This window comes from Lepidochelys kempii, chromosome 2 (genome assembly GCF_965140265.1).
Source record: "Lepidochelys kempii isolate rLepKem1 chromosome 2, rLepKem1.hap2, whole genome shotgun sequence".
Classification (NCBI taxonomy): domain Eukaryota; kingdom Metazoa; phylum Chordata; order Testudines; family Cheloniidae; genus Lepidochelys; species Lepidochelys kempii.
Window position 1 is genome coordinate 53,929,321 of NC_133257.1, and position 144,179 is coordinate 54,073,499.

Here is a 144,179-nt window from a genome sequence, read left to right on the forward strand (position 1 = left end):
ATGGTAAAGTCGAGTGGAGGTGATAAAGTCTCTCAAACACCAAATTGGGAAGATAGATGATGCCATAGTTCCCATTATGGAGGATAATGCTGTGACAGGAACTGTTCATGGGAGAACAGTGGCAGAGGGAAATGGAGTCACCAGAAACATACATAACTTCAAATTTCTGTGTGGCTTAGCTGTGGCATGACATACTGTTTGAAATAAATGTTGTGCTAAGCAAGAGACTTCAAGGTGTTGACCTTGATATATCTGGAGCAATGGAACTGGACAAAGTAGAGTCATACCTACAGTCTGAGCAGTCAGATGAGGGATTTCAAAACATTTTGAAAAGTGCACAGAAGTTGGCAGAGGAACTTCACACTGAAACTATTTTCCCATCCATTCAAGAATACAAGAGTCACCGAAGAGGACATTTTGATTACGAGGCATGGAATAATCCCATAAGAGACCCCAAACAATTCAAAGATGAATTCTTTAACCAGGTGCTAGATAGTACAATACAATCAGTTGAAGAACATTTCATGCAGGTCAAGAAACACAGCAGTATATTTGGGATGTTGTATGATATTCCAAAATATCTCACTATACCTGATGACCTACACCAGCAATGCAGGGCACTAGAGACAGTGTTGACACAGGATGACATGTGCGATATTGATGCGAGTGATTTAGGTGATAACTGAAAGCCCTCTCAAGATACATTTCAGCAGGATCAACTCCAAAGGCTGTTCTGGAATATATGTGCACATACAAGATAACCACCCTCTTTCCAAATGCTTCTGTTGCTCAGCACATACTTCTAACACTTCCTGTAACAGTTGCTAGTGGAGAATGCAGCTTCTCCAAGCTGAAATTTATTAAAAACACATCTACGCTCCACAATGACACAGGAGAGGCTGGTCAGCCTTGCAACCATCTAAATAGAGGATGAGCTGGGCCACACTATGTACCTTCAGGAAGCAGTTCACATCTTTGCAACCAAGAAGGCACTTTGATTATTCAAACAGATAAAAATGCCAGTGTTTACTTTGCAGACAAGAAAAGTTAACTTTCAAATGCCTGAACAGCAAATGTAAGCATTACTTAAAACATTTAAACAAGGCATTTTAAGTTGTTAGTTCTTCTTTATTGAGGTAGGTAGGAGAGCAGTACCATGAGAGGAGTAGAACAGGAAGGCGGCAGAACTGAGACCTTTCAAAGTTTTGGCCCAAGCGAGGGGGCATCATTTGAGCTCCCCGCCTCAGGTGCCAAAAATGTTGTGGGCTGGCCCTGAAGACATGTGACCCTGTTGTCAAAAGTGAGACACTTTGTGGAGACGTTACACATTGTGTGAGGAGGGATTCCTTAGGGGTGTCAGACACAGAACTTTTGACAAGGCCAGACAATTTTCTAACAAGTAAAAGCATGGGTGTCAGATGCACATTAAAAACAAAACACCAGAGCTGAGACAATACTGGTTGTGGGTTACAATAAAGGTACATTGCATGGAAGAGGGAGATAAACACCCCCTTCACCAGCCAGTCATCTAGAGAGGTGATCACCTGGAATCCTGAACTTTTCCAGAGCTGCAGTTACCACTGTCAGAATCTTGATGAAAATGCAAGAGGCCCACACCTGAACAAAGGGAGAAGTACTGGTATAATACTATGGCCTAAAAGTGACCCTCAAAAACTGCGTGTGTGACTGGAGACAAACAGTGGAAAACTTCTGTCTGAGTCCAGACACTCCCAGAGGTTGATGGTGGCCAACATGTATTTAAAGACTCCATTTTGGATTTCTTGTAGTGTACAAATGGTTTCTGCCACTTGAGGTCAACATTCAAGCTCAGGACCCTTGGTCTTTTGTGATGTAAGTAGAATAAATGCCTCTTCCTTTTTTATGCAGAGGGAAAAGGCAAGACACTTGGCTGATCCTGAAGTGAGTGCATGAGTCAGCAACAGATTTTTGGCAGGAAAGGTGGAGAAAGTGGAAGGGATCCAAAGTAGATGTGAAGTCATTCAAACTAATACTGATTCAGCCCTGGGGAAATAAACAGTTTGGCAGAGACTTTTGCATTTACACTGCACACTGAAAAGTACCCAATTGCTGTTTTCATGTTGTGACATGTTTGGAACTATTGATAGTTTTCTTTGTAAGTCAAATTGCACATTTTACATCTCTTAGGTCCTGTAGCACTGAGCACCTCTGATACAATGGCAGATTTAAAATGATTAAAATTACCTAGTTTCTCTTTCTGCACTCACATACCTCCCTTTATACTTCATTGTCCCAACAGGAGCTGCTCTCTTGTGGGCATTGTGCCCCTGAAGTCAATGGATACTGGCCCTTGATGATGGGCAATCACTTGTTACTGAGCATGATCATTTTCCGTGGGCGTTATGGGTCCTCAGGTCGCTAATAAGGCCAATCCTTGAACCACAGGTTCTATTGCAATGTGGGCAGATGTTTTCAGGCTCAGCAGGAGGCTGTTGACCATAACTGGAAACCAGTCTCTTCTTCCTCCTCTTGAGCTTCTCAGCGAACAAGTTCAAAATGCAGGGGGACCATCATGTAGGACTTCACTCCATTTTAAGTGATCCTGGACAAGTGTTGATGTCAATATTACACTTTAGGTTGTCCTTCAGCAAGTGCTTATAATGCTTCCATTGTTCATGTTATGGTGCCCTTCTTTCAGCTGAGAGAAAAGGACCTGTTTTGGGAGGCGATGGTCTGGCATCTGGTCAACAACATGACTAGTCCAGCAGAATTGCTGATAGATGATCTGCCTCAATACTGGTAGTCTTTGCCTCTTCCAGAACACTAATATTGGTGCACCTGTCTTCCCATTTGATATTCAGAATCTTACAAAGGCAGCATTGACGGTGTTTCTCAAGGACTTTCAAGTGGCATCTATAGGTTGTCCAAGTTTTGGACCCATACAACAGTGTTGGGAGAATAACGGCTTGATAAACAAGAAGCTTGGTGTCTGTTCAAATGTTGTGATCTTCAAAAACCCTGTGCTATAAACAAGAAAAAGCTACACTGGGACAGCTCAGGCAATATTGAAATTTTGCATCAATATCTGCCTTGGATGAAATAGCTTCCAAGGTAGAGGAAATGATCAACATTCTCCAGTGCCACGCCATTGATTTTGATAGATGGGGAATGTAATACCTCATTTAGAGAGGGCTGATCATATCAAGACTAAAATGCTCTAAGAATGAAACCAAGACAAGCGTAAGCATCGGCAAACACATTCAAGATAGTTTGAAGATCTTTCTCAGAGTGGACAAAGATTTCATTATCAGCATACTGAAGTGCCACAATAGATGTTGTGGAGATCTTACTCTTGGCTTTCAGCCTGCTAAGACTGAACAGCTTTCCATCCATTCTGTAGCAATTAGGTAAAAAATGACGGCAATAAAAACTACAAACATTGTTGGAGCAATGATACAGCCCTGTTTGAGTCCTGTTTGTACTTTGAAAGGTTCACTCTGGAAGCCAGTGCTGCTCAGAACATTTGCTTTCATGAAGCAATTTTAGGACATTGGATGTCCTGATAAATACATCAATCTTAGAAAGTACAGTCCAGAAGGAACAGCGATTCACTGAATCAAAGGCTTTAGTTAGATCAATAAAAGCCATGTACTGTGGTCGGTTTTGCTCCGGACACTTTTCTTGCAGCTGCCATGCTGTGAAGATCACATCCACAATTGCACGACATGGTCAGAAACCACTGTGTGACTCCAATAAAATTTCTTCTGACAGGGGCAGAGTCAGGTTTGAAGGATCTGTGCCAGAACTTTGCCTGCAATGGCTAGGAGGGAGATACCATGGTAATTCCCACAGTCCACTTTATTCCCTTTCCTGAAGAGGGTGACAATCAGGGCATTCCTCATTTCACAGGGTATCTCCTCCTTTATCCAGATTTTAAGGATAAGCAAGTAAAGCTGCCAAATTAGCTCTGGTCTGCTGTCTTTAAAGATTTCAGCAGGGATCCCATCTAGACCTGCTGCCTTGTTGTTCTTTATCTGCTTGGTGGCATTGTGTACCTCATCCAAATTGGGAGGGTCTCCAAGCTCATCCCTAAATGATCATTGAGGGATTTGCTCAAGGACTTCATTTGCAACCATAGAATTACTGGCCCTACTTTGTGTCTGGAAGATATATACACACCCTTTTGTAACCTGGATCCTGGTCATGTGACCAGGATAAGGAAATAGAGATCAGTCCTTTATCAGCACCCTGGTGTATCCTACTCTTGTAATAATGCTTCTGTCTTCTAGTCTTGTTATTTGGAATTTCTCATGGTACTTTGTATTTATCAGAAATCAGGGATTAAACTACCTGCCAATGGCAAGTCTCATTACTCCCAATTATTGCAACGGTAAACTTTTATTTTAAGCCTATTGTAGGTAAATCAAAACCAGCTCCTAACTTGCTATGAACATTATACCTAAAGCCTAAGGATTGCTGGTGAATCTTACCCATATGCTCAGGGTTTAGCTGATCGCCATATTTGGCGTCGGGAAGGAATTTTCCTCCAGGGCAGATTGCAAGAGGCCCTAGAGGTATTTCGCCTTCCTCTGTAGCATGGGTCACTTGCTGGAGGATTCTCTGCTTCTTGAAGTCTTTAAACCACAATTTGAGGACTTCAATAGCTCAGACATAGGTGAAAGGTTTTTTGCAGGCATGGTGGGTGAAATTCTGTGGCCTGCGTTGTGCAGGAGGTCAGACTAGATGATCATAATGGTCCCTTCTGACCTAAATATCTATGAAAAATCTATGAGAGTGGCAAAGAAAGAAAGTAATTTGAGGAGAATTGCTGTTAGATGAGAAAAGGAGTACTTGTGGCACCTTAGAGACTAACCAATTTATTTGAGCATGAGCTTTCGTGAGCTACAGCTCACTTCATCAGTGAAGTGCTCAAATAAATTGGTTAGTCTCTAAGGTGCCACAAGTACTCCTTTTCTTTTTGCGAATACAGACTAACACGGCTGTTACTCTGAAACCTGTTAGATGAGAGAATCCAGGATTGAATTCTGTGGTCATCCTTTTGGCAGTCAGTAGCCTGTATGAAGACAGGACAGTTAGATTCCTGAACTTAGTACAGCTACCTAAGCTAGATGCAAAGGTTTCTCCCTTTGAGGAAATAAAACTTTTGGGAATGGTCTGAGGCAGAATACATCTTTTAATTCTCTTGGTGAAAAACTCTGGGTGAGGCATCAGACCCAGGTAAAGGAATACATACAATATTTTGTTCTTATGATTTCAACTAGTCTTGATTTTTTTTTTCCCCTGGATCCTCCTTTCTAGTTCAGACATCCCTTTCCACCATCAGATGGATTTTATTTCTAAATTCTTCTACTTAAAATGCTACAGATGGCCACCAGGAGGCAGATGTGTTTTGTTAATCAACTATTAGATTCCAGATTTATTACTGATTTAACAACATTTAAACAAACAACTTTCAAAATCTTCAGATTTGTTTAGGTCAGCACTGCAAGAGAGCTTTTCGCCTATGACCATTTGTTCTTCTTGTCCTTGCCCCCTTATTTTCTTTAAATTTAAGTTTAATTTTAGGGTGGGGGAAATTTTCTAAAAAAAAATAAAATTATTAGCACAGGGAGGTTTTATTTTAAATGTGCTTCCTGTTATTGTTACAAGTAGCTTGTTCTTCTGCTTGCTCCCAGAGTGAAGTTATAATTCTCTGGAAGAATCTTAGAAATTACAGGTAGAAAGACCTAAATTATTTGGTGCATCCCTTGCCCTGACAACATGCATTGTTCCCTGAAGTACATTTTACAAAGGGATTGAGGACATCAGTTTGTTGCTAGACAAATGATGAACATAATGTGAAGTTACAAAGACTACATTTTGACTTCACTTCAGGATTAGATATAGGGTTGTGAAATAAAAAAGCTCACTGAAATATAAACGTATCTTATGCGTAACTGCCTTTATCAGTAAAATGAGTAAGCAGCACTATAAACAGTTACATAGATTAGTAAGCATCTAGGCAGGTGGGTGTCTCCTTCACTGTCAGTCTCTGAGGGAGGCCACACCTCTTTTCTGACACACTCCTGAAACAACAGTCTAAGTAAAGGGGCGGGAGGGGGGGGAGGTAGCAGGGCAGAGCCACAAATAGTTCCGGGGCCCAGGCTCTCAACCAGGGCAGGGCACCAAACAAAGAATCAGCAGGGGTTGAGCACACTACAAACTATCCACAGTCCTAGCTCAGACAGTAGACTAGGCCAGGCCTCCTAGCCTGAGGTGGGGTGGTGGGGACACACGGGCCCTCTTGACTCCACATCACAGCCCAGGGTCCTAACAGAGCCAGAGCAGTTTGCCACTGGGTCAGTAGGGATCCAGCCACAACACACTGACTTAGAGTCAGCCAGCACCATAGCCAGACAGTAATCAGCTGTTCCTGGGCCACTTCCTCCCCTCCCTTCAAGGTGTACCTGAACCCCCAAGGTCATCCTCCATCTCCCCAGGGTACACTGCCAGTGGCACTCCCAGCAGCTCCTCAGCATCAGGCACGTCTAGCAGTCCCGGTACCTGGGATGGGTCCTTGAGACAATAGAAATCTTCCACCAGTTCCAGCAGCAGACTAGAAGCATCTGCCTCCCTCAGAAGCTTCCACTCAAATGAGCTGCAGGGCCCTCCTTTTATACTTCCTGTTCCTTTCCCGCCCTTTTGCTTCTGGCATAGTGGCCTAGGTCTTCCTGGTTCCAACCACGAGGGGGCATCTGGCTCTCCCTTGCTGTCAGTCTCTGAGGGAGGCCATACCCCTTTGCTACAAAATTAAATATAACATTATGATGGGATTATCTGTTAGAAGTATAAATATTTATATTGTGGTAGCATCAAAAGGCCACAACTAGGATTGGGGTCCCATTTGGCTGTGCAATGTACAAACACAGAAGACCCAGTCGCTGTCTGGGAGGATTTACAATCTAAAATCTAAATATAACATCTGTACAAGTTCTTTGGTGGCCTCTTGGAAAGCACTAACAACTAAGATATATCTCCCCTAAAGACTAGATTTAAAGCAGTGTTGGGCATGTTGATATAAAATATCACTTGGGCACTGAGTACCCTTTCTTATAATAGATATTTGTATTTAATACCATTTGGACTTCATAGGGTCACTAAGTTACAGATCAGTGTTAATGACCAGACAAGCCCTTCTCAGACAGCTGTGCAAATGTTGCCTGTGCACTAAAAATGACAGTTCAAAATTGCTTCTGTTTTTGTAGGTTTGTAGTTTCTGCTCAGTTCTACGGGTGGTATATGTTAATGAAGCCAGTGTAAAGTGTATGAGTACACTTGCAGTGTTAACTTACATATCCCAAAGGAAGTGTTACCACAGATAAAAAGCTGGGAATTTGAGGAAATGGTATAGATAAGAGGGTAGACTGCAGAAATATGATTAAATTTATTTTATGAGGCAAAGGGTGATATCCTGGTGGTACTAATAGGAAACATGAGGGATGGTGAAAGTGACATATAGACTCCAAGGCAGGTAGATATGGCTACAATTTTGTCTGCATGCTAGTTATTTTAACTTCAAAGTAACAATTAAAAAAACCCTCATGAATCTTCATTGGGGCAAAGGAACATTTTTGCTAACATGTACAAACTGATATTTGTGCTAGTTTCTATCTTTAGAGGGACCACTGGTATCCAAGCAGCAGTATCCTGCTAATGACACAGATTAAGAATAAATATAAAATTAAATGATAGCTCATGTTTCCAGAAAGCACTTCCTTAAAATGTGTATTTCTAGAAATTATATCATTGTTAGACAAAAATATCATTTTCCTGTTTCCCTAGGCAGGAACCCTAATCCCTCAGCTAACACAAGAACCACTGATCCATATGTTTGTGAGCTCCAGGCCGGATGACTGCAATGGGAGTCAATTCAGATGCTAAAGAAACTAACTGATGCACAGTGGAGCAAGCCCTGGCTAACACACACAGGCTGCCCAGAGTACATCCATCTGATAGCCCCACTACCTATCACCTGCATAACAAATAGGTTAAAATCCTGATACTCATTTGCAAAGTGGGCAGGGCAGGGCGTAATATCACTGAGACTGCCTCTCCCTCCTTGACCAAACTGATGTAACAATATTGCAGTCTGAATTAATGATGACTAGAGCCCTGCACGGATACAAAATTTGTAGCCACATTCGATTCGCAAACATGGTCTGTGGACATCTGCAGATATAAAGCACGTATCTGTAGTCTTGGAGGGTTCCACCACGCTCCCTCTATTTATTGTTGGATTGGCCTCTCATCTCTTTGTAAATAAAACCTGTGGCATTGCAGGCCCTTCCATAGTCAGAAGCTTTTCTTCTCAAGTGGAAGTAGCATTTCTTCACAGATCTCAGTGTGGATCCAGTTTAAGGAACAGAAGTGAGACTGCTTTGACAAGAAAGAATTAGTTATTAACTACAGAGAAATGTTACATCAACAAGGAAGGATACTAAACCATTTTGAATGGTGGTGTTCTGTTGTTGTAAATACCCATTGGGTTTAGAGATGGGGATGGCAGCTCTTCACATATACATTTGACAACTTTGTATCAGAGTATGGTGTCTGAACTATTATTTGGTGTTTGTTTTTAAAAAAAGGAATATAAGTTCTCAGTGCCATTAGTGACTGAATACACATACTGCAACGGAGAGCTATTTAAAAAAAATCTGAATTAAAACATCACGAATCATGAACATAGTGATGTAAGTTTTTCCAAACATTTGAGATCCCCTGCTGTGTTGAAGCATAACATGTTATCCAAAAAGTCTTGGGGTGGCAGGGAGAGAGAGACGTGTGTGTATAATCAAAGACTAAGTAGCCTTTCCTTTTCCCCACCCCATCTTTCCACCATGTGTATACAACATACTGCAAAAGGACCAAGTGTTGCTGCTGCCAAAAGATGTTGGTGCCACCACAGGAGCTGTACTATTTTCAACCTTTATGTTTAATTATTTGCTTTATATATAATAGTTAGAGAGATTTAGATTCCTGTTCAAACAGCTGTTGAAATTCAAAGTTGTTGTGAGATCCCATGAAAGATAGTCACGTACAACAGCTATTAATGCACTACCCCATAGTTCTGTTTGAATAGTGTGATTTACGTGACCCTCAATATGTACAGCAAAATAGTTGTAGCAATTAGCATGAATAAACATAAGTGGAATATGTATTACATACTTTCACCACCTGTCTTCATTTTAATTTTTCCTTTTTTTATTTAGAATCAACTGACCAAAGGTCTGTTGGTTTTTTTTAAATTCAGGATGAAGGCAAACAGGATTGTGTTTGGTATTTAGTCGGCAAGCATGCAGGAATTGAGGAAAAGTTTCCAGCTACATTTCTAATTTACAACATATTCTTGTTTGATCTAATTAAAACCTGAGGATTTAAGAGTATCTAGCCTCAGTGTCTCATTCTTCTTTGCGATGCATCATGCTCCCACTGTTGCAGTAAGGCTTTTCTCATGGAGCACATCACAATTATGGTTAAAAAACCTATAGCTAGTCTTAAGTCCATATATCAGCTAAATCATGAAAGGTGGCCCCTCACCCCAACATTGCCACATCCCTGTCACAGTTTAGGACAACTGCATCTGTATGTCCCCTCAGGGGTTCAGCAAGGGCACCCACTCTCAGCTTGCAGCTCCACACCTGTTGCCTTTCTGGGTGGAGACCTGTTTCTCTCCCTCCTGACCAGCAAAGACAGTCTGTCTCCTTGCTTTCCCCTCTGAGACCGATAGAGTGATTTTCACCAGTTGTAAGTTACTTCCTATGCAAGTTCCTACTTTATTCTTAAGGTAAAAATCACTACAGAGAAAACATTTTAAAACAATAAAATGCTAATGAGCTTAGTGGATATTACATCACTCTAAGGGTTTCTTTATGGTTACAAGTTTGTCAGAGCTTCAGCTCAGAATAAGCACCCAGTCTTAAGGGGCCTGTTGTGATAATTGGCCTACAAATTCACTCTCATTGTGAGCTCAGAAGTAAAAAGTATATGAAAGTTCATAAAATGTCACAATAATCTATAACAAGTCTTGAGAAAAGCTAGGTAAGGGAGACAGATTGAACGAGTCTAAACAAAAAGTCCTGCTGATATATTTAAGGACTGTGTTGAAATGATGGTTGGTAAAAACAGAAGATGTGGACCAGAAATTAATGAACCAAATAAATGTATATTAGGCCTAACTGGTGGACAAATGACGACATGAGCTATTCCACCATCACTCCCTTTTTGGGTCCTTAAAGAGACTTTGGTGGAAAAGATGGAAGAGAACCGAGGCTACTGAAGCAAAATGCCACTCTCCCATCTCCTGTGCCCGTAAGTCTTCGTCATTCTAATTCTGAGATGAGTTCGAACCAGACCATGCCAAAGAGAGGGACTCAGATAACTTTGCCACTTCCACTGGCTCCAGCTGAATCCCAAACACCATCTCGGATTAAACAGGAGCAGACTTTAACAGCAGCAGCAGCAGCAACTCCTCATCTCACCTTCTTCTTTTCCCCTGAGAGTTGTTACCATCTTTGATACCAACTAAGAGACGGTCAAAACTAAAGGACATGAGAACTGTTAAAATTAAAGCCTTTCAAATACAGAAAAGATGGAACACTTAGTATCTTTAATACAAGGTTAAAGGGATTTTTAATGGTGTGTTTGCCATAGTACTAAGCAGGCTGAAGTCTCTGTAAACCAAACCCCAGACTTTGTTTAACCCTGTTTATTGTTGGAGAGCGACTGGTTTACGTTAACACCTTTGGCCTGCTTATTCCAACTAAATGAATACAACAAGCCTCAGTAGGCCAAGTCCTTCCAATCCTCTTAAAAAAATTGAAGGCCTCTGTGGTCCCAGGGTCCTGTCTATTTGCTGGATCAAGAAGGCGGCCTCGAGTCAGTTTACAACCTAGGCTTGTATCTAAAAGTCTTTTCTTTGGCTGTTGGTCTCCGGAGAATCCAGTTTGAACAAATAAATATGCATCTCCCCAAAGGGTAGCTTTAAAGCCTGCTAATGGAGGAAGTTCATTAGCATCCCCCTCCCTACTAGAGAAGGTGAAAACACATACACCACATACACAATTGGATTTTGAATATGATGTACCCTGAAGGTGTTAATCCTTATACCAGTGGCTCTCAACCTTTCCAGACTACTGTAGCCCTTTCAGGAGTCTCATCTGTCTTGTGTACCCTCAAGTTTCACCTCACATAAAACTAGAAAATCAGATATAAAAATACAAGTGTCACACTATTACTGAAAAATTACTTACTTTCTCATTTTTAACCATATAATTCCAAAATAAATAGATTGGAACATAAATATTGGACTTACATTTCAGTGTATAGTACATAGAGCAGTATAAAGTAATTGTATAAAATGTTTGTTTATACTGACTTCACTAGTGCTTTATATGTAGCCTGTTGTAAAACTAGGTAAATATCTAGATAAGTTGATGTATCCCTTGGAAGACCTTTGCACACCCCCAGGGACAAACATACCCCTGGTTGAGAACCACTGCCTTATTCAATAAGGGCTAACTTATCTCACTAAAGTTTATCTTAATTCCTTAAGTTTTGTTCAGGATACTACACGGTTTTGTCAGTCTCTCACACTAACTATCCACTATGCCTCTGGAGAATATCATTTTCTGCATAAGGCCCTAATAAGGATATCATTAAGAGGAGCTGCCCTCCTACCAGCTGCTGGTGTGTGCTATTTGGTGACCACAGCATCTATTACTTGACCTCATGCTCCCCTGAGTCCCAGCTCCTTCATATCCACACCCTGTGGGGAAACGTCAAAGCATGTCTCCTGGTGTACAGGCCACAAGAAGGAGCTAGTACAGCATTCTCCTCCCACTACAAAGAAGGTGGAGAATCAGTTTAAAAAGAGACCAGTCAAGTCATCCAGCCCCCATCTCTACCAATGCATCACAGATTCCTATTTCAGAGGGAGATGGGGGAATCATGGAAAAAACAAAACCAAAAGACAGGAAGGAGAACATAATAGAACAGAACAAGGGAGCAAAAAAAGGGCCAGAAACCTTAATGCAGCATACCCAGGTAAGGGAGGCAGAACACATGGGACCAATGTCAAGGTGAAACAGTGGCTGCACCATAGTTACTGTGGTGTTACAGAGTTCACTTTTAACAGGAGCTTTAAGTCTTTATTTTGTGACAGTCTCACTGAAATGGCAAACACCAAAATATAGAATAGAAACTTTGAGCAGTATTTTCATGCTGGTTTGATGAAAAAGGAATTGATACCATGAGAATATTGAAGAGTTTTAAAATCACCCATTTTGGGCATTTTATTCCTGGTGGATTGTCTCACTTTCGTTTGTTCTTCTTTTGCAAGAAATCTAAAACACCGTGGGATGCGTCCTTTGTGGCAGAACATACTCCACCTACACAGAAACTTAAAAGCATAGAAATAAGTTAGAGGAAAGACTTATTCATTCCTTTCCACCTTCCCATTGCCTGCAACAGTGCCCCTAGCATACTTATGGCATGACTATTCAGATGCATGGAATGTGTGCAAGTCAGATGTGCTGATCTGTTGATTTAAAAGCATTCAAGGATCATTGCTAAGATTTGACATTAGAGTGCAAGTATGATGTAGTAAGGGTTCTTACTGTTTTTCTGGTATCTGTTGCAGATGGAAGTGAAAGCCTTATAGAGTGTGTTATCAATAGCATAGGCAAGACGAAGGTGGAAAGGAATGCACAAGTGTTTCCCTTAATTTCTGATTTCCATGCTTTTAAAGGTTTTGGTAGCTACATCATGTCCTGCTACAACTTCAGCCACCACTAAATGTAGTATTCCATTTGTTAATAGGACCAACAAAGACAATATGGGGAAGAGTGTGAAGGACAGAAATGTGAGGGGATAAGGGAAGGGAACACTATGAAAAAAGAGCCCCCGGAATAGCCCACCTTAACAGTTGTAGCCATTCTACAGAATTTTTAAGTCACCCTATTAAGTCCATGTTGGTTACATCCTTTAGGTTTTTAGAGTAATTTCTATAGAATCATATTGGATTAAAATTCCCAAACTCACTAGGACTTTTCCCACAAGAGATGAGACAATAAGGCATGGGGAAAGGTAAAGGACAGAGGATAGGGCAGTGGGGATTTAGAGACAGCCAAGAAGTGATGGAATTGCATATTTAGGGCCCAATTCTGCCACCCTTCCTCAAGTTAAGTGGAAACTTGAACTGAGGCACTCTGATGCTAGAGAGAGAAGCAACTTATATGTAGAGTTCTTGCGATAAAACATAGTACAGTGCCATCTCAGCGTAGAAGCAGCAGAACTGGGTTCTTAGAAAAACAAGAAAGGTACCACTTTTCCCTTAAGAAAGATGAGCATAGGAAGCACAGCAAGACGGGAATAAATAAAGGGGAAAGAACAAATACGAATTAGAGATGGAAGGAGAAAATGGAATTCTAGTCCATGAAATAGGAGACTGAAGAAGGAAAACATACTGAGATGGGGGGAAAAAATGGAGAAAATAAGCAAGGACAAAACACTTGGGCTAATGCATTATATTTATTTATTCCTGCTGGTACTCCTTGATGTCATTTTCCTAGCAAATATCCAACACAGCTGTAAATCTGGAGGAAGGGAATAGCAAAATGATGTTTTGTTGGGAACTAGAGAGTCTTACTTCTTTGCACTGTTAGTGCTGGGATGACGTTAACTGTTTCATGCCACAGTGGAAAATCATGCTCCCCCCTCCGAATTTCAAGTCTTGATGCAGAAATGAGGGGAAACCTTTGAACGACAATTTAGTTTTCTTCAAAGGAACGCCAAGGGAAACCAATCAAGGCACAATTAGTATGAGTTTATCAGCAGTTAGCTTGAAAGAAAACAGGCTACTCCTGCAGGCACCAGAAATGCTACGAGTTTGACAGCCAGATATCCAACTTCCAGACAACAGGAGGTAAAAGGGGCCAGACTGTGCTAATGAACCACAGGCAAACTGCTGGTTTGTTATTTATTAACACTAATAAATGAGCTCATAATACCGATCAGAGAGTTTACACATCTCACAAAAAATTCCATGTGACAAGTATCATGATACATATTGTAGAAACAACAGCCGTGGCCGTAACAGTAAATAATGTTTCATTAACTGATGAGTAATATACCAGAAAGCAATCACACTAGTAATCAGTAAGAATTTACAAACATTAAAAAGTGCATAACATTTGAAACAAAAGGAAAAAATGTGACATCACCACCTATTAAAAAAAAAAAGCTTCTCTTTTTACCCTGTGATTGGTGCAAATGCAGGTGCCACAGTAGTAGTCATTCTTCTCACTCACCTAGATCAGGGAGACATGGGATTGCCCCAAGACTAAGCACTAGGGTAAATCTCTGGCCTTTTTTGCCCAGGGAAAATTGACCATCATAGCTACTGCAGAATATCTTATTCTAGAATAGTTATTCCAAAGTAATTTACCCAGGTGGACGTATTATTCTGGAGTCAGAGTGACTTTCTTCCAAAATAAATAATTAATCTTCTCACAAAAGCAGAGGAGTTATTTTTGAATAAAATGACTTTTAATTCTGGAATGAAAGTCCACAGAGGGGAGTTATTCCAGAATAGCTTCAATTATATCAGAATAGTTATTCCGGAACAGTTGTTCTGGAACAGTCAGGCTGGTCAATTTCTCTCATGTAGACAACAGCTAGGTTTAACAGCAGGAACCACAGCTTCACCAGCACCATGGGCTTCATTATTTTCAAATCAATGTTTTTCAAACCATACAGGTTATACATTTACTCTAAAACAACAATAATAAAATGTTTGGACTTTCTCTTCTTTTTTAAAAAAGCCCAGAGAAAGATTTATAAATCCAAGAAAAAAATATAGGGGAAAAAACAAAATGTAAAGATTCAGTTTGAATCCCGGATCTGCAACGAACTACAGTCAAGTGGCTGAACTGTACCACAGATACAAGACATACCGAACTGAGGGAATATTCACATTAGTGAATCACTCTGAAGGCTCATCTAGTAATAAACTGGAGTGCTGATGAGTCAATAGTTTTAGGCATAATCAATTTAGCAGTTGACATTTTAATTTGTCATGTGCACACCACCACATTATGCAAAAAAACAGCCCTTTCAAACAAGTGATAGAAAAATTCACAGTAACAGAAATATTCTTCATAAGCATTTGAGACAGGGCAGGGTGGAGCGTCTAAGTAGTACAATACAAAACATTGTAAATAACAGAGCTGTAAATCACAGATGCAGAGTTCTAAAACCAGTGCTTTCTACACAGTTCTTTTACTAGGTGATCACTTTGGCCAGAGAATTTTAAACTCTGAGGATCACTCAAACCTTTGCCACAGAACACAATTAAATCCTCTGATGGTTCAAAGACCATTTGCTACAAGAATTATCTATTTTGTTCTACTTTCTACAAGCATTCCCATCAAGTGGTTGTTATGAAAAGATCCATCCGATGACAATGTCCCACGATTAATAACGTTTCAACCATTGCTAATGACAGAGGTAGAACAAATTCTGTCTGCTGTCACAGCCTGTGTCCCCATTTTTAGCATTATGTTGAGCAGGTTCCAGCAGTGAAATGCATCCATTTTCTTTTCCACCAGCTTGCTCATGGAAACAAATTTGTTCCAGTAAACTCCTGCAGTCTGCAAACATCCAGCAGCTGCTCCTGTCGGTCAAAGTTGGATGTCAGCTTTCTTGTTTCGCTGCTTCCCCCTGGGCCTCCCCTGCTTGTTCAGTTGGGTTTCTTTGTGCATCTCCTTCGCCTTCTGCAAGGAACAAACAAAGGAGGGGAATGACTGGGGAAAAAACTAACCGGTTTTCAGACTGATCCATTCTAGATCTGTATTTTGCTCCTGGAATAAAATTTTATCCTTTGCCAAATTTAAGAATTTTGCAGTGTTATTGTAGCTGTGTTGGTCCCAGGATATTGGAGAGATAAGATAGGTGTGGTAATATCTTTTATTGCTCCAACTTCTATTGGTAAAAGAGACAAGCTTTCAGAAGTTGGTCCAATAAAAGGATACTGCCTCACCCCCATGGTCTCTCAAAATTTAAGAAGTGTCAGAAGATATCTGAGAAATAAAGTCAAAAGGAGAACTACGATGTTGACAAAATAATGGTGCATTTAATTCAAATACGCTTTAACGATACCCTATATTGATGAAATATCAAGACTGCATATTTAAAGACATGTTGACAAACCTGTTTCTGGCTGAACAGTTATAGTCTATCATTGCAAGTAACATTAAGATTACTAAAACAAAGATGTTAACAGTTTTCCAGGTTTCTTTACCATGTTAATTTGACTATATAAGAAAATCATTGTTTGTACTGTGCCTAAATACAGCTCTCTGGTGGGCTATACAATTATGGTAGAAAAGTACCATATTAAACAATAGAGGTAAAATTATTTTTTAAATTAATTCACTATGTGTAGTACTTTCTCCACGGACCACACTCCACATATGCCACTACTTCTGCTTCTACTTCTGCTTCTACTCCACATATGCCACTACTTCTACTGTCTCATTATAAGCCACACGAATGATTTGCAGACTGGAAAATATGTCTTACAGTGATAGACTTAAGGAGTTCAGTCAATTTAGTTAATCTAAAAGAAGGTTAAGAGGTGACTTCATAATGGCCTATAAGTACCTACAAGAGCAAAACACATCTGATAGGAAAGGGCTCTTTTAGCTGCTAGATAACAAGATCCAATGGTTGGAAGTTGAAGCTAGACAAATTCAGTTTGGAATAAGAAGGTAGTTAACCACTGAAACAATTTACCAAGCAAAGTGGTGGATTATTTGTCACTTGTACTCTAAAGATTGAATTACAGCATAAATTATAGGGCTCGATGCATGAATTACTGGGTGAAATTCTATAGCCCAAGTCATGCTTAGGTCAGATTAGAGGATCATAAGGCCTTATGGCCTCAAACATCTAAACATTGTCACAGGGTGTGTCAAGGTTGATTCCTCACTCTGGCACTTCGAGTGCAAAGGTGGGGGCACACAAGGATTTTAAAAATTAATACATGCCACTCCAGGCTTGTATTAAACTCCCAAGGTTACAGCTTTTCTCTGACTTTGGCTTGGTAAACATTCTCACCACTCAAATGCAAAACCCCTTTGAAACCCAGAAAGGCGCACTTGGGAATTCCTTCCTGTGGGATACCCTCAAGCCCTTTCACCCCCCTCCCCCCCAGAGAAGAGCAGAGAAAGGAAAACAAAGAAATCAGCTGTTGCCACCAGCTAATTAAAAAAAACATGCACAAACCTCTTGGAACACCAAAAATCCAATCCTGTTTTTAAAAAGGTAAATTTTATTAAAAACAAAAAGAAAGAATACACATCTGGAACTTAGGCTTTTGCTAGATTTAAAAAACCCACTTACAAAAATTAAACATCAACAATAACTTTCTTGAGGTCCAGCTTAAAGGTTACAGCAAAACAAAAGCATTTGGGTTTAGCACAGAAGAGTCCACTAGCCCTAAGAAATAAACAGAAATAAACGTAATTGCATCTTTCTAAACATTCCTGATCTACTCACACATTTGGGGGTTCCAAGTAAGTGTTCTAGGTATGATCTGATGATCTATGATCATACCTGGCTTAAAGCTGCTTATAGCACAACTGCTCCCTGTTCCCCTCTTTCCTGGAGAACAACAACAGCACACAAAGGGAAAGCTTTTTCCCCCAATTTTAAAAAGTTCTAGCCTTTCCATTGGCTCTTTTGGTCAGGTGCCCACTCCTTTTCTTTTATCTAGCCAGGGAGAGTTTTTAACCCTTTAGAGGTAAAGCGAGAAGAGAACAGCCACCAAGAGGGACTTTATAACTAAATGGCTGGCTGTCCGTCCATAAAAGGGAGTGACCCCCGCCGCCCTTCATTTATCACAGGGTGATGGCCCCTTTAAGGGGAAATGGGCCAGTAACATCTGTGCCATAATTAATTAGGTGCTTTCCAGCCTGGGGGCTAAGGAGGGTCAGGTGGTAGTTTATGGACACCTGGGCCTTATTAGAAGACTGACAAAGCTCTGTTTAGGGAGTTAAACACAGTGGGCGGGAAGCCTTCTGTGGGAGGCAGAGAGCCAGGGTCTGCAGGAGGCTGGGTACTGCAGGGCTCTATACCGGAGTAAAGAGGAACAACAGATAGTAGACAGACTTCTATGGAAGGCCCAAAGTGAGAGTCTGCAGGAGACTGAGGGGACTTCCAGAGAAGGAGCCTGGAAGTTGGGGATCTATCCCAGAGAGAGAGACAGACACACACACACAAAAACGCAGAAGGGACTGGGAACAGGGCCCAGAGGCAGGGCATTGGAGAAGCCCTGAAGGCCAGAAGAATCCTTTTGTTTCTTTGGGACTTTTGTTTGGACTTATTACTTCAAAAGGGGATTGAACTCAGAGTGAGCCAGCCCGAGGGCTGAGCCACAAACTCTAGCGGGGAGGAAACTGAGGAAGGGAGTGCCTGCAGTGCCACACACAGCCAGCAGGGCATTACATTACAGTACACCCTGTGACTATTTTGTAGGCCGTTCCACTATTTGAACATAGTAAGGTAAAAAAAATATTGTGGTTTAACCATCTATGCATAATCTTTTATTAATTCAAGTGACACTGAATATCTGCAACTGTATCTTCATGCACACACCCACTCATGAAACCATTCACTTCTCTATGAATATGCAGTGGCACAGCACAAATAAATAAAATACCAAGTTCATGCAGAGCATCAGCTATTAAGGGTGAACTTTTCATAACTTCCTGTTGATAAGAAAATTTACAATAATGATAATTACCAACCTGACCAAAGGTAACGCATGGGAGGTTGCTATTTGGATGCATTCACTAACACTGATGCTTATTCTATTAATTACGGGCTGACTTATAGATAATACTTTTTAAAAAATACTTTTTGTTGCCATCCTTTTTCTCCGAACACCTGCCAGTATCTGCATTGCACCAATTCCTCAGATCCTGCAGTCCGCTCTTCCCTAACCCACCATTATCAATGACCAAACAATTAATAGGGATTCTATTTGCATATGGACACCTCCTACTTGAAGATAAAGTAAGTCTCCTCTTCCCAGCTGAAAGCTCTGAACTTTTTCCTTGCCTCAAAGCCTCCCATTTATCTTTTTGAACACTCTAGTATATATATTGACAAAAGTGACTGTAAAATCTGATTTTCAGTGCCCTCTCTGGCTCATCCCACTCCACACACAGTGAACAGTTCTGGAGCTTTAATATTTCTCTTGACCTGCAGGGAGAATTGTGGTGAGGAATAGCTTCCTGCATATGATTCCGGAGCACAGTGCAATGTTAAGGCTCCAGGAGTGAACTTTCCTTTAAGGATTCTTCTCAAGTCATTCCATCACTGACCAATCTATAACACCAGTTGTCTTGCATTTGCCGCCACTGACATTTGCTCTGAGACTCATTGAGTGAAATATGGTATTACATCCAAAAATCATGATTGGCTTAAAAATAAATGTTAAAAACCAGAAAGTAAATAGAAACAACCTGAGGTTCCACGGTGCTCTTGGGCCACGTTTTCAAGCTTTTTTCCTGAAACCATAAGGGCTAGAATCTTATTTGAAAAAAAACAAAACAAAAAACAAAACACACATTTGCAGAGATTCTCATGCAATGTTTTGATTCCAGCAGGTGGGTTTTAAGAAATGAAATATCACAAGACTTGCCATAAAATTGTGAGAGTTGGCAACACTAGAAATACTTTAAATATTACTGCCAATGACCTCTCTGATCAATCTCTAATTTATTTTCCCTTCCAGATATTCTTGGTCTTTTATGGTCCATTAACTCTCCCAGAGGTTATATCACTGACTTAATCCTATCAAAATTTATCTTCTCCTCTACTCATTTTTACTGATCCAAACTTAAGCTATCATTCCAATTCTGTATTGCTCTGCCTAAATCAACAGTCTTGCTTTACTCTGAGATGCCTGGACCCTCTCAGTTTTCACAAGGAGGCATCCCTCTCAACTTCTCACCTGCCAATTCTATTCCCTACTCTCTCTGACAAAACTGCATATACTGTACCTATAACTTTTTTCCCCTTGAGCAATTTGTATCCATCTAATCTCATAAACCAACATCCCTCACTCTACTTTTTAACCTTGGTATATGGGTCACTTTTGCTAAATCAGGCGCTGGGCTAGTCTGTACTGAATTCTGAATTAAACAAATGCTTCAAATTGGGTTTCATCATCTATTTTGACAAGGTGAAAGCTTAGCTGCTGAGCTAACAACTTCTCTAAGAGTACACAAGTATAAAACCCTGCTCTCTGTTGTCAGCCATTACAGAGGGCACAGATATCTCAAGTTTCCTGTTGTGGTTTCCATACTTATCCAATCTGAAAAGCAATTCTCCCACAGGAATAAAAGTCACATTGCTGCAAAAAAGGACAGTATGTATTTATTTTAAATACACTATTCATTAAATATGCCCACTAGGAAGTTGCTCATTACAGCTGATTTATTTTGACTAGAGAGTACTGGAGTACTTGTTTTGAAGGAATAGCCTTATACATAATTATGTGCACTTTTGCAAACAAATATGAAGTAGAAGATGAGAGTCAAATTTTGGACCTACCAACTTAGTTGAGTTTGTCACTATATTGGTGTAATTTAACTAATAAGAGCACCGTTCAGCACAAATAGTCTGACACCTTTTTGGCAGCACGTACATTGGCAACGTCAGTCTGTTCCTCACCAACAGGTGTCTACATCAGAAAGCTGCCAAAACTGGCAAGCAGCACCAGGTACAGGACAGGCCTGGAGAGTGATCTACTCTCTTACCCTGACACAGGTTTGGTGGGGCATCCTTTTCTGCCATTGGTGTAACAGTGCTAGGGACACTGCAGAAGACCTCAGTTTGAGACTTTTGATTTGGCACCTTTAAAAGAACTACATTCACTTTGTAAAATCAGTTGGGGGGGGGGGGGCAGAGAACAACGCTCCAAAAAAATCCAGACCATTCCCAATCCGGAAGGTTAAACTACATAGTTGGATATATTGTTAAGAGGAGGTAGGATGGCATTTCCATGTACCTTGTTAACCTTATAAGATTTTATGGGCTGCTCTGAAAACTTGTCTGAAATTATTAGCATTTACATAAGCTGCAAGAGAGGTCTCAGACAAATTAAATATAATCTTGAAACATGTATCAAATTTAGGCTAATCATTATTTAGCCATTCCCAGGGTTTATGAAGATTCAGGATCTTAAGTCTCCTTCTCATCACAGCAAAGCCTACTGTATCTACGTGATAAATATGCTAACACGAATTAAATCAAATTCCTTTGAATGATCACAAAAGTCACTCTAGCTAGTAATTGCTCCTTCATCATTAAGAGATACTGAACGTAGTCAAAACACTGAAGTTTGACTGTGTAATTGCAGTTTTGTAAAATGTAAATTTATGGTAGGAAGACAGTTTAAGGGGAGAAGTTGAATCTTAGCTGTAGGAATTTTGAGTATACAGCCCCAGAAGGCTGTATATGGCGATTGCATTGGAGGTGGATCTACTAAGGATACAAGATGGCTTTTTACACAAGTCCAGGAAGACAAACAAACAAACTCCACAGTCTCTATGCCGATCTGTTCAGTGGAGAGAGAAACTGTCAAATCTCTCTGTTCCCACTGAAACAGCATGTGGGGCCCTTCAAGCTACTGCTTGCCACTGGCCTGTCCTTTCTGAGACCCATTGTCTTCTCCTCCAATTAGGGCCAAACAATCTGCTGCAGATGGAGCAAGTATAGGTTTATGTCAGGGCTATTAGAAGCAAAGGAAAGAAATGTCAGTATTTACTACAGGGTGTGGGTGTGTGTGTGTGTCAATAGAAAAAGAAGCTTCAAATAAAACAAAACAAGAATAATCACATGAGTATCACTGTCTTTTAACTGCTGTACAAATAGTAATTACTGCTCACAATAATCTTTTAGATAGGAATGTCTTATTCCCAGTATACAGTTGGAAAAGCAGAGAGAAAGCGTAAATGAGTTGGTGCAAGCCCGCACACTGTACTAATAGCAGAGCCAAGACTAAAAAACACAAAGACAAACATACACAACTGAACAACTCAGGCATGTCTGGCTCCTAGGCTGTGTCCACTAGCCTACCCCATAGCCTCCAATGAGGCAAGAGTGGGTGTATAACCAAACACTGGAGACGAAGCCTCCCCGCAAAAACAAAAACACAAAACCCCACATTAAAAACCAACCATAAAGGCATTTACAGTTACCTTCTGAACTGACTTTTAACCTTCTTATTTTTTCACAATGGAAAGACTATTTGATCTTCTGTAAGCAAAACCCTTATATAGGTCACCAGCTCCAACGCACTGTAGAAAATCACTACTCATTTCGGTTGTGTGTCGAGTTTGGGAAGAGAAGCCATTTTTAAATCTGAGCTTCTGTATGAGTAGCAAAACCCACTGATTCTGCAACATCAGATGAAGGGCTGGAGTTTATCCATTCACCCATGGGGAGCAGTGTGTGTGTGCGCCAACCAGATTTACTAAAGTACTCATTTCTTCCGTTTTCTTTTTTGTAAACAGCTGAAATAAAAGAATACAAGTGCTTACCTCTTTTGTTTATATCAAGTTCTGATAACTTTAGAGATAGTTCACTAGAGTTCCCACTTGTAGAGGACACCAGGATATCATGTAGCGCATTTCTTCTACCTGTTCTTCCTGAAGCAATAAAATCTGCATATGTAGATTCCACATCAGTCATTGCTAACAAATATCCACATAGCAGTACCTAAATAGGGAACAGGAAAAAGGTCCATATTTAAAACATGGGAAAGGCAAAAAGGACAGGGAGACAGAAGAGGACAGCTAGATGCCTCCGATCATGAAAAATGAAACCTTTAAAATGTGCTGGATTTACAGAAGTAACACAGAGACCCCTCAAACTACTGAAGTTGGCAAATTAAGAGAATAAAATGAATAAAAATAAAAAGTGCAAGGATGTTGTCCAACAAATGTTCTTTATTAAACTATTTTTACAACTGTAGTTTAAATATGTGAAAGAATATTTCATAATACAGTCATAAGTGCATTTTTTTAATGATAAATTTAGTAACTTAACTCTGCTATATAGTGTTTGCTGGAAAGTGGGAGTTGGAAAGAGTTCTTTTCTGCATGAAATACGAAGTACACAGATTAACAGAGTTTGAATTAGTGAAGTTCTGCTTTGTTTCTGCATGTTTAACGTTCTTCTCGGCAGTGGAGAGATTGTGGTTTGATAATGTTGGTACTGTATATACCACTAGGGCTTCATAAGTAAATTTGCTTTGCTGTGGTATCAGCTCCAAAGTGAATGCATTGCAATAAAGCCACTGAAGTCGGTGGAGCTATGTTGATTTACACCTACTGAGGATCTGATCTGCACCATCTCCTCGTGGTTCAATACCTCTCCTCTCCTTTCCCTTTACAGGAGAATTTTATTACAAATGTTCTTGAAAAACCATTTGTAGGCTTCCTTTTGACAATCATATTTCTTTTATGTGCCCAAACTCCATTAGCATGCTCACCTAAAGTTTCCTGCAGAGATCTAGACAGGTAGGTTTCATTAATGAAATTTCAGAAAAGTTATGTCTGCTACACCAGTACTTGATAGAAAAGGGAGCACCAAGATCCACAAAGAAGAGGGTAGCATTACTCCTGAGCGAATTCTGCACCACTGTACATGTGCAGAATTTACGTCCTCCACAGATTTGATTGCTTCCCTGCAGAAAAATGACTTTCTGACAGGGATGCAAAGGGAAGCCACAAGAACCATCATGCGACCCTCCCCAAGCAGTATGTTTCGGGTGCCCAGGGCAGCCAGCAGAGAGGTAAATCACTCTGGGGCAAGGGGCGCGACTAGGGAAGACCAGATTGGTGGCTCCTACCCTGCACTGGGCTGCTAGTCCCAGCTGGGCTGGGGAAGACGGGACTTCCTCTTCCCCTGCATGGCTTTCAGGACCATGTCAGACCCACCCCTAGATTTCTCCCCTGGCTGTAGGAAGTGCTGCAAACTTCCCCACCTCCCCCTATGCTTCCTGCATCCCTTGCTCCTCAGCTGCAGTGGGAGGGATCACTGTACAGGGAGCTGCTCCCCCATCCGCCCAACCCCCATGCATCCAGACCCCCTCATACCCAAACCTTCCCACTGAGCCTCATCCCCTCCACACACCCAGAATCACCTCCATCCCCAAGCCCCACTCTCCCTGCACCTGGACCACCCCACTGAGCTACCCACACCCAGATCCCACTCCACCGAGCCCCAACCATCTTCACCTGGACTCCCCCGCAGAGTCCCATTACCATTGCATCCAGAACAATCCAACAAGCCCCTGCGCATCCAGATTTCCCCCCTGGCCCCGGATCCCCCACTGAGCCACCAGCATCCAGACTGCCCCCCACAGAACCTTCTCAACCCATACCTGGATCCCCCCACACTAAGCCCCTCCACACTTGGATCCTGTCCTGCTGAGCCTGCCTGCCCACACCTGGTGAACCTGGCATTGAGGGGTAGGGCCATGGGGTGTTTCTGGGGCAGGGTCAGTCCTTGTGCTGTACCAGGGTTGGGCGCAGTCTCACAGCTGAGTCCGTGTCCTGGGGCGGGGGGACAGAAGCTGCACTGTGATCTCCAACCTCTGTGCAGCCAGTGGCCTGTGCTCCCCAATGCCATGCTGGAACCTCTACATTTATTTGACAAATGAAATTAGCAGAATTTTTAATTTTTGGCACAGAATGCTCTCAGGAGTAGAGCATGCTTTGACCAAAGGTAACACTCATGGGGCCAAATTCTGCCCTCATTTACATTCCAGCTATTCCAGTGAAGCCACCAAAGGAAGAATTGGGTCCCTGATGCCAATTTAAACCTTGTTAAGTTGGTGAAAGTATGTCAACAATTCCACAGGAATGAGTGAAGGGTTATTTACTGAAAATGTACACAGCAAAAACCACTTTCATCCATTACCAAGACTTTTTTCGGGGGGTAAACAATGACCTAAAGATAGACCCATCCTCTGGATATCACAATGTGTTTATGTTGTCTATTTCGATTACATGTTAGGGACTACCTTCTGTGTCTTGCATAGGGCTGAACTCAACTGTCACATCATACATGGTTTTTTCCTTTTCTGCACTGTAAGGTCTGAGGCCTTCTTCTGCAGCCATATTAGGAGAGCAGCAGCCAGGAGCCAAGAAGCAGGAAGTCACATCCTCACATTCCTTCTAAATTACAGTAAAATAATGTAATACTGGGCTGCTAAGAAGGAGATCCTGCCCTAATAGCACCCACCAATCACCAGATAAAGAAACAAATCTTAAGATGTTTAAAAAAAACTTTGTTTGATAGCATTCTGTCTGGCAAGGAATCACTTAACAGTTGTGGGTGTGAAATCTCTACTACTTTATTCTTTTGCCTTTATGGTCCCTACTTTTCTATTGTTTATCTCTATGGCTTCTGCCTGGTTCTTTGATTGTTTCTGTTATGTAACTAATTTTTCAAGGTATAAATCAACTAAGGTGATGGGTATGATTGGTTGAAGAATTGTTTTGCAATATGCTAGGATTAGTCAAGGAATTATTTTGTAATACTTTAGTAAAATGATTGATTAAGGTATAGCTAAGCAGGACTCAAGTTTCACTATATAAACTGGGGTCCAAAAGAAAGTTCTTTGGAACCAACTCAGCTCAAGATCAGAGCTGCCAGATCTCAACACCCTGACAACTATATTGTGCAGAAGCTGAAGTCCCCAGATGACCTGATCCTGACTGGCCAGTAAGAAAAGTTATTGGGAGTGGTGAGCATTGTATGTTTAGCGGGTACATTCTGTTTTGGTGTTTGTTAATAGAGATTTAGGATATCACTGTGTAAGGCTCTTTCACTGGTAAAAGACCCTGCAAACCCACAGAGTGTAAGGCTATGTCTTGAGCTATGGAAGGGTAATGGTTGATGCCCTAGAGCAGCATTTCTCAAACTGAGGTCAATGGACCCTTGGGGGTCCCCAAGGGTACTTCAGGGGGTCCGCGGATCCCACTGAGAAACTCCTCCCCTTTCCTCCCAGTGCCTCCTTCATGCTGGGGAACTGCTGTGAAGGAGGTGCTGGGAGGGAGGGGTAGGAGCAGGGCACTTGGCTCCGTGCCAGCTGCTTCCAGGATAGGCAATGTCACTGCGGCCCCAGGGGGTGGGGCAAAGGGGTCTCCCCGTGCTGCCCCCGCCCCGAGTTCTGACTCCGCAGGTCCCATTGGCCAGGAATTGCAGCCAATGGGAGCTGCGGGGGCGGTGCCCGCAGGCTGGGGCAGTGCGAGGAGACCCCCTGCCCTCCCCTGCCTAGAAGCCTCTGCCAGAAGGATGTGCCAGTTGGGAAACGCCCGAGGTAAGCGCTACCTCCCTCACCCCAGCCCCCTGCCCCAGCCCAGAGCCCACACCCAAACTCCCTCCTGGAGTCCACACCCCTCGCCCCCTCCCACATCTAAATTCCCTCCCAGAACCCGCACCTCACCCCTTCCTGCACCCACACACCCTCCCAGAGCCTGCACCCCAACTCCCTGCCCCAGCCTGGTGAAAGTGAGCGAGGGTGGGGGAGAGGGAGGGAGTGGGGGATGGAGTGAGCAGGGGTGGGGCCTCAGAGAAGGGGCAGGGCAAGGGCTGAGCGGGGGGGTTTGGGGTCCCTGAAAAATTTTAAATGAAAATGGGTGTCCTCGGGTTGCTAAAGTTTGAGAACTGCTGCCCTAGAGCGTGCAGGTAACAGCATAACTGTAGATGTTTCCTTTTACTGCCACCTCCCTGGCTGCAATAGACTTAAAAGAAAACAAGCAGATTGAATCAGGTGGTGTAGTTCAGTGGTTGCACAAAAATCATATACCAGGAAGATCTTAAATGCAACTGACTCTTTGGGTCCACAGGCATTTCACTTAACTGCCTTGTGCCGAAGAAGCTATGAAGAACAGATAAGTATGAGCTGAGCTTCACTGGGTTAGTATATTACAGAAAAATGACATTGTCAAAAAGGAAACAGCGTATGCTCCGTCTCTGTAAAAATATTCACATACAGTGTTAAGATTTAACTCTATCAATAGCTGAAGTTACAGCAGCTGATGCCAAAGGCTCCCAAGTACGTATAAAATCTTCATTGACATATTACTGTTAACCTAAAGCATCTGTTACTAATGCACACTATGAAGTATTTCCTAAAAGCCAAAACCAATATTTATGCAATCCTTTAGAATACAAAAAGAGATTCAACTTCTTTTCCTCTAACAAACCCTGTATTTTCATGGTCTTATAAATGCCCATTCATTTTAAAAACAAACACTATCCTCACAAATCTTGTCCATTCCCGCCCTGCTTTTGTTTTAATCCCTTAGCTCCCTCCATCTTCGCTCAGCCAGAGTCAGTTAATCAGCCTAGTGTGCCATATTTGAATCTACTGACAAGCTCTTTGAGAAGCCAGGGAAAGGGGGTGAGGTACAATATTCTATCCAGCTAAATATAGCCATATTGAATATCATTGTAAGAGTGACTTATCCACAAAGAATTTCAAGACTATGAAGCTTCTGAGAATGAACTAGTGACACTGTGTCACACGCCAAATGCTGAATGGCTGACATCATTTCACTCCTGGGAATGAGACCCATGAAACAAGAAACCTGCTGTGAAGAAAGAGGGAATTAAAAGAGGTCAGTGTGTCCACAGGCTTGTCTGATATATGCAAAATGGTGCTGCGCCTTTCAGTTAACCAAAGCTTTCTTGGGCTTCATAATAATCCATGCCAGGATAGATGTACTGATTCCTGTAATATGTTGTCTCCTCATAACAATGTGAAACACTGAAGCAGTTTACTAACTTACCGAATTTACTACTTAGTTCAGCCCCAACCTGCCAATATGTTTTTTTAAAAACAAAATAAATAAATGGATTAAAAGTATATAGAGTGGGGATGAGAGGATGAGGATAATGGTGTCATTAGCAGCCACAGGTCAGGTTAAAAACCTACACAAGACTTCAAACTTGCCTGTGCTTTCCTCCAAAACATGTCAAACTTGACATGACCAGAAGACAGATTTACTACTTGATTTTAATGCAACTTACTCAAGTAATAATTGTTTGGTCCTTTTATTTAGGGTAGGTTTCTAGAAGACTAAGTGCAAAGCCAATGAGTAAGTGTCTAGCCACAGGAGCCACTCCTTAAAAACAAATAGCTTGAATTTTGATGCTAATATAGCATTAGTTCCAAGTCTACACAGCAATTGTTTCTCCCCCCCGCATTTGAACAATTAGTATGCCAGTTTTACAAGTTTTAGAAAAAGAATCCCAGGATTTTGCCTCCTGTGTATTTTCGCCTTGCTTCCTCATGGTCCATGATGCCAGCGGAAGTTGTCAGCACTATGTACCCAAACTGACGTGACGGCAAAAGGTTGTTCTCCCACTTTTCCAGGTCCTTCAACTGAACATCAAATCTCGGACTGATCACACCACACTTGCTCAGTCTGCCCGTGAGATTAACAACAATTTTCCCAGCTCTGTGATCGTCAATGATCTCAAATTCACCAATGCAACCATGCTTCATCATCACAGTTAAAAACCGGACGATTACTTTTGCCAGGATGCTGCCTTAATCTGTTAAGTGCAGCAGCATCACACTGCCAGAAGGAGCATTCTTTCGTTCTGCAGAAAGCTGTACACTGCTTTGCTGATTACAGTGGATTTGCTCACAAATAGATGAAGCACGCACTATTGCTCAATTTCATTTAGAACGTTTTCAACTGTGTTTCACCCCAGGTGTTTGCAATACCCTTACCCCCCACACCAGTTATGGCAATTTCTAGAGCCAACATGGCTCATAGTTTTAAAGGGCTACCCTTAACTTTCCCTCAGAGTTTAGAAATCAGGATGATGTGTCTGTCGGGGAAGAAATTAGTGACAAGTGGCTATCTTTCACAGTGGTACTACTCTAGAGCCTCCTGCTTTGCCAGATTTACTGATCTACAGCTCATACTGGCAGAATCCAAGGATCTCCTATTTCCTTCCTTCAGAGGGCCTTTATCCACCAGATCTACTAGATGACAACAAACAGGGAGGTGGTTTCCTCCAACGTGAACACCCATACCACTCCAGGAATTAGGTGTCAGGAGATACATAGTCACAGTTTTTATTTCACCTCTGTAACTGGAGTACATCCCTCTCCCCAGTATGACTGAGTTACACCAGGCTTTGGATTGGCTTTGACTACAAGGTCCTTATTTACATATTAACCATAAAATAGTTATTCAGTACGGGCTGCGGGTACTCAGCACTCCTAAACCCAATGGAAGCGGAAAGCATTCAGTAACCCTGAAACACCAAGCCTGTGGCAGAGTACGGTTAGAACAGGCCACTCCCACATCATGGCAACTGCCACCCTAACCTCAGTTTCTTCTCCTGGTTCTCCATCAATTCACATGAACCCAATAGTTTATTTTATGTTTCCCTTCTTAGATCTGTTTTATTAAGTCAGTCTAGTTCCATAGTCTAAGTTTGGTTGTGTTCCCAGATACTAAGGTTCCTTCCCTGATCAGTGGGGTACCATAAATAATCCTCCTCTACCCTGCCAGGCTTAGATCTTTTTCTCTCCTAGTTACCAGGGTTCCTACAGCCTTTGTTCCAGGGGCTGCAGCACAGGTGCCCTTGGTAGAGGGTTCTTTCCTTCCCTCTTTTGAGGGACTTTGCCTAAAGTCTGGCAAGCTTCTCTAGTCTGCCACCATCCTGGCTGTACTGCCAGAGAGCCCTTCTGCTCTCAGCAGGTTTCTCCCAGGTGTGAGCAAGCAGCCCATCTTTTAGGAGGCACTGCCTCCAGGTGGTATTCAGGTGACCCCTAACTCAGGTGCTGGTGAGTGCTTGTGGCTTCAACCCCTTAGATTCATAGATATTTAGGTCAGAATGGACCATGATGATCATCTAGTCTGATCTCCTGCACAACGCAGGCCACAGAATTTCACCCACCACTCCTGCAAAAAACCTCTCACCTATGTCTGAGCTACTGAAGTCCTCAAATCGTGGTTTAAAAACTTCCAGCAGCAGAGAATCCTCCAGCAAGTGACCCGTGCCCCATGCTACAGAGGAAGGCGAAAAACCTCCAGGGCCTCTTCCAATCTGCCCTGGAGGAAAATTCCCTCCCGACCCCAAATATGGTGATCAGCTAAACCCTGAGCATATGGGCAAGACTCACTAGCCAAATACTACAGAAAATTCTTTCCTGGGTAACTCAGATTCCACCCCATCTAATATCCCATCACAGGCCATTGGGCCTATTTACCATTACATGCTCAGCTCACACAGTGACAAGACTTCTTTTCTGATGGCAGGTATTGGGTCATTTCACAAGTTCAGATATTAATGGGGTTTGGCAGCAAGTGAAATTAAAAAAAATCCCCTGGTATGTAGGGGAATGTTGCGTGCTATTGGGACGCAGAACAGTAGTGGGCTGCTCAAAGCCTTCCTAGCGAACCTTTGAGTAATGACTACATCATATTCTTTTTTATATATCCATATAAATAAAATAAATATATACTATATTACAGAGAATTCAGGAGTGTTTTCCATGTTATTCTAGGGTATCTAACAAAGAATATGAACTCCTTTTGGAGCATCTCATCAGGAATATCTCACAAGGCATATAACATGAACACTTCTGAATTCGCATTTTAAAATGTACACATTCAGTAATTCCTTGCTTAAGGTTGTAGTTATGTTCCTGAAAAATGCTACTTTAAGCGAAATGATGTTAAGCGAATCCCATTTTCCTGAGCCCTGTCGTGTCCCCTCCCTGCTCCGTGGAGATGGGGTAAAGGAGTGGGGAGCAGAGGACACCCTGACATTAGCACCCCTCTTCCCCCGCTCCCTGCACAGCAAGCAGGAGGCTCCCGGGAGCAGCTCCAAGGCAGAGGGCAGGAGCTGCAAAGGGCCGTGTGGGGAGGGACAGCTGAACTGCTGGCAACTGGCAGCCTGCTGGGTGGCTGCTGTACAGGGAACTTAGGGGAGCTGATAGGGTGGCTGCCGGTCCACCCTGGTGCCAAGCCCCCACCACCTAGCTCCAATGGGCTGCTCTTTCTGCAAGCAGTGGACAAAGCAGGCAGCTGCCAAACACTGTTAAAAGGGAGCATTGCGCAACTTTAAACGAGCATGTTCCCTAATTGATCAACAACGAAACAACGGGATGACGTTAAGTGAGGAGTTACTGTATTAATTTGAAAATATATTTCTTATATATAAACTAGCCATAACAGTAATAAAAGTACTCCTGGGAAGATTTTTTTTTAAAAACCCACAGAAATGGGCTTGGTTTCCTAACACATATGCTGCAATATTTATTGACAACTTCTAATTTTTGTGCCAGTATAATCTCCTTAATGTCACTGAAACACAATTTTGTTTTGTGTTGGCATTTTAGGCAGAATCATGAGACATTATTCCTTAAATATGGAATTTCATTGACGTCACCAAAGAAATCCTCTCTCACTGTGATGGCTTGATGCCCAGAAACCCGATTTATTTAGTGCAACCACCACGAAGCAATTACCATTCCTTCTTAAAACCCCTTTTTTTCATTCTCTTTGGGATGACTGGAATCTGGCTTTTAGTATATAAACTATTTCATGAAACAGGATTTTAATTTCTTAATTAACTGCATTAACCCGGTCTCCTTGGATAAAATCCTCATTCTGCTCCCATTGCCTTCAATAGGGCCAAAATTTCATCCCTTAACTTTAAAGGTTCTTTAAAAAAAGATGAAATGTTTATGAATAACCAGCTACCAAGTGTTATTGAGGAATTTCCTGATGTTTTTCAGTAACGTTTTCTGCTGGACTCAATTCAATAACAACAATTACTAACAAAATATTGAAAACATAATAAAAATATAATTAAAATATTTTATAACTCTAATCTTTAGCATGGAAAGACTGGTAATGACTTTATCATTACAGTTGCAACAAGGGGGTCACTCAAAAACCATTTCAAATTCAGATTTTCATGATTTAAAGTCTTCCAGGTTAACTTACAGTGAACTATTTTAATTCATTCCCTGCCTCCCCACCCTATACTTCCTAAAACTACTAACAGTTATAAAACATTTAATTTAAAGATGACCTCTCTGAACCAAGCTCAGATTTTGTGATCTTTCTTCCATTCTTCTCCACAGTATGATCAAGTTACAGCTCAAGATTTGATGGGGCATAATATATCTAATTGTACGGTTTATAGGTTAGTTGTGTTATTGGGGTGGGGAACTAAAGCTCATTAAATTAAGACTACTGCACAAGTCTACTGAATATGATGGAGATAAAAAAAAAACTACAACCACAGAATGCTCACATACCGTCACCTGAAATTCTGGAAACAACAGCTCCCCCCCCACACACACACACAGGGCCTGCTCCTACTGAAACTGACAGGAGCAACTGAATGTCACAGGGAGCAGAATCAGACCCCCAGGAATTCTGGCAGAAGGGGAGACTTGCTAAGATCTGCTGGGGGAACAGAAGAGGAACTCCTCTACAACACACCTTCGCAGGTGCACAGAATAGGTGCTCCACTGCTGTTCCTTCAAATACATTTTTGATAAGTCTCTCTGCTTCTATCCTTTGATCTCACTAGCCCAAATTATGGGTTAATATTCATCACCCTTTTATATACAGTTTTTATTGTATCCCCAAGCTTTCCTAGCAATGTGTGTTACATTTCCATGAACATTTCTTTCTCCAATACAATCTGGTTCTACTGGGAAAACTGGAACACAGCCTGGCACTTAGTTGGACCGCAGTGTAAAATCCTGACTGCACTGAAGTCAATGACAAAACCTTCCATTGACTTTAAAGGGGCAGTATTTTACCCAGTGACTTTACTGCTGTTCTCAAGAATCTGGAAGTGAAAGCATAAAAATTATGCCACATAACACAGACAACTTTTCAATGCACATTAAAAATCTATGCCCAGAAGCTACCCAGACCAGTAGTACACCTGGTTCTTGAATTAAACGTATTTCAGGGACTGGCCCCTCTGTTGGAAAGTCTATTATTTTTTAACCTGCCATTGCATCACATCCATGTTTTGTCAGCGTTTCCATTACTATCACAAAGAAAAGAAACAAAATGAAGACAAAAATCCAACAAGTCTGTGAAGAGTGTCTTCAGTGTAGGATTTGGCATGTGTTACCAGTAGCAGGAAGAGGTAGTTTTGTTCGCACTAAAAATTACTGGAATATAAAACCTCACAAGACACAATCCTCCCTGCTCTCCCCCTCCACACACACAGCTGAGAATTAAGAGGGGATTTTTCAGCTTTATTAAAAAAAAATTCTCAGGGTTTGGCAGGTAAACGTTGTGTCATGATCTGAACATCACTGAAAAATAATGATCTATAGTCAGCTTTCATATGGGAACATAAAACCCTATCCTTAATACTATGCAAGAAACAGAGGAGTTGTACAATTATGTTTTAAAAATAAAATTCAGTGAAGATTCAGCCTCCCTGTAAGCTTTTTCCAGTCAACAGGAAGCCTCTGTGACTATATTTCCCACATGAACTAATAGATTCTAAGGCTAGACAGGATCCCTGTGATCATCTAGTCTGACCTCCAATATATAGCTCAGGCCATAGAACTTCCTCAAAATAATTTCTAGAGCAGAGCTTTTAGAAAATTATCCAATCTTGATTTTAAAATGGTCAGTGATGGAGAATCCACCACAAACCTTGGCAATTTGTTCCAATGGTTAATTACTCTCACCATTAACAATTTATGCCTTATTTCCCATCTGAATTTGTCTAGCTTCAACTTCCAGCCATTGGATTGTGTTATATCTTTCTCAGTTAGATTGAAGGACTCATTATTAAATATTTGTTTTCCCAATTATTGCTTATAGACTGTAACCAAGTCACCCCATAACCTTCTCTTTGTTAAGCTAAAAAGATTGAGTTCTTTGAGTCTATCACTATAAGACTTTTTTTCAAATCCTTTAATCATTTTCATGGCTCTCTTCTGAGCCCTCTCTTATTTATCAACACCCTTCCTGAACTGTGGGCAACAGAACTGGACACTATATTCCCGCAGCAGTCACATCAGTGCCAAATACAGACATAAAATAACCTCTCTATTCCTACTGAAGATTCCCCTGTTTATGTATTCCAGGATCACATTAGCTCTTTTGGCCACAGCATCACACTGGGAGCACATGTTCAGCTGATTTTTCCCATAACTCCCAAATCTTTTTCGGGGTCACTCCTTTCCAGAATGGAATCTCTTCATTCTCTAAGAATGGCCTACATTCTTTGTTCCCAGATGTATACATTTATATTTACTCATGTTACAACACATATTGTTTGCTTGCACTGAGCTTACCAGGCAATCCAGATCACTCTGAATCAGTGACCCATTCTCTTCATTATTGACCACTCCTGCAATTTGTGTCTCATCTAAAAACTTTATCAGTGATGATTTTACGTTCTCTTCCATCACTGATAAAAATGTTAAGTAGCACTGATGAAGGGTTACTTGCTATGGAGCTAGAGCAAAATGGGTTGTCAGAGGAACCTCTGTTGTTTTAAATCCATTTCTCAGAGTGCTATGCACCTTGTGGCAAATAAATCATACTTTGTTTTGAAGCAACTGCTTCTGTGTCACTGCAAACGGTTACTGTCCACAGGTTCCCAAAGGGAAACTCTTGCATTTGTCAAGCCTACTGGGACTGCTTGATGTAACCTGGGAGATCCACTTGAAAAGCAGTTGGATTCTACCTCAAAGAGAAATGGAGGCACAAGCCTTTCATTTGAAAAGGGTGCACTATGGAGACTTGGAAAAGAGTCTCAAAAGGGACAACTAACTCATGGCCCATGACATGTAGAGGACAAGGGGACCTGATCAGAAGGAGATAGGGAGTTGTGATATGTAGGAACTTCGACTGGGTACTGCAAAAATTGGCTGACACAGGTATGCAACTTAAGGAGGAAAAGTATATTTGTCAGGCTGCCTAAATCATTTAGCTGGGACACAAAATTAATGCAACTGGCTTACACCCAGTAGAGGAGAAGGTACAGGCCATTACCAAGGTCACCACCAAAGTCAGTGTCCGAACTGAAATCCTTTCTAGGCCTGCTAAATTATTATGGTTAAATTTTATCCAACTTAGCATCTGTATTGGCTCCATTACACAAACTGTTACAGAAAAGGAGAAAATTCCAATGGGCTCAAAAACAAAAAAATAGCTTTTGCAGAAGCAAAGAAATCGCTAATGCCATCAAAACTGTTGAATTTATTAGAAGTAGTACTGTTTTGTGACATCTCATCATGTCACAGGGGTGGAAGCAAGAAGTGGTATTAGCTCACTGAATGTCAGATGGATCTGAGTGTCCTATCAATTATATATCAAGGTCACTAGTTCCAGCAAAAAAAAAAAAAAAAGTATTCCCATTTAGAATGAGAATGGCTAGCTGTGGTTTTTGGGCTAAAGAGGTTCCCACTCTTACCTATAAGACAGGTCTGGCGCTAGTAGGTGGGGTGGGGGGAAAGAGGAGGGACTAAGGAGGCTCTGCACACTGTTCTCGCCCGCAGGCACCGCTTCCCCAGCTCCCATTGGCCACTTCCCAGACAATGGGAGTGCGGAGCCAGTACTTGGGGCAAGGGCAATGCACGGAGCCCCATGGCCCCCCGGCCTAGGAGCTGGACCTGCTGGCCGCTTCCACGATGCAGCGCAGTGCCAGGACAGGTAGGGACTAGCCTGCCTTAGCATTGCAGCACCGCTGACCAGAGCTTTAACGGCCCCATCAATGGTGCTGACTGGAGCCGCCAGGATCCCTTTTCGACTGGGTGTTCTGATCACAAACTGGACACCTGGTCACCCTAGAGGCCCCATAAGGCCCCCTCGAGCACTTGCAGCCCGGGCCACCCCCGTTCAAGATTATTCAGGGATATATAGTACAAGTCATGGACAGGTCACGGGCCGTGAATTTTTGTTTAGTGTCCATAGCCTGTCCATGACTTTTACTAAAAATACCCGTGACTAAAACGTAGCCTTACCTATGGCATCTGCCAGAATTCAGAGATGGTCTCTCACCTTATCACTTTATGGCTAGGAGTTTGATAATAAATCTGGAAAAGCACTGGGTAATGCACATACTCTGAGTAGACTTCCTTTGTCAGATAGCCCATCAAAAGTACCTCAACCTACAGAAACCATCCTCTTTACTGAACTACTGTCCACTTCTCTAATCAACACAGCACAGATAAAAAGAAAAAGACTCATTATTGTCTTGAGTGAAGAGAATGGTAAGAAATCACTGGACAGAGAGAGTAAGCACAGAAATCCAACCTTATTACACTCAAAAGGAGTCTTTAAATGTCCAGGATGTGTACTTATTAGGGTCCCAGATAATCATATCTCCAGTAAGTAGACTGGTGGTGCTAAACTTGTTATTCACTAGTGCAGAGGGGTCCTATAACCCGAGTCCTGCAGCCTCAGGCTGAAGCTCTCGGGCTTTGGCCCTGGGCCTCGGGTTTTAGCTTTGGCCCCAGGCCCCAGCAAGTCTAAGCCAGCCCTGGCGACCCATTAAAATGGGGTCACCACCCACTTTGGGGTCTGGACCCACAGTCTTAGAACCTCTGGCTTAGCAGAGCAGGCTGTGCAAATCATAGAAGAGAGAATGAAGATGATGACGTATGATAGCATAGAAGCCAAGCTGGCCAGGCTTCTTTTCCAGTATTGCATGACACCACAAACCACAACAGAAAAGTCACCTTCAGAAGGAAGGAAACTAAGAATACAATCTGGACTCTCTTCACTCAGATCAAGCTTCTAACACGAGGGAAAAGCAGACAGCACAAGAGTTATGATGATGATATATGAGGTGTAAGTAATGCAGTACATACTCTTAATCAGTGAGGGTCACTGCAAAAATTATCAGGTCACATCATAGCACAGGCAGGACCACTTTCTTGGGTGACTGATTTACCAGATGGGAGACATCACAATAAGGGTTGCCTGCTGCACCATGAGGAGTTAGGAATTCTCATTCAGACAGGTTGAGGTACCAGGTGTTATGGAGTCAGACTATCCAATTGCTGCATCCAGAAATAGTGAGATTGCTGAGGACTCTGTACCAACCACTACAGTGGACTTGGAAGTTAAGCCTGCAGAGACCGTTTTATTATCAGAAAACTCTTCTGCACCTGCAATTTATCACAGACCACAGGTATTTGCACTGTACCATTCCAGAAGATCTCCCAAACTTAGAGACAGACTAGACTTGTAGCAATAAGACAATTACGCTAGAAAGGGCAGAATAATCCCTTGCAATTGCCTGAAGATTAGGTAGTCCATCCCAACCTCTTAGTTAGGATGTTTTGTTGTTATAATGTTAATTAGGGCTGTCGATTAATCACAGTTAACTCATGCAATTAACTCAAAAAAACGGAGATTAAAAAATTAATCATGATTAATCACAGTTTTAATCACATTGTTAAACAGAATACCAATTGAAATTTATTAATGATTTTTGGATGTTTTTCTACATTTTCAAATTTATTGATTTCAATTACAACACAGAATACAAAGTGTACACTGCTCACTTTATATTTTTTTTGTTACAAATATGTGCACTGTAAAAGTGATAAAAATAGTATTTTTCAGTTCACCTCACACAAGGACTGTAGTGCAATCTCTTTATTGTGAAAGTGCAACTTACAAATGTCAATTTTTTTTGTTATGTAACTGCACTCAAAAACAAAACAATGTAAAACTTTAGCTCCTACAAGTCCACTCAGTCCTACTTCTTGTTCAACCAATCACCAAGACAAGACAAACAAGTTTGTTTACATTTACAAGAGATAATGCTGCCCACTTCTTATTTACAATGTCACCAGAAAGCGAGAACAGGCGTTCGCATGGGACTTTTGTAGATGGCATTGCAAGGTATTTGCGTGTCAGATATGGTAAACATTCATATGCCCCTTCATCCTTTGGCCACCATTCCAGAGGACATGTTTCCATGCTGATGATGCTCATTAAAAAAAATAATACGTTAATTAAATTTGTGACTGAACTCCTTTCGGGAGAATTGTACATCTCCGACTCTGTTTTACCCACATTCTGCCATATATTATTTCATGTTATAGTAGTCTCGGATGATGACTCAGCAAACGTTGTTCGTTTTAAGAACACTTTCGCTGCAGATTTGACAAAACAAAGAAGGTACCAATGTGAGATTTCTAACGATAGCTACAGCACTAGACCCGAGGTTTAAGAATCTAAAATGCCTTCCAGAATCTGAAAGGGATGAGGTGTGGAGCATACTTTCAGAAGTCTTAAAAGAGCAACACTACAATGGGGAAACTACAGAACCCGAACCACCAAAAAAGAAAAATCAGCCTTCTGCTGGTGGCATCTGTCTGAGATGATGAAAATGAACATGCATCAGTCCACACTGCTTTGGATTGTTATCAAGCAGAACCTGTCATCAGCATGGACACATGTCTTCTGGAATGGTGGCTGAAGCATGAAGGGGCACATGAACCTTTAGCGCATCTGGCATGTAAATATCTTGCGACGTTGGCTACAACAGTGCCATGAGAACGCCTGGTCTCATTTTCAGGTGACATTGTGAACAAAAAGGCAGCATTATCTCCTGCAAATGTAAATAATCTGTTTGAGTTATTGGCTGAACAAGAAATAGGACTGAGTGGGCTTGTAGGATTTAAAGTTTTACATGGTTTTATTTTTGAATGAAGTTATTTTGTACATAATTCTACATTTGTAAGTTCAACTTTCATGATAAAGAGATTGTTCTACAGTACTTATATTAGGTGAATTGAAAAATACTATTTCTTTTGTTTTTTACAGTGCAAATATTTGTAATCATGAATAAATATAAAGTGAGCACTGTACACTTTGTATTCTGTGCTTTAATTGAAATCAATATATTTGAAAATGTAAAAAAAATCCAAAAATATTTAAATAAAACTAGTATTCTATTATTAAACAGTGCAATTATTTTTTTTAATTGCACAATTAACCATAATTAATTTTTTTAATAGCTTGACAGCCCTAATGTTAATGTTTTAAGTTTATTATTACTAATAATTTAAAGGAGGAGGAGTGTAATGTTGTAGGTATTTGTTATGCATATTGCCACCTGGTGCCCAATGTGAGAATAGCTATTTGCTGTTAGAAGCCTTAAGGCCATTTTTGAGGATGCTCCAGTGGGTGGGGAGTGGGCGGAAAGGGATGCTACTTAGTTGTCTACATGAGCCTGTACCGGAATAAAAAAAAAAGTCTCCTTTTTTCAGTTATTATCAGTTTTTGGTCTCCATATACTGTAACAGGGATTCCCCAAGTCAAATGTATGAACAATAATTCGCCAGGTCTCTGCAGAGAGTTAATAGCCTAGCCCACTGGTCATCATAATATTTGCAAAATGTATGTATGGATAATATTTAAGGAACTGTGTGTCTATACTGAAAAATGAGGCTCTTTAGGTATGTAAGTTAAGATAGATGAAAAAATGTTCCTGTCAGGTAGACAGGAAGAGACACTTATCTCTCTGGCTGGTCATAGAATCATAGAATCATAGAATATCAGGGTTGGAAGGGACCCCAGAAGGTCATCTAGTCCAACCCCCTGCTCAAAGCAGGACCAATTCCCAGTTAAATCATCCCAGCCAGGGCTTTGTCAAGCCTGACCTTAAAAACCTCTAAGGAAGGAGATTCTACCACCTCCCTAGGTAACGCATTCCAGTGTTTCACCACCCTCTTAGTGAAAAAGTTTTTCCTAATATCCAATCTAAACCTCCCCCACTGCAACTTGAGACCATTACTCCTCGTTCTGTCATCTGCTACCATTGAGAACAGTCTAGAGCCATCCTCTTTGGAACCCCCTTTCAGGTAGTTGAAAGCAGCTATCAAATCCCCCCTCATTCTTCTCTTCTGCAGGCTAAACAATCCCAGCTCCCTCAGCCTCTCCTCATAAGTCATGTGTTCCAGTCCCCTAATCATTTTTGTTGCCCTTCGCTGGACTCTCTCCAATTTATCCACATCCTTCTTGAAGTGTGGGGCCCAAAACTGGACACAGTACTCCAGATGAGGCCTCACCAATGTCGAATAGAGGGGAACGATCACGTCCCTCGATCTGCTCGCTATGCCCCTACTTATACATCCCAAAATGCCATTGGCCTTCTTGGCAACAAGGGCACACTGCTGACTCATATCCAGCTTCTCGTCCACTGTCACCCCTAGGTCCTTTTCTGCAGAACTGCTGCCTAGCCATTCGGTCCCTAGTCTGTAGCTGTGCATTGGGTTCTTCCGTCCTAAGTGCAGGACCCTGCACTTATCCTTATTGAACCTCATCAGATTCCTTTTGGCCCAATCTTCCAATTGGTCTAGGTCCTTCTGTATCCTATCCCTCCCCTCCAGCGTATCTACCACTCCTCCCAGTTTAGTATCATCCGCAAATTTGCTGAGAGTGCAATCTACACCATCCTCCAGATCATTTATGAAGATATTGAATAAAACTGGCCCCAGGACCGACCCTTGGGGCACTCCACTTGATACCGGCTGCCAACTAGACATGGAGCCATTGATCACTACCCGTTGAGCCCGACAATTTAGCCAGCTTTCTACCCACCTTATAGTGCATTCATCCAGCCCATACTTCCTTAACTTGCTGACAAGAATGCTATGGGAGACCGTGTCAAAAGCTTTGCTAAAGTCAAGAAACAATACATCCACTGCTTTCCCTTCATCCACAGAACCAGTAATCTCATCATAAAAGGCGATTAGATTAGTCAGGCATGACCTTCCCTTGGTGAATCCATGCTGGCTGTTCCTGATCACTTTCCTCTCATGCAAGTGCTCAAGTGTGTATTGTCCGCTTCACAATGGCAGCTTATCTACAGGCTGAGCTGAATGCTAATCAAGAGACTGTGAAATCTTCAAGAAAGGAAATATACAGAAATAAATAAAACAGTAGGAGGCGATCCTGTTTTAAAATAAAAACAGTGGATGGTTGGAGTATATCTGGGAGACCAGTGTACCACCATTGCATCTTTCCACTGAGGAGGCAAGAGGACAGCGTGACTTGTTTTACGAACAGAAGATTACAGCCAGGCTTGGCTGTAATATTCCGGAAGGATTTTGGCTGAGCTTTGGCTCTATAAGACATGACAGGAACTAGTTAAGCAAGTCTAGGTTTTAGAATGTGAGTTATGTTTTTATTTTATATGTAACCATTTTGTTACCAGTATTTCTACTTGCCATCATTTGAATCTCTGCTCTTTCTTAAATAAAAGATCTGCTTGTTTTCACTATAAACCTATCTAAGTGCTGAGTGTTAAGCAGAGCTGTGATCTACGGTGGAACTGGTAAGCTATGGGGGTACTATTCCTCTGGGAGCAATGATTCTGTGAAAGTCCAGTGGACAGGGGGCCGGACACTCCAGGGAGATACTCGGAGGGCTCAGGGGTTGGAGTGTGCCTATCACGAACGCGCAGGGGAACAGCAGAACCAGTGCAGGCTAAGAGGGGAGTGCTTGTGTTGCCCATGGCTGGTGAAGTCAGGGAGCTGAGACAAGGCTCCCCCATACTAAGAGAAGGTGGTACCTCACAACCCTGGGGAGTGTCATAATGGGTATCGACACTAACTACCCTCGACGAACTAGACCAAGGCAAGTTCTGTGGTACAAAACCTAACCAAGGTTCTGGGGTCTTTTTAAGGGTTGTAAGAACATTACAATAAATATTTTTGTAACTTAGAATCATAGAATATTAGGGTTGGAAGAGACCTCAGGAGGTCATCTAGTCCAATTCCCTGCTCAAAGCAGGACCAACGCCAACTAAATCATCCCAGCCAGGGCTTTGTCAAGCCGGGCCTTAAAAACCTCTAAGGATGGAGATTCCACCACCTCCTTAGGTAACCCATTCCAGTGCTTCACCACCCTCCTAGTGAAATAGTATTTCCTAATGTACAATCTAACCTCCCCCACTGCAACTTGAGACCATTGCTCCTTGTTTTGTCACCAGGTAATTGAAGGCTGCTATCAAATCCTCCCTCACTATTCTCTTCTACAGATTAATTAACCCCAGTTCCCTCAGCCTCTCCTTGTCAGTCATGGGCCCCAGCCCCCTGATCATTTTCGTTGCCCTCCGCTGGACTCTCTCCAATTTATCCCTTCTGTAGTGGGGAGACCAAAACTGGACACAGTACTCCAGGTGTGGCCTCACCAGTGCCGAATAGAGGGGAATAACCACATCCCTCAATCTGCTGGCAATGCTCCTATTAATGCAGCCCAATATTCCGTTAGCCTTCTTGGCAACAAGGGCACACTGCTGACTCATATCCAGCTTCTCATCCACTGTAATCCCCAGGTCCTTTTCTGCAGAACTGCTGCTTAGTCAGTTGGTCCCCAGCCTCTAGCAGTGCAGGACTCTGTACTTGTCCTTGTTGAACCTCACCTGATTTCTTTTGGCCCCTATCCCTACCCTCCTGCATATCTACCTCTCCCCACAGTGTAGTGTGCTGAGGGTGTAATTCATCCCATCATCCAGATCATTAATAAAGATGTTGAACAAAACCGGCCCCTGGACCAACCCCTGGGGCGCTCCACTTGATACCAGCTGCCAACTAGACATCGAGCTGTTGATCACTATCCCTTGAGCCTGACAATCTAGCCAGTTTTCTATCCACCTTATAGTCCATTCATCCAATCCATACTTTTTTAACTTGCTGGCAAGAATACTGTGGGAGACAGTATCAAAAGCTTTGCTAAAGTCAAGATATATCACATCCACTGCTTTCCCCATATTCACAGAGCCAGTTATCTCATCATAGAAGGCAATCAGGTTGGTCAGGCATGACTTGCCCTTGGTGAATCCATGTTCACTGTTCCTGATCACCTTCCTGTCCTCCAAGTGCTTCAAAATGGATTCCTTGAGGACTTGCTCCATGATTTTGTCAGGGATTGAAGTGTGGCTGACCCGTCTGTAGTTCCCTTTCTTCACTTTTTTAAATAGGGGCACTATATTTGCCTTTTTCCAATCGTCCGGGACCTCTCCCAATTGCCAACTTGCAGCAGACAACCAAATCATCTCGAGCCACTACCATGCATAACAGTTTCTAAATGCCTTTTACCAAAGGAAATCTTAGAACAGCAATGAAACAGCTGCCTAGATCAACTGCTGCCATCTGAATTTTCCATTCCCTCCGTGGAGGCATTCAGCACCGGCAGGGACTAGATAACCAAACAGATCTTACTCCTGTCTCTCATCTTGGATTTCCGCTATTCTGCAAATCGATACTTACCTACAATAAACCTTTTCTATGTGGTCTACATCTTTGTAATTGTAGATGCATATTTCTCTGATATATAATGCACAGGTGTTAGTACTTTAGGCTAGTGGTTCTCAGCTGGGATACATGTACCTCTGGGGGTATGCAAAGGTCTTCCAGCAGGTATTCAACTCATCTAGATCAGTGTTTCTCAACCTGGAGCTTCAAGGCCGCAGGGGTCACGGGATATGTTTAGGGGGATCACAAGTGCAGGGCCAGCATTAGGGAGTGACAAGCAGGGCAACTGCCCAGAGCCCCACGCCACAGGGGGCGCTGCTTCAGACAAGGCTTGGGCAAAGACAAAGCATGCTTCAGCCCCACTGTCTGGGGCTCGGGCTTCAGACAAGGCTCACAAGTGAAAAAACAGGCTCAAGTATCACACTGAAATGTAAGTACAATATTTATATTCCAATTGATTTATTTTATAATTATATTGTAAAAATGAGAATGTAAGCAATTTCTCAGTAATAGTGTGCTGTGACACTTTTGTATTTTTATGTCTGATTTTGTAAGCAAGTAGTTTTTAAGTGAGATGAAACTTGAGGTGCACAAGACAAATCAGACTCCTGAAAGGAGTACAGTAGTCTAGAGAGGTTGGAACCATTGCTTTAGACAACAGGGGAAACAGTTATTTTTATGAGCTAACAGGTGACAGAATAATTAAAACAGAGATAGCACGTGAAAGATAGATAGTACATTTTGTACTGCATTTCTTTTGGGGGGGGGGGTAGTTAAAGAAATAGCTCCATGGTGCAGGACAACCTCTGTTCAGCAGAATTAAGGGATATGCAGGCTCAACTTCTCTAAATGCTTTATTATAGCTGCTGTAGTTTCTAACAAAGAAATGCACTTTGTATGAAGAGTTCTAATTCAGGTTCTTTATGCTGCTGACAACCCAAGGAACGTACACCATCTCTTTCATTCTTTCACTTCTGTAAAATCCAGTTACAGATACCTTATTAGAGATTTAGCATGCATTAATTGTGTGAGCTTATTTTAATCAATATGAGATAATCTTGCTAATGTTTTCCATTGGTTTAAAATGTCAATAAAGCTAACAGCTAATGAAAAGAAATTAGACAATACTGCTGAGACTCTTCGTTTCTTAACTATGTATCATGCCAGCCAGAGGAGGTAATCTGTGTAGAGGACTCACTTAGAAGTCTAATACCATAGAAAATCATTTTAAGGTTACACATCACTAAATTTACAAATTACAATTATATTAAAAGGTTGCATCAACATCCTCGACCTTATTTATTAAAAATCAGATTCTGTCTGGCCCTTAAAAGGGCCTTTGCTTAGAAGACACAATCTAGTCCTTAGAGCCAAATCTTGTTTCCACTGAAGTCATAAAGGAAGTTTTTCACTGAGGGTCATGGGACTGAGATATGGCACTAATAGCATATATTTTGCTTTCACTCAGTTTTCTTTCCAGCTATGCACAAAGAAAATTAAAGTAACCACAATGCATATTTTCTGTAAGACATAATGGGCCTGACTCTTTCACACTTGCACTGGTGTTATTTCTAAGCAACTCTCACAAGTGCATTATAAATTCAGTGGAGACAAGTATCAGGGGGTAGCCGTGTTAGTCTGTATCCACAAAAACAACAAGGAGTCTGGTGGCACAGGGTTTTTACCCACGAAAGCTTATGCTTAAATAAAGCTGTTAGTCTTTAAGGTGCCACCGGACTCTTTGTTAAATTCAGTGGAGTTACTCACAGATTACACCAGTATAAGGAGGAGAACAAAGCCAGATGCCTTCATGCTGTGAAATTGGCCTACAGTGTATCAGAAAAATGGCAAAGTCAATAGGGGGGCATGAGCCAAAAAATGGTGCAAAGATTGACAAAGGGGACTGTAGGCGTGCAGTATCTAAAAGGTCAATTCATGAAGAAATTGACAAGGATTTTAAGAGGGGGGAAATGTGCAAGTTAGAACAGTCAACAACAACAATTCAGGTTTGTAATTTGCAGGGTTGAAATTATAGCACCATAACCATGTTTGTGACTTGCGACTAGCAAGGTTCCTGCAGTTTCTTTGTCTAGAGTTTCAGAGTAGCAGCTGTGTTAGTCTGTATTTGCAAAAAGAAAAGGAGTACTTGTGGTACCTTAGAGACTAACAAATTTATTTGAGCATAAGCTTTCTTGAGCTACAGCTCACTTCTGATGCATCCGATGAAGTGAGCTGTAGCTCATGAAAGCTTATGCTCAAATAAATGTGTTAGTCTCTAAGGTGCCACAAGTACTCCTTTTTGTCTAGAGTGAAAACCATGCTACAGAATTCGACTCTCCCTCCCGGATACCTTAAATGCACCATAGGAAGCGTATCTAGAACTTCTATAATTCTAGTTGATTTTCAGACATACAGACCTGTCCCTAGTGGTCAGGGAAGCTATGCTGGCCACAGTCTGGTGTCTAGCACAGTTTCAACCCCATTGTGTGCAGGAACTAATTTTGAAACTGACATATATTCTGCAGATATCCTAAACTGTCAGCTGCAATGGTTCTGCATTATTAAAGCATGGCCTCTTGGATACATTTATTGACCCAATGTGAAATGCGAAGAACACTCCAGTTTCTTGGTGCTTTTACATTTTCTCTCATGCCTAACTATATACTGGGCTATTACAGAAGTACAGGATTTGTTCCATACCAAATGTCTTTGGGACAGGTTCCCCCTTAACACTCCAGTGCCATAAAGCAACTGATGGCATTTGGTGACCTTTTAAAAACACAGATCAGCCCTTTGATTCATCATTCAAGTATGTGTAGCAATACCAAGAGCAGAAGAGCTGTTTCATCTGGGGCACTGAAAGGAACAATGGCAAAAACTACTAGGATCGGAGACAGCGGGCTTGTTTGCCAGCAAAATAATCAGCTGCTGTGGGTTCCAAGGAGGAGGCATTTCATTTGCTTCCTCACACACCTTTGAATAAAATAAATTACAACTTGGGAAAGGTTTCAGAGTAACAGCCGTGTTAGTCTGTATTCGCAAAAAGAAAAGGAGTACTTGTGGCACCTTAGAGACTAACCAATTTATTAGAGCATAAGCTTTCGTGAGCTACAGCTCACTTCATCAGATGCATATCGTGGAAACTGCAGCAGACTTTATATATACACAGAGAATATGAACCAATACCTCCTCCCACCCCACTGTCCTGCTGGTAATAGCTTATCTAAAGTGATCATCAGGTGGGCCATTTTCAGCACAAATCCAGGTTTTCTCACCCTCCACCCCCACACACAAATTCACTCTCCTGCTGGTGATAGCCCATCCAAAGTGACAACTCTTTACACAATGTGCATGACAATCAAGTTGGGCTATTAGCTGTAGCTCACGAAAGCTTATGCTCTAATAAATTGGTTAGTCTCTAAGGTGCCACAAGTACTCCTTTTCTTTTTGCGAACTTGGGAAAGGAAATTCTCCATCACTTTATGCAGACATAAGATGTTTCTTATGTTCATAGTTGATATTTGGCATGCTAATAAGGAGTTTCCCCAAGAATACACTCAAGAGGACCTGTATATTTACAGCATTTACAAAGAGAAATGCTTCTTGGAAATCCATAAAATTAAGGTATTTCTCTACAAGTATAATTTTGGTGAATGGAGCCATGTAGTTTTTAAAACCAAAATTAAAGGATGAGGAGACTATACTTCAGTCACTAAACCACAACCCTTTCATACACATTCATAAATGTTTCATTTGTGAATTATTTGGTGAATGTTCAGATCATCAATAACAACTCAGGTTTCAGAGTAGCAGCTGTGTTAGTCTGTATTCGCAAAAAGAAAAGGAGTACTTGTGGCACCTTAGAGACTAACCAATTTATTTGGGCATAAGCTTTCGGGAGCTACAGCTCACTTCATCGGATGCATAAAAGTGGAAGATGCAGTGAGGATATTTTTATACACACAGACCATGAAAAAATGGGTGTTTATCACTTCAAAAGGTTCTCTCTCCCCCCACCCCAGTCTCCTGGTGGTAATAGCTTATCTAAAGTGATCACTCTTCTTACAATGTGTATGACAATCAAGGTGGGCCATTTCCAGCATAAATCCAGGGTTTAACAAGACCGTCTGGGGGCGGGGGGGTAGGAAAAAACAAGGGGAAATAGGCTTGAATAGAGACTGGGAGTGGCTAAGTCATTATGCAAGGTAACCTAAGTTAATTGTATCCAATTTGCAAATGAATTCCAATTCAGCAGTTTCTCACTGGAGTCTGGTTTTGAAGTTTTTCTGTTGTAATATCGCAACTTTCATGTCTGTAATCGCATGACCAGAGAGATTGAAGTGTTCTCCGACTGGTTTATGAATGTTATAATTCTTGACATCTGATTTGTGTCCATTTATTCTTTTACGTAGAGACTGTCCAGTTTGACCAATGTAAATGGCACAGGGGCATTGCTTGCACATGATGGCATATATCACATTGGTAGATGTGCAGGTGAACGAGCCTCTGATAGTGTGGCTGATGTTATCAGGCCCTGTGATGGTGTCCCCTGAATAGATATGTGGGCACAGTTGGCAACGGGCTTTGTTGAAAGGATAGGTTCCTGGGTTAGTAGTTCTGTTGTGTGGTATGTGGTTGCTGGTGAGTATTTGCTTCAGGTTGGGGGGCTGTCTGTAGGCAAGGACTGGCCTGTCTCCCAAGATTTGGGAGAGTGTTGGGTCATCCTTCAGGATAGGTCGTAGATCCTTGATAATGCGTTGGAGAGGTTTTAGTTGGGGGCTGAAGGTGATGGCTAGTGGCGTTCTGTTATTTTCTTTGTTAGGCCTGTCCTGTAGTAGGTGACTTCTGGGTACCCTTCTGGCTCTGTCAATCTGTTTCTTCACTTCAGCAGGTGGGTACTGTAGTTGTAAGAATGCTTGATAGAGATATTATAGGTGTTTGTCTCTGTCTGAGGGGTTGGAGCAAATGTAGTTGTATCGCAGAGCTTGGCTGTAGACAATGGACCGTGTGGTGTTGTCTGGGTGAAAGCTGGAGGCATGTAGGTAGGAATAGTGGTCAGTAGGTTTCCAGTATAGGGTGGTGTTTATGTGACCATTGCTTATTAGCACCGTAGTGTCCAGGAAGTGGATCTCTTGTGTGAACTGGTCCAGGCTGAGGTTGATGGTGGGATGGAAATTGTTGAAATCTTGGTGGAATTCCTCAAGGGCTTCTTTTCCATGGGTCCAGATGATGAAGATGTCATCAATGTAGCGCAAGTAGAGTAGGGGTATTAGGGGACGAGAGCTGAGGAAGCGTTGTTCTAAGTCAGCCATAAAAATGTTGGCATACTGTGGGGCCATGCAGGTACCCATAGCAGTGCTGCTGATTTGAAGGTATACATTGTCTCCAAAACGTGAAATAGTTACGGGTGAGGACAAAGTCACAATGTTCAGCCACCAGGTTTGCCGTGACATTATAGGGGATAGTGTTCCTGACGGCTTGTAGTCCATCTTTGTGTGGAATGTTGGTGTAGAGGGCTTCTACATCCATAGTGGCCAGGATGGTATTTTCAGGAAGATCACCGATGGATTGTAGTTTCCTTAGGAAGTCAGTGGTGTCTCGAAGATAGCTGGGAGCGCTGGGAGCGTAGGGCCTGAGGAGGGAATCTACATAGCCAGACAATCCTGCTGCCAGGGTGCCAGTGCTGAGATGATGGGGTGCCCAGGATTTCCAGGTTTATGGATCTTGGGTAGTAGATAGAATATCCCAGGTCGGGGTTCCACGGTTGTGTCTGTGAGGATTTGATCTTGTGCTTTTTCAGGGAGTTTCTTGAGCAAATGCTGTAGTTTCTATTGGTAACCCTCAGTGGGATCAGAGGGTAATGGCTTGTAGAAAGTGGTGTTGGAGAGCTGCCGAGTAGCCTCTTGTTCATATTCCGACCTATTCATGATGACAACAGCACCTCCTTTGTCAGCCTTTTTGATTATGATGTCAGAGTTGTTTCTGAGGCTGTTGATAGCATTGTGTTCTGCACGGCTAAGGTTGTGGGGTAAGTGATGCTGCTTTTCCACAATTTCTGCCCGTGCACGTCGGCGGAAGCACTCTATGTAGAAGTCCAGTCTGTCTCGGCCTTCAGGAGGAGTCCACCTAGAATCCTCCTTTTTGTAGTGTTGGTAGAAAGTTTCTTATGCAATTTTTCTGTGGCAGGCATTTAACTTCTACTTCACATTTGCATTGGTTTCCCCAGTCACTAAGTCACTAAATAATCTGATTTTGTTCCAAATATTCTTTAGAAATTATAAAACTATACAATTTTGACAGTATTTTAGCTTTTATGTCACCTAGTAACATCTCTTCAATCCAGGATCCTATGATGATTGTGTAATTAATATATATATATATACACACACACACACAGTGCACATTTTAACTCAGACTTCCCTGTTAGTCCGAGGCTTACATCTGCAAAGTTTCAATCACTTTTGTCTTTTGTTCCCATGTGTTCACTGGCTGCTTTAAAATTCTCAAGTCTGCCTGGTTCTGTTGCTAAGCAACAGTTTAGCCTAGTTAGGACTTCCTGAGAAATAATAATTATCTAGAACATGCCTGGTTTTTAGATCCATTTCTAGCAAGAATATTTTACCACTTAATGGAACACTAAGGCTCGCACTATAATAGTAGGCAGTAGTCACTCTGAAAATTTTGCCAGTTATCCTAGATAACAAAATAATGACCCCAGTATTTGCAAAATTCATGGCATTCCTTCTACGGTAAGCTCTGAGAAGTACATAACCCCCGATAACCACATCTCTTTAGAGGAAAGCTGGCAAGTGTAAGTAGGAACGCCACATATTTCTATATGAAAAGAAAAAGAGGGGGTGGAGTCTTTTTATTATAGTCTATTGTTCTCCTAAGCACTGCCTAGCAGAGAATCATACCACCATCAGAAAAGATCCCTGGTTGAAGATCAAAATAATCACAACTGAAGTGCAGACCAATTCTTTCTGCAACTATCCCATGCTGCGACTCAGTATGGAATATGCTGGTTTCAGTGATCTGGGACATAGAGCTTGACATATTTGATCTCCTCCTTTCATTGCAAAGCACCAGTTCAAGTGTCATGAACTACTACTCCCTCCTGTCCCAGCTGTGTTTGCTTTTTGAGGCAACCTCCTTCATATAGCTCTTGAGAAGCACTGCCCTGTCAATTGCTCATTTCCCCCCCCCCCCCCCATGGCGCTTTGTTCACCACGAACTTTTAGTGCCACTGTCTGGGAGGGCAGGGATGTGCATGTGTTTTTTCTTGGTCTGTTTAAGTTAATTCAATGCTGTAATACATGGCAGATACAGAAATACAAGGCTCCACTGCTGACTGATCTCACTGTTGTTCCAGGTCAGACAACCTGAAAATTGAAGCCGGAGGTTCAAATCCCACAATGCCCTAGCTAGGGCCAGGAACAATATAGGAAGGTCTGATACCAGAAGTGAAACATATTAAAAGGAATGACAAAACAGAGAGAGACTTATCAGAGAATCAGTGCTAATTCTGTGCTTTGAAGACTGAGTTTCAAGTATGGCTACTGTCCCACTTTTCAGCAAAATTCAGAGCCTATATACATATTTTGTTAAACAGAATAGTTTTTGTAATGTTTCATTTAGAAGACAAGAGGAGGGTCATAGGGACATAGGGTGCAAGGAAGGAAAAAAAACAAAAACACAACACAACCCCAACTGGGCAAAACTACCTTGATTCTCACATAGCACCCTGGTCTCTGACAAGCTTTATAACTTCTCTTTATATAACTTTATATAACTTCTCAATCATTTTAAAAGATGGGCTATCTAAAACAGCATCTGTGCACAATTGGCATTTTGTATTCATGCCAAGAAACAGTTGCCCAAAATCTTTATACAGGCCACGCTCTCCATCCTGGCCTCTGAAGATTCCTTTCAAAGGTGCATTACAACAACAAGAATTAGCTGAAGAAACTTTGTGCGCTGATTTTTTGCTAGGCAGTCTCAGAGAGTCAGATTTTGAAAATTCAGTCATTATCTGTATGTATGAAATAGCATATGCAATAACTTGTGCACACAGATGATGGCTGTCCCCCCCCCCACAAGCAATTGCACACGTGCAAATGGAGAATGGGTTAAGGAGCCTTTGAAAATGTGGCCCATAGAGACTAGGACTTAGATTTACCCTTCCTAAATAAGAGGATTAATGTGGTTAGGCTTTGTGGTTAATTGCTTGCACCAATTTATCAAAAAGCTTATCTAAACTACCACAGTCCTTCCTTCTCCGACCTACTGCAGGATATGGACAGGAAGGGTTAGCAGCCTATCCCTCCTCTCCATAATCTTTCAGAGTGGTAAGAAAGATGCTACTTTTGGTCCAAAAGTTCGTTTGTGGGAGGAAGATTCCCTAATACACTCTGCACTCTGGGGTTTCAGAGTCAGAGCCCTACCAAATGGAAGGGTTACAGCAGAGAATTTCTGGGCCCCACTGCTGCATAAGAAGCTGGCTACCTGACTCACCAGAGGATATTGGCAGCTGGATTGGAGGGTGTAGTGCACCCATCAGATGAACAAATTAAAAAAAGCAACTTATAGTATTTTGGTTTTTTAAAGTCAGTGTGGCTCCTTTAGGGCTCTTTTCCAGTCAAACAGGGCTTGAAGAATCCTTCTGAGCTGTCTCACTTTGAGATTCTCTCTTCTGGATGGATTTATTTAGACCAGAGGTGGGCAAACTACAGCCCGCAGGACCATCCTGCCCGGCCCGAGCTCTCAGCCAGGGAGGCTAGCCCCCGGCCCCTCCCCCGTCGTCCCCCCTCTCCCACAGCCTCAATGCGCCACGCTGCCAGCGCTCTGGCCCTCTGCTCCTGCCAGACAGCGCGGGCAGCGTGACTGGCTCCAGCCGGGACTGCGAGCTCCTGCTGCTCTGAGCAGCATGGTAAGGGGGTGGGGGGTTGAATAAGGGGCAGGGAGTCCCAGGGGGCAGTCAGGGGACAGGGAGCGGTTGGATGGGGCGGAGGGCGGTCAGGGGATGGGGAAGTTGGATCGGCGTGGGAGTCCCATGGGGGCTGTCAGGGAGCGAGGGTGTGGATAGGGGTCAAGGGACAGGCAGCAGGGGGGTTGGATGGGGGTAGGGTCCTGGGGGGGCAGTTAGGAGCGATCAGGAGGCAAGAAGTGGGAGGGGGTAGATAGGGGGCAGGGGCCAGGCTGTTCGGAGAGGCACAGCCTTCCCTACCCGGCCCTCCATACAGTTTCGCAACGCTGATGTGGCCCTTGGGCCAAAAAGTTTGCCCACCCCTGACTTAGACAATAGCACTAGCTCTCTAGCATATACTGCTGAACCTGAACTCGTAAATTATGGCTATGGTTCAGAAGGCTCAAATACACCCAAATCACATGGGGTTTCAAGCTTGGCGCAAACTGTTTGACCAACCCTAATTAAATGTTTCCCATTTCAAAGAATAAAGGTTGTTGGGGATAAGCAGAATTTATCCTGCACCATAAACTATAGCTAAAAACAGATCTTTTTTGAAAAAGACAAAATTCAGCCCTGTGACAAATTCAGCCCTGAACTAAGGGAGTGCAATTTATATTGATTTCAGTAGGAGTTGATCAGGGTTCAACTTGGTCCAAAGGCTCCAGTTTTTCACATAGATAGGTCTAATATTAGCTTTGCAGAGCTTACTGCTCTAGGCAGCTGCCATCCCAGTTCCATCATAGAAATGGCCCTGCGTGCAAATTTTCAGACACAAAGCCATGCACAATTAATCTTGTAATCTCTCTCCTCCTGGCTGAATCTCTGCCCCTTATCTCAGCACCCCACCATCCCCAACAGAGTTCTGGGCTCATCTCCAATCCTCCACCAACCTCCTTTCTCATCAGTGGCCTTCAGAGTGCTGAAGGGAATACTGATTGTTCACGGATTAGCTTAATGAACTGCAGAACGATCCCTTAAGCAGTAGCAAGAAATTCCTTGTAACAGCTCCCTCTTATTATCAAGGATCATGCCATCAATGGATTTTATCTTCACCTTAGAAAGTTAAGAAGAGTTTAAAGCTGAAAACACCACAAGACGACACACAATAACCTTCCCCCATTTTATTTTAAAAAAAAATCTACATTAAAAACCTAGTTATTCAGGATGCACAATTAAGCATATGAAAGTTAGGAAATGTACAGTTCCCCATACATCTTTAATTTTGCCTCATTGTGTATCCATCCTGAACACTGAATAAAACAGGGAAACTGCGGAAAAAAACCGTGAGAGCGCACATAACTAAAAAGACTTTATCATAACATAACCACAAGGCAGTAGAATTAAGGTTGCCCAGGCAACCATAAATCAGGCATTTCTTCGGTTTTGAGACCTTGGCTCTGTAATCCCCTGCAACTTCACTCCTCCAGACTCAATATCCATTCCTCACCCCCTGAGGCACCTTATGGGAAAGGAGAGTCTCCAACTCCCCTTATCAAAAGAGAACCAGGCTTCCCTCAACAATCCCCTCAACCCAGATCATAGGACCAGCCTCCCACAGCCTCCCTCCCCCCTCTAGGATAACAGCCTTCTCCTATTCATTGCCAGCTAATATAGTAAGTCCTGTAGCCTCAGTAAGAAAAGTCTGTATAGTGCTGAAAGTTCAGGGTTCAAATCCTGCAGGGGCAAGAGGAGGGGTTATTAAAAACAAATAGCGTTATGTACACTTGTATCTTTTTTTAACCTAAAAACATCTAGGAAATGACATACCAGAAAAAATTGCAGTTAAAAAGGAAGTTATTTATGTTGTAAAGTCAAAGCAAAGTTGAGGGGAGACAGCCAGGCTAGAATGCAGCATATACATTCTGATGAATTTTAATATTTCTGCAACTTTTGTTTTTTAAGCCAAACACACTAATCAATCATCCATCTTCCTTGTCCTATTTTACAGTCAATAGACCTGATTCTTCACTACCTTGCATCTTGTGTAATCATTTACATAAAGGGAAAGTGAGAGTAAAATGCTACCATTTCTTACTGTGACTTTGCACGGGCATCAGTGACTACAGAAAGTGAAAGAAAGTGGATAATCAGGCCCTAAAAACCTCAGATTAATGGATTTGAATACGGCCACCAAATTAGTCAAGATGAGAAATGCTGTTACAATGCTGGAGTCCTTGTCACAGTTCCATGCTCAGTTCTCTAGACAACATTGCCTATTATACCAATAAGCTGTTTCCATCCCAGCTAGAGATCACATTTATTGTTCAACAGAAGAAATGTCTCAGCCGCAGGCAGCCAGCAGGGAGGCTGAGATGGCCCTACTGCGTAGCGGCTGAGTTCCAAGTACCACTCCCAGGGACATTTTTCACTGAGGTGAGTGAGGTGAGCAGTATCTTTCTGATTCCACCTCCTTCCCCCTATATAACATACAGAGGCTAAAGGGAGATCGAAAAAGGAAGATGAGCTTTCAAGCCAGTAGGATGGGGAGCTGTGGGGCGGGGGGCACTGCTTACCCAAGCCAAGGAGAAGAAGGTGAGCTCTCCTTATGCTTTTAGCAGAAGAAGGGGGAAATGTGCTCCCCCACACCTGCTACTATTGTTTAAGTCCCAGATATGCAAGTGCTTATATAAAACATTCCAGTAGAGCAGGGGTAGGCAAACTATGGCACACGTGCCAAAGGCGGCACACGAGCGGATTTTCAGTGGCACTCACACTGCCCAGGTCCTGGCCACCGGTCCGGGGGGCTCTGCATTTTAATTTAATTTTAAATGAAGCTGCTTAAACATTTTAAAAACCTTATTTACTTTACATACAACAATAGTTTAGTTATATATTAAAGACTTATAGAAAGAGACCTTCTAAAAACGTTAAAATTTGTTACTGGCATGCGAAACCTTAAATTAGAGTGAATGAATGAAGACTCGGCACACCACTTCTGAAAGGTTGCTGACCTCTGCAGTAGAGGATCCAAAAGCTCTTTACGCTACCTGTGAGACAGGCAAGTATTCTCTCCATTTCCCAGAAGAAACTACAATCCATCGGTGATCTTCCTGAAAACACCATCCTAGCCACTATGGGTGTAGAAGCCCTCTACACCAACATTCCACACAAAGATGGACTATAAGCTGTTAGAAACAGTATCCCCGATAATGTCATGGCAAACCTGATGGCTGAACTTTGTGACTTTGTCCTCACCCATAATTATTTCACATTTGGGGACAATGTATACCTTCAAATCAGCGGCACTGCTATAGGTACCCGCATGACCCCACAGTATGCCAACATTTTTTTGACTAACTTAGAACAATGCTTCCTCAGCTCTCATTCCCTAATGCCCCTACTCTACTTGTGCTACATTGATGACATCTTCATCCTCTGGACCCATGGAAAAGAAGCCCTTGAGGGAATTCCACCATGATTTCAACAATTTCCATCCCACCATCAACCTCAGCCTGGACCAGTCCACACAAGAGATCCACTTCCTGGACAATGCAGTGCTAATAAGCGATGGTCACATAAACACCACCCTATACCGGAAACCTACTGACTGCTAATGCTTACCTACATGCCTCCAGCTTTCATCCACACCACACCACACGATCCATTGTTTACAGCCAAGCTCTACGATACAACCGCATTGCTCCAACCCCTCAGACAGAGAAACACCCACAAGATCTCTATCAAGCATTCTTACAACTACAATACCCACCTGCTGAAGTGAAGAAACAGATTGACAGAGCCAGAAGAGTACACAGAAGTTACCTAATACAGGACAGGCCCAACAAAGAAAATAACAGAACGCCACTAGCCATCACCTTCAGCTCCCAACTAAAACCTCTCCAGAGCATCATCAAGGATCTACAACATATCCTGAAGGATGACCCATCACTCTCACAGAACTCGGGAAACAGGCCAGTTCTTGCTTACAGACAGCCCCCCAACCTGAAGCAAATACTCACCAGCAACCACACACCACACAACAAAACCACTAGCTCAGGAACCTATCCTTGAAACAAAGCCCGTTGCCAACTGTGTCCACATATCTATGGACACCATCATAGGGCCTAATCACATCAGCCACACTATCAGAGGCTCGTTCACCTGCACATCTACCAATGTGATATATGTCATCATATGCCAGCAATGCCCCTCTGCCATGTACATTGGTCAAACTGGACAGTCTCTACCTAAAAGAATAAATGGACACAAATCAGACGTCAAGAATTATAAAACATTCATAAACCAGTCGGAGAACACTTCAACCTCTCTGGTCACTCAATTACGAGCTAAAAGTGGCAATTCTTCAACAAAAAAACTTCAAAAACAGACTCCAAAGAGAGACCTGCTGAATTGGAATTAATTTGCAAACTGGACCCCATTAAATTAGGCTTGAATAAAGACTGGGAGTGGATGTGTCATTACACAAAGTAAAACTATTTCCCCATGTTTATGCCCTCCCCCACCCCGACTATTCCTCAGATGTTCTTGTCAACGGCTGGAAGTGGCCCACCTTGATTATCACTACAAAAGGTCTGTTTTTTTCCCTCTCCTGCTGGTAATAGCTCACCTTACTTGATCACTCTCGTTACAGTGTGTATGGTAACACCCACTGTTTCATGTTCTCCGTGTATATTAAATCTCCCCACTGTATTTTCCACTGCATGCATCCGATGAAGTGAGCTGTAGCTCATGAAAGTTTATGCTCAAATAAATTGGTTAGTCTCTAAGCTGCCACAAGTACTCCTTTTCTTTAAGCTGATCTTCTCTTGAAGAGCAAGGGACCTATAGCCATGGTTTCCATAGCTGCCAAAAAACTCTCTGAGGGTGTTCAGACTTGCAACTCAAGCCTTTTTAAAACAAAAAAAAAAACATTTCAATTATATCTTTACATGGCAAAGAATTAGAAACCATTTTTTGTTGTTGTTTATCTGAAAGCTGAGATTAGCCTTGACATTTCTAGGTTTCTCACATCTGAAAAAGTTGGGGGGGCGATACCTGCCAATTTTGCAGGCCTCACAGGCTACTTCCTAAGTACTTTACATTATAGTAAAGAAGTTATAACATCTTTCGTATCATAGCAGATTAGGAGCCAGGATTTCATTCACTCTGAAGAAACAATACTGCACAGTGTGGGAGAAGGAAAAGACTTAATCCGTTTTTCTCTCTCTGTTACTAGAAAGAGACAGGCCAAGTTTCCAAATGTAAGGTTGCAAGGGACCTTAGGAGGCCAACAAGCACAGCCCTCTGTGCTGAGGCAGGACCAAGTCAACCTAGACCATCCCTGACAGGTGTATGTCCCATCTGTTCTTAAAAACCTCCAGTGATCAAATTCCAAAACCTCCCTGGGAAGTCTACTCCAGAGTTTTACTATCCTTACAGTTAGGAAAAACTATCTAATATCTAACCGGAATCTCACTGGCTGCAGATTAAGCCAATTACTTCTTATCCTACCATCAGCGGACACTGAGAACAATTGATAACCGTCCTCTATATAACAGCCCTTAACATATTTGAAGACTGTTATCAGGTCCCTTCTCAGTCTTGTCTTCTCAAGACTAAATATGCCCAGTTTTTTTAAGCCTCTCCTCATAGGTCAAGTTTTCTAAGCCTTTAATCATTTTTGTTGCTCTCCTCTGGACTCTCTCCAATTTGTCTCTTTCTTAAAGTGTGGAGCCCAGCATGGAACTGATTGTCTACACAGTGTGCACATATGTTTTGCAGTCATAGCTGCAATTAAAACTTACCATCACAGGCACAACATCTATTCTTCCACTAATTCCTACCATAATAGTGACCAGTCTACAAAATTAAACCATAAGCACGCTGCCCCTCCTCCCAAACAATTGCGCAGAATTTTACAAGGTTGTTGCTGTATTTCAAAGTCTCTTCCAAATGTACATTGAAGTTACCTGTATTTTTCAATGAAAAACAGTGACAAAAAGGAGGTACTGGTACTTTGATGACATATGGAATATCATTTGTTTACTCCTCAACTATAGACACCAACATAGCTTATGGTTAAGCCACAACTAAAATTCACCCATAGAGTCTCTGAACACCTGGAAAGGTATCTGAGGACAATGTGGGTGAAACAGAACTCAGAAAACAGTGTTCTTGAAGTTTAGTCTGATCAGCTTCACATTCACGTCTTTTGTAATTCTTCCTTTTTAAGGCAAGCAGGCAATTTGCACACAATACCTTTTAATTTATTTCACATTAGAGAAATATTTAATTTGACCGTCAGCATTTAGCAACCCCTTCTTTCTCCTGTATTCTGCGATTCTCTCCCCTCCCCAAAAGCCAGCATGTTGCATTAAACAAAAGAAAAATAAAATAAATAAAATAAAATAAAAAGGAGTGCCCAGAAAGGTTATATGAAGTGGAAAACTTGGTTTCTTGAACTGACATTTGGGTGAAGATTCACACAACACTGCATATTTCACCAATTATTCTACTTCATGCATAGCTGAACGCACGTCTCTTGACATATGCACTTAACCCCCCAACCCCACCCCAAAAAACCTGTACAAAAGAAACAGCCAGTATTGATGGAATGATGCAGTATGTACAGCAAATGGCGAATAATGCCAGTTTGTTGTTTTTTTAAACAACTTGCATGACAATGTTTTGAAAACTTCAATTATCTTCTTCTACTTTAAGAAGGAAATATTAAGCCCTTTTAAGTCAATGGGAGTTTTACCATTAGTAGGGGACAGTATTTCACCCTATGTACATAATATAGAATTTCATTCATACATGTACTCATTTATAGATCTTTAGGTAAAGGAAACAGCTCCTTTGTCTGGAGTATACTATTTCAACTCTGATGCCCAAACTTACAGACTAAGGGCATGTCTACACTTGCCATTTAGAGTGGAAAAAGTCCCTTTTTTGCACAAACACCATGGGAGCATCTATACTTGCTAATGACTTTTTGCGGTGAAACTCAGAAGTTTCACCGTAAAAAGAAAACCACCTCCACAAGAGACATACAGCTCTTACAGGTGATGCTTTTGCAATGATGTGCAAGTGAAGACACGTTCTTCCTGTTTACACAGCTTTTAGCCTCCTGAGGATATCCCACAGTGCCTAGCTGAGCACTCTGGCCAGTAGCTCTGCTGCTCTGATGTCAGGTAAACAGACATCCACCCCTCCCCCCTGTAAAACCCCCAGAACTTTGAAACTCCCCTTCCTGTTTTCTTGGCAAGTGCTTACTTATCTGGCCAGGTGACAATTCCTGCTCCCGATCCCCTACTTGGAGCAATGCTGAGCTACTGGAGCTGATCAGTGTTTGGGGAGAGGAGGCTGTGCAGGCACCCAGGATGCCCCGGATCCCTGCACAGACTCCTCTCCTCAAACACTGATCAGTTCCAGTAACTGCACCCCCCTCCCCACAAGGCCTATCGTCAAAATGGAGAGAGCTACACTGTGGGATAGCTGCCCGCAGTGCACTGCTCTCATCAGTGATGGAAGTCCTGCAAATGTAAACATTCTCTGACGCCTGTGGAAGTGAGTGAGTACACAAACCAGTGCTTTTCTTTCACCGGTTCACGATCACTGTTGCAACTGACAGTGCAAAAACTCTGCAAGTGTACATATAGCTGAAGTAAAAGAAAGAAGCAATATGTACAGCTTGACTCAGATTCACCACAAACACAAAGATGGTGGTTATCTTTTGCAATCTGAAGACAAAAGCGGTAGCTGGGTGTGTACAAACTTTCAGTCCTGACAAAACTTGACAATGCAATGAGAGAGTTCTTTGGAAGCATGGGTGAAATCCTAAAAAGAATGCCCTCTTCATGATAACCTCAATAATTTCAATGAAACAGTCAGTCATTGAGTTCAGCCTTGCAATCAGAGTACAAAAGGTTTAAAAAAAACCAAACAAACAAGAACTTGTTCTGAACATTTTTCATGGTAACATTTTTCAGTTAGGGTTAGCTTTTTGGAGCGGTCATAAATATAAAGGGAAGGGTAAACCCCTTTAAAATCCCTCCTGGCCAGAGGAAAAATCCTTTCACCTGTAAAGGGTTAAGAAGCTAGGATAACCTCGCTGGCACCTGACCAAAATGACCAATAAGGAAACAAGATACTTTCAAAAGCTGGGAGGAGGAAGAAAAACAAAAGGGTCTGTGTCTGTCTGTGTGATGCTTTTGCCGGGTACAGAACAGGAATGGAGTCTTAGAACTTAGTAAGTAATCTAGCTAGATATGCATTAGATTAGGATTTCTTTAAATGGCTGAGAAATTAAGCTGTGCTGAATAGAATGGATATTCCTGTCTGTGTGTCTTTTTGTAACTTACGGTTTTGCCTAGAGGGATTTTCTATGTTTTGTATCTATTACCCTGTAAGGTATTTACCATCCTGATTTTACAGAGGTGATTCTTTTTTACTTCTTCTATTAAAATCCTTCTTTTCAGAAACTGAATGTTTTTTTCATTGTTCTTAAGACCCAACAGTTTGGGTCTGTGGTCACCTAGGCAAATTGGTGAGGATTTTTACCAAACCTTCCCCAGGAAGTGGGGTGCAAGGGTTAGGAGGATTTTGGGGGGAAAAGACGTTTCCAAACAACGCTTTACTAATAAAAATAAACCCAGATAAATGTTTAGTGGTGGCAGTGGAAGTCCAAGGGCAAACGTAAAATAGTTTGTACCTTGGGGAAGTTTTAACCTGAGCTGGTTAAAGTAAGCTTAGGAGGTTTTCATGCAGGTCTCCACATCTGTACCCTAGAGTTCAGAGTGGGGAAGGAACCTTGACAGGAGCCAAATAAAAAACAAACCCCAAGATGACTGCCACCATTGAGAAACTAATCACCATCCTGATTTATTCAAATCAGAGAGAAAATTGTTAAAGTCTGACTGTTAAATAAATATTAGAAGAACAGGTTGGAAATTATTTTCTATTTTTACATTGAGTTTCCATGCAGCCAGGATAGCATACGATCCCTCTCAGACCTCTGATCACTACTGCAATTGGTTCAGAAATGCCATTCTCTACTAAGCTTCTGATTATATTTCATGCTTATCCTTCTTTACTTAACACCTGTTAGTCTTCTGTATTTATTTTTTATTTGTATCGTCAGAGCACACGGGAATACCAATCATGGACCAGGACGCCACCGTGCTAGGCACAGTACAAAGATGATCCTTGCCCCAAAGAGTTTTCAGTCAGTGTTGCAAAAGCCTGGTAAGATATATTTGAAAGTAAAAAGTAATATTTAAACATAATTCACAGTCTATATATCAAAAGAAGTGCTTTGAATAACATTTCATCCACCTCTGTAATACATCTTTTTCCTTTAACAAAAAATGCCAATCTGTTACAAGTTTCAGAGTAACAGCCGTGTTAGTCTGTATTCACAAAAAGAAAAGGAGTACTTGTGGCACCTTAGAGACTAACCAATTTATTTGAGCATAAGCTTTCGTGAGCTACAGCTCACTTCATCGGATGCATACTGTGGAAAGTGTAGAAGATCTTTTATACACACAAAGCATGAAAAAATACCCCCTCCCACCCCACTCTCCTGCTGGCAATAGCTTATCTAAAGTGATCACTCTCCTTACAATGTGTATGATAATCAAGTTGGGCCATTTCCAGCACAAATCAAGAATCCTGAACTAGTGACATCTTGCATTTCCTAGGAACAAGAAAAGTCTTTAAAAAATTATATATATTTAATGTAATTTATAGGTAACAGGGTAAATGTTTATTAACAATAGGCATTAGTAGTTATAATCCTGGATTGATTTCCTCACGAGAAAGCCACACAAAAACACTCTGCGTGGTAATTTTATAGCATTTGTTGTAAGACTAAAAAGAACTTCAGTTTAGTGAAAAAGTCCTTGTGTACAGAAGCACATCAAGATCAGAATGAACGTTACACCTATTTGAAAAAGTTCTTAATATAAAGCAATTGCATGGTAATGTAGCACTGGGGACATAGTGTGAAAGTAGAAGAGTGTGGGCAAACATGCCTTCTCTTCTGGTTCTTATTGATGGACTTAAGTGAAACATTTTTCGGAGTGGTAGCCGTGTTAGTCTGTATCAGCAAAAACAACGAGGAGTCCTTGTGGCACCTGGCACCACAGAGAAACAAATTTATTTGGCTTATGCTCGTTGTTTTTAAGTGAAACAGACATTTATATCAGTTCTCACGGACAAGACAGCGTACAAAGCTTGGGACCATTACTGAAGAGACTTGTTATCAGCCTTCAGAAAAGCTAGCTGCCCATTGCCCTAAAACAACTGGGTACAAGACTCTTACTCAAGAGGCCATCTATTGGCATTAACTTTTGCGCTCTCTCAAATCTGCAGGGTATTTTATTTTTTGGGGGTGGGGGAGGAATGGGATGATAGGTGATGAACAGACTCTAGATATATATCAGAGTAGCAGCCGTGTTAGTCTGAGACGTATCTGCAAAAAGAAAAGGAGTACTTGTGGCACCTTAGAGATGAACAAATTTATTTGAGCATAAGCTTTCGTGAGCTACAGCTCTCTTCATCGGATGCATTCTCACACTCTCAAAGAAACTGTGGAACCACCTGATCAACATCCTCTACAGCAAACAGGGAAAGATTAAGAATGATCTCTCAAAACTGGATACTCTCATAAAAAAAACAACCTTCCACACAAACTTCCTCGTGGCTGGACTTTACAAAAACTAGACAAGCCATTTAAGGAATGCATCCAATGAAGTGAGCTGTAGCTCACGAAAGCTTATGCTCAAATAAATTTGTTCATCTCTAAGGTGCCACAAGTACTCCTTTTCTTTTTGCAGATATACATAGATTCCTCTGGTATATAGATCAGTCTAACTTTTGATATAAGCATGGCATGGAGCCTTCACTTACTGATACCTTGTAAGTGGGTTAGGTTTTGAAACGTTTCCGTTGTTGTTATAGTTGTTATAAGATCAGAACATCGCAAATAAGGGAACTTACTGATACTGTCAAGCAGAGGCTGCTCCCTGGCATCGGCTCACATTATCCATTGGAGTGGGGAAATGAGGGCAGCCTTAAAAGCAAGAGTCCTTACCATGGCCAGGTTTTAAAGGCTGAGGAGGAGATTATTGTTTTCCAGCATTTTATTTCGAGTGTAGGTGTCCTTGAGGATGCAAGGTTCTTAATGGTGCCTTCACCTTCTGCTGGACTTTTGCAGTTTGCCTTTTGTATTGGGAAAGGGACACTGTATTTGTCTTAAAGTCAGGGATGGGAAATTGGACAATAATATTTCATACTCAGATGTAAGATACAGAGTCTTATAGAAACATTGCCAATGCAAAGGGCATTGGCTGACAGGGACACTACTCTTTAGTTTATGTTGTTTAACCCATGGTTGGTGGTGAATGAGGTTATCTACATTAAGTCATAGATACAGCCTTCAATTTTGCCTGTCTATCGGAGTCCTGGTAGGATGATTCAGCTAGTTCAGCTGGCTCTGCTTTAGCTAGGCTTGCTCTGGACAGGTACTCGTGCAACATGAGAGCAGGTCAGGAAGGTGATGATGTTATTTGCACAGAACTTCCAAGACCAGATTTTGCTGTGTTCGCCTTGTCTGAGAGATCATAGCAGGGCTTAAGACTGAACCAGACTCTCATTTGTGTGCTGGGGGAATTCAAAAATTTAGCCCTAGTTAGTTCATCGTCATTCTTCTGACACCACGAGGTGCAAAAGGCAGAAGTCAAACTGAACTAACCATCCCTATCCTGGGCTTGTTTTTCCAGGTCTTTTATATTCAAATGCAATAATGCCACTTCAGCCATTATTGTGCTATTGAGTGTGCCTCTAGATCAGCCTCTCCATTTCTTTGGCAACTGCAGTTGCCAAAGAAATGCTTTGGTAAGCTATCATAGGGCATTCTTAAAAGATATCCCAAAATTGGTCTCTCTTCTATCTTACTTGGATTGCTGCAGGTAATTATGTACATATACATATATATGGTTAAGGTTCTAATTATCTGATGGACTGCCTCTCTACTTAGCATGCCAATCCAGATGCCCAGTTCAGCAATGTAGCATCTGCTATAAGTCCTTAGATTTGAACATGTATTCTGTTTTCACGGATACCCCAAAGAAGAGCTCCTAACTCTACAATTTGCTGTCTCCACTAACCTGAAAGTCACAGTTTGCTGGCCCTCTAGGCACAGAGTAAAACCTCACATCTTCCACTGGGATACTTGTGAGGTATCTTTTTTTTTTTTTTTTAAATAAATACAGGCAGTCCTCGATTTTATGACGTTCCACTTACGATGAATGGCACTTACTTTGTTTCTAAATCAACACCCTGATTGGACTACAACAACTGGTTTCAACTTTACGACGCTCGGTCCCGCAAAGGAGTGGATTGCGGTTCCGAGTTACGACGTTTCGACTTACGACGCAATTTTCAGGAACCAATTGTGTCGTAAGTCCAAGGACTGCCTTTATATTATTCACTTGACTACATACTGGTATGGATTTTGATCTCATACTAGTTTTATACTCATGTAACTACACTGAAGTTAATGTAGTTAATTTTGGATTTATTCTGGTGTAGAAGACCAGAATCAGATTTATTGTTTTTTTAATATTGTGCATGTATTAGACACATTTTTAATAAATTGCTTTGAGCCAAAAAAGCAAGACCTCACATTTCAGCGATCACTAATATTTGATAAATTAAGGCCACAAAAGGATAACAGATATCGGTCTCACATGAAATAAACCACACCAAGGCTTTTGGCTGTCTCTCAAGACATCACCTTCAATGCATAAAGTCCAGGATCTAAATTCTCATTAGCCTCTACCCACATACTCACGTTCTGGGAGAGTAGCTTGCTTTTTTAACTGCTAATTTCACAAGAAAAACTTTGGCCCTAAGAGATTGAGAGACATGGCTGTGCATCTTGATGCACACACGGAGTCCATAACCTGAGTCGATCTTGAGACACAGGGTGATGTGTGCCAGTGTAAATGAGGTTAGGAGATAGCTTTAAAATGTACACATGGCAAGAGCACATTGGTCTGAGAACCTATTTTTTATGTATTTAATCAAAGCCTTCCTACATAAAGGCACACAAAATGAACAATGATCCAAATTAAAAAAAAAAAAAAAAGATGCCCAGGTCGTAAAAAACAGTGCAGAAATTTCATCACGATAGGAGAAGAAATGAGAAGAAAAGACAACAACTGCCTAAGTGGGAGGAAGCTAAATAAAACCCATGTTTTCACATTGGGATCCTCTTTAGAGGATATTGCAAAGCCTTTGCTCCTTAGTTTAACATAGTTTTGAAAGGAATCACAAAGATAAGCCATAGATATGAATACGTAGCATGCACACACGCACATTCACCCCCTCTACACATGATGTGAGCCTGACTTTCTTCTCAGGCCTTTGAAAAAAAGGGGTGGAGAAGTCTGAGCCAGAGATGCTAAATGCTGAAAAAGATAGGGATGCAAAAGCTCCTCTCACTGAAGGATAAAACATGCTAGTCAGTCCCTGAGACAGAATTCAGGCCATGACGTCAAAGAATAGCAGTTTACCCATAATTTTTAACAAAATGGGTATCTACAGCTTCTTACTGTGGAAAGCTGTTTTTTTTTCTCCAAGAGCCTTTTTTAAGCATCAAATTATAATTGTTGCTGTTTGTTCCACTTTCATTTTGTGTCTCTCATGCTCTATGATTTGAGATTTAATAAATAAAAAGACAGTAATCATTCTCTGACTGTATCCTATTTAAGCGTATATTATCTCTTCACATTACCAGACAGCACCCAAACTGAGCTGTTCTGATCCTAGACAGATGTCAGAATAGTGAAATTCTAGTCTTAAGAAAAATTGGGTAGATAGTGCAACTTTAATCATCCTTGAATTTCAGGAAACATATGGACAAATGTTCAAAGGTCATTACAGTAATGTGGGGTCTCTGACAAAGAATTTGCTAAATACTCTGAACTTAGAATAGACAAATTTGTACTGAAGTTCAGTGCAGACAGTAAAAAAAAACCCAAAGTTGTTATTGTCCCGCACAGAAAACTGGAACAGTTGGAAGAACCAAGGCACAAATATAATAACAAGATTTAATAAGGTGTAAAGGGTTTAAGTAAAGTGAGGAAAGTGGTAAGTCATATGACAAGCCAAACAAAAATGCATGGAACTACACAGTTCTGCTATTTCAACAACTTTCATCGGTAATAACAAGAAGTAGGTAAAAGAGTGGTGCTTTTGGTGTTTATATCTGAAGACACACTGTAAATGTTCAAAAAGTGTCCCACCGAGGAGCCATAAATAGGGTCATGAAGGCCAAACTTTGATCCCACCTTCAAAAATCAATCTCAGAGAAGTTCTTAGAGCTAACTTATCCTTGAAAAGCTTGGTATAAAGTGAATCAGTCTCTAAAGCTCACTCGCTGTGTAAGCTGAAGTCACTTCAGACAGGAAATGACCGGAAACGAGTGGTTCAAAATGAGTTTTCAGCTGTTTTGTTGGGTCCATATTAATGTGGGGGTTTCAGAAGCCCCACGTAAACCTGATTATGACAAGAGGCTGCAGAGATCTTTGCCTAACTTGCCACAACAGCTGACAGATGTACTTGGAAGGAGCTAGTTTTCTAGTTTCACCCACATAAAGTAGCTTTTTTTTTGTGGGAGGCAAGCAAGACACAAGAATGGTCAAACTGGGTCAGACCAACGGTCCATCCAATCCAGTATCCTGTCTGACAGTGGCCGGTACCAAATGCTTCACAGGGAATTAACAGAACAAAGCAATTATCAAGTGACCTATCCCCTGTTGTCCAGTTCCAGCTTCTGGTAGTTGGAGGTTTAGGGTTAACCAGAGCATGAGGTTGTGTAAAATGGCCCATGAAGACTACTGAGTTGGGATAGAACGATGTACCCTGGTTTTCAGCAACAGTCTGAAGCCAGTGTCTCAGTACCATGGAACCTGCCTTGGTTGTGTGAAACAGAGTGAAGAGCCACATCTGTCTTGGCCACTGTGGGGCTGTTAGGCTCAAAAACCTTGGTCTCTCCAGACTTTTGCTACCAGTGCGATTGGTAGAGAAGCTCCCTCCCTTGCTAACAAAATCATTTCCCAGTGTCACGAGCAGGCTTATTGTTCAGGTAAGTGGTAAAGTGATGCATTGCTGGTGGAAAGAAGATCTGGTCTGCCATCCCCCAATCCAGCGGCCACTTGTGAGGATCTATCACAATTCCTGGATTGCATGTCTGCAGCCACTTTATCCTTCGACTAGAGATACATGATGACAGAAACATCTCATGAGATGGAACCAGTGTTGCTACCTCGTGGAATTTTTTATCATGATTCTTATGACATTTGGTGTTTTTTCTTTAAGTCCCATGTCCTGGAGTCATATGATTTCTAAAAATCTCCCTTTTTCAAAAGGAAAGGTAAATTTGTAGCTAATGTGGCTGCACAGAAAACCTTGAAAATGAGAACATGTACCCTAAGAACTGAAAAGCGAGATAAAAAACTAAAAACATATTTACTTTTAAAAAAAATCATGCTTTTAAGCAATTTTTTCTTTTTGAGCGATCCTGACTTTTGAATGCTTGGGGGGTGGCAATACTGCAGATGTCATTTAGGGCATAATGTGGCCCGGAGAACCTTTATTTTCTAATAAATAGGATTCTCATTCCTGAGTCTTAGCTTCTTAGTGTGAGCTCTTAAGGGTGGTTTATTTTTTTTATTTTGGGAGATTTGGTTAGTTTGGACCCTTCAGGACAGTGGTAGAAAGGTAGGATGTAAATCTACTGATTGCCATGCACCATCCCTGCAAAGTAAAAATGCTGCCCTGTACATGTCAGTTGCTTTTTGATTCCAGTCAACAAAAGAGCTCTGCAGGAGACTGCACTTTGTGGGCCATTACTCCAGCTCTCCATTGGATCCCAACTGTACCTTGTCAGGTGCCCTTTTTTCCCCTGGTATTACTCTGCCTCTCATATGTTGTTAAATTTTTAAGGCTTTTCCCTTGGGTGCCTCTGCACTTCTGCAGTGTTTCTGTTTGCATCAGTGCCTACCTTGGTGCTTGAGTGCCTCTAGCCTGTGGTGCCTGATGGATGTGGAAGTGGGTTTCATCCAGCATTACCAACTCTTGCAATTTTATGTGTTCCTACTGACATTAAAGCCCTCTCATTTTATGTTTTCAGTAGTTTACTATTCCAATTCCCACTTAGCCTTCCTAATTTCCATCTTGCATTTGAGCATCCATAGTCAATGTCCTTTTCTGTTGGTTTACTTTGAACTATTTGAATGTCACCTCTGACTTGAATAAAGTCTTGCCAGGAATGGTTTTATTCATGCCTTCCTTTTCATTTAGGGGTATCCGCATCTTCTGTGATTCAGTTATAGTACACTTAAGCAGCTTCGATGCTGAGTTTAAGTTTCTTCCATAAATTACCAGACATTTATTTTAGATTTGTTTCAAGTACGCTAATCAATTCCCCGTAAGCAAATGTATACAATTTTGAGACACTAATTTAAAAGAACCTGATTTATAAAATGGTTTATTGCCAACAAAAGACTCTCCTGGCTACCCACGTGAGATCCCTGCTTAATACCTCCCTCCAGAAAAGCCTGGGAAAATAAAAGGATCTTTCAGCAGGATCATCAAAGTCAGGCTCTGGCAGACCAAGTGAGCACCGGGGAAATAAATTCTAAAGCAAATGAGAACAACCTGCTATCAGCTGCATCTCTTGTTAAACCTGGTACCATTATCTCAAGCATCTTGGCTGAGCAATCACAAAAGGAATGAGCCAGCCTCTAAAGTAGGCAGAGAGGGATCCATTTAGAGCTAACACTTCAGACAATCTGGAAATGAACTAGTAGTCAGGAAGGGCACACATATAGCATGCTCCCCATTGGAATCTAGCATCAGAGGCAGACAGCTGCATTCTACAATAAATTAATGGCCTTAAAGCATAGCCTTTATGAGGCACGGCAGTCATGGATGAGAGACTTTTCTGAATAGCGTGGGTCAATGTTCTGTAGCATATTTAGAAACCCATATCTTCCACTTGAGATTCGGGCTACAGATCAAAGGACAGTGCTACTAATTGTACAACTGTGAGAATATATTTACATGACACCTTTCAACACAGATATGAAAAATGCTGTGCATTAAACAAAGTGCTGGAAATTGTTTTCAGATCCTCCAAGATGAAACGTGTTATATAAATATTAAATTCCCCAAATTGTAAACTGGAAGCTAACAGAAATGTGTGTTCTTGATCTGCAGTCTTTACAGTAATTACATAAACAAACACACATACAGAGTACAACTGAAATGCAGTTAGTGCATGACACGGTGTATAACATCTCCATTAATCCCCATTCTCATATCCTGTACCCATGTAATCAGATTCCCAATACTGGAGGCTTATGATGTGTGGAGAGTCATCTGTATAAACCCTACTAGTCTGTTAGTACGCAAAGGCTGCCAAAGTGTCTGTAGCAGTGTGGCAGGTGTCACATGTATGTTCCCATTTACATAATAATATCTGGGTTCCAGTTTGCTGCTACATATCTATCAAGTAAACGTGGCAGTACTCTGGGCATTCATATTTCTCATGCATATATAGTGGCTTGATGTGGAGATGACAGGGCGTGCAGCATTTCTGATGGAGGATCTGCATATCCTAGTCTCCAGTTATTGGTTTTTGCCTTACTGTGTTTCACCATGACAGCTGAACCACGGCATTGCCTCGGAGCATGCTCTGGTACCACCACACTTAGTACAGCCATGAGATCTGTGTGCTAGGAAGTTTCATATTTCTTACACACATCACCATTTACTCTTAGATAACACCAGCATCCTGTGGCTCTTATCTCTTTTATCTGATGTTGTTATACTGCTCCCCAACACCACAGCATCAGAGCACCTTGCATATAAAATCGCAGTCTCCAATGGGCTTCATCAAGTCTCTGGAACTTCTTCCGATTTGAGGTTAAAAAACAAAAACAAAAAAACCCTTTGCTTGGGGTTTGAGGTTTTGTTTTTAGTAGTTTAATTCTTAACCTACACCACACTTATTATATAAAGTGATTGATATATTACAGCAGGGGGGCACGGAGGAATGTTCGGGGGGGGGGCATGGCAGGGCCAACTCCCACAGGGGGTGAGGAGCGAGCGCCTAGCTCCGGCCCTAGCTGCAGCTCCACCCCCATCCCACAATCCTCTGCTGAGCCAACTGTGCAGTAATGAGGGGTGGAGCAGACAGATTCCATTACTGGTAAGGGTGGGGGGTGCAACAGGAAAAGTTTGGACACTACTGTGTTACTGTATACAATTAACCTACCTAGGTGATGTACTGTGGTGCCCTTATGCTTCCAATGCATGCCATCTCTATTTTTACAGAAATCATGCCTATTTCTCAAGCCAGGCCGCCTCCTCAGATCACAAATTATCCATACACATCTCATGTCAGACTTTGGCTCCACAAAGCTTCACAAATAAAGGTTACTTAAAATTCAGTATTCTATATTTAGACGTGATGCTTTCTTTTTAGTGTTACACACTAAGTCAGCCCCTTAAAAGTCAGAAATTTTCACATGCTCCATTTCTCACATTGAGCAATAGACTCAAGGAGCTCAGTTTATGTAGCATAACAAAGAGAAGGATAAGGGGCGAGTTGGTTACAGTCTATAAATACGTACATGGGGAAACAAATATTTGATAATGGGTTCTTCAGTCTAGCAGAGAAAGGTGTAATATGATCCAATGGCTGGATGCTGAAGCTAGACAAATTCAGACCGGAAATAAGGTGTACATTTTAAACAGTTATTTAATTAATTACGGAACAAATTAACAAGGGTTGTGGTGGATTCTCCATCACCAGAAATTTTTAAATCAAGATTGGATGTTTTTCTAAAAGATACGTGTATGTGCTAATAATTACTTCGTAAATAGTTCTATGGTCTGGGTTAGACAGGAGGTCAGACTAGATGATCACAGAGGTGATCTTCTGTTTTGGCCTTGAAATCTATGAATTAACCAGTCTTGCTCCATTTTGTATTTCCTCTCACCACATTTCAGCCCACAAACACTAAGAGCTCGGTAAGAATGCCATCATCCACTAATTGTATTACATCTGAAGAGATATAAAACTATGAAAAGATTTAAGACAGAACTTTCCTGTTGGTCTCCCAGTCCATATATGGTCATATTTGGTGCTTTCATACATTTGCAAGATGCAACTTTTTGAAAGCACAGAATCAACTTTACTGCTTTGTGTTCGTGGCATTCTTCCACTGTCAGCCATGCTGCATCATAATTTTTTTTAAGAAATAAAACAATATGGCCCTGATTTTGCAGTGAACTCAGATAGACAGATCTCTTTACAGCCACATGGAGCTCCACTGGCTTCAATCGCCATGTGGAACTCATTGCAGGATCAGGGCCTAGAAAAGCCAAGGTTTGCCTAAGAAGTTTCTTCCAAATGACCAACAGGTAAATGGAATTCTTGAACCTGGACTGTACTTAAGGCTTTACCTCTGCTGCATCCATCCTCTCTTGGAAGCTCTGACTAATATGATACATAATAGTTCAAATGAGGTTTAACAAGTGCTATAAAGAGAATCAAAGAAGAAGGAAGGAGGAATGTGGGGGAGGAAAGTTAACAAGCATGTGTGTGATTTTAAAACAGCATGTGGTGAGCTCTTTTCCCAATGGTTATGTGCTCACCCTAAGGTGATTCCTGTAGGGGTATACTAAATAGATAAGCACCTGTTTAAAATAAATATAAAATTAAAAAAAAGAGTATGTATAACCATGTAAGTAACTGTAGCTTTGAGACATTCTTCTACAGGATATCTAGGGGTTGCCATGGTAACTTAGACAGATGCAGTCAGGAATCTTTTGGAATAGGCTTTAGAACAAGAGCCAACAGGAAAGAGCCATCAAGATTAAGACAGCCAAAGAGAGAACACTGCTAGAAGAGGGCATGCTTGCTTACAGCTTGAGATGCAATTGCATCTCACCTCCCATAGTTTTGTTTAGAACCTGCTACTTAGTTTAAAGCACTCCACAGAAATAGTGAAGATTTATCAGCCTATAACCCTGCAAAACCAGAGATGCTGTCAATGTCTGGAGTGGTTCATAACTGTGTATGCCAACCTCTGGGCAGACGGTCGAAAAGCAAGGCAGACACCCCAAACTGGAGGTATGTTCTATAATTAGATTTCACATTCGTTACTGGGTTGGGGAAATCCTGGAGCACTCTGACAGTCTTACCATGGAGTCACAGACAGTCACCTTACTCACTTCAGTTAGTGCTTAATCTGTAATAAAAGAGGTGCCAGGCTGCAAGCAATGTTTTTTTATATTCATAACTGATGCAGCAAGCCCAGAGGTGGCAGGGCTATCAACACTAGAGGTGCCAGGGCTCAGTCCTGGCAAGCTCTGGCACAAATTAATCACTGACTCCAGCTATCTTGCCACCCAAGCAAGCTGGACTTAGTAATAAATGGTCACTTACACCAAAGATGACAAAATATTCAGGTTGCTCCCAGTCCCAAGAGACCAGACACTTATCCCAGGTCAATTTGCACCTTAGATCTCGCACAAAAGATAATGCTTGTAGCCACTCCTGTAATAAACTAACTAAACGTTTATTAACTAGGAAAAAGAAATTATAATTATGTACAAGTTAAAACAGACAAACATATATACGCAAATGAGTTTCTGTCTGTATTCTAAAAGGTGATAGGGTTGTAGAAAACTGTCAGTTCAAAATGTCTTTCAGGGCTAACCCATGCCAAGCAGCATGGGGATCTCTTTGCTTATGTTTAGGAATTTTTGCCCCTCGAAGTCCAAACAGCATTAGAGAGACTTTTCAGGGATTTTTATCCCCTCCACTCCAGAGTCCAAACTGATGGAATTAATTCATGCATAGATCTCTTCTTCCTGAAGGGAATTAGGCATTTATCAACAGGGCCTCTCTGCTTTGATGCTATGCAATACCTTATTTACCTTCCATGTAGAACAAGCCCTTTCCCTTAATTAATGATTCTTTTCCTGTTTGGGGAATTACACAACCACCGAGGTTTACAATGCAAACACTCAGTACACCACAGGCGATAGAGATGGCAAGAGAGATCAATACACGCAGCATCCTACAAGCATTCTATAAAGTCTAAACACTTAACACAATTTTATCAACTTAACATCTAATATCTATTTTGATAATGCTAACACATAGTTGAGCAAGACTGGTTTCCAGCTGTAGGATAAGTATAAAATTCAAGAATTACAGTTAGCTTAAGTTTGGTTAAGGAAATAGATATATGCGTTGTAAAGAAAGGCCCTGAATAGCAAGTAGAAGGAGGGCCTTGGAAATAATGAGTTATAAGGCCAAAAGGAATGAAGTAGAGAGGTTCAAAGAATAAATAATGAGATAAGGGGAAGTTTCTAAAAAGAAGGCCTCTGACAGACAGGGGTGACTGCAGATGGTTTTAAATCCAACAGAATCTGTTTTAAAACAAGCCAACACGGCCGTTCCCCAACCTCCACACACCAGTGTGAAAGCCTGCGTGAACCCAGGTGCAATGGGGAAACTATTGGGCAGCAAGAAGGAGGGGAGGAAAGGAGATTATAAATCTTATCTGGATTAAGACTGGAAATAAGGGTGAACTGTCTCCAAGTAGGTTTTTAGCTGAAGTCAGTAACTGGCCGTGACATATGTTTGTTAAAGGGTATTAAAGGGTTCAAGGGTTCATCATTGGAGCTGACCAATACGAGTCTAAGCACCCCTGGATTTAGCCCGTTTGTAAGTATATTGATCAAATGCTTATAAATATTTTGTTACTGTTTGGATGTAGTAAATTGCTTATTATTTAGGCTTTTTAGGCATGTTTAGAGCAACTGCATAAAGTACCACTTGGCCTTTGGATTTAATAAAGAAACTTTTGGATAAATTGGTGTTCAGTGATTTCTCATATTAATAATTTCAAAATGCATTTGTAAGTATTCAGCGAGGCACCTGGTCTGCCAGCATCATAGAGGCAACATCTCTGAAGATTTCTTTTAGGGAAGATTTGAAAGGAAAGGAACAACGGGAAGGACCAGAGTACCTGTGACACACTGAAATACATACAGAAAGTGGGGTGGGACTTTATTTCTCATCTGCAATTATTCGAGAGTTTGTGGAGAACAGTTTTAGAAAACTCAGTTTAACCCAGGAAGTATATTAGGGACATGTGGGAACCATTTTAGCCTCCTCAGAAATGTAGCATAATGCAGCAACTACATTAATCTAAGGGATAATGTGAAGAATACTGTATCTTATTGAAACCACAAGAAGAATTTAAGGATGCAGAACGCAATTACTGGAGGCCAAGACACTAGGATTAAACACCCCTAACTGAGATATTTATTAGTTTAATTATTGCTCTATTGTTCCTGCTATCTTTATAGAAACAGTTTTGTAAGCTTTTTGGTTTTGTTTTTTAACAAAGGAAGTTCCTGTATATACAGGTTTTCTTTTTTATGTTGTGTTACCTTAGTTGGGTTGTTTCATAGAGAGGACATGAAAATGATAATTTGCCAGAACCGGTCTTTCCTCTAATCACGCTCTGACATGACAAATAAAGAGGACTGAGCTGATCTTGCACATGCTCCTGCACTGAAACACAGCAGATGTGGCAGCAGCAAAACAAGCAAAAAATTGATTTTGCACTTGGGAGAAATGTATGTGACACTGGGTTAGATCCACAAGAGGATTTAGGGGCCTAATTGTGACTTTAGGCACCTAAATCTAAAATTTAGATCTTCAAAACCCCTACTCAGTTGCTGCCTAAACCCACAAGTGCCTATATTTCTGCTGATAAAGTTCCGTAGCACCTAAAATCTGCAAATCTACCAGCAGGCATGCGCACAGCTGCCTAAATTCTGCCTAGCTCAAGCCTTAGCCTCAGAGGGACCCTCAAACTAGGCATTGCCCTGCCTGTCTTACCTGCAGGTCCTGATCCTATAGGTCTACTCAGAGCATGACTACTGGATTGGGCCACACGGAAACCATAGCTGGAGGAGGAATTCTGCCACACCTCTTATATTTCTTAGAACATCCACTCAGCATGTGGGAGCTTCAGGTACAAAGTCAGCCCCTCTGCCCAATGTGGAGCAACCCAGGTCTCCCAGTGTTGGTGAGTGCTCTAACCACTAATCTGTGTGGTATGTCTTAATGTCTCCTCTTGAAGCTGTTCCACTGTGTATAAATAGTCACTGGAACAGGGTTTTGAATGTGGATCTCCCCCCTCACAGGTGACTCTACTAACCACGGGGCTGTGGAGTCAATCCCATTCTTCTTCTCGCTCAGTGACTTAAGTATTTTATACGGAGTGGAATAACTTCAACAGGAGAGACTGAGAGAGACCTACTCCAGCATGCCCCATAGCCTAGTGGTTAGGGCACTTACCTGGGAGATGGAAGACTTGCCTTCAAATCCTGCTCCATACCAGGTAGATTGAGGATTTGAAACCCAAGTCTCCCTCATCCTGTGTGAGTGCTCTAACCTCTGGGCTGAAGAATAAGGGGGGTAGCACCACCACCAATTTTTGAAAGAAAGGGCTTAGGCACTTAACTTGAAGGTTCACATCTGTGAATCCCAAGCAGAGGGAGGCACCTCACTCTGTCCCAAACTTAGGTGCCTAAGTCCCTTTGAGGGGCAGGGCTTAGAATCTAACCCTTTCCTAGGCATTTCCTATTGGGCACCTCCCCCCATTCAACGTGCTGGCTTTTGTGGATCCCATTCTTAGGTGCCTAACTCTTCCCATACTTTGTATAGTGCGCCTGAGTGCCTAACTCAGGACTGTAAATTCCACTAGATGGCAGAATGCCTAAATTTGGGGTATGTCTACACTAGAAATGCTGCAGGGTGCTGCTGAAGTGTAGACACTTACTACAGCAACGGAAGGGATTCTTCAGTCACTGTAGTAAATCCACCTCTCTGAGAGGCAGTAGCTAGGTTGACAGAAGCATTCTTCTGTCGACCTAGCAGTGTTTACATGTGGGGTTTCGGTCAGCTTAATTACACTGCACAGTGCCTCAAATTTTTCACAACCCTAAGCGACGTACTTAAGCTGACTTGATTTTGTAGTGTAGACCAGCCCCTAGACACTGCAATACTAAGCCTAAATTTCTTTTATGGATCTAGCCTTGTTTGTCCATTTCTCTGCACATTAAAAATCTAATCCTTCCAAGCCTATGCATAATCAGTAAACGTCAATTTCACTGCACAAACACAAAGGATAATCATCTACATTTACAGATAAGCAAAGTAAGAAAACTGCTGCTTCAGAACCTATCAGAGTGTGATTTAAAGATATTTACATTTTTAAAAAACTTTTTTATGAAGTTACAATAAAACATTAACATACTACATCATACGTTACTTACTAAGGATCAGGTTAATATTCAAAGAGTCTGGCTAAAGATTCTGGCTTGCTGGTTGAGGAACGCTTCTGCTCTAAGTATACTAAATCGGGTGACCACATTTCTAAATACCTATCCTCTTTTTGTCATTTCTGCTGTGTATGTACTTGATGTGAAAGTTTTTCCATTACAAGGACAGTCCATATTTTACTATACCATAGTTCCATAGGAGAAGTCACATTTCTCCCACTAAAGTGCAATACAAAATCATGCTGCTAACAGTAAAAAAAAGATGAATTTGTCATTCTGTTTAAAACGTATATCCTTTATTGGAGCTTCAAATAAGCAGGTAAGGAAAATCTCAACTTCTACCATCATTTAATAATTATTGTTCGATCCCCCATTGCTTACTTCCCCCATAATTTCCTGCAACCATAAAATTTTAAAAATATATCAATATTTATTTTAAGCATTTTTTTAATTTATATTATTTATCAAATTACAAAAATATGTATTCTGCCAGGCCTAATTATGTGTTAGTTTCAGGGTCTGAGCACCCAATTTTTGAAGTGCAAAACGTATTGACATACTTAATTGGCTGTGGGTATGAAATGTACTGCAGTAATCAACTTTGATACTCTGCTATCTGTGCACACACAGCTCTTCCATGGACAATAATTACTAAAAACAGAGTTTAATAAGAGATCTACTTACACAGAAAGAGGGAGATATTAAAGTTGATAGGTGCCATGTGAATTGCAGAAGGAAATTTTCCCCTTATGTTTGCAAATACCAAGTATTTCTTATAAAATTAGGTGTCTGAGAAATGTTATGCTAACTTTTTTTGGTGTAGAAAGTACAATAATGCAATCTTTAGAGTATGTAACTAATCAAGGTTAGCATCATTCTGAAGTAATGCTTTTAAGTGAACTGTAAATATTTTAATATCATTGAAAAACATTTTTACAGGTGCTGAAGCAGCTATTTGTAGAGATCTTAAAAAGCACTAGCTCTTTCTTCTCCTCCATTTATACCAGTTGTTCTCAGGACAAATTTTTAGGTGGCTTTGGAGTGAGGCTACCAACTCTTGCTGGTGGCTGCTCTCACACTTTCCCCTAAAATACTTAATTAGCTTTAGGAAAAACAAATAAATATGCACATATACACAGCAAATCACTGCAATTTATTTATTCTTAGCTAGTAAGCCTGTTGTGAAAAGTGATATTAACACACAAGTATCACTTTTCACAGCAGCCTTACTCAGCCCTGCCAAGCATGGGGACAAATTAAGCCCTGGATGAGGAGTCGGGGGGAGGCAGCAGGGGCCAGGGCAATGGGGGTTGGTGGGTGGGGGCTGGGGGAGGCAGCAGAGTCCTGGAGCCTGAAGCCCCCACGGCCAGAGCCTGAAGCCTGCCACCGCACAGCCAGAGCCTGGATTGGAGCCCGAAGCCCCTCGGCCAGAATTTGCCACCCCACCACCTCAAAGCCTGAGCCCCACTGCCCCGGGAAGGTGAAGAATTAACTGGCTGCCTGCTCCTCCCGCATTGTGCCCCTGATGTCTCCAACGGGGGGGCAGAGCCCAACCCCTGCTGGCAGTCCCAGCAGCCAACACTAAGGTGGTGCATCCAGGAGCAACCGGGAGGGGCCACTATTTTGCCCCCCCCCCCAACCTATTACAGCCCAGGAGGCTGTGGCCGCAAGAAAAGCCCTTGGTGGCCACATTTGAGAAATGCTGATTTATACCTAGCTCAGGTCTTTCTTTGATATGATAGGACATGAGGATTGGAAGACTGCAATTTTCTAATTTAGGAAAATGAGCAGATTCAAAAGCATAAATAAAAGCATAATTGAAAGATTATGTGCTTACTCTGAATGTGGCACTTCTGTCAGTTCAAGCCAACATTTGGAAACATGAAACAATATTCACTGCAATCTCTTTAAATCTAAGATAATGGAATAGACTGACTGAGGTTGCTTAAATTCAACCGTAGGGCACTAACACAAATGAAATTGGATCTCTGCAGTTTCAAGTGCATTAGAGTTCTTTTTAATATTCAAATATTACCTCTCTGTGCACTTTATTTAATTACACTGTGCATGTATCTGCAAGGTGCACCAAGGACCCAAATAAAAGCAAATGAAGTTTTCACTTTTAAACTAAACTAATAATATCAACATCCTCAAGGATATGAATGTACTTATTAGGTCTGTAATACAATAATGCTAGAGTCTCACTAGCTCCCCACCTCCACCACCCCTGCTTTATTAGCTGTTAGTTAAAACACTGGTTAGAAGCATTACTTTTTTTTCCTAGAAAACAGAAATAGCTCCATTTACTGCACTAATGCTGTGGCAACGTAAGGGACTACTTATGCCATTTGACACCATATATAATTTAACATAAAATGGAAAAATATCACGTGTTCTCTTCGACAGATGAACTCTAGAATATAGACTACACGGCCTGACACAACAAGAGTGTGAGCTTAGCTACACACTTCCCTTTTCGGAGTGGTAGCCGTGTTAGTCTGTATCAGCAAAAAGAACGAGGAGTACTTGTGGCACCTCAGAGATAAATAAATAAATCTGTTAGTCTCTAAGGTGCCACAAGTACTCCTCGTTCTCTTTATACTTCCCTTTGCCACTTAGGGACAGCTGTGGAAGAAACCAGCACATATGACCCCAGCAGGTGCGCCTCTGGAATTAGCAAAGATCAAGAATGATCTTTGTTAACCAGAATACCACGTAAAAAGGTCATAATAGACTTCCAAGACTTTTAATGCATTTTTAAAAGCCAAAGTTTGACTGAAAAAATAATACAACTTCATTGGCTTGAAATAGAGACATAGACCAGTGCTCTACTATTATGAGAGTTCCAAAAGGGATACTTTAGAAACTAAAACGAATGGGTCACGTTTAATGGAGGTTCTTCAGAGCCAATACTTATGTCAGTTGAATTCATTTTTAATACGGTCATTAACCAATCATTCTTTGTTAGTATTTTTCCAAACCAGTGAACATACTAGGGTGTCCTATAACTCCCTCCTGCTTCTACTGACATCATCTCCTCTGCTTTCTGCTCTAATCTCCACAACAGTGCTAAGCCACATCTTCCCAGAAAGAGCAGAAACAACCCAAGTTACTTCCTACATTTCTTATCTGCATTTCATCTAATTACAATAGCTCCTAGAGGCCTCAGTCATGCCAATCATTTGACCAACACATAAAAGGAGACAGGCCAACTCAGAGCCCTTTCACTTGAAAATATAAATAAAACAGCTGTTTTAAACTTCTACTATCCTCTTCTCAGTAGTGCCTCTTTCCTTCAATATAAACTCACGCCCCCCCCCCTTGTCTTCCCACAAGTATCTTTTATTTTCTCTTTCAATCCATGTAGAGTTGCTAATCAGTAGCTCCTATAGCCAGTTACCGGTTTAATGATCTGTCTCTGCATGCCAGTCTTAGTCTCTTTCTTGTACAGCGAAGCCTGTTTGAGGTATTAGAACAGAACAAATTATATATATACGCACATGCCAGGTGGATTTCCGCCCTTGGCTCAACTCTTAAAAATCTCTCTCATCAATGATACATGAACTCCTCGGCGTATTCCATAAGCAAGATACAGCGTCAATAGCCAAGCTGTAACATGGCTGAACTAATGGTAAAGGAAGTGGTAAAGGTAAACGGTAAAGGTGAGGAAGTGAGCTGTAGCTCACGAAAGCTTATGCTCTAATAAATTGGTTAGTCTCTAAGGTGCCACAAGTACTCCTTTTCTTTTTGCGAATACAGACTAACACGGCTGTTACTCTGAAACCTAATGGTAACAGGACTGTCTCCTCTCACTCTTCCAAAAGATATATGATCAACTAGCGATTCACCAAGCCTTCTGTTCTACTGAACCTAGGAACTGTTAGTGGTATCCAACATTTTACCTTGATGCTCTGGATCAAAACATAAGATAAAAGAACAGGAAGGAGCAGCAGAATCCATTTTAGGCACTACTTCTACTCCTGTAACATCTACTACATTGGCTTTTGGTTATGGGTGCTTTCCAAAATTAGGGATTCAAACCAAGAGATAAACTTCTATCTAATATGGTTCCTTTTCAGTCAAACCCTTCTACCTTAAGATGTTGTTTCCTATCACTGGGGAAATTTTAAAAGCAGCCTGGAGAAAGCAGTAGAAAATAAAACAGCTAAAGGGAACAATCCTGCACCTGTGGCAGCCTTAGACTAGATGATCCAATAGGTCTTTCCACTTTTAGTTTCTTTGTTCGATAAACGGTAAATAAAATTCCCATTGTTTACTCAAGAGCCTTTGGCTTGTGACAAGCTGAAGGGAAGCAGCCCTGCTGTGAAGCAGAGAATTGGCATCAAACATCCCACATTCTGGCGCAAAAGAATCCATGTTTCAGTTGGAGGGATTCTCTCTCGCTGGAGGGAAGTGACAAATTAACCAAACACAGCTCCAGACACTTGCCAGCCTGCGTCTCTCCAGCCAAACCCGCCCAGCGTTGGCGGCACTGCAGGGAATCCGGGGGCTGACGCCTGGCAGCGTCTCTGGGGCGGCGAGGAGGCTTCTGCGGCCGCCTCCCAGGGAAGCCCCCAGGCTCGGCACCTCGCAGCGGCTCCGAGCGTTCGGCCGGGGGCCGCCCCTCCGCGCGCATGAGAGAGCCTCAGGGCGGCAGCCTCCGGAGGCACCGCCCGCGCTCCGGGTCACGCACCCAGGAAGACGGAGCCCGGGCTTGGACCGCTGCTGATCTGAGATGAGCCCCCCTCCCCGGCCGGGCCATGCGGCTGGAGACTCTCCCGGCGAGCCACAAGCCCACGCCGCGGGCTCCCCCCCCCGGCTTGCGCGCTCGCTGCTTTCGGAAAGGCTCCGTCCCCCCGTCCCCCCCCGCTCCCGGCGGCTTGACGCTCCGCCGCGGCGGACACGAGCTACGCGACCCACCTGCCCAGCGACCGACTCAGCGCATCGTCCTCCGCCGCGCCCTGCTGCTGCGTTGGGGACCCTCCGGCCTGGCCCCCGGCGGCCGCAGCTCAGTGCGGGAGTGAGGGGTCTGTGTCCGCGCCTCACGCTGTCACTCCGCTCCCCGCATCCCAGCACCAGCTGAAGCTCCCAAATTCACAGCGCGCTCCGGCGGCGTGAAGTCATCCTCCTCCCCCGGATCGCTGCACTCCGCAGCCAGCCGCGGGGAGGGGCGAGGGGCTGGCTCTGCCGCCACAAAAAGGGTCTGGGGCTCGCTCCTCCCCCTACCTGGGGGGCTGCGGTGCCGCGCGCGCGCGCCGCGAACGCCCCGGGAGCCGGCGGTGGGGGTGCAGGCTCGGTGGGGCTGGCGCCTGTGCCTAGCCGTTGCGAGCCCCCACCCCGGCTTGTGCTGCTGGATGGGCTGTCCCGTGCAGCGAGAACGCTCCCCTCCTGAATTCCCCTCGCCTGGCCCTGGAGCGGCCGTGGAGCTGGGGATTGCCGGGGGAGGTTCCTGCCAGCTGGTTTCAATAGTGCGGATGCAGGGGGAGCCGCACCTGCCCTCCTGCTAAACAGCGCTCTTCTCCCCTATACTGGAGAAGTCCTTGTGGTCTGCTGTCCAGCTGCAAGCTTTCACTACTAGGCAAGAACTGGGAGTGGGGCACAGCATTGCTTTGTGTGCCACTGTTTCACATGGTTTGTGCCTCCAGCCCCATGGAAAGCCCCCACCTGTCTCCCAGGAAGGGAATTTTATGTTGAAGGAACATCACCTGTGTTGCTTCTTGTGCAACACTATTCATCCAAAAGGATGCCCAAGCATTTAATAAACCATGTGAATAAAAAGAAGAGGAGTACTAGTAGCACCTTAGAGGCTAACCAATTTATTTGAGGATAAGCTTTCATGAGCTACAGCTCACTTCACTTATGCTCAAATAAATTGGTTAGTCTCTAAGGTGCCACTAGTACTCCTCTTCTTTTTGCGAATACAGACTAACACGGCTGCTACTCTGAAACCTGTCATGTGCATAAAGCATTCTAACTAGAAATGCAGCTGTCTCTGGGGTGGAAGGCAGCTGTTTTACCAACATTCCTTTCCTTGCACAGTGTGGGAGTGGAGTGTTGAAGAGGCACTGTGGTCATGGTTACCGGGACAAACCTCTTTTCATAAAAGTGGCTTGGGAATTTTATGATCCACAAGCAGGTGGGGCTTCTATTTTTGTTATTTATAGAGCACCATATCATTACATGGCAAATGACAAACTCATAAAAAAGACCTGGTTCCATAGAGAGCTTAGGATCAGATGAACCGATACCATATGCAGAGTAACAGTTCAACAAGCACCACTATGGTGCTATAAAAATTACAACAGGCTGCCCTATGCAAAAGTGTGTGGCCATATCATCTTGGTATGTGAGCGCTTCAGATTTCACAAGCTAAGCAGCAACATATCTGGTCAAGATTTTGCTGGGAGAGGTCCCAGGAAAACACAAGTACCGCAAGTGCAGGTGTTATGCTGGTTGGCATTGAGTCAGTCGCTACGCAATGCCCCAACGGGATTTTTGGAAGGGAGCATGCTGCTGGAGATGCCATCTTTCACAGTGGTTAAAGTAGATTGAAACAGTAGGGGGAACTGCAACCCCACCTCCAAGTTAGGAGTGGGAGATCTCTCTCTGCTTTTGGCAGAGGGTGGCGGAGCTGTCTCCCTGTTTCCCCTGCCCTCTAACTCTACTTCACTTTGACTCCAGATCTTTCAGATGAAATGTAACTTTGAGACCCATATTTCCCATGTTGTTGAAAATTCTATCTCATCTCTTTGCAAGGATACAGGGTTTAACCCTGGCTAAAATCCATTTTGTGTAATTACATTCTGCATTCCTAGAAATTCCCACTGATGTTTCCTTTGCGGGCAGTTATTCTTCAGTCCTTGCCTGAAGACTGTTGTGAACTATTTCCGGTGCAGAGCAGAATGCCTGCCACACCTTAGAAGTGGCTGCATTTCAATTAATGATTCACTGAGTGCTTTGGAACATTATAAGTGAGAGGGGCTATTGAAATGTAACGTATTATTGTTATTTTTCTATTCACTTGGAAATACTAGGCTCTTTCCAAACAGAAAAAAAGAAAAAGTTCCTGGCCCAAAAATATTAATATTAAAATACACCATTACAAAAAAAAAAGAAGAAGAAGAAAAAAAGGGGGAGACCTGCCTAATTTAAGTCATTTACAGGAAGAATGGCTTTATTGATATCATTTAAAGATATTCAGAGATCCAGTCAGTGTAGCAACTAAGGGCCAGACGAGCCCTTTAAAAGAGCTCAACCACCACGTTCATGGCTTGACTTTCCAAAGAGCTCAGCTTCCACTGGGCTCCGAGATAAGTGGTCAGATTTCTGCATGAAGGATCTCAGTACGTTGGCACACCGTTCTTTGGAAAATCTGGCCACAAGTGTCGCAATGGGAGCTGCTGGTTGCTGAGCCCTTTTGAAAATCTGGCCTGTCATAGGTGCTGAGCATTTACCTCCCAACTTGCATGCGCATGGTACACTACAAATTTTAAAACGATAAATGACATATAAACTGCTGGATTAGTAAATAGCTGAGAAAACCTGACCTACACACACAAAATAGCTAAGGGTCAGACTCTGTCATTCTTGCTCACATTGAATAAGAAGTACCTTTGCAAGTAGCCTTGTTGATTTCAATTGAACTACTTTTGAAGTAGGGCCCTGATCCTGCAATGAGCATTGGGGTCCACCTGCATGGAGCTGGTTGCAGAAGTACTGTGAGGAAGGGTGACGGAATCAGGTGCTGAGACAGCAATACAGAATTTTAGAAAATATATGGTTTTTGAAAAATAAATATATTATACAGGCGTAAATGATCTTTATAGTCTAGTTTACCTAAGGCATTTGCAATGAGCTTGTCCTAGCAGTATATAAGCACCTATTAACCGGTAGTGGTCTGAATTGAGTCTGTTTTTGCCCTGGAGTTATCAGTGACCTACAAACACCTAGAACAAGCTCTCAGTCCCACCTATTATTTTTGCTTTGCTTTTTGCACTGCTTCACTTCATACTGGGCCTTCTCTGACATGTTTATTCAGGTGTAGGTGTCCTGATTCAAATTTTTCTCTCCAGAAATGCTCTACGTGTGTGACGTTTGCCTAGGTTCTCTACACTTGCATTGTTATTTGCTTTGTGGGTTATTTATTTTGTCTATTTGTTATTGTTTTGGCCTGTCCAGGCCAGGGAAAGTACATCTACCTTCATGTTTAGGAAAGCTCTATCAAGAATATTGGAAGTCTTGTCTAGGTCAGTCCTTGAAGGGTAATACCTTTTCTGCATTAAAAGGTCAGGATACACCATGTCCACCTCAAAGGAATTTGAAAGTGTGGGAAATCCTGGCTTTGGTCAGTTCCAAACCTGTTCTAAGATCATCTGTTGAGGAAACCTTGATCTCTCAGCCAGACCACTTAGTTCTGGGTTTTACCAAATTCTTTTATAAGCCAATTTTATGTGGTATTTCATAAATGTATATTAAATACAAACATAAAAACAAAGAAACAAACATGATAACAGAAATACAAGCAGAGAGGCCACAGGCAAATGCATTGTCAGAATACTTTCTATGAAGTCCACAAAACAGAGAACCAGTACATCAAATGCATCTAGAGCAAGCAGGAAACTATAGCAGGCACAAAGAGGTTAATGGGCAGACAGTTACATCCCCATCTGTGAGAAAGTGGCTGACCCACAACAGCTGAGAGAAGCCTTAGAGAGAGAGGCCCCTCCTCCCTCTTCATCCCTTCCCCAGAAGAAGAGCTCTCAGGAAGAAGTACTTATGGAGAGACTTTCCAGAGAGTTGGAGGAAGTCTTGCCTGGATGGGGTTATATGCTGCTAGGGAGCCTTAGGGGACTCAGCATCAGCCTGAAGGGAGAAGTAGTCTAGACTAGAGAAGCAGCAGTAAGTCTATGGAAGCAGACCCTGGCTATTTAATACAGGGTCCTTGGCTGGAATCCAGAGCAAAGGGAGGTCCTGGGTTCTCCTACTGCATTCCAAAGAAAGAGAGGTAAAATAAACCCTGACACAAAGCAGGATAAGGGCTGTTGAGTCGATGGTGAGGCTGAAGGCCTGGGACAGATTTGTTAGAGTTCTGCTTTTGTTGGACTCTTTATTACTCTGGAATGGGTAGAACTATAAGTGATCTAGCTGGAGGATGGAGTTGAGAAAAGGGGTAAGCTGTCCCACACTTGGAGTGACCATTATCATGGGACGCCAGAGCTGAAGAGGCTGCTACACCCAGCTTGGCCATGACGAGGTGCACTGACTGGTGAGTGACTCTTCTACAGTTATCTACAGTACTCTATAAGGCATGGAATACACCCAAGGTTTATATAGCAAGTACAATTCATGCTGGACAGCAAGACACTGTCACAGTTATATTTTGAAGTGCTGTGCAAGAGTACATTGCCTTTTTAAAGAACTCTTATTAATGCTATGCGGCACTATCAATTTCAGCTTGTCGAACAGAGAGTGTACATTGTTGTTTTGACTCTGTAGCTAGTTCTTCTCTACTCTGAAAATTTCAGACAGTCTCTGATTCAGGTGCTTGAACAGCTTGCAGAATAATGTCAAGAGGTGGGTTTTAGCAGCACCCATAGAAAATTCATCATAATCCAAATGAGCGGGCTTTCACTGAATGCCAAATTGCCATCGCTTGCTAAAGGGCTCAGTGTGGTCAGACTGATGAGAAGCATCCCCTTGTGTCCTCTCTCCCTGGAACTCTTTCTCCTCATGCAGACATTGCACGATACAGAGCGTATGATGGAAGCAGAAAGTGTTCAAGTGGACTCAAACTTATTTTATCCTTTTGATATCTTTTAGGCAAAATAACTTCTATAATTATTTCAGCCTCCACCAAAGAAAATGAAAGTCTCAAAGACAAACTCTCACAAAAGAATGCTGTTAATAGTGCAAGTGACTTCAAATAGTTGTTTATTGTTAGAAGCATCATGACTGCTGGGTTTGTTTTTTAAGCAAACTATACACAGCTCTGTTTCATGGCCACTTAATTAAAAGTATTTTTTAACACCTCAAAGTTAAATCCCTTTTTTACATGTGGACTTGTCTTGTTTTTTTAAATGTAGACTTGTCTTGAATGGGATGAAAAAATCAGCCCCCGAGTTAAATTATGACCCCTAAATGTATACAGAATCTATGTAAGCTGGCTATTAAAAGAATCAATGATGAGGAAGTATAATAAAGTCTGAATGCAAGGTACAGACTTTCCTGAAATGGCCAAAATGATGACAATATTTTAACACTGTCTTTTATATTTAGGAAAAAATACATCTGTATTAGATTTCAAACCAGTTGTGGGGCAAATGTAATCATAAAAGCACAGGCAATAGTCACTACAATTATTACTGTTAGTTGTTTAGAACGCGCAAATAAATTCTATGTTTGTTTTGATTAGCGTTCTGTATTAGTACAATATAGTGTAATTACATAAGGTGGCAAATCAAGAGAAAAAAATGACTATTTCTCTCTATATACACACACTTAACTTTTTGATACCTAAACTTAGGTAAAGTGTCAAAGTAAACAGAAGTTCATCTTGAAAGTCTCAGCAGATAGCATTCAGTTATTTGAAAAAGGTTTTTTTAATCTACAGAACAAACCCTACTACATGAAATCCCTCAATCCACAGAAAATAAGTGTCCTAATATGCCTTTCAAACAGATCTTTTAGACAAAGGTGGATTTTTCTTCTTCTTTTTAATTATAAACTTTAACTTACAACTTACAATAGGAATTTGCTGCAGCATTACCCCTGTTACTTATCCAGTCTGTGCAGCACTCAAACTACCAAAAAGAAAATAAGGACACACTACACTTGCCTAACGTAGGTCACATCAAGATCTAATCTTCAAGAACAAGAACTTCCAAGTAATATCACAATAGAACCAAATGAAACCATCAGGTTCTGCACATAACCAGCCTATGGCACTGCATGAATACATTACTATTTCCCTTATCCTCCTCCTCAGGGTTTGTCAAACCCATTCATTGCATCTTGTCCTAAACAAGGATGTAAGATCTTCAGAGCAGGACCATGTCATCCTCTGGGTTTGTACAGCACTGTTAGGCACTACCATGACACAATAATAATGGCTCGGGTCTCTCATATGGTGTCCTGCCTCTTTCCATAAGGCCAGATTCTTCTCTTAACTTCAGCTGGAGCAACATGTGACCTACTAGAAGTTGCACATGAATAAGAATACAATTTATTCCCTTATTCTCCTGATGTCAACAGGAACAAAGGTAGATAGGCAGCAGGTGTGATAGGCTTCCTCTTCCTGCTAGGAGGTCTGCCTTTGGGGCTAGTGATGGACTGAAAGCAGACACAGGGGTTGTGTCTGGAGAGGAAAATAGGTGGTGGTGGGTTTTAAAAACTGTTCTAATACACTTTAAACACCACTTAGCACCTAGTGTACACCATGTTTAACATCTTTAAAAATGTGTCATGGGGTCCTGGTCAACCCTAGCTATAAATAAGTCCCTCTTTGTTTCTCTGTCATGACTGTCTTTCTCTCAAACCCACCTAATCCTCAAAGTTCCCCACTTTCCCCACACACAGGCTCAGAAAACCTTTCCTCCTACTCTCATCTCACTAATCTCCCCCTCACTAATTTGGCAAACCATTTTTTCCTCAACTGAAACCCATGTCCTAATTCTTCCATAGTGTAGAGGAACCAAAACAGAGGCACCAAGGAGTGCTGGGCACTGCACAAACTCCTAACAATGTGAGAGACTGTTGCTGTTTGAAGAAAAGGAGGACTTGTGGCACCTTAAAGACTAACAAATTTATTTGAGCATAAGCTTTCGTGAGCTACAGCACACTTCATCGGATGCATGCTGTGGAAAATACAATGGGGAGATTTATATACACAGAGAACACGAAACAATGGGTGTTACCATACACACTGTAACAAGAGTGATCAGGTAAGGTGAGCTATTACCAGTAGGAGAGAGAAAAAAAAAACCTTTTGTAGTGATAATCAAGGTGGGCCATTTCTAGCAGTTGACAAGAACGTGTGAGGAACAGTGTGTGTGGGCGGAAATAAACATGGGGAAATAGTTTTACTTTGTGTAATGACACATCCACTCCCAGTCTTTATTCAAGCCTAATTTAATGGGGTCCAGTTTGCAAATTAATTCCAATTCAGCAGTCTCTCATTGGAGTCTGTTTCTGAAGTTTTTTTTGTTGAAGAATTGCCACTTTTAGGTCTGTAATCAAGTGACCAGAGAGATTGAAATGTTCTCCGACTGGTTTTTGAATGTTATAATTCTTGACATCTGATTTGTGTCCATTTATTCTTTTATGTAGAGACTGTCCAGTTTGACCAATGTACATAGCAGAGGGGCATTGCTGGCACATGATGGCATATATCACATTGGTAGATGTGCAGGTGAACGAGCCTCTGATAGTGTGGCTGATGTGATTAGGCCCTACGATGGTATCCCCTAAATAGATATGTGGACACAGTTGGCAACAAGCTTTGTGGCAAGGGTAGGTTCCTGGGTTAGTGGTTCTGTTGTGTGGTATGTGGTTGCTGGTGAGTATTTGCTTCAGGTTGGGGGGGCTGTCTGTAAGCAAGGACTGGCCTATTTCCCGAGATCTGTGAGAGTGATGGGTCGTCCTTCAAGATAGGTTGTAGATCCTTGATGATGCGCTGGAGAGGTTTTAGTTGGGGGCTGAAGGTGATGGCTAGTGGCGTTCTGCTATTTTCTTTTTTAGGCTTGTCCTGTAGTAGGTAACTTCTGGGTACTCTTCTGGCTCTGTCAATCTGTTTCTTCACTTCAGCAGGTGGGTATTGTAGTTATAAGAATGCTTGATAGAGATCTTGTAAGTGTTTGTCTCTGTCTGAGGGGTTGGAGCAAATGCGGTTGTATCGTAGAGCTTGGCTGTAGATAATCGTGTGGTGTGGTCTGGAGGTAGGCATAGCGGTCAGTAGGTTTCCGGTATAGGGTGGTGTTTATGTGTCCATTGCTTATTAGCACCGTAGTGTCCAGGAAGTGGATCTCTTGTGTGGACTGTTCCAGGCTGAGGTTGATGGTGGGATGGAAATTGTTGAAATCATGGTAGAATTCCCTCAAGTGCTTCTTTTCCATGGGTCCAGATGATGAAGATGTCATCAATGTAGCGCAAGTAGAATGGTGGCATTAGGGGACAAGAGCTGAGGAAGCGTTGTTCTAAGTCAGCCATAAAAATGTTGGCATACTGTGGGGCCATGTGGGTGCCCATAGTAGTGCTGCTGATTTGAAGGCATACATTGTCCCCAAATGTGAAATAGTTATGGGTGAGGACAAAGTTCAGCCACCAGGTTTGCCATGACATTATTAGGGATACTGTTCCTGACAGCCTGTAGTCCATTTTTTTGTGGAATGTTGGTGTTTGGAAGAGCTTAAAATCTAAAAGATGAGCTGCTGAAGTGACTTACTCAATTTCAGACACCAGATCAGTGGCAAAGGTCCCAGGTCTTTTGAGTCCCAGTCTGGTGCCCTATCCATTGAACCACATGGGCAGTCAAGCATGGAAGTATTGAATCTCTCTTAATTTAATTTTTTGTTTGGAGATGTGGGTCAGATCCTGAACCAGTGACAGGAGGAAGGACAGAAAGAAATTAGGAATTTATTGTAGATACACTATTTTAGGTATTTTAACTTCACCATCCCCAGCCCCCGAAAAAGTTAACTGTTAACTTGTAAAGTTCCAGTAATAAAATACAGATATCTTGATAGTTATCCCTTCTTAAGACCCTCAGTGTCACAGTATAAAACAGCTCTACCCCAAAACTGAGCTCAACCAACACTGAGTCCTGACCCAAGCTGAACTTCTAGAGCAGTGGTTTTAAAACTTTTTTTTTTTTTCTGGTGACCCAGTTGAAAAAAATTATTGATGCCCACAACCCAACAGAGCTGGGGATGAGGGGTTTGGGTTGTGGGGGGCTCTGGGTTTGGGGGGGCTCAGGACTGGGGTAGAGGGTTGGAGTGCAGGAGGGGGTGAGGGCTCTGGGCTGGGGGTGCATGCTCTGGGGTGGGGCTGGGAATGAAGGGTTCAGGAAGGGGCTCTGGGTTTGGGGGTCTCAGGGCAGGGGATTAGGGTGCGGGGTTGGGGCATGGGCTCCCGATCAGTGGCTCAACGGGGGTGCTAAGGCAGGCTTCCTGCTTGTCCTGCCACTGCAGACTGTGCCGCACCCTGGAAGCGGCCAGCAGCAGGTCCAGCTCCTAGGTGGAGGCAGGCAAGTGGCTCTGAGCAGCTCTGGCCCACAGACACTGCCCCTCCCAGCTTCCTTTGGCCGGTTCCTGGCCAATGGGAGTGCAGAACCCATGCTCGGGGCAGGGGCAGCGCCGCGGAGTGCCTAGGAGCCAGACCTATTGCTAGCCACTTCCAGGGTGCAGCACGGTGTCAGAACAGGTAGGGACTAGCCTGCCTTAGCTAGGCAGCACCGCTGATGGGACTTTTGACAGCCTGGTCAGCGATGCTGACCAGAGCCACTGCAACGCAGTGCTTTACATTCCGCAACCCAGTACTGGGTCACGACCCGCAGTTTGAAAGCCACTGTCCTAAAGCTTAGAGACCAGGTGTAGAGCATGTAGACCATTGGCTTTAACCTTCCTTTTGATTCATCTCCTTGCCTGTCACCAAATCAATCCCCTCCACCTTTCTACACTGTCATCCCTTCTCTTCTCCACAGCTTTCATACACATACACACCTTTTGTAGTTGTTACGAAGTGTATGTTGTTGTTGCTCTTTTAACCACTAAAACAACTTGCTACTCTTGCTCCCTCTGGACAGGGGCAATAAGAAGTCTGGATACCAGTTGCTAGCCCATAAACTCTCAAAATAACAAACTTAAATTAGAACCAACGTCAACAACTATTTGGTAGTTTCCCATTCCTCAGTGGGAAGTTGTTGTGTTAACTTGCAGCCCTAGCAGTAGGTTGAGCTGTGTTAGGTTACGCTCTCAAACGCTCCTCGTGTGACCCAAAATGGTGTCCACCAATAAATGATTCTGGCCTTTTCTGAGGCCAGAGAAAACTCAGTCCAGATAAGAAGATACTAGTCTAAGGTAAGATGCCCTTGTCTCTACTTCTGGTACTGTCAGGGCAAATGGAAGTAGGAAGCTGATCTGCAGTTGGGTCCCCTCCTCTTTTTTTTCTCCTGGAGACTTTATAACTTGTTCAATTTTAATAAAAATCAGACTCTTGGTTATTAACCCTTTAATGGCTATACTCCTTGGGCTGTCTCATTTCCAGCAGCTGCTTGCTTCATCACAGAGTGGTACACACTAAGCTTTACAGGACCTGTACTCCTTGTATTAAACACATGCGCACACACACACTGCGTTAAAAGGACATTATGGAGGTTGCGAAGTCAAGCACTGAAAGGTGGGAAATGCCAGAATTAAGGCAGTCAGTTCCCCTCCCCACCCCCAACCCATGTTTTGCCCCCAGCAGCCTCTTGGCTTCCCTGCAGTCAAATCAGGCAGCTTCCTTCTCCCAGTTGCTTGAATCTCCCAGCAGGGCGTTATTGAGAGCACGGGGAAGAGTCTCCCTGCTCATAAAGAAAAGGTGTACTTGTGGCACCTTAGAGACTAACCAATTTATTTGAGCATGAGCTTTCGTGAGCTACAGCTCAGCCCTGGCTTCAGCATGCCCAGTGCAGATGGCATCTTCGGGGAATTTAGCTGTTTAAATTCAGTCTCTATGAAGCATGTGCAAACTTTTTTTTTTTTTTTTTTTGAAAAGGTCCATAACAGGGCTAAACTTTCACTGAGACTGTGAAAGGCACATGCTTGATATAAAGGTCTCCCTCTGCCAAATTTCAAGTCCCTGCTCCAAAATGCTAACGATAAGGCCACACTAGAATTATTTTAACACGAGTAAGCAACATATTTCCCCCTCATTCTCAGAAACAGGCAGACCATTTTGAATTAATTTTTCCCAAAATATTCAGTCTGAGGCAGATACCCAGGATGGGAGGTCTCAGCCCAAAGTGTTGAAGTTGGCAAAGTTGCAAGAAATTGAAAAATGAGTGTTTTAATGGGAAAACCTTCCCAGCCTACCTTAAAATAAATTTGTGTGCAGGTAGTTTCTTTTGCTCTTTAAATGTTCCCTTTCTGTCATGCTCTCTGGTATTCCCTAGAGCTCTGTGATTAGTCAGCATTTACTGTACATTGTTCTTGGGATTTGATTTCTATTCTTATGCAGATAGCACAGATTTATTTTAAGTTTAGTCCTTGTCTTTTTTTCTCTCTGCTTGTCTTAATGCTGAGGAGTGGATGATGTACTTTATTTAAATATTTGGTTCTAGATGTTACCTTTGCACCCTTTTTTTCTTTTGTCATGTATTCCAGAACAATAAAGCTACTATAGTAAAGATTCAAAGGCCAAAACTTTCAAGCAGGAGTGGTCATTTAAGTTAGGCTTCTAAATAAATATGGCTTTTTTAGAAGTACTGAGCATGAGCAGCTCCCACTGATTTCATTGGTATTGGTGGATTCTTTGACTTTCAAAAGTCTTCTTTTGGTGTCCGACTCCAAAACTAGAGTTACAGAGTAACAGCCGTGTTAGTCTGTATTCACAAAAAGGAAAAGGAGTACTTGTGGCACCTTAGAGACTAACCAATTTATTTGAGCATAAACTTTTGTGAGCTACAGCTCACTTCATCGGATGCATACCGTGGAAACTGATGAAGTGAGCTGTAGCTCACGAAAGCTCATGCTCAAATAAATTGGTTAGTCTCTAAGGTGCCACACGTACTCCTTTTTCTTTTTGCAAATATAGAGTTAGTAGTCTAACTTTGGGCACCCAACTGAGTATTTTGGCCTCAGTCCTCCGTACTCAGTCTGTTATACCAATAAAATAAAACCCAACAGGATCTTTTAAAAGGGAGGTAAGACAAAAGGCCGCGTTTATTGTGAATACAAAAAGAGGCACAGTGGGCAAGTAATCATAAACCTTCTATCCCATGTACTCACACAAAATACCAAAAGAGGCAAAGCAAGTAAACAGTCATCTTTACTATCCCACACACATACACATACAGGTTCTGCAAAGTTGTTATAGTTACCAGCCTAGAGGTTGCTCATGCCAAGTTACTGGCCAGCTAACCTGGGCATGAGGGTGGAGCCAAGTCTTTGTCAGATGCGCAGATAGCTGTAGAACCAGACTCAAAGTTCTTAGTCTTTAGGATCTGTTTTTATAGGAGTTTATTCCTATGCCAGTCTGTGGAGGTGGCTTCATCATGCTGTTGCTGAATCAATCAGCAAATGGTACATCCCTGACAGCACCGTGCTGCCAGATGTTATGTTGTTCTTTGGTTCTCCCATCCTTGAGGCTGTTGGGTGGATTCCAGTCTGCCCTCCAGGGGTCATCCGGTTATCTCCACTAAGCACATTCTTCGGCCAATCGATACTGAAGTGGTAACTCTTAGGCTGGAACTCCTAACCATTCTATTTACACACAGCATCCATTCACATGCATTTTCGAGCTTTATTTCAACATATATCTCTTTTGACTTTAACAACTCTTAGGGTGTAATTAAACTGCATAACCCCTTTACCGTATAATATACATAACAAGCAAGATAAAATATCAGAGGGGTAGCCATGTTAGTCTGGATCTGTAAAAGCGGCAAAGAGTCCTGTGGTACCTTATCCACTAACAGACGTATTGGAGCATAAGCTTTCATGGGTATATGTCTGTTAGTCTATAAGGTGCCACAGGACTCTCTGCAGCTTAAGTAAGATAAAGAACGTGAGAAGGGTGGGAGTTTCTGTGTGCTGCTCCGAGGAATAGTTGTTTTTGCAAAGTCTTATCTCTTCTGAGGACAGACTCTCTGTTCCAGGATGTGCTGAGCAGTTTGGCCTTCTATTTAACATTACTTTGGGATCTTTAAACTATATAAAATTAAAAATCATACAGAAATCCTCTGGTATAGTAACATAATCCCCCTTTTGACGCTAAGATTTGTAATAGTCAGTGTCACTTTCTATGCAGTCGATTTAGGAGAAGATACTGGGAGGCAATTTGAGTTTGTGACTCCAATTTAGCATACATTCTTTTCATCCAGCAACACATACCACACATTCCAATTAAATGCAATTCAATACCAAAACAACTAACAAGGGATGCAGCATTACTGACAGTATGCCAGTGGTGGTTGGGAACCGTCCAGAAAAGATATCATACTAGTGGTACGTTGTTACTTGTTTTTCCGCAGTTGCAATTCTTAACATGTTCCCATGTGCATGTACAATATGAATAGTCTGATTTCCCACCTGGTTGTTTGTTTGCTCTAAGAACTGTGTTACTGCCCTGCTTTTTATCAGGCTGTCTGTGAGTTCCTGCCATTCGACTCCAAGATTGACAGAAAACTCAGTCAGCTCGGTATTTAAGGAGAGCTGGGACTTCTTTGGTTGCAGTATCTAGTAAACACAGTACTTACATTACACCTATATTCGTCTACTGGGGGACTACTAATGCTCCCATCTTCCCAGAATACTTCCTCCCACGAGTTAATGAATACACATTGTCCATTTTACAATACTTTGGTGTCATTGTCCATTTCATCCCACATACATGATCCTAATGAAGTATCTCTACTACAGGGCTCTGGGGCAACAAGTAAGGTTAGGCACACCCACTTTTGAGGAGTCCATTCGGTACAGCCTCCAGTGTCCAATAACTTTCCTCCCTCCCCAGCCCACTGGTTCGAGATCCGGGGCAGCCAGAATGATCCCATGTGCAATATGGGGAGTGGGCTAACCTTCCATACCTTTGCCTCCAGGGCTCGCTGGTGTGCAATTTTAACAATAATTTCTCCACTCAAAATATCTGGTCTCACCGTACTGGAGACATACTGCATCCATTCATATTGAAAGGTATCAAACAGTAATCTTTTCCTTTGCTTTAACAAGTGCATTAAGACCTTAATATTCCCTGATATTACCCAGAACATTTCATGTTCCAAAGCGGACAAAGCAAGTACCTGCATTTCCATGCATCCCATAGCTATAGCTGTGTAATTCCCTATCTCTAAATGTTTCTTATGCATTAGCCAGGTGGTGGTGTTGAGCCACTGCCAAAGGTTCCATCTGGCTCTCAGGTTACCAAGACCAATTTGGACCAAGTCTACCTTAGCATGCACTTGTTTTTTATCAGGCTGTCCTGAAGCCATGCCAACCAGCTTAATAGTTTCCAAGTCTACCAAGTTGGCCAGTCCTGCCCCTGCTCCAAACCTACCAAGTATGGTATCCATAATATCCCTTTTGGTTCTGGGATGAGGTGTAGTCAGGAGGGACAATTTGTGCGTCCTCATCCGGGCTGTCAATATTGGGAGTGAAAAAGGTGTACACTTGGGCTCTACTTTCAAAACATTCAATCGTGTCCAATCCATAGCACTTTTCACTTCTACCAGAAGGGGGCTTAACAAAATTTTTAACTGTGGTAGTATGGATTTTAAACAAGGCAGGTTTTCTCATATGTTGTCTGGGTATTCCTCATAAATACATGTTTTTTCCCATTGCCAGTCACGCCCATCGGGGAATGTCAGGGCTGGTGTGTGTCCTGGGCAGTATACAAGGATTACTGTCACAAGGGTCCCTGATTTCACGAATCCCTCCCATATGTATGGGAACAACAGGTAATCTGAGATCATGTGGTGTCCCCCACATACCCTTCTGTTCGTACTCCCACCATCCATGTTTCTCCCATTTTTCAGGGACGGGAATATCTACCTGCAATCCCAACTCCCCCTCCCCAACATATACATGAGCCTCCCCTAAAGGTGACAGTGTGAGATTAGTACTTAAATAAACCCATTTTAGGCGAATATTTGGCTCTTGTAGCAAGATCCATGGGATGCTGTCTGCTCCTAAGTTATTGTGTATCAGTAAGGCGGTGAGGATTGCTCTATCTTGTCTCAGATATCCCAGAGCATTAGTGTTATTGTCCATCATCTCCTTGGGGATAGGCTGCGTTCTCACTGCAATAATGAGTGCATATCTTAATCCACCTCATTCTCCATTCCACTCGGGTCATCATCCCGCTCTTCCCTTACTGCCCTTTGAAAAAAACTGAAGTTGTAGACAGGGCTTGTTATGCAGGAAGCACCCACAGCAAGGGGAACAGCAGCAACACAACCCCACACCCAATAATCCTGTGAAAATGACAATAAAAATACACCATGTCCACGGGTCCTGGTGTGCGAATGACATCGGGACATTGTGTCTGAAAATACAGTTGTAACAGAATTAGTTCATGCAAACAGCTTGATTTGTGAAACGTGAACCCACTTCAGTTTACCATTTTTGTTTATACGGTAAATGAGAGGACTGAGGCGATCAGCTATGGAGTAGGGACCTATCCACTTTGACTCCAGTGTGTGATCCATTTTGCCCAATTTCAAATACATTACTGATCCCCTGGCTCCCATAAGTGGGAGTCCCCAGCTTTTTGCTCATCCATTCTCTTATGCATGAGTTTATTGGCTTGGTTCACCCTGTACTGTAGGGTAGCTTTATCCTCTTGTTGCTTCAGCCATTGCTAGTGTTCATGAGTCCCGGGTGGACAATCCGCCATGGTTTTTGTGGTTTGTTAGGGGTCAAAGACCAGTCTCATTGCAGGTCCGAAGAGGATCTGGTATGGTTGGATTTTAGCTCTCAGCCTATTGCTGCTGCGAATAGCAGCCAGTATCAGTGGCAACTTTTTGGGCCAATCTGTGCCAGTGTGATTTACAACTTTCCTGAGGGCCTCTTTAATGGTGCACTTCATTCTTTCCACTTGTCCTGAGGACTGGAGTCTGTGGGTGATTCCCAAGGCTTTAAGCATTGAGATGAATATAGATTCATAGATATTTAGGTCAGAATGGACCATTATGATCATTTAGTCTGACCTCCTGCACAACGCAGGCCACAGAATCTCACCCACCCACTCCTGCAATAAACCTCTCACCTATGTCTGAGCTATTGAAGTCCTCAAATCATGGTTTAAAGACTTCAAGGAGCAGAGAATCCTCCAGCAAGTGACCCGTGCCCCATGCTACAGAGGAAGGCGAAAATCCTCCAGGGCCTCCTCCAATCTGCCCTGGAGGAAAATTCCTTCCTGACCCCAAATATAGCGATCAGCTAAACCCTGAGCATATGGGCAAGATTCACCAGCCAGATACCCAGGAAAGAATTCTCTGTAGTAACTCAGATCCCACCCCATCTAACATCCCATCACAGGCCATTGGGCCTATTTATCATGAATATTTAAAGATCAATTAATTGCCAAAATCATGTTATCCCATCATACCATCTCCTCTATAAACTTATCAAGTTTAATCTTAAAGCCAGATAGGTCTTTTGCCTCCACTGCCTCCCACAAATGACCCTCCGTTGTCCGAGTCATGCTTGGTCCTATGAACATACTTAAGCAACAGCTTACCATTGGCATTGATTCAATATTTTTGATATCGGTAAACACATAAAGTTCCAAGTAAGGCTGGTAGTCTCAAAAAGATGCCTGTGTCCTCTTTGCTGAACGCTAACAATCTGTTTGAAGTGATCCAAAGTAGCAGTATTTGTTTAAATATAATCATAATTCAGTCTGTATACACCCTATATCCTCAAACCACTGCCTCAACAAAACAAAGACAATTCTAGGGCGGAAGTGAACAGTCCTGAATTATAACAAGATGTATGAAAGCTATAAGACACTTATTGATTAAGCCCATCACCCTTATTAATTTCTTCTGATCAATCTTTCCTGGACTGAGCGTTAGTTCAAAGCATAGGCATAATAGCCATGGAGACCTTGAGTTTCAAACCTCTTAGTACTTATGTCTATAGAATGTACTATGCAGAAAAATTACTGGCTAATACTCTTGCAAGAGAGAAGACCTAATAGTCCAGACAGGAGAGTTGCAGGTCGCTCCCAGATACTCCCTAGTTGACAAATTTGGAGGAAGATATTTATAAGAATCTTCTTAACACAAAGTATGAAACTTCTGCAATAAATATATAAGGCCAAAATTGTATTGTAAAGGGACTTGTCCTGGTCTCCATATGGCATAAACAACTGCATGTATAGTTGATAGAACTTTAGTCATTTTGGGTTTTGCATCTGTAAACTGTATAATCAGAGCATGGAGATGATCCATTCTGCCAATTAACTACGTATATACAACACAGGCCACTTTCTTGAAAACTTGGCCCATAATGCCTGTCAAGGTTCCTCCCCCACTCTGAACTCTAGGGTACAGATGTGGGGACCTGCATGAAAAACCTCCTAAGCTTATCTTTACCAGCTTAGGTCAAAACTTCCCCAAGGTACAAAATATTACCCCCGTTATCCTTGGACTGGCCGCTACCACCACCAAACTAATACTGGTTACTGGGGAAGAGCTGTTTGGACGCGTCCTTCCCCCCAAAATACTTCCCAAAACCTTGCACCCCACTTCCTGGACAAGGTTTGGTAAAAAGCCTCACCAATTTGCATAGGTGACCACAGACCCAAACCCTTGGATCTGAGAACAATGAAAAAGCATTCAGTTTTTTACAAGAAGACTTTTAATAAAAAATAGAAGTAAATAGAAATAAAGAAATCCCCCCTGTAAAATCAGGATGGTAGATATCTTACAGGGTAATTAGATTCAAAAACATAGAGAACCCCTCTAGGCAAAACCTTAAGTTACAAAAAAGATACACAGACAGAAATAGTTATTCTATTCAGCACAATTCTTTTCTCAGCCATTTAAAGAAATCACAATCTAACACATACCTAGCTAGATTACTTACTAAAAGTTCTAAGACTCCATTCCTGTTCTGTCCCTGGCCAAGACGACTACAGACAGACCCAGACCCTTTGTTTCTCTCCCTCCTCCCAGCTTTTGAAAGTATCTTGTCTCCTCATTGGTCATTTTGGTCAGGTGCCAGCGAGGTTACCTTTAGCTTCTTAACCCTTTACAGGTGAGAGGAGCTTTCCCCTGGCCAGGAGGGATTTCAAAGGGGTTTACCCTTCCCTTTATATTTATGACAATGCCCAAACAACATTTAGAGTTGCAGATTTAAACCTGATCACCAAACAAAGGGTTTCTTTGACAACTCAGCCACAGTCCCATAAAAATATTCTAGAGAGGACAGGCTATGACGAATTCTGAGATTCAAAAGGTCTGCTTGCTTGTCTTCAAAATTTACCAAAATATGAGACTAGAATGAGTGCTTTTAACATGGTGGAGGTTTGAAAATAAGTCAAAATAACCATTTGTTTCCTAAACAACATGAGTATTGATTTCTGGGAAAGACTTTAGAGACCAAATCTTCTTAAAATGCTCCCGAAAATTACAAGGCTGACTCTAAAGGGAGCCAAATTCAGAAGGAAATTTTAGAAACTTCTCTTTTTTATTCAACCAACTTTTCACTGTTCTTAATTTCATCCTGTTACTGCTAGTTCCACCCTTTGGAATACTCTACCCAACTTCTCTCCTTTCTCAGTGCTTACACCTTTCAAATACTTATAGAAAGTTATAATTTTTGTCTCCAGTCTTCCTCATTAGTCAGTATCACTCCGTCTCCTTAATCATGTTTGCAAAAAGAAAAGGAGTACTTGTGGCACCTTAGAGACTAACCAATTTATTTGAGCATAAGCTTTCGTGAGCTACAGCTCACTTCATCGGATGCATACTGTGGAAAGTGTAGAAGGTCTTTTTATATACACACAAAGCATGAAAAAATATCTCCTCCCACCCCACTCTCCTGCTGGTAATAGCTTATCTAAAGTGATCACTCTCCTTACAATGTGTATGATGATCAAGTTGGGCCATTTCCAGCACAAATCCAGGGTTTAACAAGAATGTCTGAGGAGGGTGGGGGGTAGGAAAAAACAAGGGGAAATAGGTTACCTTGTATAATGACTTAGCCACTCCCAGTCTCTATTCAAGCCTAAGTTAATTGTATCCAATTTGCAAATAAATTCCAATTCAACAGTTTCTTGCTGGAGTCTGGATTTGAAGTTTTTTTTGTTGTATTATAGCAACTTTCATGTCTGTAATCATGTGACTAGAGAGATTGAAGTGTTCTCCGACTGGTTTATGAAGGTTATAATTCTTGACATCTGATTTGTGTCCATTTATTCTTTTACGTAGAGACTGTCCAGTTTGACCAATGTACATGGCAGAGGGGCGTTGCTGGCACATGATGGCATATATCACATTGGTGGATGTGCAGGTGAACGAGCTTCTGATAGTGTGGCTGATATTATTAGGACCTGTGATGGTGTCCCCTGAATAGATATGTGGGCACAGTTGGCAACGGGCTTTGTTGCAAGGATAGGTTCCTGGGTTAGTGGTTCTGTTGTGTGGTATGTGGTTGCTGGTGAGTATTTGCTTCAGGTTGGGGGGGCTGTCTGTAGGCAAGGACTGGCCTGTCTCCCAAGAGTTGTGAGAGTGTTGGGTCATCCTTCAGGATAGGTTGTAAATCCTTAATAATGCATTGGAGGGGTTTTAGTTGGGGGCTGACGGCTTTAGTTTAGGTGATGGCTAGTGGCGTTCTGTTGTTTTCTTTGTTAGGCCTGTCCCGGAGTAGGTGACTTCTGGGAACTTGTTTCTGAGGCTGTGGATGGCATTGTGTTCCGCACGGCTGAGGTTTATTGGGCAAGTGATGCTGCTTTTCCACAATTTCAGCCTGTGCACATCGGCGGAAGCACTCTATGTAGAAGTCCAGTCTGCTGTTCAGAAACAACTCTGACATCATAATCAAAAAGGCTGACAAAGGAGGTGCTGTTGTCATCATGAATAGGTCAAAATATGAACAAGAGGCTGCTCAGCAGCTCTCCAACACCACTTTCTACAAGCCATTACCCTCTGATCCCACTGAGAGTTACCAAAAGAAACTACAGCATTTGCTCAAGAAACTCCCTGAAAAAGCACAAAATCAAACCGCTGGAACCCCGACCTGGGATATTCTATCTACTACCCAAGATCATAAACCTGGAAACCCTGGGCGCCCCATCATCTCAGGCATTGGCACCCTGACAGCAGGATTGTCTGGCTATGTAGACTCCCTCCACAGGCCCTACGCTACCAGCACTCCCAGCTACCTTCGAGACACCACTGACTTTCTGAGGAAACTACAATCCATTGGTGATCTTCCTGATAACACCATCCTGGCCACTATGGATGTAGAAGCCCTCTACACCAACATTCCACACAAAAATGGACTACAAGCCGTCAAGAACACTATCCCTGATAATGTCACGGCTAACCTGGTGGCTGAACTTTGTGACTGTGTCCTTACCCATAACTATTTTACATTTGGGGACAATGTATACCTTCAGATCAGCGGCACTGCTATGGGTACCCGCATGGCCCCACAGTATGCCAACATTTTTATGGCTGACTTAGAACAATGCTTCCTCAGCTCTCGTCCCCTAAAGCCCCTACTCTACTTGCGCTATATTGATGACATCTTCATCATCTGGACCCATGGAAAAGAAGCCCTTGAGGAATTCCACCATGACTTCAACAATTTCCATCCCACCATCAACCTCAGCCTGGTCCAGTCCACACAAGAGATCCACTTCCTGGACACTACAGTGCTAATAAACAATGGTCACATAAACACCACCCTATACCGGAAACCTACTGATCGCTATTCCTATCTACGTGCCTCCAGCTTTCATCCAGACCACACCACACGATCCATCGTCTACAGCCAAGCTCTGCGATACAACCGCATTTGCTCCAACCCCTCAGACAGAGACAAACACCTACAAGATCTCTATCAAGCATTCTTACAACTACAATACCCACCTGCGGAAGTGAAGAAACAGATTGATAGAGCCAGAAGAGTTCTCAGAAGTCACCTACTACGGGACAGGCCTAACAAAGTAAATAACAGAACACCACTAGCCGTCACCTAAACTAAAGCAGTCAGCCCCCAACTAAAACCCCTCCAACGCATTATTAAAGATCTACAACCTATCCTGAACGATGACCCAACACTCTCTCAAATCTTGGGAGACAGGCCAGTCCTTGCCTACAGACAGCCCCCCCAACCTGAAGCAAATACTCACCAGCAACCACATACCACACAACAGAACCACTAACCCAGGAACCTATCCTTGCAACAAAGCCTGTTGCCAACTGTGCCCACATATCTATTCAGGGGACACAAGGTCCCAATAACATCAACCACACTATCAGAGGCTCGTTCACCTGCACATCCACCAATGTGATATATGCCATCATGTGCCAGCAACGCCCCTCTGCCATGTACATTGGTCAAACTGGACAGTCTCTCCATAAAAGAATAAATGGACACAAATCAGATGTCAAGAATTATAACCTTCATAAACCAGTTGGAGAACACTTCAATCTCTCTAGTTACGTGATTACAGACATGAAAGTTGCTATATTACAACAAAAAAAACTTCAAATCCAGACTCCAGCAAGAAACTGTTGAATTGGAATTTATTTGCAAATTGGATACAGTTAACTTAGGTTACCTTGCATAATGACTTAGCCACTCCCAGTCTCTATTCAAGCCTATTTCCCTTTGTTTTTTCCTACTCTCCACCCTCCTCAGACGTTCTTGTTAAACCCTGGATTTGTGCTGGAAATGGCCCAACTTGATTATCATATATACATTGTAAGGAGAGTGATCACTTTAGATAAGCTATTACCAGCAAGAGAGTGGGGTGGGAGGAGGTATTTTTTTCATGATTTGTGTGTATAAAAACAAACATCTTCTGTATTTTCCACTGTATGCATCCGATGACGTGAGCTGTAGCTCACGAAAGCTCATGCTCAAATAAATTGGTTAGTTTCTAAGGTGCCACAAGTACTCCTTTTCTTTTTGCGAATACAGACTAACACGGCTGTTACTCTGAAATTAATCATGTTTGTTACTATTATCATACTTCCCTTCATTTTGGCTATAGCTTCTGTTTAGGAGTTGATATTCAGTGGTTCATTATTCAATGGTCTCAAATTGCTGTAAGATATGACATTTTAAAAAGGTGTTGTACATCTGTTTGTAATTAACTATGTTGTGATGTATCATTTCTTTGAAGGAGTTACAAAGTTATTACTTTTTTCTAATATTAACATATTCTAAAAGATCTTGACAGATCTTTTCATGTAAAGTTATAAGAATATTAGATGGAAATCTGGCATAGTTAATAGCAGTGTTAGAGGAAAAATTAGAGAGAATGTTTCAGTTACAGCGAGGCCATTCCGGCCTTGAGTTCATATGAAATATTAGTAATGAGCTGGGAAGCTGCACGTTTTTTAAATCCAGTGATCAGCTGAGTGAAAATGACTTAATATAGGAGCTCAACATAATGCAGAAAAACCATTTATTTTTGGACCCAAGTAAAATATGCACCAGAAAACTCCTTTAAATAATTTTTTTAAGCATTACAATTGACTTTCAGTATTATGGTAACACTGAGAAGTCCCAACAAAGCTTTGGGCCCTGTTGGGCTAAGTGCTGTATCTGACTGCGTACGTACAGTCGCTGCCTCAAAGAGTTTACAATCTAAATTTGCAATATAAATAATTCCCTTTGTTTATATTGCAAATTTAGATCTGTTTTACAGATGGGCAACTGAGGCACAGGGAGATTAGGCCAAGATCACCCTAGAAGTATGAGATGGAACTGGGAGTTGAACCTAGCCATTCTGGGGGCTGGTCTAGTGCTTCTATTTACTTTGCTTTCCTCTAAATCAGGGGTTCCCAAACTTGGTTCATGGCTTGTTCAGGGTAAGCCCCTGGGGGGCTGTGAGACGCTTCGTTTATCTGAGCGTCCTCAGATAAGGCCACTCGCAGCTCCCAGTGGCTGCGGTTCACTGTTCCCTTTACTCTTTAACATCAGGATAAATGTTTAAAATGTCCAGGGAGGCAGAGACAAGCCTGAATCGGTCCTCTTTAGAGTCCAAGAGACTAGCCCTTCTGACCAATTCGCTGTTTTTAAATTGGACCCATCGCCTCCCAATTTGAGACCTGCTGAAAATGAAGTCCATACATTCTTCAGCCTACCACCTCCAGATGGACAGACTGGTTTGACACTAAGGGAACCGTTAAAACCCTGTTACAAAAGTTAATTGAACCTCAGGATAAAAATAGGGGAAAACCTTGTCCCCATCTGCTCATCACAGTGAGGCTTCCTAAAGCCTTTACTGACTCTTACCTGTTCAAGTTGTAACTCTGAAGGCAGTCTCAGTGAATGAAATATCTATCAAATATTTACTGATGCCTTAAAGAGACAATGGAAGGGTCTCTGATCCGTACATGAACCAGAGGATTTAAGTCCTCAGTTTCCCAAAGTAGTATGGATGTGGTATACATTCCCCTGGAAGGGGATTTTATTTTTTATCAAACATAGCAAGTCTGTAATCCAGTAGAAAGCTCTGCGGTATGTCTCTTCTTTGCGGGAAAAACCTTAAGAGTCACCAACAAAATCACAATAAGAGAAGTGGTCCTTCAAAATCCCTGAGGGAATGCAGGAAGTGGTAGCCCATGAAGTATTTTAGATGTATATATTTTGATTGGGGATAACTGAAAAATTGCACAGTGACCTGATGAACTTTCTTCACAAAAGCCAATAGAAGTCTATGCTTCTGTGTAGAATTTGGATGGGTGAAAGATGTCTCTTGAATCAGCACTGGCAAATGCCCAGGTAAATGAGCATCTTGACTAACTTAAACCTTGCTTCTCACTCTGACTGTCTTACCACCCTCCTTGAATCCCTTCACTGTCTCCTCCTACTCAGTGATGAAGTTCAAGCTTTTTGTGAGTCTTTAAGGCCCTACGTAATTCTGCTCCTGCCTTCTTGTCCACTTTTCTCTCATTTTTGTGTCTTCCTTTTGTTCTGCTAGTGATGCTAGCCTTGACACCATTTGTCTGATTTTTTTTTTCCCCATCAAACATACTCACAACTCCTTCTATAAAAAGAAAAGGAGTACTTCTTTTTTCTTTTGCGAATACAGACTAACACGGCTGCTACTCTGAAACTCCTTCTATGCCATCCTTACACATGGACCCTCTTGTTGAGCTGGTCCCCACTGAGATCTCTTCTGAAGACCCATTACCACAGTGTTTGCAAGAAATTATAATGGCATGGTCATAGGGTCATCTGGATTTGTGTGTTTATATTTAGATTGACACCCATCTTGATATATACAGAATTCTAAGTATGATAATACTGTGTATTTTTAATATATTTATGAACACATTTTGACCTAAACATTTGGCTAAGAATCCTGTTACTTGTCTGGTGTGTGGAATTTTTCCCATCCCTTTCTCTTACCATTTATCTGTTTGTTTTGTTTGTCATTTCAGGGGCTTTTATCTCCTTTTTATGTCTGGTAAGTCCCAGAACACTGTGGGCATTTCCAGAAACAAATAATAACAGGACATAGAGAGCACTTGTATCTTTTATGGATGGTTTGTGTTGTGTTTATGATGTGTTGTCATTAACATTTTGGTGACTCGTGTTCTCTCACATATTTGGTGTGATTTGAAAAAAAAACACTCGTTATAGGTTAGACAGCTGTTATCTTCAGATATTTGAATCGTCACCATGTGGGAAAACACCAATCAGGGCAAATATTTCATTAAAAGGTGCTGAAAATCAGCCAATGACTATAAATTTGGGCATACAGCTGAAGCACTTAGTTACTCCAAGACTAAGTTTATTACGTACTCAGCATTCCTTGTCTCAGCAATGCTATATAAACCCAACAGCTTTCAGTTTGCTTCCTTTTTAAAGTGGGCTGAAGAGCTCTATTTCTTTTCTCCTTTGTTTTCTTTACAATGTGTATATTGTCAAGACACTGCACGAATGTCCTTACAATACACATATTGTCCTGAGCTCTGTAGATCCAATGTTTACCGTTGTAAAGGACTGACTTGTACCACCGTCTATATTTTTTGCTACCGGTTCATTATAAAAAAAAAGTTCATTAAAACGAGCGGATTATATTTTGAAATCAAATCCCATTTGTAGAGTCTCTACCAATAGGCAGGTTAGAAGACATATTTTTGGGAAGGAATTTATCTTTTTTCTGGAGCACCGAGATTTTAAAATAAGAATGAGATCAGAAGCAGCACAATAATCATGTTACATAATGTTTTTGTTATGTAGTGGTTTCTGAGAAATCAACCATATTAAGACATTGTACTTGAGCAGTGGCTAACTTACTGATGTCATTAATTGTCTTTAAGGAACCTTGCTTTACATTTCAATTCAGACTGGAAGATGGACTGCTTACTCCAAAGTTGTCTTGTGAGCTGTACAGCATGGAAATGTTCTGGGGTGGGGGGGAGTTATGTGATGCAGGAAGAGCAAGAAGGATAAATCAGGAGAAATGCTGGTCTGTCAGTTGTTTAAGATGGAAGCTCACTCAGTAATTTCAGCAATAAACCAAGAAAATGTCAAAGTGACATATCCCAAAATAATATGCAATATGAGAACAAATCTGGGACACATTTTGAGAACCTGCTTTTAAAAAGTTTTAAATGAAAACGAGTTGGCGGGGGTGGGGGGGGGATTCACCAACTTTACACAAAATAAACCAGATGGCTTACAAAAATAACCAAAACCCTCATAAAATAAATTTCCAGGAACTAATGAATCTCCTTGTACTTTCTTTCCTTCTGCTTTAAGGAAGGTCCGTTATTTCAGTACATCCTTCACACAAAGCACAATGGCAGAGTGGTCTTCCAATAGAGGAGAGGATTTTGGATCCAGCAAAGTCCCTGAAAAGGGATGTGAATATTTCTATTCACACCCAATTCCATATGCTCTTGTAGTTTTTCCTGCCTACCAGATGTCTCAATAGTCTGAACTCCATTGCTGAAGTTCCATGGGAGGAAGTCCTGTGTATCATCTAAGCTTCAAAAGAGGGTAGTTAATTACCAGGCAGTATTAACTGAGTGTGATTTTTTCCTAGCTGGGAATAATTGTCATCTCTTCTGGAACACTTTCCTGAGACCTATGAAAAGAAGCTAAAATGATATGGCTGCTGCTGATCACTGTAGCAGAACCATCCATTGTTTAATATGTTTATCCATTGTTTTTTTCGATGCAGTAACAGAATTGAGTCCTGAGCAACCAAGAAGGTTTTTTAAAAGGTGTAATGTAAGTGATGGAGCACTGCAGAGCCTTCTTTTCTCTCTGGAAGCATGTAGAATAAAATCCACACTTGACAATCCCTCCAAGTCCTGGCAAGATGATCTGCTTCTGCAGACTCACTTCCTACATTGTCAGCTGTGATAGAGGGAGAAGATCCATTGCTTAAGATTATTCTGAGAGGCCTGCAATGAGAAAAGGCAGCATAGGGGAGGAATTAAGAGTAAAGAATGGAATAGAGATAGTGGGAGTGAGTGAGGAGTGCAAGACCTGCTACAATATTTCAAGTCAGCTCTTCCCCCAACTGTTCAAGCTGCTTTTTCCTCTAAAATAAATATTAAATAAAACACTGCTAATGGAGGAACCTAAATGCTGCCTTTACTTGCTAAGTGCAGGTGCAGAGAGCACTGGCAGGCACACATAGCAGCAGCTGGTATTTTGCTAGCTCCATATGGGATTGGCACATCAAAATGTTTGAATTCTGTTCCTAGTTTAAAACCCAAGATTTTAGAATGTGCTTGAAAATCCAGCTATGTAAGTTTGACTATCCTTAACTGGAAGACAGCTTTGCCTAACCAAGAGAGTAATTCTCTGCTGAAGAAATGCCTCCAGATGTACATGACCAGGGCCATTGACCGTAAGCGAGATCTCTGTGTAAAGTAAATGGGAAATAGTAATTCTTTCTAAACAATGAAGTCCACTGGATAAACTTCTGATTTTATGCCTGGTTTTCTATTGCTGTCTTTCTGTCTCCTTACCAATGTCACTATTAAATATACCTTGAAATTGTATTAACTCATTTCACAGTGTCCTTGTTTCCCAATCTCCTATGTGAACAGCAGAGAAATGAGGTAGATGTCAACCTTTCTGGACCTCCTTTCACATTTTAAAACCAGTGCTAGAGGGGTGGGCTTTACCAAACTGGTGTATCTTCTCCAACCAACATTTTCTCTCTCCTTTGGGATTACAATGTATCCATGAATCAAAGTGCTATTAATTATAATAGTAATTAAGAATGGGTGTAGCCAAAATTAAATGAAATCTCTACTTTGTAGAATCCAAACACCAGAGCAACTCAAATAGCATTATTGCACATGTATGTGGGGAAAATAAAATTAAAGGGTTGATTTGCAATACAGTCTTTTGTAATAATCTGCTCATATAATCAAGCAGAGAAAATTATGAGTGTTACGTACTCGTGTTGCAATAGCAGCTGGAGGTCTTCATCAAGGTCCCATTGTGCTGTGTTCTGTACAGACATGTAATAAACAGTTCTTGATAGTTCTGGTAGAAATCTTTTTAGGCAAAAACAGGGCTTTGTTGAAAACAAAATTATTCATGGGAGACAAAGCAACTTTTTTGTTTTGAAATTATGGGGAAATTCCACATTCCCTTTTTCCAACCCCTCCTTCTGTCCCCTCACCCTTTGTCTCCTTGAGAAGTGGGTGGGGAAGGCAAAAATAAAGAAAATGAGGGGGGAAAAACATATATATATATATATATATTTTACCCACTAGAATTTTTTGGGGAGCGGGGTAATTAAAAGGTGCTATTGGAGGGGAAAAAACATTCTTAATTGTTTTTTAGTTTCCCACCTATATTTCTATGAAACTAGAGAAAGTAACCTCTCTCACTTCTTAATCTGTTTTTTCACTCTGGGGAGGGGGGAGGATTAATGGTGGGAAAGGATGACAAATCAAATTTTTTTAAAAAATCATTTTTTGGGGGGATTTTTTTTTTTGAATAAGCTGAAAACCAAACATTTCATGACCAACTACCCCATCCCCAGTTTTACTGAGCTCTAATACCCCCCTTGCAATCTTAGCACATGATGAAAGACCACAATTAGATGCAATAAGGGAAGAACAAGGTAACTGTGAGATCATGTTTTGTATAATATGCAGCAATAATCCTATCCTATTTACTGCCTACTAGTTATGGGATAACTAAGATTGATTTGGCTGGCCTAGTAGTAGGCTATGAAAAATGTTTTCTGTATGGAAAAAAATGGAAAAATACATGAGGTTTTTTTGTATTACTATTTAAAGCAATGCTATGTTGGTCAAGACAATATAAGAGACACAGGGTGGGTGAGGAAATAAATTTTATTCGACCAACGGAAGAGCTATGTGGAAGCTTGAAAGCTTTTCTCTTGTACCAACAGAAGCTGGTGATCTACCTTCTTTCTCTATTTAAAGGAATGTCAGAACTTTTGACTATCATAATACTGTGTGAAATGTAATTAGTCATAAGAAAGTTACATCAAAGCATTAGCTTCAATATTTCAGGTCTGTTCCATGACCTGTGTGAAATGACTTGGTGGTCTCAGGCCATTTCCTAGTGGATAGACGTCTACATCATAAAACCACCATCACAAACTAATATTCTAGGCAGAGCTGGTACTGCTGCCTGTTAAGATTTTATTATATATAAAGGCCCTACTTGAATTGCAGGATGATTGATTGATTGTCAAATAATTGCATCTGAGTTGTGGACAAGACATGGAAAATTGTGGAAAAGTAATAATGGATCTTTATTAATTGAAATAATTTGGAAAAGCCAGAGAACCTAATTGTTTAAGAAAAAAACACTGGAACAATATAAACACTCAAGTATTATGTTATGCATGCTAACTTTTTTGATAACCAGACATTTTGCTGCAACTATATTAGTCATTCATGCATGGGGCTGACAGCGAGAGCCGTGCCATGTGTGGTCCGAGCCCCAGCCGTTTATCCGCTTGGATAAATGGGATTCTACTATACTAATGGGGGGGGGGGGGGGGGGGGGGAAGTATGTTGCAAACCTCAAAATGTATGCAAAATTGTGGACTGTGCAAAGTAAGCTAATATCAAAACTGCCGCAGAAGCCTAATGTTGCAGGATCCATAATTTCTGCAATATTGTAAATTATGTAGGGCTGTAATTCTATACATGTTACAGTAGTATCTAAAGGCCCCAACAAAGATTGAACATGAACATGCTATAAACACACAGCAAGGGAGAGTTCCTGACTCAGAGGTTACAGTCTAAATAGATAAGACAAGCAACAGTTAGGTAATGGAAGTATTATCACATTTTATCGATGGGCAGTTGAGTTAGAGTAAGTGTCTTGCCCAAGTTCACATAGAAAGTCTGTGGTAGAGTTGAGATCTGAACCCAGATCTGCTAAATCTCCACCCAGCACTTTAACCACAAGACCATTCAAACAGTAAATGGAAATAAATGATATTCCTGTTGGCTATTTCAGCAAAAAGTCCTAAATGGATACTGTCATAAATATAAAGGGAAGGGTAAACCCCTTTGAAATCCCTCCTGGCCAGGGGAAAGCTCCTCTCACCTGTAAAGGGTTAAGAAGCTAAGGGTAACCTCGCTGGCACCTGACCAAAATGACCAATGAGGAGACAAGATACTTTCAAAAGCTGGGAGGAGGGAGAGAAACAAAGGGTCTGTGTCTGTCTGTAGTCGTCTGCCAGGGATAGACCAGGAATGGAGCCTTAGAACTTTTAGTAAGTAATCTAGCTAGGTATGTGTTAGATTATGATTTCTTTAAATGGCTGAGAAAAGAATTGTGCTGAATAGAATAACTATTTCTGTCTGTGTATCTTTTTTGTAACTTAAGGTTTTGCCTAGAGGGGTTCTCTGTTTTTGAATCTAATTACCCTGTAAGATATCTACCATCCTGATTTTACAGGGGGGATTTCTTTATTTCTATTTACTTCTATTTTTTATTAAAAGTTTTCTTGTAAGAAAACTGAATGCTTTTTCATTGTTCTCAGATCCAAGGGTTTGGGTCTGTGGTCACCTATGCAAATTGGTGAGGCTTTTTATCCAACATTTTCCAGGAAAGGGGGGGTGCAAGTGTTGGGAGGATTGTTCATTGTTCTTAAGATCCAAGGGTCTGGGTCTGTAGTCACCTAGGCAAATTGGTGAGGCTTTTTACCAAACCTTGTCCAGGAAGTGGGGTGCAAGGTTTTGGGAAGTATTTTGGGGGGAAGGACGCGTCCAAACAGCTCTTCCCCAGTAACCAGTATTAGTTTGGTGGTGGTAGCGGCCAGTCCAAGGATAACGGGTGTAATATTTTGTACCTTGGGGAAGTTTTGACCTAAGCTGGTAAAGATAAGCTTAGGAGGTTTTTCATGCAGGTCCCCACATCTGTACCCTAGAGTTCAGAGTGGGGGAGGAACCTTGACAGATACAAAGCCTGAGCTAGTCTTTGACACCTAGACAAGCTCCAATGCTGAACTGGAAGGGCAAGTTTGCATCTTTGCTGCTAAAACTGAATTTCTTTTCTGGCGAAAAAGACTACTTTAGGCTCTAGAGCTGTCAATCAGAAATCTTCCACAAGTGCCAAAGTCACTTAAAATTTCAGACAATATTTTCCTTTAGTCTAAGGAAAGGTAAAATGTATGATATACCCACAAGATCTGGATGGTTTGCCACAATTTATTTTAACGTGGCCAAAAGTCAACTTCTGATTATTCTTCTGAAACCCTCCATTTCCCATCACTGCTGATTACACATGATGACCACAAGTGCTATAACTTGGGAGTTATCTTTGACTCCTCCATATCCCTCACATGTACTGGCTCTATCCAGACTTTCTCCTCAGCATCTAAGCTCCACACTTTTCTCTCTAACCCTTTAGCTAAAAGTCTTCTTCAGGCCCGGATCATTTCAATGTCCTCCTCTCTGACTTACCTGATGATGCCCCTTCCAGTTCATACAAAGCACAGATTCCATGATCCTGACCATGTCATGCTCTCATGGTGCTTTAAATTCCTCTTATACTGCATCAGTTTCAAATACGGCTGTCAAGGAATTTAAAAAATTAATTGTACAATTAATCGCACTGCTAAACAATAATAGAATATCATTCATTTGAAAACTTCTAAAAATATTTAAATATATTGATTTCAATTATAACACAGAATACAAAGTGTCCGGTGCTCACTTTATATTTATTTTTGATTACAAATAGTTGTGCTGTAAAAAAACAAAAGAAATTGTATGAGGTGAATTGAAAAATACAAGTACTGTAATACAATCTCTTTATCATTAAAGTTGAACTTACAAATGTAGAATTATGTACAAAAAGTGCAAATAACAAAGCCTACAAGTCCACTCAGTCCTATTTCTTATTCAGCCAATTGCTCAGGCAAACAAGTTTGTTTACATTTGCAGGAGATAATGTTGCCTGCTTCTTGTTCACAATGTCACCTGAAAGTGAGAACAGGAGTTTGCATGGCACTGTTGAGCTGGTGTCACAAGATATTTACATGCCAGATACACTAAAGATTAATATGTCCCTTCATGCTTCATCCACCATTCCAGAGGACATGAGTCCATGTTGATGATGGGTTCTGCTCAATAACAATCCAGTGCGGACCGACACATGTTCATTTTCATCATCTGAGTCAAATGCAACCAACAGAACGTTGACTTTTTTTTTTTTAATTTAATTTTTTTTTGGGGGGGGGAGGTTTCTGGTTCTCTAGTTTCCGCATCAGAGTGTTGCTCTTTTAAGACTTCTGAAAGCATGCTACATACCTCATCCCTCTCAGATATTGGAAGGTACTTCAGATTTTTAAACCTTGGGTTGAGTGCTGTAGCTATCTTTAGAAATCTCCCATTGGTACCTTCTTTGTGTTTTGTCAAATCTGCAGTGAAAGTGTTCTTAGAACGAACAACATGTGCTGAGTCATCATCTGAGACTGCTATAACATGAAATATATGGCAGAATGAGCGTAAAATAGAGCAGGAGATATGCAATTCTGCCCCAAGGGGTTCAGTCACAAATTTCATTAACACATAATTTTTTTAATAAGCATCATCAGCGTGGAAGCATGTCCTCAGGAATGGTGGCCGAAGCATGAAGAGGCATACAAATGTTTAGCATATCTAGCTAAAGGTAGCTAGTAGGTACCTTGTAATGCCGGCTACAAAAGTCACCATGTGAATGTCTGTTCTCTTTCTGGTGACATTGTAAATAAGAAGCCGGCAGCATTATCACCCGTAAATGTAAACAAACTTGTTTGTCTGAGCGATTGGCTGAATAAGAAATAGGACTGAGTGGACTTGTAGGTTCTCAAGTTTTGCATTGTTTTGTTTTTGAGTGCAGTTATGTAACAAAACAAATCTACATTTGTAAGTGGCACTTTCACAATAAAGTGATTGAACTACAGTACTTGTATGAGGTGAACTGAAAAATACTGTTTCTTTTTATCATTTTTACAGTGCAAATATTTGTAATAAAAATAATGTGAGCAGTATACACTTTAAATTCTGTGTTGTAATTGAAATCAATATATCTGAAAATGTAGAAAAACATCCAAAAATATTTAATAAATTTCAATTGGTATTCTATTGTTTAACAGTGCGATTAGAACTGCAATTACTCAAAATTAATTTTGAGTTAATTGTGTGAGTTAACTGTGATTAATCAACAGCCCCAGTTTCAAACTTCTTGTCTTTCCTTTTAGGTCTTTGCATGGGTTATGTCCCTTCTACTTATCCAGTCCAGCTTCTCACATAGTTCCATCAAAGATGAAAGGCTGAAGCATATTCCAGGAACTCTTGTGATAATACAGTTGTTTTTCTACTTGGTGAGTGTGAAATGTCTTAACCAAGCTGCACACAGCATATCATGTTGTAGCAAGAGCCAACAACATGGCAGATTTTTCACAGTGTTGCTAAAGCCTAATAGGAATCTGGCTGCTGGTCATAGCTGCAAAAGCTGCTGTCTAGTCATCAGAAACCAAGAGGAGAAGGTCAGATGTTGTTCATTCACCTTCCTGAGACTGAGTTGATTTAATTTCTTTCCCTTTCTTTTCTGTTTGGTCTGTTTCTTTTTGTCCCCAGAACTGATTATAGATCTCTAGTAAATTGTGTGAATTATGAAAATTGGTTTAAAAATCGGAAAGATTAAATACTTGTGATTTCAACCACCTAATCCCAGACAAAAGAACTATGGATTTAACACCAATAGCATGTTAATTAATCAATTAATTTCAAAATCAATTAATTTCCTCTATACAATACAAATTCACTTTTAAATATGGCCGTTATTCCCGTTAAATAGCTAGGCTTTGCTAAAACTAGTAGGATGACTGACAAATATATGAAATATGATACAGAACCTTGCAGTTGGGGTTTTTTTTTTCTTTTTTTTTTTTTTTTTTTTTTTTTTTTTGTGTGTGTGTCCCAACTTCAAATTCTACTTTTGGAGTGGGATTTAAACTTAGAAACTGATTAGTCTTTTACAGTATATAATGACCTGTAATTTTCCCTTCACCTCAACATAATAAATGTTATAAATTATTTCCTTTCTTGTTCTTCTTTTCATAGTAGGCTCTTCATTTGTGAACCATTAGGTTTATTGTTATAAGCATTATTATTCTTGTTGAAATCAGTGTTTTTGCTTGCCTTTTATAAAGAAACATATAATCATGTTCCCACAGCAAAAGCTAGAACCTTCTTTAAGCAATTTAGAATTACTTTATTCAGTAGCTGGGTTTGTTTAATATTGAAATCATTCATGCATACCTCAGAGAATTAGTGGGCCAGATCATCAGTTGGGGTAAACTTACATCAGCTGGGAATTTGAATCAACCACATTGTATTCCCCAAAATACTGTGATGTGTGTGCATCTTCTTTCAAAATAGTCAATAGTTCTAAGGTCCCATCACATCCATTTCCCCCTGTTTCCAGGGTAAGAAGGCTCTTATCACTTGTTGTGTATTAGGCTTGCAGTAGACAGTCAACATGTTCCACCTCAGTGGCAGGCGAAAGGAGATGTGAAAAAATGTGTCGGTGCAAAGAGTTAAAGGATCAGACTGTAACATGACTGGGAATATTTTGGGGATTACAGATGCTATGTTTAATGTAAGATACTTGTTAGAATAATTATTGGCAAATATTACTTGTTTATATTGTTCATGGAACTCATCCATTATGCTCAGTGTTGCACAAACATATGTAAGGACTCATCACTGCTGCATTACTCAACTGTATCATTAAATTGGGACAGTCTGAGGAATACTGGCTAGATTGTGACTAGTCTACGTAGCTATGTTCAAAATGCCTTCCCTCTGTTGAGTGCTTGCATGCGGGCCAGTCAAAATTGCATCTCTCACTTTCCCAGTCACAAGGAATGCTGGAAGCTAGCTCCAACCAAAGAGTGGGACTATGGCCATATATTCTGTTTGCAATAGCCTGGACAGCTGGGTCAATATAGAGAGGAGGGCACACTCTGCTCTTTCAAAACATGCTGGCAGAAACTTTGCTGGCTGGTGCAAGAGAGCTTTTTGGGATGATTGACCTCTTTGGCCTCCTATCATGGCAATGGCTGAAGAGCCCTAATTTATCCTAATTTATCACTTAGCCTTTGGACTAGATAACCTTAAAGTATTTTTACATTTTATTTTGATTCAGGGCAACAAAAATCCCTTGTACAGAGGTTCTGGGCACCCTGCCAAGTACTTAAAATAGCAAATCCAAATGCAAATTTTAATCATCTCACCATATCCTACTAAGCAGTAGCTCTAAATACAAATAAAACCTAGCACACTGGCCAGTACTTCAGCCTCCAAAATTCTCCTCAAAGACCAGGTGGGAAGAAAAAAGTAGGCCTATAGTATTGTCAAGTCTGGGTTATTGCAGACAAGGGGCAGTCAGGCATTCCAGAGCCCTGGGGCCCATATGGAGAACAAGCTGCCAGATCCCTCTTGATATAATGAGGAGATGCCTAACATCCATGCCCCCACCCGCTGCAACTTTGGCAGTATGTCACCAAATTATGAATAAAATAAGGATAAGCTGAAAAAATACTTGTACAGTTTCCCATGTAAAAGTACAAATGGGTACCTGAGTTAAGATTTAATTTTTCTTAAGAAAAGTCATGGGTAGAAGCACTCCCAGGTTGAAAACTTAATGCCAAAACTGGCAATATTTAATTATAATTAACTATTTGTTACAGTAGCACCTGCAATTAGCTAGGCACTATCCAGATGTACAAGAAGGGATGATCTGTGCCCAGAGGTGTGTTAGGATGTAGATATTCAGGCCTGTCTGTAAAGGCCTATACTCTAAGAATTGAGGTGTATTCTTCTCACTTAGCTAGTTATAGAGGTATAAAAGAAAGAATCAAAGTCACTGTCTGCCGGTGTAAGAGCCTTCTCTTACTGTGACAGTCTGAGGCCCTGTTCTTAAGCTAAGGCCTTTGGCTAAGCAACAGAGGCAGCCATAAGCTGGTAAACGAACGGTCACCTCCTCACATTCCAAACGAGTCACATTGAAATAAGGTGCTATTGGGCTGTTTAGGAATACAATCCTGTCCTGATAATGCCTATCGCCTCCAGAGAAAGGGAAGTGCCTAGAAGATGTAAAAGGAAACTTAGTTTGATAGCATCCTGTCTAGCAAGAACTCACTTCTCAATAGCTGGGATGTGAAATCCTCATTTCTGTGTTTGTTCTATCACTGTAGTCCCCATTTCCCTATTGTTTGTCTGCATAATCTCTGACTGGTTTTGTGATTGTTCCTGTCTGCTGTATAATTAATTTTGCTGGGTGTAAACTAATTAAGGTGGTGGGATATAATTGCTTAAATAATCATGTTAGGATTGATTAGTTAAATTTCAGTAAAATGATTGGTTAAGGTATAGCTAAGCAGAACTCAAGTTTTACTATGTAGTCTGCAGTTAATCAGGAAGTGAGTGTGTGGGTGTGTGTGTGTGTGTGTGTGGGGAAATGGGAACAGGGAATGGGGGTGGGGAAATTGGAATCATGTTTTCCTAAGGGAGGGGGAATGGAAACAGGGACACAGGTAAGGCTCTGTGGTGTCAGAGCTGGGAAGGGGGACACTCAGGAAGGAAACTGGAATCATTCTTGCTGGAAGTTCACCCCAATAAACATCGAATTGTTTGCACCTTTGGACTTCGGGTATTGTTGCTCTCTGTTCATGCGAGAAGGACCAGGGAAGTAAGTGGGTGAAGGAATAAGCCCCCTAACAAGATGCTCACAATCTAAGGATCAACGGGGAAAGGGAACAACAAATAGATTCACTCTAGGCAGTGGGGCGGACATGAGATTTTTAAGAAGAACTTAACAGTGGAGAGGATAGAGATCTTGAGGTGAGTTCAGGGAGATCATCCAGATGGCCTCTGTGCAAGCTATGAAGTCTTGGAGGCCACTGCTGGAGATAATTGAATGGGCAGTGAAGGTAGGAACTTAAGGAGAACAGAGGTGGTAGGGACAATGTGAAACTTGACAAGGAAGGATAAGTAGGAAGGGGCAGATTAATATGGTGCCTTGAAGGAGTTTGACTGAGAGATACAAATCTTTCAAAAAAACCCAAAAACATTTTCATTGGGAATGCCAAGAGGAAATGCCTGCAGCAAACTGGAGATGGAGTGGATTTCATTTGTGAGCCCCACACAGGGCACTCATAATCCTGGCTTTATCTGTGTGTTTTTTTTTTTTTTAATTTCATATTGGCTTGCCTACCTTCAAGCTAAGGATGCATAATGTTCTAGAGCTTGAGTAATATGTTTATATTCTTTATTTCAGCTCAATAATGAAAACTACTGCTGCTCAGAAAAAAATGCAAGTCAGGAATATTAATCTTGATTCTGGGCCTGATCTAAATTCATTAGTCAATGGACAGACTCCTAAAGTTGATTTTGATGGGCTTTGAATCAGGCTCCCTCCAGGACTAATATTTTGTATTTGTTTAATTATTCTATTTATGTATGACATTGAATGACTCAGTGTAACTAAGAGCAACTGTACAAAATGACTTCTAAACGTCAGTGTTTTAATTTGTAGCCACTGAAAGACTGCCCTCATGTGGTGAAACAGAACGCTGAATCAACAGCATGGTGTCTGCTGCAGCTATTCTAGATGCTTGCATCACAAGTACTGACCAACCTGAGTTTGCTAAATTTGGAAGGTCTAATGTCACCATATGCATCTAATTAGAGTTATACTGTGGCCAAGCAAATTACTGTATAGTATTTAGTAATTCAAGAATTGTGATGTAATGTTATGAATTACTGCATAAAGAATTACTTTATTATTAAATATAGCAATTTAAAGAAATATTCAATTAAAGTAAAAGCGTGGGAGACAGATTCTGCACTGTTTACTCAGGCTGTCGTTAACTTCAAAGGTAGTTTCAGGGGCACAAGAAATTCTGGATTTAGTCATTAACCGTAAAAATGTTATGATTGCTTGTGATTCTAGCATAAAGCCCTACTTTTACTGTCCTTTTCATCAGAATAGTTGGAAATTACTTTCAGTAACTGTAATATGTGTTCTTATTCCTGTTACCACTAGTGTGTTTAAAACCGGCAATTAATATCGTTGTACTTTTCACAACAACTTAGTTTTAAAGCGGAGAACCTATATTTGGGGGGAGGAGGAAAGGGATGTTTAATTTTGTAGTAAAGAAAAAAGACCTGTTAATGAAGACTGTTTCATTATAACAGGCCATAAAAAGGTTGGTGTCACTGATTCCTGACATCCAAGAAAATATAAATCGATCTCCAGCTTTAAGATATTTGTTCTTTATTTTAAAGCTGACTTGCCAAGGGTTCTTTTGTAGTTCCTAAAACTCAAGGGAAAAAAAAACTATTAAGCCAATATTAAAAAATGAAATTAGCACTGTATTTTAACAAAATTTAAAATAATTACAACCTCCTTAGAAGACACGGTCACTTTAAGTAAAAATAAATAAATAAATCTGGACCAAAGGCATTCCTAGTGTTACTTCACTTCAGTTAATGGAGAAATATTAGGGCTGCATTTGGCTCTAGGTAGTTAAAATAAATCCCTTTACCTTTGTTACTTTTAGTTTTAATAATCTCTGGTGCTAGTATTTTTACGATATCAATTTACTGTTTTGCTGTTTACTTTTTGCATTCCATCAGTTTGAACAATGTAAATAAGTGGGTCACTTTCACTTTTGGTTTATAGTCAGTCCCACTTTCAGGTGATCATGAAGTAGCACAATGCTGCGAGGCTTACAAACCGTGGAAAGAAATCTTTATTTTTTTAAAGACTGTTTTTGTTAGAATGGGTGGGAAAGATGAAATATATGGCTGTATGTTTTATAAGTTTGTTTCTATAAAATAATTTGGGATCAGCCTTGGTCTGACACTGTCCCTTGTTGTTTATCATGTTTATTATGGTAGTTATGCTTATGACGATGATGCTTATGGTCCACCTGAGAATGGGACCCTATTGTGCTAGGCACTGTACAAACTCAGAATGAGACCATCCCTGCCCCAAAGAGATTACAGTTTAAATAGGCAAGACAGACACAGGGTAGGGGAAAGATGAATAGTGGCAGTAAAGGTCATGTTTAATTCCACAGGTTTTTGATTTTTCTATTTAAATTCTTTCACTGGAGTTACATTAACTGGGGACTAGGGAAATGGAGAACCAAAAGCATGGAGGGGCAGGATGAAGTTGAAATAAGTGAGGAAGAGGCAAGAGGCTTGGAAGAATCAGCTAGTTAGCACAGGGGGGAGAGCGTTCATTGTGAAAACTGCAGAAAAAAGTCTGTCTGCGGCAGCAGCTTATAAAACTTTTTTTTTTTTTTTCAAACTGATTGTGCAACTAGGAGTCAATCACTGTTCAAGCATTTCTTTGATCTGATTGGCCGGGCTCGGGGCCCAGGAGCCAATCATGCTCTCCGGTGGGAAATTCATAAAGCGGCAACAAGCTACCTTAAAACCGGGACAAGCCCAAAACAAGCCAACAAGCAACCAACAGCAAGTACAAACCAACTCCACTTAAAACAAAGCCAATTTCTGCTTTATTGCGAGCAGAATTGTCAAGTGGCCCCTTTGGCTTCTTTCTCAAAGGCCATTTCGTTGCTGGAAGGAGGAATACTACATAGGTCTTAATGTTTCCAGAGGAAGGCATCTCCCTTCACAGTTCACGCTACATCTTGAAGTGTAGTTGTCATCATAAGAGGAATTAGAGTCCATCGGAAACTGGAGGCATTTAAAGAAAGCAGCTGCAACTACAGACATAAACAAATAGACTACCACACAGCTTGAATTCCAGCTTTCTTTCCTTTGTTTACAAGGCACTACACTCTGGAACTCAAAACAGCCCAGTGAGACATCTACTGGCTGTGAATGATGTACTGCAAATAAGCATAAGAGGAAAAAGAGAGAGAGAGAGAAATGTCTTCTAAAAACATACAATTAAACTATGTATAAATTCTTGTGCTGCACTTATCACCATAGTATGTGATGAAGCAACCACCAACTCATATGAGGCCATGCTGCATAATTTCAGAATAAAAATATTTTTGTTTGCGGCATTTTTTTTTGATGAACGCAGTTTCAATGGAAAATTTCCAACCAGCCCTATTAAAAATTGATCTTCCTGATATATGATTCCTGTCTACACAGCTCTTCCAGCTTCTCCATTTTGGAGTATATTGAGGGCTAATATTGATATGATGGAAACTGTGGACCAGGTCCTCAGCTGGTGTAAACTGGTATAATCTGATTGATGTCTATATAAATATTCTCTTTTAGATCTGGGCCATATCTTTCTTTGAAGTTTGAGTCTTGTCATGTAAAACATAGTTACTCTGGACTTCCATGATGAGTAACAGAACAATTGGTTCATGCTTCTGGCCAACATCCAAATATCTTAAATTACAGTCCATGGCACCTGGATTATATTTTATTATCTAGCTGAGATGATTAGGCCCTGACAGGTAAGGTGGTATCATCAAAGGTTCTTTCCTTTCTGTTCATCTATTAGCCTAACAGTACATTCTGGTTGTCAGCACTCTCGGTATATATTTTCTTGTTCCTGACCATCACTTTGCTCATTCTCTGCATTTACTAATGATGATTATGTATTCTTTTCAAAGTTTTCTTTCTCAATGTTTAAGGAATACCACAGAATGGCAGACCTTTAACACTTTTAAGTATTGTCTCTTTGCATAGAATACTCCAAAATTTTGAGGGACATCTTTTTCATATTGTGACCATGTACCTCTGACATTGTAGTACAAATAAAAACATGCCACTCCTGCAGCTTTTCTGATCTCTGGCAGTTTGTCACATAATATTGGCATGTGTATGTCTTTGAGTCCTACAAATGCTTCAATCTCTTTAATGACAGGTTTCAGAGTAACAGCCGTGTTAGTCTGTATTCGCAAAAAGAAAAGGAGTACTTGTGGCACCTTAGAGACTAACCAATTTATTTGAGCATGAGCTTTCGTGAGCTACAGCTCACTTCATCGGATGCATACCGTGGAAACTGCAGCAGACTTTATATACACACAGAGAATATGAAACAATACCTCCTTCCAGCCCACTGTCCTGCTGGTAATAGCTTATCTAAAGTGATCATCAGGTTGGGCCATTTCCAGTACAAATCCAGGTTTTCTCACCCTCCGCCCCCCACACAAATTCACTCTCCTGCTGGTGATAGCCCATCCAAAGTGACAACTCTCTACACAATGTGCATGACAATCAAGTTGGGCCATTTCCTGCACAAATCCAGGTTCTCTCACCCCCCTCCCAAAAACCACACACACAAACTCACTCTCCTGCTGGTAATCGCTCATCCAAACTGACCACTCTCCAAGTTTAAATCCAAGTTAAACCAGAACATCTGGGGGGGGCGGGTAGGAAAAAACAAGGGGAAATAGGCTACCTTGCATAATGACTTAGCCACTCCCAGTCTGTATTTAAGCCTAAATTAATAGTATCCAATTTGCAAATGTATTCCAATTCAGCAGTTTCTCGCTGGAGTCTGGATTTGAAATTTTTTTGTTTTAAGATAGCGACCTCCATGTCTGTGATTGCGTGACCAGAGCGATTGAAGTGTTCTCCGACTGGTTTATGAATGTTATAATTCTTGACATCTGATTTGTGTCCATTTATTCTTTTACGTAGAGACTGTCCAGTTTGACCAATGTAAATGGCAGAGGGGCATTGCTGGCACATGATGGCATATATCACATTGGTGGATGTGCAGGTGAACGAGCCTCTGATAGTGTGGCTGATGTTATTAGGCCCTGTGATGGTGTCCCCTGAATGGATATGTGGGCACAATTGGCAACGGGCTTTGTTGCAAGGATAAGTTCCTGGGTTAGTGGTTCTGTTGTGTGGTATGTGGTTGTTGGTGAGTATTTGCTTCAGGTTGCGGGGCTGTCTGTAGGCAAGGACTGGCCTGTCTCCCAAGATTTGTGAGAGTGTTGGGTCATCCTTTAGGATAGGTTGTAGATCCTTAATAATGCGTTGGAGGGGTTTTAGTTGGGGGCTGAAGGTGACGGCTAGTGGCGTTCTGTTATTTTCTTTGTTAGGCCTGTCCTGTAGTAGGTAACTTCTGGGAACTCTTCTGGCTCTATCAATCTGTTTCTTTACTTCCGCAGGTGGGTATTGTAGTTGTAAGAAAGCTTGACAGAGATCTTGTAGGTGTTTGTCTCTGTCTGAGGGGTTGGAGCAAATGCGGTTGTATCGCAGAGCTTGGCTGTAGACGATGGATCGTGTGGTGTGGTCAGGGTGAAAGCTGGAGGCATGCAGGTAGGAATAGCGGTCAGTAGGTTTCCGGTATAGGGTGGTGTTTATGTGACCATTGTTTATTAGCACTGTAGTGTCCAGGAAGTGGATCTCTCATGTGGACTGGACCAGGCTGAGGTTGGTGGTGGGATGGAAATTGTTGAAATCATGGTGGAATTCCTCAAGGGCTTCTTTTCCATGGGTCCAGATGATGAAGATGTCATCAATATAGCGCAAGTAGAGTAGGGGCTTTAGGGGACGAGAGCTGAGGAAGCGTTGTTCTAAATCAGCCATAAAAATGTTGGCATACTGTGGGGCCATGTGGGTACCCATAGCAGTGCCGCTGATCTGAAGGTATACATTGTCCCCAAATGTGAAATAGTTATGGGTAAGGATAAAGTCACAAAGTTCAGCCACCAGGTTAGCCGTGACATTATCGGGGATAGTGTTCCTGACGGCTTGTAGTCCATCTTTGTGTGGAATGTTGGTGTAGAGGGCTTCTACATCCAAAACTTCAAATCCAGACTCCAGCGAGAAACTGCTGAATTGGAATTCATTTGCAAATTGGATACTATTAATTTAGGCTTAAATAGAGACTGGGAGTGGCTAAGTCATTATGCAAGGTAGCCTATTTCCCCTTGTTTTTTCCTACCCCCCCCCCCCCAGATGTTCTGGTTTAACTTGGATTTAAACTTGGAGAGTGGTCAGTTTGGATGAGCTATTACCAGCAGGAGAGTGAGTTTGTGTGTGTGGTTTTTGGGAGGGGGGTGAGAGAACCTGGATTTGTGCAGGAAATGGCCCAACTTGATTGTCATGCACATTGTGTAGAGAGTTGTCACTTTGGATGGGCTATCACCAGCAGGAGAGTGAATTTGTGTGGGGGGGTGGAGGGTGAGAAAACCTGGATTTGTACTGGAAATGGCCCAACCTGATGATCACTTTAGATAAGCTATTACCAGCAGGACAGTGGGCTGGGAGGAGGTATTGTTTCATATTCTCTGTGTGTATATAAAGTCTGCTGCAGTTTCCACGGTATACATCCGATGAAGTGAGCTGTAGCTCACGAAAGCTCATGCTCAAATAAATTGGTTAGTCTCTAAGGTGCCACAAGTACTCCTTTTCTTTTTGCGAATCTCTTTAATGTTATCAGTTCCACTGTGGCTGTGACATTACAAATTAACAGAGTGGTGGATCACAGGTTAACAATCACATGCAGTATTGATGCTTCGCTTTAAAGAAGAAATGAAAAGGGTCTCATTTTCATCTGAATCTGAGAATTAATGGGCATATGAGGAACGCTAATCACTGTTTTGGAGGTTTTTGTGAATCAGATGAGTGCTCCGATGTGGATTGTCTTAGATGACTTGTTGAGACCTATTTAGGCTGTATGTGCAAAGGAGTCTGTTTTTGTGTAAAGTGTACCCAGAGAAACTAGAAGGAGCTGTAATTTAATATGGCTCCTATTCCATTAATTTAATCCTTATACCTTTTCTCAGTTTGTTCTTAGGCTCCCTTACGATCAGTAAATGGGTGTAAGTAAATTGAAGGGAGTCTAAATTAGTGCTGGGTCTAACTTACATATAGTTCTATGGCATTCCTTAGCTGCATTTTCTTGCAGATTTGTAAGTCACTACAACTTTATGTAATGTGCCAATGTTTGCAATCAGTTTGAAATGTACATTGTGTTTTTCACAGAAATCTGCTGATTGGGAGATTTCAGCCACAGTATTTCTTTCCTTCTGTTTCATAAATATTTCAATTTGAGACAATTTTCTGGAAAATTTAAGCACTTTTACAATTTCATACTTCCAAATATATATATTTTTTTTCCCCAGAGAACACTGCCTCAAAAATTAGTGTTTTTTAGCTGTATTTTTGCTGTCTGGCCTCACGGTGGCACAGTTGGTTAAGAAATCACTGAAGTCCTGAAGTCCTCTTTCTTTTCCTGTGTTTTCAATATTCGTATGTAGGGAGTGTGTCATGGAATATATAACCTTGCTAACTTTGTTCTCTGTGCAGAAAGGAAAATGTCCCAGGATTTAAATATTTGTGTTTGAGATGGTTGTAGAGATGAGCTGCAGTACTGAAGGGTGGGGGTGGGGGGGCGGAAAGGAAAAGAGAAAAGAACAAACCAACCAACCCTCTAGCTGTACTTCTACTGCACAGATTTCTGCAAGGACAATGTGTGAAGAAGGGGCTGACTGACATTTTGGTCGGAAATAACTATGAAGAAGCTAATATTTTGAGGCAGTATGTAAAACCAAAGCTGTTTTTGTGTGTAGGGATTCGGAAGTAATGGACACGCAGGATGCTTGATATGCTAGTTATTGCCCCAAAAGCTCTATTAGCTCATTGCCACTTCATAGCAGTTCTGGTGTTTCAGTTTTGGCTAGAAACTATACTTTGAGCCTGCCCATGAAAAGCAAGAGAAAAGTCCCTGTCCCATTGCAGTCAAAGGCAAAGCCCTCATTGCCTTTATGGGACAAAGATATGGCCTAAACTTTGTTATATATGCTGTGGAATGCAATCCTTCTGGGCATCTGCCTCGGGCAATCCCTTGTCTCTCAGGGCTCTGTGCTCACCGTTGGGGCCCCTCCTTGTAGCTATGTCTGAGGAGTAGCTCCACCCAGTCTGGTGCCCACTTCTGTCTCATTTGCACGTGAGACCCCTCTCATGCTCTAGGAGTTGCAGTGCTTCCACTTTGTTACCCAAGGAGCTCCATCTTCATGGCTTGGCCCTCTGGCCAGATTACTGTAGTTTTTCCTTCCGGTGGACCAAGTCTCACTCAGGTGACCATGTATCATTCCCAGCAGTCCTCCAGTCCAAGGCAATGCCACTTTCCCAGATGCTGGTAGGAGAACCCAGGCCAGCCCACTATCTGGGTTCCAGTTCAGGGACTATTGAATCAGTGGCCAAGGTCTGCCCTTTGCTGCCGTTTCTCTGAGCCTTTTCCTATTCCTCCTCTTTCAGGCTTCTGCTCCACCACCCCTCTGGATAAAACCTTCCCTTAGGGCCAGAATCCCAGGGCTGCTGCTCTCCCCCGGAATTTCCTCCTTTCCTTCTCTCAACCCAGAGTGACTACAGGCTTCTGACTGCAGCCCCACTTCCTGCTGCAAACTTCCTGGCTTTATTCTAGTCCTGCCTGCTCTTGCTTTGCTGGGCTCCATCCTCAATCAGTGCTTGGTCATCAAGCCTAATTCTCTCTTTCTCTCTCAGGTGTGTCCTATGAGGTTACTTAACCCTCCTTAGACTATATTAACCCTTTTTGGGCTAGCATGGGGTGAACATCCCATCACACCTACCCAATCCCAAATAACACCTGCACCCCGTATTTGAAAGTGTTTTTGTTTTTTTTTAATCAAAGCTAATATGGTAGACTTCAGTAGACTTTGGATCTGGCCCTATAGGATTCTCTGGCTTTGCTCAGTGATGCTAGTAGAGTTGGGTTTTTACTCTTTGTGTTGCCAAAGGATGGTTTTTACTCAGCCTGGACCCAGATAGACTCCCATTGATGCTGATGCAAGTTTCCATGGGTTGAGTAAAATTGAGGTTCAAATCTTAAAAGGGATTTATGTGAGCTACCTCCACTGACTTCAGAGGGTATGGTGATCCACTTTGCAGATTCCTTTGCATGACTAGAGCCCTACTGTCCAAAAACTCTTAAACATATAAGGGAACTTATACTTCCACGATGTGTGGAATCAGGCCTTCAGTGAATATCTTAGCATTTGATATGTTTTCCGTTATAGGCAGAATGTACAGTGATGCCTATAGCTGGACTTGAACTTCTAGAGAGCCTTGGCAAGGTCCCTCACCAAAGGCTCTTGAGCAAACTCAGGAGTCATGGAATATAAGAAGGAAGGTCTTCTCATGGATCAGTAACTGGTTAAAAGAAAGGAAACAAAGGATAGGAATATATGGTCAGTTTTCACAATGAAGAGAAGTAAATAGTGGTGTTCCCCAGGGATCTGTACTAGGACCAGTCTTGTTCAACGTATTCATAAATGATCTGGAAAAAGGGGGTGAACAATGAGGTGGCAAAGTTTGCAGACAATACTAAAATAATTAATATATTAAGTCCAAATCTGACTGTGAAGAGTTACAAAGGGATCTCACAAAACTAAGTGATTGGGCAACAAAATGGCAGATGAAATTCAATATTGATAAATGCAAAGTAATGTATATTGGAATACATAATCCCAACTGTACATAAAAAATGAATGGATCTAAATTAGTTACCACTCAAAGATCTTGGCATCATTGTGAATAATTCTTTAAAAACATCTACTCCACGTCAGCGGGGTTCAAACAGAATGTTAAGAACCATTAGGAAAGGGATAAATAATAAAACAGGAAATATAATGCCACTATATAAATCCATAGTACACCCACATCTTGAATACCATGTGCATTCTGGTTGCCCATCTCAAAAGAGATATATTAGAAATGGAAAAAGTACAGAGAAGGGCAACAAAAATTAAGGATATGGGAAAAAGCTTCCATATGAGGAGAGATTTAAAAGACTGGGAATATTCAGCTTGGAAAAGAGGTGACTAAGGGGGGGAATATGATAGAGGTGTATAAAATCATGAATGGTATGGAGAACATGAATAAAGAAGTATTTACTCTTTCATGAAACACAAGAACCAGGGGTCACCCAGTTAAATTAATAGGCAGCAGGGTTAAAACAAACAAAAGGAAGTACTTCTTTACACAATGCACAGTCAACCTGTGGAACTTATTGCCAGGGGATGTTGTGAAGGCCAAAACTGTAACTGGATTAAAAAAAAAATAGATAAATTCATGGAGGATACGTCCATCAATGGCTATTAGCCAAGATGGTCAGGGATGCAACACCAGGATCTGGGTATCCCTAAACCTCTGACTGCCACATGCAAGGACTGAATGACAGGGGATGGATCACTTGATGATTGCCTTGTTCTGTTCATTCTCTTTGAAGCACCTGGCATTGACCACTGTCAAAGACAGGATACTCGGCTACATGGGCCATTGATCTGAGCCAGAATGGCCGTTCTTATGTTCTAGTTCAGATTGCTCAAGCTTTTTCACTTTTCCTTTCTAATGTGTCACTTTCACTTGCTTATAACTTTCTCAGAGTTTTGGCATGATTGCTGTCGGAGAGCCAGTTAGAGAGCCAGTTTTATTCTGAAAGAGCCATGATTGCTGTTGGAGAGCCAGTTTTATTCTGAAAGCTTTACCAAAAATGGTTAAGTTGCTTTCAGCTGCAAAAAGAGAGCAAAAATCTTTTTTTTGCTGAAGTAAATTTTTTTGCAACTTCTTAGAAGAAGAGATTTTATTGAAATTTGGGCCTACATTTTACATCATAGATGTGGGTTTTTTAGTGGTCTGATGAAAATCTATTTTGATTTGTCTGAGTTAGTGGTTTAAAACACACGCGCGCACACACTGGTTTTTGTTGTACAGTTACACAATTTGGCAACATTCTACTGAAACTGCATGTAGGTGTGTACATGACAATAGATAAGAAGGCAGGACCCATCCTACCTCTTTTACGTGCCATCACATAAAGCACATAAATGTGGTGGCATTAGTGTTTTTTTTCTTTAAAGACACAAAACAAAACTGAAATATACACTTAGGTTATGTCTACACTTGGAGCTGAGGGTTTTGATTAGCTCAAGTAGACCTGTTCCAGCTGGGTCTCGGAGACCTGTGCTACACTTTAGGGCACTAGTAGCATGGGCATGTCGTAACTTTGTCATTTCCAGTCATTCTTTGTGAATGCTTCAGTTTTCTACCTTAATGTTCCTTTTAATGTAGTTTTTCTGTGAAAGATTGTATAATGTTTTAACTCACATTTATAAATATTTATTGTTACAATCTCATTTGAAATAGTTTGGGTAGACCCCAAGCCCTTTGATGCATGGGGGGGAGGGGGCGGGGTGAGCTTTATAGATAAAATAGTAATTAATAATAAATGCCATTTCATAGGTCTAGAAATTGGATCAAGTTAGAGTATGATAGTCTCAAATGTAACAATTCATCAAAGCCATCACAGTTGGGGATCTCTTCATGAATGGGAAAGAAATGTATTGTGTTTTGTTAATTATTAAATGCCTGATATTTTTTTCAGATCTTTGCTAAATCTCAAAGCTTTTTATATTCAGTATAACTGAAGTCAGAAAGTTGTAGAATTATAAAGTGATGAGTGTCTTAATAGTTCAACTTGTCATGGCAACATATAATTATGATTTCCTCTGGGAATGGTGGGAATGAATCCCTGTTCTCACAGAATTTTAGGCAATGTTTAATGAGGAGAATATTTCAAATAAATGGTATTGAGTTTCAGTGAGTTAAAGCAAAGCAAAACAAAACTACACACTCTTCCCAGAAAAAAACAAATCTAGATTTGAGGAGCTGTCTCAGATGTAACATAAGGGAAATTGTTTTGTTTATGATTTGCTTTCTGATTCCAGGTGACCAAAAATAGCCAAATCTCATTTTGTTGTAAAATGAGATTTTTATATACAGCAGGTATTCCATGCCATTAAATCCCTAGGCATTGTGCACAAATGACAGCAAAGGTGTGGCTATTGGTCTATTGCTAGACAAATCTGGTATTGGCTGATATTCACTCAACTTGTATAAACCCTTTAAAGATAGGATGCAGAATGTGAAATGTTCTATCAAAACGCATATAGAATATTTCTCCTAATGCCTCCGACTGTCATTATATCTGATTTATCTGAATTTGCAACAGGAGGGAATTGTCTAAAAAATATACATTTCAGCCTCAGAAACTGCAGGGAAATAAAAGATAAAAAACAATGGAAAAACCTGTGTTTTGGAAGAAACATCTTTTAATTCATTCTATTTCCATTTTGTGTTGATGTCTTTCCTTTTAACCAAATTAATTTCTACATGCTGTTACAAGGAAATAATGTTACTGAAATCCATGCAGTCCCTCCTTATCAGTCAACAGCTGTCCCCAGATGCAGCATTTTAATTTTGGAAAAAATATAAGAGCAATACATTTTCATTGACAACCGTGCAGCAAACAGCTCTCATTTTATAATAACTTGTCTGAGGTGTTTTTATTCATAGCTTTTTTCAAATTTTATATAACTGAATTTCTATATCCACTTTTCTACACTGTTTAAAGAAGAACGTTGTCAGTCTGTTTATAATTTAAAAGCTCATTATTTTTGCTGCCTTGTTTGTTGTGTTCCTTTTGTCCTGCCAGCAGGAATTCTATTGTAATCAGATTGGTGTGCTCAGTGTTCCTGCTGTTTGCCCACTTGAATTGCTATTATTATGTTTGCCCCTCCAGTAGGAGAGTTGCTAAGTAAGATAGGACTCCAGCTAGATTCTGTGCACGTTAATATTTGAATGAGAATCTTATAATGTATAATCTTTTTTATAAAATCTTCTATAGACCCATAAAAATGCTTCAGAACAGATTCTAGTTACTCTAAACATGGAAAACAAAAAGGGTTTATTCAAATTGTTCATAGGAAATTACAACTGTATTAACTAATTACTTCCTCTTGATGTTATGGAAGGGGGCTTTCAAAGGAAATGCTCATGATTATTATTAGTCTCTCTAGCTGTCATTCAGGTGGTTTGTGCATTGATGTCAAGGCATCTGTTTTTTCTAATTTTCTTCAGACAAATTAACTCGCAGGAATCATTTCTCCAGGATAGGTAGTATTCCTGGCTATGGACTTGGACTGAGACAGCAGACTTAACATCTACATAATTCCCACTAAAGTCAATGTTGGCTGGGCCTGAAATTCAGTGAATTATCATCCACCATGTTACATTTCAATGGGAAGGAAATGGATTAATCTAGACAGAGACCACAGCTGAGGCTTTCAGACACAGTTCTAAACTTCCCCAAAGTTCAGGATATGGTCAGGTCAGGGTTTGGCTGAGCCCAGTATGGAGACAGGGACCAGATACTTAGGTTGAACGTAGACCCAAATACCCTCAAAGTTTTGGCATGTTTAAGTTAATAGTCAGACGTATCTCATTTCTGTTGTATGTACAATCTCCTGTCTGGGGCTAATGCTAAAATCCATATCAAGAATCACACTGGAAATGCATTATTTGTGTATATGGAATTACACGTCTGAGTATTACCTATTAGGAAAACAGTTACATTCATTTGATCCAATTCAACTAATTTGAATAATGAATTTTTCATTTCAAAGAACTTTGAGGTAGCTTTTGGAGGGAAAAGTATGTCAAGACAATGGCTCAGACATCAAAGAGAAGTCTTCCTGTAAGTGCAGCTGCCTGGACCTGGAAATCTGAACTAGGGCTGCAGAAACAGAGACCACAACCAAGAGCTGACTTGTTTCAGTTTATTCTGGGTGGATTGGCCTCTGTATTATGGTGGAGCAGTTGTAAAAGCATAATTAAGGCTGATTCAGGCTTTTCAATTTTACAGAACAATGAATTGCTACTTGCTAATCTTTTGAGAATGATAAAGCCCAAAATTTAAGGATTTAGTTTCGAAGGAACTCTAATTTGTTAGATATTTGTAGTATAAAGGTGAATTGTGAAGTATTTGTTTAAAAATAGGTTGGAATATAAATTTGAGTCTTCAGGTTTTTTTAACCTTTTTCGTAAACATATCATAGGGAGTGTGAGCCAAATAATATCCATGGTGAGAGATTTCCAGTATTCCTTAACAAAATATTCTATGGCTTGGTTGTACTGAATCCCAGACCCAGGAAGGTGTGTTCATATGTTCAAACTGTTCTTTTTCCTTTCTGGTTTGATGTTTTAAACTTTTATTTGTTATATGGGCCTGAATTTCAAACAAGTTAGTTGTGCAGTTACTGGTATGAAATGCCTGGGCAACTGTGCATCTACTTTGAGCTCGCTTAAGCCAGTAATTATGCACACAAATATATCCTAGGAACAATTACCCAGTTCTATGTACAACTTTTCAGTAATTCGGTGCAGAAATTAGACCTGCATTTTACACATACCAGATGACCAATGGCAGAGAAGTACTGCAGCTGGACCAACATGACCATCTCTTCAATAGTTTGGTTGCATAGGTCCAAACTCTACCTGGTCTCTCTATCCTTCTATTGTTAACATTCTACAACACACAGCATACTATTAATGCAAAGTACATAGCGTGTGCTCTCTAAACTCACATGCATAAGTATGTCATGATTACATTAATTTATATAGCTTTAACGGAGGCTATTGCTACTCTAATCATTTTATACCTGGCTGCAACATCTGATTTGGTAAATAGATATTCAAGGCCCGAAGCATGTATATAATCTGTGCCTATGCCCTTGGTCATTTATTTTAGGTATTGCCATCTGTCTACAGGAATGTGTGGTATATAGTCAGTTAAAAATAATTGTGATAAATTTATTATCAGAAGATTGTACCCTTTAATATGTTGCCAGTATGTTTGCTAAAATGGTCTGGGTATTAGTATACATCCTGCGTCAGAACAATTGCTCACTGTTTTGCTGTTGTTGCTCTCTTTGAAATTCAGTCAACAGTCTGTGATACCAAAACAACAAAAATGTGCACTTATCTCTAGGCCATAAAAATCTTACAGCTGTGTTTACTTTCAGTGCAAGGAATGAGTAAAAGGCTTTCAGAAACATAACACTTAAAAAAAAATAAAAGGGAATAGAGGAACTGTAGAGCACGGATTAGATACTGCAGTGTTCATGGTGTTTTCTTCACAATAGTAATATTCTATCTAATTTTAACTCCTCTTTTCATCCTGATCTGAAACAGAGACTCCATGCATAATGGTTGGGACCCATGGGTACACTTCAGCAATCTAATCATTCCAGGTAATTTGCTATATGGATGATTGCATTAAGGCACTGTGGTCTAGAGACTTCAGCTCATTTCAGCCCCTGCTCGTAGTCACAACTGAAGTGGAATGAGATTCATGCTTTAATCTTAGACTTTTGTCCATATGCGCTATTTCCCCACACATTCAGTTCAAAAGAAAACTATAGAAATTTGTTGTCTTAGATTCATTCTTGCTGTAGAAAAGAATGAATCTAAGACTGGAATCCAACCTATTGGTGGAAGGAGGCACAGAAACCTGTCTAGACTGATTCATTTTTTTTTGAGTAAATGCCTGCACCCTGAAAGAGTGTTTCCTGCAAATACTTGTCTGATCATCTTTTTTTTTTTTTTAAAGCTATGCTAGTTGTTGCTACAGCAGCCCTAGATGCCCCATTTAGTACATTAACTATTTTCTATATGAAGAAATTCTACCTGCATTATTTTAGTACCCTACTTTTTCTCAAAGAAAACCAACCAATTTTACTCTTGCCAGTAGTCTGAAAGACAAAAAAAAAAAACAAACCCAAACACTTCTCACTAGTTAGTCGATGTTTTCCAACTGAGAAATTTGTTGTTGGTACACACTGATTGAAAACATACCAAGGTCAAATTCATTTCTCGTGTAATTCCACTGAAGAGAATGGAGGTGAATTTAGCCCACATTCTTACTTCTGGTCTCTTATTAGTACCACCACCAAATCCTTTTCTCTCTCTGCCACAGCCACTTGGAGAAAGAGAAAAGCAAACACAGCTAAGTAGATTAAGCTGGAGTTAAACTATGAGGATTTGGAGAATTTTCAGAATACCTCTTTTTCTGTTCATGAAAAATATTCTGTTTGTGATTGGGGGGAGGTTAGTTTCATAAGTTTTCTCGAAAAAATTATGAAACTAATCAATTTTTTAGTCTTTTGGTTGTTTCACTTTTTCATTATTCCATCACTGTATAATATGATTGCTATCACTTACACTCTGGTGGGATTCTGCTTTCATTCCAAAGATAATTTTGTTTAACCTGAAATGAATTTCAGATTGCTTGTCATATTTGTTCCTGAACAGTCATGCACACAAAATGCCAATTATTCATGAACATGTTTCCCTGAAATTTGGAATATGTCTGTATAATGATGTAGGATATTGCCCATCACCATAATGCCTCAGCACTATTTATAAATATATATATATATATATATATATATTTCATGGAAAAATGTCACTGTTCTTCATGCAGCTGTAGTAGCAATTCTTGGAACTAATTCCATCATACAATTGTTTCTGGCAAAACCGAAGTACATTTCTAGTTGCAGGGCAAAGTACACACACGGCTAAGTGTAGAGTGAGTGACTCTGGAATCTGCTGTATCTCCCACTAGTGAGGCATGTTGGTTTCAGGCGCTTGAGTCATGATTTTGCAGATTTCTGAGGTCTCCTTGAGCCACTTTTTCAGAATGATACTACCTGGGCTTTATCAGTGTCTGAGAATGAGCTTCTAAATTTCTCAAGGAGGTTATTGCAGATGTCTCTCAATTCAACACTGATATCCGGCCCAACACAAATTCCACACTTTCACAGCATGTGTTTGAATGATCTCATGCTGAGTAGCTGCTGTTACCATCTCACACTTCATTCTGCACTACCTACCTGCTGTTCTGGCACATTTTTGGCCATATTATTGTGATCTTTGCATCAGTTCTTCTAAATGTGCCCTCTTTATCAAGTGCCATGCTACTTTAATCATAGGGTGTGGCCAGCTCGAAATGATATCCGGGTAGAAATATACTTTTGTTTGGAAGCCTCACACAATCAAATCCAGTCCAGAAGGGTAAACTTGAATTACTTGTTACCCCCTGCAACAAACTGATGACTTCCCCTTTAAAAATCCTTTTGACCAGAGTGTCTGAACTGTGGTTGAAAATGAGAATTGCCCCTATATGGCAGCAGAAATGAATAGATCGTATGCCTTGACTGCTATTTAGATAAATGCCTTCTTTGGCTCCCTAGCCTACATTCAGCCATTAGGAGAAATCAGTTTGGGAACTGTACACAGGGCTAATTATTTGACTGAAATATATAGTTGCCCCATTTTGGGGTGAGGGCAGGGGTGCGGGTGTTGGACAACCCCGTCTGAGGTTTTAGATAAGTCAGATATTTTTTGTTTTAAGTTGCTCACCAATGTAACCCTTCTGCCAGGCCAAGTTGATAGCAGCAAGGGCTGGGTTCAGTACACAGGGGTTCCCTCTCATCAAAGCAAATGCAAAACTGGCTCGAGCCCCCACCCAGTGACCTGGGAAAATCTTTCACACCCCCTGGGCGCCTCAAAGAGGCAATACTTCCCCTCTCGCAAGCACAGAGTCTCGGTGTAGCAGAGAATCTTTAATAACATGAGGTAAACGACATCAGCATTAAATTGGGGAAACACAACAACTAGTGTTCATTAACCAAACCATGAACAAAGACTCAGCCCAGCAAATTGGGCCACATCCTTTCCCTTGGGTTCTTGAGTCCCAGAACCCAAACGTCTCTTGAGTCCAGCAATGCACAAATCACGCAAAGTCCAAAAAGTCCAGCCCCAGAGTTCAAAAGTTCATCTGCAGAGTGTTACTCCCCAGTCTGGCTAAAAATGTGCCTGTGTGTGGGGGAAAGAGGTAAGGGGCACCTTATGTGTCCTGAAGCTGACTGCCCCACAGGACTCTGCTCCGCTCTGCTCACCATCTCATGAATAGCTCCACTCTGCACAGCTCACCTCACCATCTCACGAACACTCCGCCAGCCTATCCATGAACAGCACCACTGCACTCTAGGTCTTCTGTCTCCCCACTACTTGACACAGTGCTCAGTGATTCCAGCTCATACTAGTGGGAGCCTTAGTGCTGGTGCACCATAAGACCAAAGTGAATTCAGCACAGTACCTGTAGCAAGACTCTTAATAGACCCAAAATTAGCTCTGACATTCCACAGTCGAGAGAGACAGAGGTGCAATGGGTGTTTCAGGCCCTCACAAAGGAACCCACACCACCAGGTACTAATACCTGTCTCAAGCCTCTCTCAATTCACAGAGTTTTGGAACCCATGTCCCTTGCCTAGCAAGTGCTACTTAGTTGATGGTGAGTCCCTCCATCATAACAAAAGGGCAAGTACAGTTCCAAACACAGTTCCTATAATCAGGGTAATAACACTTTATTCTTCCTGCCCCAATAACAGAGACACTGGGGATCCCACAACAGCTAAAGTGACAATTTGGGCAGTTATGGCCTCATTCTAGGCGGGGGTGTGTGTGCCTATGCAAATGAGATCAGCCCCTGAAGTTCTTTTCCACAACTTGCCACACCTCACCACCAGATGTCAGGGTGGAGCTCATCCTGACTCTGCTTACATTCTCCCCCTGGCGAGAATTTGGCGTCCCGACAAATCATTCTCCCTTTATACCAACTCATTGGTTTTCTTCAAAGGGCCTCAGAAAGCCCACTTTAGCTTCCACAATCCTGTGTGCTAAATGTATTGGCTCCTCACTAGTCACCCCAGGTTCATCATAAGTTAACCGTTTTACTGGTCTTATCACCCTGTCTCGTCTATTGAGAATCTCTGTTGCTGAGGTAGGGGGAACATCCGCTTGATTGACGGATGGAGAGGCTTCCTTTGAGAGTCCCTTGGCTACTGGCGTAGGCCCCTGCACTCCTAGTTCTAACGCGGGAGGGTCCAAGGTGCACAGGACATCCTCTACCTGTGTGTCTCCACTGTCCAATAACCTGTGTGTGTCATCACAGGGGGGTCTCATCAGCAGCACAGGGGTGTCAGAAATGGGCCTAAATAATTCCGCCATGGGGTTTAGGGCGGAAGAGGGAGAACTCACATTTGGTTCAGCTGATCGAGACTGAAATCTTGTCTCCATCCCAGGATACACCAGGGTTGTGTCTTCTTCCTCAGACTCACTCTCAGATGTGCAGAATAGGGGTAAGTTAGCTGCAGGGGGCCCACTGTCTGTGTTGGATGGTGGCTTTGGTCTAGCACTTCTGTTCTGCCCAGCTGCCCTGTCGTGGCCCATCTCATAAGGGGTGCTTACCAATTCCCCCACAGGGAGCAAAAGGTTTCTATGCATGTCTTTATTTGTCCTGGACCGTTTTCAGGTTTGATCTTGTAGACCGGCAGATCTCCCAGCTTTTCCATCGCCAGGTAAGGTATTGCCTTCCATCTGTCAGCTATCTTGTGTTTGCCAGCAATACCCAAATTTCGCAGCAGGACTCTGTCCCCCGGCTGGAGCTCCTGCGAACGCACTCTAGCATTATATCAATGTTTGTTGCGGTCTGCGTTCTTCCGAGCCGCAGCGGTAGCTAAGTGATAAGCATCCCGCAGCTTTTCTCTTAGTCGGGATACATATTGCTGATGAGTTTCATAGCTATCTCCGTCTTCTGATACACCAAAGCACAAGTCTATGGTAATCTTGGTTCTCTCCCAAACATCAAGAGATATGGGGTGACTCCCGTAGCATCGTTCTTTGTGGCATTGTAGGCATGCACCACAAATGCGACATGCTGGCTCCAGGTTGCCTTCTGCTCTGGTCGCAAAGTTCCCAACATATCTAATAGGGTTCGGTTGAACCTCTCTGGCTGAGGATCACCTTCGGGGTGATAAGGCGTTGTCCTAGACTTTTTAATTCCTGCTATCTTCAGCACCTCCTTCAGAAGGTGACTCTCAAAATCCCGCCCCTGATCAGAGTGTATCCGAGCCGGGAATCCATAGACTGAGAAATATTTGTCCCACAATACTCGAGCGACGGTGGTGGCCCTCTGATCACGTGTGGGATATGCCTGTGCATACCGTGTAAAATGGTCAGTCACTACTAGAATGTTCCCAACATTCCTCTTGTCTACCTCTACAGACAAGAAATCAATCCATACCAATTCCAAAGGTTTGTTGCTGGTGATGTTCTTGAGATATGCAGCCCTCGTGGGCAGAGTTTTCCTTTGAACGCATCGAGCTCAAGTCTCACATTTCCTGCGAACATCTTCAGCCATTCGGGGCCAATAGAACCTACTACGAATAAGTTCCAGGGTCCTCTCCATCCGTAAATGCCCAAAGTCATCATGCAGGGCCCTCATGGCCAGGGCTCTGTACTTTTTTGGCAGTGCTAGTTGTGCTCGTTGCTTTTGTAAAGAGTCGGTGGTCATTCGGTGTAGCACTCCCTGAATCAGTTTTAGTTTGGTCCATTCTCTCAATAGTAGTTTACCCTCTGGGTTAGGTGGGACAACCGCAGCTGGGCTTCGCCCCTCCCTTTTGGCAAGTAGTGTATCACGAATGTCAATATCTTGCCGCTGGGCTTCTTGCCAGTCAGCTGCATTGAGCATGGGCAAAGGAGATTGGTCCAATGCAATATAGTTCACTGAAGCAGAAGGCATGCATTCAGGGGGCAGGCCCAAAGCTTCTGCAACACATCCCTTAAGGCTCTCACGGGCCTCTGGCTCTCGGCAACTCACACTGCAAATAGCTCTCACTCCATCTGTAGGTATCACAGCAACTTTTGGAGCCTGCGGACACCTGGACAATGCATCTGCATCTACATTGCTTCTCCCTGATTGGCACTGAATGCTGAACTCATAGCTAGCCAAGGCAGCCACCCATCTCTGCCCTGTAGCATCCAGCTTAGCACTTGTTAACACATAAGTCAGTGGATTGTTGTCTGTCCACACCTGGAACTGAGCACCATACAAGTAGTCTCGAAATTTCTCAGTGATGGCTCATTTCAAGGCCAAGAATTCCAGCTTGTGGGTGGGATAGCGAGTTTCACTATCAGACAATCCTTGGCTGGCAAAGGTTACAGGTTTATGTTTGCCTTCCACTTCCTGCTCCCAGACCCTCCAAACTGGCATCAGTATGCAGGATAAATGGTTTGCTTGGGCCAGCAAAAACTAGGACTGGAGCATGAGTTAGGCAAGTAATGATTTCTCGAAAAGCCCTTTCACATCTCTCATCCCACCGTGGCCCAAATGGTTCAAAGGGGCCATAGTATCTCTGCACAGGAGGCTTTGGGGACCTCCCCTTATTCTTGGTCTTAGATTGGTTCTTGCTGGACTGATGTCCCCTGGTAAGATCATTCAGAGGCTTTACAATCGTAGCATAGCTTTTCACAAACCTGCGGTAGTAGCCACTAAATCCAAGAAAGGTCTTGAGTTCTCTGTAGTTACTTAGACGTGGCCATGTAGTGAGTGCTTCTATTTTATCAGGATCAGTACTCACACCCTCTTGGGACACGATGTGACCCACATACTTCACTGAGGTTCTGCAGAACTGGCATTTGTCAATTGAAAGCTTCAGACCATAATCCTCCAACCTATCAAGCACTTTAAAAAGTCTTTCTTCATGCTCCTCTAAGGTTCTTCCAAACACAATCAGGTCATCCAAATAAACTAACACTTGCAATAAATTCATGTTTCCCACAACTTTCTCCATGAGACGTTGAAAGGTGACAGGTGCTCCAGAAATCCCTTGGGGCATGCGTTCGAACTGATAAAACCCTAATGGGCAGATGAAGGCTGTCTTCTCCTTATCTTCTTCTCCCAGAGGGATCTGGTAGTATCCACTTCGAAGATCCAACACAGAGAACCACTGGCTTCCCAGCAAACATTCTAAAGCATCTTGCACTCGAGGCATAGTGTACTGGTCGACCACAGTATGACTGCTTAGGGTGCGGTAGTCAATACACATCCAGATTTTCCCATTCTTTTTACGGACTACCACAATGGGTGAGGCGTATGGGCTGCGGGACTCTGTAATGATGCCATTCGCAGCCAGCTCCTGAAGATGATGTTGCACATCTTCCATCTCAGAGAGAGCAATCTTCCTAGATCTCTCCCTGAAAGGTCGAGAGTCATGTAGTCTGATATTGTGCTCTACTCCTTCTGCACATCCCACATCCCACTCATGCAGTGAGAACACCTTAGATCTTTCACAAAGTTTCTTCCTCAGGCGATCTTTCCACTCCTCGGACACTGGTGAATCTCCAAAGTCAAACTTTGCTGGGTCTATCATCGGAACTTGAGTTTCACACTGGGGTGATACAATTGACTCAGGCTCAAAGAGGTCTGCTATCTTTTGTCCTTGCTTCACAAAAATATCACGACTCGCTTCATGAACAATCAGTATAGTCACCTCTTCCTGGGCTTCAGCAGGTAGGGTTATGACTCCACTAAGAACCAGCACTCCTTCAGGGAGCCCTCCCTCGGCTGCTCTACCACTGCTAATGTTCTCTTACTGCCTTTCAGGCAGGTACTCATGACAATCACCTCCTTTTCTGTCATTGCAGGCACCACTAAGGGGACCGGGCCTGCGTACCTCAATGCTCCCACCGGCAAATCAGGCATCACTCTTTTTGCGTCCTCAATTTTTCTGTAGGCTGCGGCACAATGTGTGTGTATCACCAAGGTATTCAGGTATTGGTCCCCTGCTCGCTGTCTGCAGTAATCTGCAAGTACCTTAAAGAGGCTGGAGTTGGTCCCTATTAGCACGGACACATCAGAGACACCTTTAGGGTCAGGGCATATTAAAGCTGCAGCGTCCACCTCCTGTCTTACCCCAGCGATCTCTTCTGGGAATTCCAGGTGTGCAATGACATACCCCTGATACGGGTATTCATCCATGCTGAGACCACATAGGCCAAGCCCTGTCAAGGGCTGTATAGGCAGATGCGTAAGCATCTGCTGGTAGAAAGACTTGAATATGATAGTCACTTGGGATCCCGTGTCAAGCACTGCTCTACATTCTGTCCCTTCAACCTTTACAGTGATTTCTGCTCGAGGTCCTATCAATCCTAGTGGGATTCGGGTGGCATGGTTCTTCGCAGGGGAGCCTCCAAACCCTGCAGGCCTAGGCGGCTCCCTTCCCAGGCCCTGGGGCTGTTTCCCGACTTTCCCCAGGTGGTCCTCAGCTTTTGGTATACTAGCGGGGGATTCTCTGCATTCTGACACCTGGCAGCAATGTGCCCATCCTGGCCACACCGGTAGCAGAAGAAGGATTGCCCTTTCCCGTGTTGCCAGGCTGGGGCAGAGGTTCTAAATGTAGTCTTCTGGACCGTGGTAATGGGGGGGTTCCTTGTACCCTGAAGTCTTTGCTGAATCGATGGTATTCTCTAGCTCAGCCACTTTCGGTGTCAGGACCTGCACTCGTTGGGTAAGTTCCTCTTGAGGATTCACCATTAGTGCCTTGGGTGTTCATATGGATGTTGTGGCAGTTGCCTGGTGTGGCTGAACCTCCCAAACCTCACCAGCTGCCTGCCTCTCTTCCTCCTCTCGGACCTCTTTTATCAGCCGAGAGTAACCCGGTGGATTGTCTTGGCACTCCCTTAATCGAAGGTGGAGAAGGATTGGGTTCTGATATTGAATTCCCATCACAATCTGAGCCAATCTAGTCCGGTCCATTTGCTCAACCGCTATTGCTCCCCTCATGATGGCTCTCTGTAATAATTTCTCCAACCTCTGTATATAGGCAGAAACTTTCTCTACCTTTTGTTGCTTGGCATTGAGGAACTTGCAATAAACATCCTCTGAGCCCTCGGTTCTCCCAAAGGCATGATCAAGGGCCTCTAGGCAGTCCTTTACCTTGACCCCAGGGTTACTGAGCTTCAGGGTTCGAATCACATCTAGGGCTGGCCCCCGGAGGCACTCTACTAGTCGCCTTCTCTTTTCAGCATCAGGTCCTGCCCACTCCTGCAGCATTTCAGTGGTGTGTTCCAGCCAGGGTTCAAATGCTTCCTCCCCAGGTATTGGGGTGGGACCCGCAGAAAACAACCTCAGTTTACGATAGGGGCTTGACTCAGGGTGGGGTGGCACAACCTTCTCTAATGCTTGCCCCAAAGCCTTCACCCACTCATCGGGTGATGGAGCAGCCTCCCGGGGTGGGACTCCTGGGTCAAGGCCCAACAGACCAGGCATATCAGCCAAGGTCTTCCCCTCTTTCCCCGAAAAGGCCGACATTTTCTTTAAAAACTCCACTTCAGAGGCAGGGGCTGGTGAGGGCTGGCTCCCAGTAGTTATTACCGTCCACTCACCATCGTCCACTGCTATCGTGCCTGGAACCTGTAGAGGGTCCACAGCTGTCGACAGCTCACACAGTACAGCAAAATCTCCGTCCTCCCTCACAAACATGCGCCCACGTATTTTACACTTACTCAGGTACTCAGTGGATGCCCTTAAGGCAGGCTCTATTGAGCCTTCATCGAAAGCCTCCGGCACCCCGGTCACCAGGACACAGTTCCTAGGGTTAATATTCATCCCCCTGCACCAATCCTCTAGCAAGTGTAGGGCCATTATACAAACTGTAATTTCTTTCCCAAATATAACAGATCAAAACAACAACAACAACCAAATTTTGGGTTTTCCCAATTTAATGACTGACCTAATATGTGCTTGCGAGGGGTACTGACCCAGTCTTATGCTGGACGAGCCCCCAAAAATGTAACCCTTCCGCCAGGCCAAGTTGATAGCAGCAAGGGCCGGGTTCAGTGCACAGGGGTTCCCTCTCATCAAAGCAAATGCAAAACTGGCTCGAGCCCCCACCTAGTGACCTGGGAAAATCTTACACACCCCCTGGGTGCCTCAAAGAGGCAATACTTCCCCTCTCGCAAGCACAGAGTCTCGGTGTAGCAGAGAATCTTTAATAACATGAGGTAAACGACATCAGCATTAAATTGGGGAAACACCACAACTAGTGTTCATTAACCAAACCATGAACAAAGACTCAGCCCAGCAAATTGGGCCACATCCTTTCCCTTGGGTTCTTGAGTCCCAGAACCCAAATGTCTCTTGAGTCCAGCAAAATCACGCAAAGTCCAAAAAGTCCAGCCCCAGAGTTCAAAAGTTCATCTGCAGAGTGTTACTCCCCAATCTGGCTAAAATATGCCTGGGTGTGGGGGAAAGAGGTAAGGGGCACCTTACGTGTCCTGAAGCTGACTGCCCCACAGGGCTCTGCTCCACCACGACCGGCTCCGCTCTGCTCAGCTCGCCATCTCACGACCGGCTCCGCTCTGCTCAGCTCGCCATCTCACGACCGGCTCCGCTCTGCTCAGCTCGCCATCTCACGACCGGCTCCGCTCAGCTCAGCTCGCCATCTCACGACCGGCTCCGCTCAGCTCAGCTCGCCATCTCACGACCGGCTCCGCTCTGCTCAGCTCGCCATCTCACGACCGGCTCCGCTCTGCTCAGCTCGCCATCTCACGACCGGCTCCGCTCTGCTCAGCTCGCCATCTCACGAACGGCTCCGCTCTGCTCAGCTCGCCATCTCACGAACGGCTCCGCTCCTGCTCAGCTCGCCATCTCACGACCGGCTCCGCTCTGCTCAGCTCGCCATCTCACGAACGGCTCCGCTCTGCTCAGCTCGCCATCTAGAGATCTAGGCATCTCGTTGCCTAGGGAGGTGGTGGAATTTCCTTCCTTAGAAGTTTTTAAGGTCAGGCTTGACAAAGCCCTGGCTGGGATGATTTAATTGGGGATTGGTCCTGCTTTTGAGCAGGGGGTTGGACTAGATGACCTCCAGAGGTCCCTTCCAACCCTGATATTCTATGATTCTATGATCTCACGAATGGCTCCGCTCTGCACAGCTTGCCTTGCCATCTCATGAACGCTCCACTGTCTCATGAACGGCTCCACTCTGCACAGCTCACCTCACCATCTCATGAACACGCCACCAGCCTATCCATGAACAGCACCACTGCACTCTAGGTCTTCCGGCTCCCCACTACTTGACACAGTGCTCAATGATTCCAGCGCTCAGTGATTCCAGCTCATAGTAGCGGGAGCCTTAGTGCTGGTGCACAATAAGGCCAAAGTGAATTCAGCACAGTACCTGTAGCAAGACTCTTAATAGACCCAAAATTAGCTCTGACATTCCACAGTGGAGAGACGCAGAGGTACAATTGATGTTTCAGGCCCTCACAAAGGGACCCACACCACCAGATTTAATAATTTTATTGAAGTAATGTTGAAATAAGGAACG

At 41.9% G+C, this 144,179-nt stretch overlaps 1 protein-coding gene across 2 annotated transcripts; it reads right to left on the minus strand.

The window, feature by feature from the left end:
- Positions 1–13,565: 13,565 nt before the first annotated feature.
- On the minus strand, positions 13,566–82,090 carry PKIA (cAMP-dependent protein kinase inhibitor alpha). Of its 2 annotated transcripts, none has more exons than XM_073329380.1 (3): positions 81,645–82,090; positions 22,650–22,827; positions 13,566–15,809 (listed from the first exon to the last, which is right to left on the minus strand). In XM_073329380.1, the coding sequence occupies exons 2-3, from the start codon at positions 22,798–22,800 to the stop codon at positions 15,730–15,732; spliced, it is 231 nt and encodes a 76-aa protein (XP_073185481.1). In that variant the 5' UTR covers positions 22,801–22,827; positions 81,645–82,090; the 3' UTR covers positions 13,566–15,729. The 2 variants fall into 2 exon arrangements, with proteins under 2 accessions (XP_073185481.1, XP_073185482.1); XM_073329381.1 differs by lacking the exon at positions 81,645–82,090 and adding an exon at positions 81,174–81,487.
- Between the last annotated feature and the right edge of the window lie 62,089 nt (positions 82,091–144,179).

Coding starts and splice junctions, on each gene's coding strand:
- PKIA (XM_073329380.1), bottom strand. CDS start 22,800: ATGACTGATGTGGAATCTACATATGCAGATTTTATTGCTTCAGGAAGA. Junction 15,810..22,649: donor ACTTGATATAAACAAAAGAG/GTAAGCACTTGT, acceptor TGTTCCTTGCAG/AAGGCGAAGGAGATGCACAA.